Source organism: Adiantum capillus-veneris, chromosome 19 (genome assembly GCF_014529385.1).
Source record: "Adiantum capillus-veneris isolate H3 chromosome 19, ASM1452938v2, whole genome shotgun sequence".
In the NCBI taxonomy this organism is placed as follows: domain Eukaryota; kingdom Viridiplantae; phylum Streptophyta; class Polypodiopsida; order Polypodiales; family Pteridaceae; genus Adiantum; species Adiantum capillus-veneris.
In genome coordinates this window covers 149,931,265-150,053,160 of record NC_140949.1, presented here as the reverse complement: position 1 = coordinate 150,053,160, position 121,896 = coordinate 149,931,265, and the positions used below count along the sequence as shown (strand labels likewise).

General features: G+C 43.9%; 1 protein-coding gene across 1 annotated transcript; it reads left to right on the top strand.

The window, feature by feature from the left end:
- The first annotated feature begins 392 nt into the window (after positions 1–392).
- LOC147435061 (transcription initiation factor TFIID subunit 4b-like) lies at positions 393–82,396 on the top strand. Its single transcript, XM_086489716.1, has 19 exons — positions 393–446; positions 1,378–1,415; positions 1,485–1,592; positions 16,305–16,374; positions 16,947–16,997; positions 17,105–17,264; positions 17,657–17,907; positions 18,005–18,100; positions 18,183–18,551; positions 36,671–36,894; positions 79,628–79,715; positions 79,832–79,967; positions 80,115–80,170; positions 80,244–80,300; positions 80,466–80,609; positions 80,688–80,762; positions 80,837–80,966; positions 81,048–81,212; positions 81,854–82,396. The coding sequence occupies exons 1-19, from the start codon at positions 393–395 to the stop codon at positions 82,036–82,038; spliced, it is 2,457 nt and encodes an 818-aa protein (XP_086345842.1). The 3' UTR covers positions 82,039–82,396.
- Positions 82,397–121,896: the final 39,500 nt, after the last annotated feature.

The following is a 121,896-nucleotide window of genomic DNA, read 5'->3' as shown; positions in this document are numbered from 1 at the left end:
TCTCTCTCTCTCTCACACACACACACACACACACACACACACACACACACACACACACACACACACACGGCGTTTGCTGCTGCTAGTGTCTTCCTCTGGAACCCACGTTTTTCCTGCTGCCATTAGATGCAATCCAGTAGATGCCTCTGTAGGTTCGGTCTTTCTTTGTGTTTCCCTACATCGGCACGTACTTCAACGTTGCTGCTGTGAGAGAATTCACGATGTGATTGGCTGTTGGAGAAAAATGTTATGCTTGGGATTGCCTTTAGGAAAGCACAAAAATTTCTTGAAAAGCTTCCTATCCGAAACCTCCACTCTTCGAGCGCGTTGATTGCAGGATATGCCCAGCAGGGCGGTGGCAAGGAAGCTCTGGGCTTTTTTAACCGGAAGCGATGGGAAGGCCTTCCCTTGGAGGCATGTGCCCTTATGCGAGACAGCTAAATGTGGTGCGATTATGAAAGCATGAAGAGATGGGCACCCTTTTCGGAATGTTGTCTCTTGGAATGTGCTGATTGCAGGAATATATGCTCAACATGGCTGTGGCAAGGAAGCTTTGGATTGTTCTAACCAGATGCGAAGGGAAGTCCTTTCTTTCAAATGCAATCCCCTATGAAAGCATATGGCCTTACGCAAGACCTTCACATGGGCGAGAGTTTTCATTACAATGCCACTCATCCTCTCTTTATGCTTTGATCGATATGTATTGATTTGTGGTGTGCTTACTAAAGCACATAAAGTTCTTGATGAGCTTTTTGTTCAAAATGTCGTCTCTTGGAAGGTGTTAATTGCAGGATATGCCCAGCATGCCTGTGGCAAAAAAGCTCCGGGCACACACCCCCAACACACACACACACACACACACACAGTTATGATGAGGTTGCTAGTTAGGAGCGGTTGGAGATATATGTTGTGCTTAATCAGCTCTGGAACATCGGGACTCAACCCCTTCATTTTCTCGTGGAAGATCTGGCATGCTATAAAAATTTCTTCTAGACCTCAGTTACTATCTGGTCCTTCAGCAGCCCAAAAGGACATCAGTTGTATTTTCTTTCATGTGCTTCGTCAAGCATGATAACAGTTACTTTGCACAAAAGCATTTCTCAATCATATACTTGATTACTGTCTTAGGCCCCGGGCAATCCTCAAACCTAATGGTGTAACCAACCTCTTCACCAAGTCTGCAACCACATTCTTTAGCAACACTCTTGGCTACAGACATTGTGGCCACTCTTGTAGGTTATGTGCAGCCAATCTTTCCTTTTGTTGTGTACCCTGGTTTTGCTAGATAGTGTAACCAATGTTTTTCCCTGAACCAGATTCTCGAGTCACAACTAAAACCTGGTTGTCATGGACTGCTCTAACCAGCTCATATTTTAGCTTGTAAATGGGAAGCGTAACTTTCCATCTCTTTATTGGTATCCTCCTCTACGATGATAATCCTAGAAAGCCCTTTTCATCTCTCATATACTTGATTATTTTCTCAGGCCCCGTGCGATCCTCAAACCTAATCGAGTAACCAACCTCTTCATCAAACGTGTTACCAAATTCTTCAGCAAATTTCTTGGTGATGGACATTGTGATCACTCTTGGAGGTTGTGTGCAACCAATCTTTCCTTTGATGTGTACTTTGCTTCTTCTAGATATTGTGTAACTTGTGTTGTTTTCCCTGAACGAGTTTTCTCATCTAAAACCTAGTTCATCGCTGGCCAAATGTGCATGCCTTACCATTCTTCCACTCCGGCATGTTCTATGCAGAGAGCCATACTCCTCATTAATTTCAATTTCAAGCTCCTCTTCAGCGCCTTGGTCTCCATACAAGAGTCGAAATTTATCAGCATCAGAATCGGGGTTATATCTCACATCTAAGACTCTTGACGTTATTAGCTACTTACCTTCCCATCTCTCACGTGAACTCATTCTCTTTAGTGGTTGCCTGGAAGAGTCATTTGTATCCTCCTCCGGGATGAAAGCCCTTTTTATCTCTCATATACTCGATTATTGTCTCAGGCCCCGTGCAACCCTCAAACCTAAACGCGTAACCAACCTCTTCATCAAGCCTATAACCGAATTCTTCGACATTGTGGCCATTTTGGAGGTTGTGTGCAGCCAATCTTTCCTTTTGTTGTGTATCGTGATTTGCCTGTGTTGTTTCCTTGAACCAGTTTCTCTAATCACAACTAAACCCGGTTCTCATGGACTGGCTGGATCTGAGGTGAAAATGTTGGCTTTCCTGTGGGAAGGAAACGCCAGGCTCTTGGGGGTAGTCTTGCTTGAGAAGGTGCCTGTTGAACCGAAGCTCCTGCTGCCTCTTCTACCAGAAAGTGCTAACTCTGGTTTGCTTATATATTATCTTAGCAAAATTGCCCTACCTAGTTTCCAACAAAAGTCACTTAATAAATAAGTGAAAAATGTCAAAAATAGGGAAAATAGGTCTAATGTACTGGAAAATTCCCCTGATGGATTCTGATGGTTATGTTGTGTGCAACTAGAGGATATGCATCTAATCTAAGTGTCTGATCATGCACGGTCTACGAATAGACTCACAAAAGTGCTAGATCACTTCCTATTCTAGACTGACTTGACTGAATTGAACCCTAGTCATGTTGTAGCTTGTCCACGGACACATAGGGTTGGATATGTCACGTGACATCCCCTCCTTTTCAAAGTGAGGTACTGGTACCGAACTGTATGGCGTCGAGGGAGGTCGCCAACAGGGTCTGGAATCCTGGAAAGGACTCTTCGTCGGCCCACTCTGAAGCGTGGGTCATGCGATACTTGGAACTTCATAAAGGTCTGCAAAGTCTTCTTCTTTGGGCCGCGCCGAAAGCGACAAAGTCTTTTGTGGCTCCTTCGATGCTTCAAATTCGTCTATAATCATGTGTCTACCTTCTTCAAGAATCTCTGAGGCAGAAAATTCCTGAAACCACTTCCAACACAAAAACATGAATATACCCATTCTATGTAAAGTGATTGGAAAAGCTCTTGTCTTCTCGAAAGACTGTGCACGCAATGTAGATGAACATAGAGACGGAGTGCCAATCCGTTCATCAAACACACGCAAACAATGAGATCGAATCTTGACTTTCTGATCTAAATCAATCAATTGTGGCAAATCACAATGGAAATGCCGATGCTTGATGCTCAATCCTTCTTATGCTCTTTCGACAACTGTGTCATGCCAAGGAAGAGACATAGAATGTGAATTGCTTGAATGCATACTTTTCATATTTTCATGAGTCATCCGCATACATCTGTGCTCATTCATGAGTGAATCGTGCTCAACATACAATATGGCATGCCTATGAAAAGGGAGCACATAAAGACGCTGACTAAAATATAGGAAACGATCACGAATGAAACACTCGAACAATGCATGTTGACTAATCATTCGAACACATAGTACTTCCTGTGAGGGTTCTTTGGACCTAGGCTCGAGAGCCAAGATCGGTTCTTCCTGATTGGCTGAATCTTCCCGTGGGGGTTCTTTGGACCTAGGCTCGAGAGCCAAGATCGGTACTTTGTGTTTGATCGTCTCTGCAATGAGGTTAGCTTCACTAGAGAAAGTATTAACTAACACATCACCCTTGTGAACAATCACATCATCTTCATGCAAATCATCATGCTTGTGAGAAATCACATCTTGATCATGATGCAAATCATCATGCTTGTCCTTATCATGCAAATCATCGTGCTCATTATTATCATGCAAGGCCTATGTGTCTTCCTTTGGAGAAGAGACTGAGTGCATGTGACACATCCCAACCCTATGTGTCCGTGGACAAGCTACACCACAGCAGGGTTCAGTCAGTCCGTCAGTCTAGATTTAGCAGTGATCTGGCACTTTTGTGAGTCTATTCGTAGACCGTGCATGCCCCGTCACTGAGTGTAGATGCATATCCTCCGGTTGCACACAGCATGATTATCGGAATTCCCATTAGAATCCATTAGCATCAGTCAGGGGAATTTTCCAGTGCATTTAGCCTATTTTCCCTATTTTTGGTTATTTTCACTTATTATTTTTAAGTGACTTTCCAACAAAAGTAGGTAGAGCAATTTTGCTAAGTTAATATATAAGCAAACCCAAGTTAGCACTTTCTGGTAGAAGAGGCAGCAAGAGCTTCCCGCTCAACAGGCAACTTCTCAGCAGTACCCCCCACAGCATCAGATCCATCGCCATACCTCCCACTTTCTTGGCGTTTTCACAGAGCATCAGCATCGCTTGAAGTCTTCCCCCTTCTGGCGATAGATCCCCTGCAGATCAGCCCATCCTCAGCGTTTTTCCCGCGACCAACCATCAGCATCATTAGCGTTTTTGACATCAGCCTCATTAGCGTTTTTGACAATCAACAACATGAGTGTTTTTGCTTTGCAGAGTTAGATCAGCCCCGCATGCACCGGATCCATCAGCGTTTTGGGATTGCAGATACAAATCAGCCTAGCGTTTTGGTGAAGGCCAGATTCAGCCAGCGTTTTGTGTTTTCAGCCCTAAGCCACTTCAGACCACAAGTTTTCAGCCATGACACAATAGCAGATTTTCCCCAAGTTGGTTGCAGATGTTCTCCCATTTTCAGCCATAAAAACGCAGCCAAAACAGTCATTTTCAGCCACCGAAACAGCCCCGAATTCAACGATTAGAAGATCCCAGATTTCAGCCATCAAGACGTCGTCGTCATCACCGTCGTCGTCATCGGCATAGTCCCATTGCATCAGTCCATTGCATTCGCATTGTACACCTTTGTGCAATCAAAGTAGACCACTCTCGCCGATGAGAGTGGGGTCTTCGGAGGAGGGTTTTACAACCTCTCGGGTGTCGTATCTCTTCTCTCTCCTTCTCTCAGTCTCATTCACTTGCACGCACAATATCCACTCACTTTGTTCGTGATCATAGCACTCTCCATAAGACGGAAAGCTCTCTCTTTCCCTAAGAACTAAAAGGAACCTTGAGCAATAAAGATCAATAATCTTGAGAAAATACAACATTCATTCCGCTGCACCTTACATTGGTATCAGAGCTTTGGAAGTGTTCTGCATTACTCAAGGAAAGAACCACAAGAATTTTTTTTGCTTGTTGCGATTGCACGAATCCAAGTTTACTTGGGCGTGGCGATTCCTAATCGTGTTTTGTTGAAGAGTGACATGAATCCAAAGAAAGAAGGGCTTGTCTAGCCTCCCCTTGTGTTTTTTTTCACTCATTGAGAGCGGACCGTGCACTTAGCGGCCGGCCAATCGACGTGAGGTGGGAAAAAGCAACCTTGGTGTGAGCGCAAGGCCGCCAAGGGGTGCGCCCGCAAAAAAGGGTAGAACTCGGGTGAAGAGAAGATCCTTCTTCAACGCGATTTGCAAGCGAAAGAAAACCTCAAGAACCCCAAGAACCCAAGACCCTCAAGACTCAAGAACCTCAAGAACCCAAGATTCTCACGAATCAAGGACCTCAAGAACCTCAAGATCCTCGAGAACCCAAGTTCCTCGCGAGCTTAAGACCCCAAGATCATAGTGCATGGTCGTCACCCGAAGCGGAATGGATACTTCGCATACAGGTGATGAGCATGAGAGAGGCGACGAAGACTTGTCCCCACCCGGAGATGATTTCTTCAACCCTCCCCCTTCGCCATCTACGCCACCAAGTGCTATGGAGACAATGGTCAAGCAAATGATGGCCATGATGGATAGACAAGAAGCAAGTCGCCTTGCTCAGGACTGTGAGCGCCTTGCTCAAGAACGTGAGCGCATTGCTCTTGCCGCAAAACAAGAAGAAAATCGACTTGCTTTTGAACGCGAGCGCGATGAACGAGAGGCTCAAAGGGAGATTCGTCATCAAGAATTTATTTCCCACATCCTAGCCTCGAAGACCGAACCACCCAAAGATCGTGGGAGTTCGTAAAGTGGCGCAAGCCACGATGCGGATTCCAACCATCCAGTCACAGAAAAGTTGACTTTCAGTAAGTATGACGGTAAGATGGATGCTACAGTTATCCATTTTTGGTTGCATCAATTTAATGCTTATTTTGCGACAACTAAGAAGACAGGAAATAGCAGAGTTTTGACGGCAGCTATGTACCTTGCCGGTGATGCCATCAATTGGTACCATGCATGGCAAGAGGCACAGCTAGCCGCGCACCTAGAGGCAGCCGACGATTTCACGCCCCTCTTTTAGTTGGGCTGATTTCCAAGACAAGCTCAAGGTGCGGTTTATGCCACCTCAGTACCTGGCACGATTGAAGGACAATTGGCGCGCTCTCAAGCAAAATGGTATGCCGGTTATGTCTTTTTCTAATCGTGTTTTGCAGCTAGGTACCCAACTACGCATGTCGGATGATGAGCGCAAAGAGGCTTTTCTCTTTGGATTGGACGAGTTTATCAAGTACGATGTCGAGGTATTCGATCCAATCGATCTCAACAAGGCGGTAGCAATTGCTCTCGCACAGGAGATGAAGCACAACAAGGGAAAGCCTAAGGAGAACAAGACTTCCACCAGTACCTCTCAGACTTCTCAGAACCCGCAGAACGGTAAGAATGGTAAGAATGATAACTCTTCTAACCAATCTTCCAAGAGTCTCTCATCAAAGAATTCTTCCAATGAATCTAAGGGTAAGGCTAACACAACTGCTAAACCTAAGCTTACTCCAGATGAAAAGGTAGCACAAGGAATTGTAGGAGGTTACATCACGTCGGAAGAACAGAGCACGTATTCTAAGGAAGGTCGTTGTTTTCATTGTCACATTAAGGGTCATATAAAAAGAACATGTCCTAAGCTTGAATCGAATGAATCTAAAGAACCCACAACACCCACTACATCTGTCAATGCAATGAATGATAACACATTTGTGCCCAAAGTTTCTTAGGACCCTCCCATTGATGATTCTCTCATTAAATGTTATGGTCGTACGTCGGGGCACCGTTTTGTCATATTGTTTGACCCAGGTAGTATGCATGATGTGATCAGTTCCTCTCTTGTTGAGAGAGCCCGCCTCGAAGTTAGTCCGAGATCTTCTATTGAGGTCTCTGGCTTTCGTCCCGGTATGAACGCTCTTATCACGGAGGAGTGCCTTGATGTGTTGTTTGCAATTCAACTGCCTTCACTAGAAGATTTGTTGTTTCTCCTCTCTCATGATGTGATATGATTTTAGGCATTAAGTGGTTTCTTGAAACTGATGCTTTCATAAATTTTTCGGCTAACACTATAACTCTCAATGCCGACAGTGATTCTCCTACTGTCTTTCATGGAGTGGACACTGTTCCTTCTCCATCTCTCATTGCTAATATGCAGGACAAGGTTGAAAGGATACGGGATAAGGAGATTCTCTCAATCTCTTTTTCTCCACAGCATGACACACAGGATTTGCATGATTATGAGCAGCATGATGATTTGAAGGATAATGATTTGCATGATAAAGACAAGCATGATGAATTGCATGACGATGATGTGATTGTTCACAAGGATGATGTATTAGTGGATGCTTTTTCTAGCACAGCTAACCTCGTTGCAGAATCGATCAATCACGAAGAACCGATCTTGGCTTTCGAGTTGAGGTCCAAAGAACCCCCACCGGACGATTCGATCATTCAGGACGAACCGATCTTGGCTCTCGAGCCTTGGTCCAAAGAACCCTCACAGGAAGTATTGTGTGTTCGTATGATTGATACCTACGCATTGTTCGAGTGTTTCATTCGTGAAGGTTTCCTGTATTTTAGTCAGCATCGTTATGTGATCCCGTTTCCTAGGCATGACATATTGTATGTTGAGTACGTTTCTATCATGGATGAGCACGAATGTATGCGGATTGTTCATGAAAAGTTGAAAAGTTTGTATGTCAGGAAGTCACATTCCATGTCTCTTCCGTGACGTGACACAGTTTCCGAAAGAGCACATGATAGTATGAGCATTAAGCATGGGCATTTTCATTATGATTTGCCACAGGTGATTGATTTCGATCAAACAGAAAAGATTCGAGCGCATTGTTTGCATGTGTTTGATGAACGGGTTGTCACTCCGTCTCTATGTTTATCGACATTGCATACTCACTCTTTAGAGAAGACAAGATTTTTTTCCTTCACTTTACATGGAATGGGTATGTTCATGGTTTTGTGTTGGAGATGGTTTCAAGAATTTTCAGCCATGGAGATTCTTGAAGACGAAAGGAGCAGGACTCTAGACGAAGTTGAAGCACGAAAGGAGATTCAGAAGACTTTGTGTCGCTTTCTGCGCGGCCCAAAGAAGCAAGCGTTGCAGACCTTTATGAAGTTCAAGTACCGCTCGACCCACACAGCAGAGTGGGCCGGCGAAGAGTCTCTTCAGGATTCTTGATGCTGTTGACGATCTTCCTCGACGCCATACAGTTCGGTACCAGTACCTCACTTTGAAAAGGAGGGGATGTCATGTGACACATCCCAACCCTATGTGTCCGTGGACAAGCTACACCACAGCATGGTTCAGTCAGTCCGTCAGTCTAGATTTAGCAGTGATCTGGCACTTTTGTGAGTCTATTCGTAGACCGTGCATGCCCCGTCACTGAGTGTAGATGCATATGCTCTGGTTGCACACAGCATGATCATCGGAATTCCCATTAGAATCCATTAGCATCAGTCAAGGGAAATTTTCAGTGCATTTAGCCTATTTTCCCTATTTTTGGTTATTTTCACTTATTATTTTTAAGTGACTTTCCAACAAAAGTAGGTAGGGCAATTTTGCTAAGTTAATATATAAGCAAACCCAAGTTAGTACTTTCTGGCAGAAGAGGCAGCAGGAGCTTCCCGCTCAACAGGCAACTTCTCAGCAGTACCCCCCACAGCATCAGATCCATCGCCATACCTCCCACTTCCTTGGCGTTTTCACAGAGCATCAGCATCGCTTGAAGTCGTCCCCCTTCTGGCGATAGATCCCCTGCCGATCAGCCCATCCTCAGCGTTTTTCCCGCGACTAACCATCAGCATCATTAGCGTTTTTGACATCAGCCTCATTAGTGTTTTTGACAATCAGCAACATGAGCGTTTTTGCTTTGCAGAGTCAGATCAGCCCCGCATGCACCAGATCCATCAACGTTTTGGGATTGCAGATACAAATCAGCCTAGCGTTTTGGTGAAGGCCAGATTCAGCCAGCGTTTTGTGTTTTCAGCCCTAAGCCACTTCAGACCACGGGTTTTCAGCCATGACACGGTAGTAGATTTCCCCCAAGTTGGTTGCAGATGTTCCCCCATTTTCAGCCATAAAAACGCAGCCAAAACAGTCATTTTCAGCCACCGAAACAGCCCCGAATTCAGCAATTAGAAGATCCCAGATTTCAGCCATCAAGACGTCGTCGTCATCACCGTCATCGTCATCGGCATAGTCCGTTGCATTCGCATTGTACACGTTTGTGCAATCAAAGTAGACCACTCTCGCCGACGAGAGTGGGGCCTTCGGAGGAGGGTTTTACAACCTCTCGGGTGTCGTATCTCTTCTCTCTCCTTCTCTCAGTCTCATTCACTTGCACGCACAATATCCACTTTGTTCGTGATCATAGCACTCTCCATAAGACGGAAAGCTCTCTCTTTCCCTAAGAACTAAAAGGAACCTTGAGCAATAAAGATCACTAATCTTGAGAAAATACAACATTCATTCCGTTGCACCTTACACTGAGAGAGTCTCCTTTTCCCGAATCTCTTGCATCTGTGCCTGCACTTGAGAAAAGAATCGGAACAAGGCGGCTTTCCTTCCGTTGTGCTCATGCTCTATGGCTGCCATTCTTTCTTCGTGTTCACGCTCTATTGCTGCTTTTCTTTTTGCGGCCTCCAAGCGCGCTTGCTCGCACTCACGCTCAAAGTCGGCCTTTCTTTCTACTTGTCGTGCTTCACTTTCTAACTTCTTGTCCATAAACATCTTGTCGAAAGCTGCAATAGGTTCTGGTGCAATCTTTGGCGTAGATGGGGAAGGGTCGGGAAAACCTCCTGGTGAGGAAAACTCTTCTTCGCCACTCCCATGCTCACCACCTCCAAGCGAAGTATCCATTCCGCTTCGGGTGATGACCATCCATTGAAGTCGTGGGTTCTTGTGGTCTTGGGTTCTTAAGTTCACAAGGAACTTGGGTTCTTGGGAGTTTTGGTTCTTGGGGTTCTTGAGTTCTTGAGGTTCTTGCGGGTCTTGAGGTTCTTCTTCAGCTTGCAATCTGTGTTAGAGAAGGATCCTCTCTTTACCCGAGTTCTGCTCTTTTCCGTGGGTGCACCCCTTGGCGGCCTTGCACTCACACCATGGTTGCTTTTCCCCACCTCACGTCGATTGGGTGGCCGCTAAGTGCACGATCCGCTCTCAATGAGTGAAAAGAGGCACAAGGGGAGGCTGGACAAGCCCTTCTTTCTGGTTTCTCGTCACTCTTCAAAAGCACGATTAGGAATCGACACGCCCAAGAGGACTTGGGTTACGTGCGACCGCAAAAAAAAAAAAAAATGTGGTTCTTTCCTTGAGTGAACAGAACACTGCCAAAGCTTTGATACCAATGTAGGTGCAATGGAATGAATGTTGAACTTTGCTCAAGATGAGTGCTCCGAACTGTAAAGCCTTCCGTTCCTTTAGTGAGAGAGTGCAATGGACACAAACAAAGTGGATGAACACTGTGAATGAAGGAACATGAGACTGAGAGATAGAGAGAAGAAAATACGACACCAGAATGTTGTCAAACCCTCCTCCGAAGGCCCCACTCTTGATGGCGAAAGCGGTCTACTATTGATTGCACAAATCACTACAATGCTTTGGACTTGCCGACAATGTCGACGATGATGTGGACGACGACGAGACAAGCTGAAATCTGAAAATGATAATGGCTGAAATCTGCAAATCTTTATTTGCTGAATTCTGACTCTATGTCGGTGATGATGCCGATGACGACGGTACGACGACGACGCGCTGAAAACGCAGATGCTGAAATCTGCGTTTTCTGGGGCCGAATCTGCAAACTTCCGGGATCTGACCGTGCAGCGAGGATCTGCTGCGGGAAGGTGAGATCTGCTAGGTTCGGGAGTTCTACTGCGGATGCTAATTGCTGAAAACTGAAAACGCTGGTTTTCTTGTTGCCTTATCACGCCGGAACTGCAAAAACGCTGAGGTCCAGGCTGATCCAAAAACGCTAGGGGCTGATCTGGGTTCTTGTTGCAAAAACTCTGGCCATTTTGTTGTTTTGCTGCTGCCGGGGTTGCTGCAAGTGCAAAACACTGGCTGGCTATGCTCTTGAAGAAAACACTGGCTGGATCTGAGGTGAAAACGCTGGCTTTCTTGTGGGAAGGAAACTCAAGGCTCTTGGGGGTAGTGTTGCTTGAGAAGGTGCCTATTGAAGCGAAGCTCCTACTGCCTCTTCTGCCAGAAAGTGCTAACTCTGGTTTGCTTATATATTATCTTAGCAAAATTGCCCTACCTAGTTTCCGACAAAAGTCACTTAATAAATAAGTGAAGAATGTCAAAAATAGGGAAAGTAGGTCTAATGCACCAGAAAATTCCCCTGATGGATTCTGATGGATTTTGATGGTCATGCTGTGTGCAACTAGAGGATATGCATCTAATCTAAGTGTCTGGTCATGCACGGTCTGCGAACAGACTCACAAAAGTGCCAAATCACTTCCTATTCTAGACTGACTTGATTGAATTGAACCCTGGTCATGCTGTAGCTTGTCCACGGACACATAGGGTTGGATGTGTCACGTGACACAGAGAGAGGCTTGTGAGTGGTAGCGAGGGGAAAGCAGTGCTCCATATAATTAATTTGGACCCTTGTGTTGGAGTTCAAGTTATCGGTGCTTGAACCCGTGGGTCGGAGTTCAAGGCACATGCACCTGGCAGGGAACCAATCAGACGTATCTAAAACACTACTTCATTTCACCCGAATTGGTGGCTCGACTTGGAATTATGCCCGATAGAATGGGGCCACAAATCGAGGCTATTCTAGCGGCACCCGAATGAGATGTTACGTGTCATTGGCTCGTTTGCATTGTGAGGGGTATTTAGGGCACGAGGACTTTTACATCATGCCTTTGGAAGGGTGTGATGTCCTCTTAGGCATAGTTTTTTCCAGACGCGTCCAATTGCCCAATCGGGCTTCCTCACGCGTGCGTGCATGGTTGCCGCATGGTACCCGTTTCCGGACGTGAGCAGGGCATTTTTTGACGGGCTGGCAAAAATCCCTCAATTTCTCAAATGTGGCCCAAAACGCCTCTGCGCGATTTTATAAAAACCTGCAGCGTTGCCGTTTCTGCACAGAGAGTCCCCATTGAAGCTTGAGAGTCGAGAGGACTCGAGACCGCGAGCTGGGAGCCCTACCCAGTGCCCACTCACTCTCCCGCGCGCGGCTGATTCTTCACCTACGCCCTTCGTTACTCGTGAGGCCTCCACTTTGTCAAGGTTTGCAGTGTGCACCTTGCAAGTTTGCAGAATCCAGATGGGCCGAGTGAAGCGTCCCGAATGGCAGTATGTAGAACAATTAAATCCTCAAAAGAAAGGGCAATTTACATGTAAATGCAAGTATTGTGGGCATACTTGGGACGGCGGTCCCTCCCGTATTCGTGCACATTTATTGTCCCTCTCTGGCTATGGTGTAGGCCCATGTGACAGTGTGCCAGAGGACGTTAAAGATGTGGTCACAAGATTGCATGTAGATGTACAGAATGATGAGAAGGACCCAAATGCATTTGTAGATGCCTTGATGAATGATTTGGGAGGTAATGCCTCTGCCTCAAACTCAATGAGTACACATGCATCAGGAGTGCTCATGTAAGTGCCACTGGGACTTCGGCTTCCAAATCAAATGTGGGGTTCTCGAGCAAGAAGAGGAAGGTTGCACAAGGGCCCTTGGCAAGTGCATTTAGCTTGCAAGCACGCAAGCAACCAGATCAAGCCTTGCGCAGGTTTTTTTATGCAGAGGACATTCCTGAATGGAAAGTGCAGAGTCCTTTCTTTTTGGAAATGGTCAAGGCAATTGGACAAGTTGGTCCATCTTATGTGCCTCCCACATACAATGCTCTGCCTAAGGTCAAATGCATTGGTCATGAGATCATGGGTGTGCGCGAGAAATGGAAAAAACATGGATGCACAATTGTATGTGATGGATGGTCTGACACTAGACACAGGTCTATCTTAAACTTTCTTGCATGCTCTATACATGGTTCCGTGTTTTTGAAATTTGTGGACACATCTGGGGAGACAAATACATGAGAATTTATTTTCAAGCAGCTTAAGGATGTGATTATTGGGGTAGGACCCTCCAATGTTATGCAGGTATGCATGGACAATGCAACTAATTGTGTTGGGGCCGGGCAAATGGTGGAAGAGAAATGGAAACACATGTTTTTTACGAGATGTGCACGCCATTGCTTGGACCTCTTGTTTGAGGATATTGGGAAGCTCCCTTGGATTGCAAAAATTCTTGAAGATGCAACAAAGGTTGTCACATTTGTCACAAGGAAGTCCACTGTCTTGGCATTGTTTCGAATGCTTAGCAAAAAGGAATTGTTGAAGCCATCGGCCACTCGATTTGCCTACTACTTCATCATGTTGGCTAGTCTTGTGGATGAGAGATGTATGCAAGGTGTGCGTAGGCTTATGATTGATGCAAAATTTGTGAAAATGAAGGCATCCAGGACTGCAAAGGCCATAGTGGTCTTGGACATTGTGTTTAATGCATCCTTTTGGCAAGAGGCCAAGTTGATTTTGAAGATTTGTGCTCCCATCTTGAAGATACTTCGTTTGGCTGATAGGGAAGGAGCCACCATGGGGCTTGTGTATGAGCTTACGGATCGCATGGTTGAGCAAATTCAAAACATGCAAGGTATTGATGCGGCAAGGATGCAAGAGATCAAGGACCTATGCGTTGATAGATGGATTATGATGCACACACCATTGCATGCTGTGGGATACTTGTTGCATCCTATATGGCGAGGAAGAGGGCAATTCAATGATGGTGAGGTTCATGACGGGTGGATGACATTTTTGGACAGGTATACCAAGGGTGATTTGACCATGCAGGGTACCCTCATTGATGAGTTGGACACTTTCCTCACTGAAAGAAAGTCATTTGCTCATCCTATTGCAAAGGATCCAAAGAGAATGCAAGAGGGTGTAAAATGGTGAGAGACTTTTGGGGCTTGCACGCCCACATTGCAGACTCTTGCACTTAAGGTGCTTTCTCAAGGGACATGTGCCTCTCCATGTGAGAGAAATTGGAGCACCTTCTCTCTCATTCACACCAAGAGAAGAAATAGGTTACTTCCTTATCATATTGAGAAGCTTGTCTGCATACACACCAACTTGAGGCTCTTATGCGAGATCAAAGAGTGCGGCTATGAGAGAATGGAGGTGACATTGGAGATGCTTAACAAAGAGAAGGATGAGGAGCGCTTGCTTGAGTTGCAGGAGATTCAGGAGGCTATTGCACAGAGCATTGATGATGTTATGGAGTCTCTTCCGATTAGCATGCCCAGTGATATTGGGACTTCATGCTCCGTTGTTGAGGATGAGGCTTGGGATGAGGATGAGGATGAGGATGATGATGAGGAGGTGGCCTTTGATGAGAGTTAGAGCTCATTGCATTTTGCTCTAGCCTCGGTCCTGACTCCTCTTAGCTCTACTTATATTTTGGATTCACTATTTAGCATCGAGCGGCTGGACTCCACCCTCTAGGCTCTATTTATGTTTTGTCATTTGAATTTTGGAGTACTCAGTATACAGTCTTGTTGGTTTTGGAGGCTCCATATTTTGCCATCTAGTATGATCATGATTCATTGATGTATCTATTGATCAGAGATCTTGATCTGTTTCTCGGCTCCCGACTCCTTGATTTAGCTAGATTCTACATTTTCTATGATGTTTTAATGCATTATGTTGCTTTGGGCTACTCTCTAGAGTCTAGTGTTTTAATTTTAATTGCTATTTGTTATGAGATATATATATATATATATACACTAATTTTTTAGTGCCGTATGGTATTCCACGTATGGAATCTTCGGGGGGTCTGAATCGGGCTTATATCGGGCTTCCATACCCGCCCGAGTGAGACACATGGTTGCCGCATGAAAAAACTATGCTCTTAGGAATCCCCTAGTTCCACAAGAACAGTGCAATGGTTGATTATAGGGCCAGGAAAGCGACATTGAAAAATGAGGAGGGCAGAGAAATTGTGCTCGACGTAAAACTGAAGGGCGAGTCCGTCCCACTTGTATCGGCTTCGGCCATTTCCAAATCAATGAAATCCAGTCTTTTTGTTTACTCGATCTTCTTGAAGGAACTGAATGATGAACACTCATCAAATATGTGTGAATTGGAAAAGGAACAACAATTTCTACACGCACAGGCTGACTGTTTCTTTGAAGGCCTACTAGGCGAGTTACCTCCTCCTCGTCCTGAGGATCACACCATTTATTTGATTCCCGGTAGTACACCATCAAACCGACCACCTTATCGAGTTAGCCGAGCCCAAAATGAAGAAATAATGAACCAGGTAAAGGAACTTCTTGAAAAGGGTCTCATCCAACCTAGCACTTCACCTTTCTGTTCTCCGGAGTTGCTAGTACTAAAGAAAGATGGATCTTGGAGGATGTGCATTGACTATAGAGCTCTCAATAAAATCACCATCAGGAACAGGTTCTCTATTCCAAGGATCGATGATATACTCGACAGACTTCAGGGATCCTCTTGTTTTAGCAAAATTGATCTGAAGGGTGGATATCATCATATCCGAATTGCTCCGGAGGACGTCTACAAGACAGCTTTCTGGACAACTTTTGGTTTGTACGAATATTTGGTTAAGCCTTTTGGTCTTACGAATGCTCAGGTGACATTCAACCGAATGATGGATAGGATTTTTAGAGAGTAGCAATCATTTGTGGGCACTTTCTTTGACGACATCATTGTTTTCTCCAAGTTTGACTTTGAACACAGACATCATCTGCTACAGGTCTTTCAGGCATTGCGGAAGCATAAATTGGTTATTAACGCGAAAAAGAGGGCACATTGTCTTTGCAGCAGGAGTAAAGATGGACCCGGCCAAAATTGAGACTATTTGTGCGGCTCGTATCGCTGGAAAAGGTACGTCTACCTCAAATACAGCTGGGCACAACCACAAAACAACCCTCACTCCCTAATTTGTGCTTGGGAGATATTGGAGCCACCCCCAAAAAACTGTCACGTCAACGTAGACGGTTATGTTTATCTTAGAATACTAGAGGCTCGTTCTGGCTGCAAACCTTCCTTCCCTTTGGATTTTGTTGTGAGAATCTTTCTATTCATGTTGGTAATTTTAATGGGAAGCTGAAAATGTTAGGATCGTAATTTTTTCTCCTTCGTCTTGCAGAGGAAGATGTTATTTCAAGGGTCGACGAAGATACAAAACATTGGAATACTTTGCTGTTTTGCTATCATATGTAAGTCGTCCTTAAACCCTTTTTTCGAAATACTCGCTTCCAACACTTAGGCCCACACCCTGCTCCTAATACTAAAGGTCTCCCGTTCTAACAAAAAGAATGGTGCATCGTTCCGCAATCATTTTAACATGAAAGAAAAGCGCCACTTCCCCCGTTTGACAATTGTGTGTACGGCATGTTTGACTTTGATCAATTGTATTGTGGAGGGGACACAAACGTGGCTAATACTCAATGTGTTTCATCAAGTAGATACAAAAAATCAATTATTAATCTGTTTTCTTTTGTTGTCTGTGTTTGCAAGGAGAGTAATGCTAGAGAGGGAGGAGAAGGCTTAGTTTGAGACACTCTGTAGTCCTTGCCTAGGTACCTTGTTATAGTAAGAATCTTCTCCCCCATCTTCCCCATCTTTCTTTGAAGAACTAGTATCTGTTTGAATGCTGAAGTGTGGTTTGATTAAGAAAAATCTCTTTCTGCCATAGTATAGGAGCTCTCTCAAAAGAAGAAATAGGGTCAAATCTATTTGCTAAGTCTATAAGATATACGTTTGAGATCTATCATTTGATTTTATGTAGGAGGTTGCGCAGATGGATCGAGGAGGTGTTCAAATTTTAGAGGATGATGAGGTCTTGATTACCATGTTTGCACAAGTTAAAACTGTTTTGCATGGTCCTTTGCAGAATTGTCTTGTTTTGTCATTTGAACTTGACAATATGAGGATATTCTATTCCAGGAGGATAAAAAACCCCTTCTTGGATCTGTTGTTGAGCATCGAAACATGGAATTTGGAACAACAAGTGGCTCAAATGTCATACCAACCTTCCAGTCTCTACAATCTACAGGCAGTATGGCTCATAACATACAATCGATTCAAGCTTTTGGCCAAGCCACAGGTAATATTTTTTATGGTGACTGGTCGTTTTAGACATGTGCTACAAAATGATAGCAGTGAGCTCATGTGCATGTTGCAAGGATGTGCTTATGTGTTCTGCACAATTCCTTGGAAGCATCAGGTGTAGTAATTGCATAATTGTTTGGAGTAAGTCCCACTGTGGTTCTAGCTTTCTTGCCGGGAGGTTGCTTGGAGATTTATCTCCTTTGTACTCCACTGCTGCATAGCATTGTCCTTGAGAAAATCAGCTGCTTGAGAAATTTTGGATTCTTCTGTGTAATTTTTGAGTGACTCATCTTAAAAGTTTGTGAGTGTTAGCGCTTCCGTTGTAGCTCCTTCACGTTGTCTTCATCTTCTGATTGCAAGTTTTCTGTTTGATTGTTTCATTTCCAGCCCATCCTTCACAAGAGAAGTCTGAAAGCAGCACAAGCTCTACTTTGCATCAGCCTGCAAATCATATGCAGCATCTAGGATCACAACCACAGGGGTCTCAGCATGGAGACAAAGCTCAAAATCCTGGTCTGGCTAAAAGACCTGGGGGATCTGCACAAGCAATTTCTTTTGGTACACTCATGCCGATGCTCTTACCTATTCTTCCTCCAGAGAAGGCCCAAAGTCTCAACGCTCTTTACACGCGGTTGAAGGTAAGGCATTGGATTATGCCTGTATTATGTGCGAGAGACTCACAAAACATCTGTAGTTATGTGTGAAGTTACAGTTTGATTTCTTTCATGGTTTCAGAAGCAGGAGATCTCTAAAGAAGACTTTCTTCGAGCCACCAGATTACTTGTTGGGGATGAAATTTTGGTCAATACAGTGAAAAATATGCAGATCAAGGCATGTTCATATGTGACAAGTTTATGGATTTCGTCTGTCATTTTTTTTGAAGAGCTTGCTAATATTTTCCCGATGCTAACAGCAACTGCAAGGGCAAATGTCAAGGCAGCAGGCAGCCCAAACAGAAATGCCTCATCAACTTCCATTTCCACAGCACAGTCAACATATTCCGCCGCAGCAGCAGCAAACAAAATCTTCACTTGAACAGCTTCAACAACAACGCCAAGCCACACTTCAAGTGCAGCAGGCAGGACAACAACATCAGCCGCAACAGCTAATACAACAAATGCAGTCGAGTTTGGATGTTTCAATGCACTATCAGGCCAATACCAGAGTACCACCCATGCCATTACTCCCATCTGAGTATAGACAGGAGCATCGGCATCAGGTCCCAGCTGCTTCAAGCTCACTTAGTTTGCAACAAGTTAAACATGAAGTTGACAAGTCACAGGTCAGTAGTTTCGAAATATTGGACATTTACCCCCAAACACACAGCTGCTGCACAGACTCCTTGTTGCAATGCATTCTGAATTCTGTACTTTTGAGCCATCACACTTTTTGACCTTGAGTTCAACTTTTCTTTTTCTGTTATAAAATGATGACAGTCGATTCTTGTTTTGCTGGGACTCTGTTAATGAGAGGCAGTTATAATGTATCACTTTGTTCATGACTGTGTAAAGTGGAAGAGTTTTCTATATTTGCCTTGCTGCTCTGCATGGGCACGCATGCATGACCATGCCTACCCATATTGTTTTGAGTGTTGTAAGCAGAACGAGCTTTGTATATTTGCCTTGCTGCTCTGCATGGTATTGCATGCAGGACCGTGCCTGCCTACCCAGGTTTTTTTTATTAAGTTTAGGTGCATGCTACCTTGTGTTTTCCCTGATAGAGGACTACCCCAAGTGGAGGGCTACTAGTGGGAGGCAGCCATACAGGAGGACTACACGTCAAGGCACTTCGAGAGGGTCTGGTGGAGTCGCATTACTTTTTCGACGAGAGCTCCAGGGATGCCTTGGAGTGGTCGCTCAGGACCCAAATGCAAGATGCATATGGATCGATATATACAGATCGCATAGGATAGGGTCATCTACATTGCCTTGTCAGGCTTCTCTTAGGCCATCATAGAGGAGGGTCCACGCAAGTAGGAGGAGATGGAAGTATCACCATATGCATGCCTATCAGAGGAGATTATATACTACTCTACATTGGGAGAGGTCTTGCTCACAAGAGACAATGCCCACACGCAGAGCCGCTGTCACGAGGACGTGGAAATTGCTAACTCGAGTTATTGGTTTCTTTCCGATGATTTATGTTTAATTTTTGGGACCCTCTTTTTGAAGTTGCAAATGGTATGGCCAGTCTGAAACAATAGTTTCACCCGCAGATAGGAAGTTTGTCGACACTGGAATTCCAGTAGTAAAAGGGTGTCTAGGCTCTGTTCAAAGTCATCTAGGTCCCCTCGCCACACTTAATAAGTTGGTGGATATTGGGAAATTAACTCCATAGAGGCACAGTGACAAGGTGGGGTGACCCAGAGAAAATCACTTGAGAACTGGGCTACATTGCATTTTTGGAAGTGGTCCCAGTGGTGATAGATGGTTAGATGACCAGTGGAAGTCCAATGGAAGCATCCCCTAAAATTTAGGGAACCGCTATTTTGGGCCACGAAATCTGTTCACATCATTAGCTTCAGAATGACAAGGGGAACATTTTATTACCCACCAGTTGAGAGATTTTTAAGCGGGAAGCCCAATGCGGAGAAATTGCATGCATGAGTGGCAAGTGACACTTTTTGGCCAATTTACCAAGTCTGGGAGAATAGAACTCGTAATTGACTTTTCGAAGCAGTTTTGGAGGCTGATAACTCTGATTTTCAGCCATTTCTCTGCATTTTTGAGCTTCCCATGACTTTACCTAAGACCAAGGAGCTCATTTTCAGCATTGGAAGGCATTAGATGGGTGTTTACATGGCTGTTTTGCTGCGTTTTCAACGATACATAGGTTTTGCCAACCATGGATCTTCCCCTTTTGCATCTATTTGTTCATAGATGCATTATAGGTCAAGCGCAGAAGAGGGGGCGCTCGATTTATGCTAGGGGGATGCTTCATTGAGAACCTCTTACAAGTTAAGAGCTATTGTGTGCAAGCTTTCCCTCTCATGTACAGTGTAGTGCAAGAAGTGATGTCTTGCACACTCTACATTGGGCTCTTCATTTGACCTATGTATAGTTGTGTGGTCTTATGCTTCTGTGCCGAGGCAAGAGCCTCTTTGAGCAGGAACATGAGTAGCTTACTGCTACTCCAAAAGCAGGCACTGGTGAGGGTGATAACCTCATCTTACAGGTGCAGTTTCAGCGCTGGTTATGCGCTGTTTTTGGACTGTTTTGGCAATTGTATCGATGCCAAAAGCATTGGGACAGTGCCTCATTGTTAGAGGACAGTTCCTGGACTGTTTAGGGCTGAAAACAGGGTAAAGACCAGTAAATACAACGAGTTGTAATTGTTGCTTTTGGGCTGAAAACAGAGTCCAGTAGGGGGATTTGTTCAGGGCGAGTTTTAGGGTCTTTATGCTGCCAAAATTTTGACCAGAACAGGTGTAATCTAGTTGGATACAGATGAAGATCCCCAGGACTCTAGTTTTGTAACTTTACCGTTCAAAGAAATAATGAAATACCGAAAGGGGTGCCAGTTTTTGGGGCCTACAGGTTGTCGGGTCTGCTCGGAGCATTCTAGCTTCCAAGCCGTGTGTGCTTTGAAGTGTTAATTCCTGTCACAGGTTTTATTTGCAAGTCTCTCTGTCCTAAAGTCTAGAGTAAAGTTTCGGGTGAAAGCCAAAGTCTACCAGCCTACGGGCCGGTTTCATGGTTCCGTTTTCGGGAGAGAATCACTTTTTCCTCAAGAAGTGAGCCACACTATGGCCGGCAAAGAGAAAGGGCATTATGGAAGAGGGTTCCTCTTCACAGGACAGACAGGAAATTCCGCATGTTCCTACATAACCTTTTCAGCGTTCGCCCCGCCAAAAAGTGGTCAAATTAGGGTTGATTTTCGGCTGCGTTTTTAGGGTTTGCAAGTATGAACCAAGATGAGATAGGGAGAGGTCTCTTGGTGGTAGACTGGCCACTATATCTCCTACGGGAGTGATGTGGGTCTGCCAGGTGGCACGCTGCTCGAGTCTCTGAGACGATTGCTTAGATTTTCTGACGCATTCGTAAATCATCTTGAAATTTGAGCTTACTTGGTCATGGGTAGTACGCTACAGTGTTGTGGAATTATGGTCATTTGCAGAGGCAAGAGCCTTTTGCACATGTAAAAGTTAACGGACAGGTTGCAAGATGCTATTTGATGAAGTTCAAGAACTATCCACCTATGGATTCAAAGTGGATGGAAGAGCATGGACTGCTAGAGGCACCAAATGTATTGCAGCTTTACCTTAAGGCCTTTGGGTTACAGCCTACGTATGCCCCAACTCTACGTCGCAAAGGAGGGGTAATGATAGACCTAGCACAACAAATGTACTCATGGATTCAATGCAATAGCAGTGTACATTGTTTGACAAAAGTATGAAGGTCTCATTAAGTCATTTGTACACATGTTTTGACAATCTTTCTTGTAGATACATGCGATGGTAAAAGGATGCTTACCACACTAAATCATCTATGGCAGGTATATATAGCACGCAATTGAGGACATTTGCGATTTTAAGAGGACGTTATGTCACGAGGACGTGGCAATTGCTAACTCGAGTTATTGGTTTCTTTTCGATGATTTATGTTTAATTTTTGGGACCCTCTTTTTGAAGTTGCAAATGGTTGGACATTGTATGGCCAGTGTGAAACAATAGTTTCACCCGTAGATGGGAAGTTGGTCGGCATTGGAATTCCAGTAGTAAAACGGTATCTAGGCTCAATTCAAAGTCATATAGGTCCCCTCGCCACACTTAATAAGCTGGTGGATACTTCACCCAGAGAAAATCACCCGAGAACTGGGCTACATTGCATTTTTGGACGTGGTCCCAATGGTGATAGATTGTCAGAAAACCAGTGGAAGTCCAATGGAAGATCCCCTAAAATTTAGGGAACTGCTATTTTGGGCCACGAAATCTTTTCGCGTCATTAACTTCAGAATGACAAGGGAAACATTTTATTATTCTGCTGCAAAGTAAACTGATGCACCAGTTGAGAGATTTTTAAGCAGGAAGCCCAATCCGGAGAAATTGCATGTATGAGTGTCAAGTGACTTTTTGGCCAATTTACCAAGTCTGGGAGAACATAACTCGTAAAACTGACTTTTTGGAGGAGTTTTGGAGGCTAATAACTCTGATTTTCAGCCATTTCTCTGCATTTTTGAGCTTCCCGTGACTTCACCTAGGACCAAGGAACTCATTTTCAGCATTGAAAGGCATCAGATGGATGTTTACAGGGCTGTTTTGCTGCGTTTTCAGCGATACGCAGGTTTTGGCAGCCATGGAACTCTTCCCCTTTTGCATTTATTTGTTCACAGATGCATTACGGGTCAAGCGCAGAAGAGGGGGCGCTCGATTTATGTAAGGGAATTGCTTCATTGAGAACCTGTTTACAGGTTAAGAGCTATTGTTTTCCCCTGCCAAGAGCACCTGGCTGTGCGCACGCCTGTAGAGAGCTGACATGCCTCTGATCCAAGCATCTGAGAAATCGAGCTTGCGTAGAGTGCCCTCTAAGAAATCCTAGTCAACTTTGTCGTAGGCCTTCTCAAAATCGAGGAGGAGGACCACCAGATCCTCTCCTCGGAGACGCGCGAGGGTAGACGTCTCCCAAAAAGTGAAGAGGTTGTCAAGGATACTACATTCCTTGACAAAACATGTCTGGGTTCCATGTATAATGCTCTCTAGTAGTGGTTGAATCCTCAAGCTCAGAGCCTTTGCTAGAATTTTGTAAGATGAGTCGAGGATGGTAATGGGTCGCCAATGTCGAATCTCATCCAAGGAGCCTCTCTCCTTGGGAATCAGGTAGGTCATGCCCTCACTCATGCTCAGGTATCTCGCAAAAGTGCAAAGCGTACTAGAATGCACTACAAAGATGTGAACCAAGCAAGTCCCAGTACTTCAACAAACCATCCTCCCCTAGACAACTACCTCGAGAGAGTGCTCTGAGGGCCTCATGGAGCTCCTCTAGCTGGAGAGGAAGCTCAAGTCTTTGTTGCATCTCCTCAGTAATAAGGCAAGGCATGTGTGCCTGCTCTCTACCTGCATCTTGATGCTCTGACTGAGTCTTAGCTGACAACGGATCATGGTAAAAGTTTGTAGCAACTGCATGCATATCCTCTGGCTCTGAAGCAACTGATCCGTCGGGTCTCCTCACCCGACTAACACTGTGTGTGCGCATGGCGTGGCCCCACCGTCTCAAAAAACTCCCCTGTAACTATGTCACCTATTTGAGTCCACTGAGATGCCTCTCGATGGAAGGCAAACTCATGACGCCGCTCCTCAATGCTAGCCAACTCCTATCTAGCCTGCTGCATTTGCTCCTCCAACCAAGGACTGTCTGGATGCTGCTCCTGCATCCTCTGCAAGGAAACAATACCCCGTCGAAGACGCTTCTCCTCCTCCCAAGCGAGCTGCAGACTCTTGGAGGAAGGCCATTCTACCAGCATAGGTGTCTTGTGTCCAAGCTCTCTGTCCAAAGTGCCTCCACTCGCTCTCTAAGCTCTAATCTAACAAGATCCTCTCAGAGATGCGTAGCATCGCACCCCCCCTCCTTTGTCTGTCTGTCATAGTGAGAATCAATGGCGCATGGTCGGAAAAAGTAGTCCCTGCTAGGATGCAAACAGATCCCCCCATGTCACAGATGTGGTCATTGGCGTGGAAGCGATCTATTCGAGATAGATTCACTCCTACTCTGTGGTCAAAGCGAGAGAAAGACAAGCTGTATGGGTGCCTCGCAAAGCCTGAATGCTGCCAAACGTAAGAAACCCTCAAAGTCATACATAGACGCTCGCAAGCTGCGAACTCAGCCTCGTGCGCAGTAGCATGGCCACCTCCAATCCTGTCAGAGGGTCCTCCAACATGTTGAAGTCCCCCCAACACACCACTGCTTTGCATGCGGCAAAGACTCTTACAATATGAGACCAAAACTCTACTCGTGCACTTGCCACATTGGGGCATATATGTTCAGCAAACCCATGGGACAAGAACCTGCATAGTAATCCACTGAGCTCTGCCTGGCACAATAATACCTCTGCCCACAATAGTCCGCAATAGTCATACATACCCCTCCCTAGATACCTCCAGGTCCAAATGCAGCTGATCAAAATGTCTCATAGCGACCACACAAAATTTGACCACATCGTCTAATGCGACTCTCACAAAGATGATGCTCCTGTAGCATAAGAATATCAATCTCACCGCCCACGAGGCATCGATGAAGCTCGTGACACAACGGACCCCTCTGACACTGAAACTGAGGCCCTCCTAAGCCCTGCACATTCCATGAGACGATCCTCATGGAGTCAGTGAGAAAAAAAACAGATGTTAGAGCAGTAGCCACCTCGCTATCTATGAGACTTGTTTGGATGGGGAGTAATCTGCATCCGAGCGACCTCTAGACAAACACATCTGAAGTGACTGTCCCACCCAGGCCCAAGCCGAGCGTGCAGTCCATAGGGTTACATCCTCTGTCCAAGAATCCTCATGTACAAATACATAGCAAGGGGGCTTTGAGTGTCAGCAAACAAGTGCACTACAATGTGCGTGCAACCTGCTGCATCACACTAAACTTGGCTAGAGACCAAATTGTTTGTACCAGATTTATCACCCCTAGGTCCCTTGTGTGGTGTGAGAACTCAATAGCTTGGACCTGGAGAAGCTGGATGTCAATGATCTTCCCCACCTCTGCTAAAAGGCGAACCTGTAGAAGGTCGCGTACCTCTCTGTGACTGGGACAATTGCCAATAATCTTGCAAATGACAGATGTGGCCTGAAGGCGCTTCACCTCTGCTGCGGGGCTCGCTTGCTTTGCTGGCGACAAAGCTCGTCGGCGAGAGTGGTCTATTCTTTGATTGCACAAAGGTGTACAATGCGTATGCAATGGACTATGCAACTTGGTCTATGCCGACGACGACGACGATGGCTGAAATCTGAGATCTTCTAATCGCTGAATTTCGGGACTGTTTCGGTGGCTGAAAATGACTGTTTTGGCTGCGTTTTCTTGGCTGAAAACTGATGGTCTTTACGGGCTGAATCTGCTACACTTTAGGTGAATAATGCCGGTCTTAATTTGCTACTGAAATCCAAAAACGTTAGGGGCTGAAATTGGTCCTTTTGTCACCGGGGTTCTGCAAATGCAAAAACGCTAGGCCGATCTGCTGTGTTGTGATGACGCCGGGGCTGATCTGCTGTGCACAAATCGCTAAGGCTGATCTGATGCAAAAACGCTAGGTCTTCTGTGGAGAAAACGCCAGAGTAGTCGCGGGGGTTGGTCTTGCTGAGAAGTTGCCTGTTGAGCAAGGTGCTCCTGCTGCCTCTTCTGCCCAGAAAGTGTGAACTTTGGTTTGCTTATATATTAACTTAGCAAAATTGCCCTACCTACTTTTGTCACTTAAAAATAATAAGTGAAAATAACCAATAAATAGGAAAATAGGCTAAATGCACTAGAAAATTCCCCTAACTGATGCTAATGGATTCTGATGGGAATTCCGATGATCATGCTGTGTGCAACCGGAGGATATGCATCTATGCTAAGTGACTGGGCATGCACGGTCTACGAATAGACTCACAAAAGTGCCAGATCACTGCTAATTTAGACTTGACTGAACTGACTGAACCCTGTTGTGGTGTAGCTTGTCCACGGACACATAGGGTTGGGATGTGTCACGTGACATCCCCTCCTTTTCAAAGTGAGGTACTGGTACCGAACTGTATGGCGTCGAGGGAGATCGCCAACAGCATCCGGAATCCTGGAAGGGACTCTTCGCCGGCCCACTCTGATGTGTGGGTCGTGCGGTACTTGAACTTCATAAAGGTCGGCAACGCTTGCTTGTTTGAGCCGCGCCGAAAGCGACTCAAAGTCTTCTGTGGCTCCTTCGATGCTTCAACTTCGTCTAGAGTCATGCTTCCTTTGTCTTCAAGAATCTCCATGGCTGAAAATTCCTGAAACCATCTCCAACACAAAACCATGAACATACCCATTCCATGTAAAGTGAAGGAAAAAAATCTTGTCTTCTCTAATGATTGTGCATGCAATGTAGATGAACAAATATACAGAGTGGCAACCCGTTCATCAAAACACATGCAAACAATGCGGTTGAATCTTTTCTGTATGATCGAAATCAATCAACTGTGGCAAATCACAATGGAAATGCCCATGCTTGGTGCTCATACAATCATGTGCTCTTTCGGAAACTGTGTCATGCCAAGGAAGAGGCATGGAATGTGACTTCCTTACATACAAACTTTTCAGCTTTTCATGAACAATCTACATACATTTGTGCTCATCCATGAGAGAAACGTGCTCAACATACAATATGTCATGCCTAGGAAAAGGGATCACATTACGATGCTGACTAAAATACAGGAAACCTTCATGAATGAAACACTCGAACAATGCGTGCGTATCAATCATGCGAACACATAATACTTCCTATGAAGGTTCTTTGGACCAAGGCTCAAGAGCCAAGATCGCTTCTTCGGGATCTATCGAATCATCTTGTGGGGGATCTGTGGACCTCGACTCGAAAGCCAAGATCGATTCTTGGTGATTGATCGAATCTACAACGAGGTTAGCTTCGCTAGAAAAAGCATCAACTAACACATCATCCTTGTGAACAATCACATCATCTTCATGCAGCTCATCATGCTTTTGAGAAATCACATCTTGGTCATCCAAATCATCATGCAAATCATTGGCATCCAAATCATCATGCTTATCATTGTCATTCAAATCATCATGCAAGTCATTGTCAATCAAATCATCATCATGCTTCACACAATCATGCAAATCCTGTGTATCATGCTTTGGAGAAGAAGAGACTGAGAGAGTCTCCTTTTCCCAATTCTGGTGCATCTGTGCCTGAGCTGGAGAAAAGAGTTGCAAGCGCTCTTCCCTTCTTGCTTTGATCTCGCGATCAAATTTTGCTTGTCTTGCTTTGTTCGCTGCTTGTCTTTCTGCTTCGGCTTCTGCGTGTCTGCGTTCCATTTCTTTGAATTCACGATCAAATTTGGCTTGTCGCTCTTTGGCTTCCAAGCGTGCTTGCTCGTACTCACGCGCTATGGCTGCCATTCTTGCGGCATGTCTTGCTTTGCGTTGTAAAGTGTGTTCCATAAACAACAGCTTCAACTCCTCCATTGGAGTTAGTGCAATCGGTGTCGTAGATGGGGAAGGGTCGGAAAAACCTCTTGGTGGGGAAAATTCTTCTTCGCCTCTCTCATGCTCATCACCTCCAAGCGAAGTATCCATTCCGCTTCGAGTGATGACCATTCTGCAATCGTGGGTTCTTGTGGGTTCTTGGGGTCTTGGGTTCTTAAGTCCACTAGGAACTTGGGTTCTTGCGGGTCTTGGGTTCTTGAGGTCCTTGATTCGTGAGAATCTTGGGTTCTTGAGGTTCTTGAGGGTCTTGGGTTCTTCGGGTTCTTGAGGTTTTCTTTCGCTTGCAAATCACGTTGGAGAAAGATCTTCTCTTCACCCGAGTTCTACTCCTTTCTGCGGGCGCACCCCTTGGCGGCCTTGCGCTCACACCAAGGTTGCTTTTTCCCACCTCACGTCGATTGGCCGGCCGCTAAGTGCACGGTCCGGTCTCAATTAGTGAAAAGAGACACAAGGGGAGGTTGGACAAGCCCTTCTTTCTTGGGATTCCTGTCACTCTTCAACAAAACACGATTAGGAATCGCCACGCCCAAGTAAACTTGGGTTCGTGCGATCACAACAAGCAAAAAAAATCTTGCGGTTCTTGTAGTTCTTTCCTTGAGTAATGCAGAACACTTCCAAAGCTCTGATACCAATGTTAGGTGCAGCGGAATGAATGTTGTATTTTCTTAAGATTAGTGATCTTTATTGCTCAAGGTTCCTTTTAGTTCTTAGGGAAAGAGAGAGCTTTCCGTCGTGTAGAGTGTTGTGGTCACGAACAAAGTGAGTGGATTGTGCGTGCAAGTGAATGAGATTGAGAGAAGGAGATAGGACACCCGAGAGGTTGTAAAACCCTCCTCCGAAGGCCCCACTCTCGTCGGCGAGAGTAGTCTGTTCTTTGATTGCACAAAGGTGTACAATGCGTATGCAATGGACTATGCAACTTGGTCTATGCCGATGACGACGACGGTGATGACGACGACGATGATGATGACGACGACGACGATGGCTGAAATCTGAGATCTTCTAATCGCTGAATTTCGGGACTGTTTCGGTGGCTGAAAATGACTGTTTTGGCTGCGTTTTCTTGGCTGAAAAATGAGGTTTCTTAGGGCTGAAAACTGATGGACTTTACGGGCTGAATTTGCTACACTTTAGGTGAATAATGCCGGTCTTAATTTGCTACTGAAATCCAAAAACGCCAGGGGCTGAAATTGGTCCTTCTGTCGCCGGGGTTCTGCAAATGCAAAAACGCCAGGCTGATCTGCCGTGTCGTGATGACGCCGGGGCTGATCTGCTGTGCACAAATCGCCAAGGCTGATCTGATGCAAAAACGCTAGGTCTTCTGTGGAGAAAACGCCAGAGTAGTCGCGGGGGTTGGTCTTGCTGAGAAGTTGCCTGTTGAGCAAGGTGCTCCTGCTGCCTCTTCTGCTAGAAAGTGTGAACTTTGGTTTGCTTATATATTAACTTAGCAAAATTGCCCTACCTACTTTTGTTGGAAAGTCACTTACAAATAATAAGTGAAAATAATCAATAAATAGGAAAATAGGCTAAATGCACTAGAAAATTCCCCTAACTGATGGTAATGGATTCTGATGGGAATTCCGATGATCATGTTGTGTGCAACCGGAGGATATGCATCTATGCTAAGTGACTGGGCATGCACGGTCTACGAATAGACTCACAAAAGTGCCAGATCACTGCTAATCTAGACTTGACTGAACTGACTGAACCCTGCTGTGGTGTAGCTTGTCCACGGACACATAGGGTTGGGATGTGTCACGTGACAGCGAAGAAGAGAAGGCGTTCTCTTGCTGGACCGAACACGCCAAGCAAAACTATTGAGTTGTTGACGAAGTCTGACAAATAGAAAGGGGGGGGGTGCGATGTGGGATAGGGAGCAGGATGGGGCAACGAGGGGAGGACGTTGCTGCAGGCAACAGACTGGGCAGAGAGGGGGGGGAAGGGGAGCCGGGGCAGCAGACAATGAATGGGGTGGATAGCGAGGAGGCGAGGAAGGGAGCGCATAGTGAGGCGAGCAGGGGGGCTGAGGGCGATGGCGAAAGCAGGGCTAGAGGCACACATTTGCAGAAGGGAATTTTAAAGAAAGGTCTAAGCTTTGCATGTCAGTATCTTTCTGAAAGGCAACAACCAGCAGTTGGTGGCTGACTATGATCCTCGAAAAACACAAGCCTCAAGATTGGACTGCCTTCAAGAAGGAATTCTATGCTCAATTCCTTCCTCCAGATTATGAGGAAGAAGTAAAGAAAGAATTGTTACCATATACATGTGGTAGTGATGTGTGTGAACACACTAGGACCGCCGGGGCATTTTTTCCCTCTTTAGGAGGTTTTTTCCCCCGTGCATTGTATATACGCTCATCACTCTAGGGCTATCTATCTTTCCATTGCACACTAAGAAACACACTCTCTATTGTGTGCCTTGAGCTTCCTTCGTCTTCTCCAAGCTGTGTGTTTCTCTGCAACCCTAATTCCAACAAATGGTATCAGAGCAGGTCACGTCCTCCCGGGCTTAGTCGCCAGCTGCTCCAGCACACGCGTGCTCACTTTCTCCGATTTCAGTGAGCTTTGGCAAGCGTTCGCATTCTCGCTCAGAATTTTGATTTGGGCTGATTTCGGCCTCCGTTTCCACTACATGCAGTACTGCACAAGCTATTTCGTCATTTTATGCAGAATTTCTGTTCAGTGCCGTTTTCTGCATAACAGGTGCCTTATAGTCTTCTACGGTTTGTGCTATATAGCTCAGGTTGTTCCCGCTCCGTTTCTCCTATTTTGGGGCAGTTTTCACATCAGGTGCAACATTTACCATGGCTGACAACAACAACACAGATGTGTTCAAGATTTGCTGCTGAGGACAGGTTGGATGGGGACAACTACCCTATGTGGGCTTATATGATGCAACATGTTCTTGTGTCAAAGGGTGTCTGGAACATTGTGCAGGGCATTGATGTACGTCCTAGTTCTGAGGATGTAGGCGATGTTGAGGATGTTGCAGGTCTTGCTGCAAGGATTGCAGCTATTAGAGTTGTTTTGCCTACAGCAGAACAAGCTCGTTGGGATGTTAAGGATGCGCAGGCTCATGCATTGATTGCGTTGTCTGTGAAGCGCACCATTGTTCCTCACATCCGTTCAACAAAATCTGCAAAACAGGCTTGGGATATTCTAGCAGGTCTTTATGCAAGCCGCAATGAGGCTAAAATTGCTTTGCTGCGTAAAGAGCTGGAGTCGAAGATTATGCATGGGGAAGATGATATGGACACTTTCCTTGCTAGTGTCAAGGATATCAATGAGCAGCTTATTTCTTAGGTGAAGTCATTTCAGACAGTTCCCTTGTGCAGACTGTTCTTGATGCCTTACCAGATTCTTCCCAGACTTTTGCTAGTACTCGGAGACTTATGACCCAAGGAAATCCAGAAGTTGTCAAGTTTGATGCATTATGCACATTGCTGTTGCAAGAGTCACTTTCCAAAAAAAACAGGACTAGGCAGCGTACAGTTGAACGGGCTTTTATTGCTTCTCAAAGAAAGGGTGGTAACAGCAATGCAGCCACTTCTTATGGTTGTGCTGCGAGTGGTAAAAATTCTGTTTCTAATGCTTCTGCTGGCAGCAATTCGTTTGGAAATTCTGGTGATAAGGGCAAAAAGAAGATGCGTTGCCATTATTGTAAAGCCAATGATCACTTGATCAAGTCGTGTCCTAAGTTGAAGGCCAAAGAGGCTAAGAAGAAAGAGGGTGGTTCCAGTGCAAATGCTGGTTCCACTACAAATGCAGCCATTGTTGAGTCTTCTGTGAAAGGAGACTGTGTTGCTGATGTTCATGCAGAATGGGCTTTTAGCGTAGAGTGCACTTACAATCCTGCTGTCCATGATGCATGCTTGTCAAATGCTGCAGATTCACATGTGTGGTATTTCGACAGTGGTGCTACAAAGCACATTACCTCACATCGTGAATTGTTTACCTCTCTCGAGTTTGTCCCTCATGGGAATTCAGTCACTTGTGCCAACAACGCCTCTTATCCAGTTCATGCAGTTGGAAAGATTGTGCTCATTGCTGCTAATGGCACTTCCTTCACACTTGTTGATGCACTTTATGTACTTGGGATCAAGAAGAATCTCTTGTCTGGGCTTTTGTGCCGTTGGCTGTATAAGCTCACTTTGTATGACAAGTGTGGACAAAATTTTGCAAATGCTGTTGCAGATTCAAGGGCTATTTCAGATGCAAAACTTTGGCATGCACGTTTTGGTCATCTGAATTTTGCCAGTTTGCTGCGTTTGCAGAAATCTGATATGGTTGCGTCTTTGCCGCCTCTTGAAGCACCTGTCAAACATGATTGTGAAGGTTGTATTTTGGGTAAGATGCAGCGTTTTAAATTTCCAAAGGATGGTTGAGTTCGGGCCACATGTAGGTTGTAGCTTGTGCATAGTGATGTTTGTGGGCCCATGCAAACTCCGTCCTTGGGCAATTACCTGTACTTCGTGACTTTCATTGATGATTACTCCAGGCATGCATGGGTATTTCCGCTTAAAGCGAAGTCGGAAGTTTTTATGTGTTTCAAACAATTTCTGGCTATGGCTGAAAATGTCTCGAAATGTACTATGGGCACCCTCCGTTCCGATTCAGGGGGGGAGTATATGTCTCATGAATTTAATGCATTTCTGGCTAGTCATGGGATAAAACACCAATGTAGAGTGCCTTATACACCTCAGCAAAATGGTGTTGCTGAGAGGAAAAACAGGTCACTAACGGAAATGGCACGATGTATGGTCAAAAGTCAAGCTTTGCTGCATTCTTTTTGGCTTGGGGCCATCATGTGTGCCACTTATGTACTTAACAGGTGTCCTACGAAAGCTTTGCAGTCTATTACTCCATATGAAGCATGGCATGATAGAAAGCCTTCTATTGAGCACATGCGTGTTTTTGGCTGTTTGGCATATGCTTTGGTGCCAGAAGTGCAGTGCAGAAAATTGGATCATAAGGCTATCAAATGTATTTTTGTTGGTTATAGTGCTGAAAGCAAAGGTTACAGGTTGTATCATCCGGCCGCAAACAAAACGTATTCTGGTTTCTCGGGATGTAGTGTTTGTGGAAGATTTTGTTAAGCCCTTGCTGTCATGTACTAGAGACAGTAATGTAAGCTCACAGGACATTTATGACACTTTGTTGCCTTTTTTCAGTGGTGGAAATACGAATGTAAGTTTCAATGAGGCAAATGTACAGCCTATGGGGGTTTCTGAAAATGTTTTGGATCAGCCTATTACTGATGCAGATGTACATGATGTACTTGATGAGGAAAGGGCTGAAAATGAGCAGGCTAGAGGTATGCCAAAATGGCTGGTGCACACTTTGCGTGACAGTAAATTGGATGCACCTTTGTCTAGTCGTACTCGTTCAGGCTCTCGCCATGCATCTTATGCATCAGATTGTTATGCTTTGGCTGTGTCTAGCTTACATGATGTTGAGGAGCCTCTGTCTTTTGATGAAGCACATAATTCAGAAAATTGGATGGCTGCCATGCAATCAGAATATGATGCACTTATAGAAAATGACACATGGACTTTATGTGATTTGCCTCCCGGTAAAAAGGCCATTGGTACGAAGTGGGTTTACAAGTTGAAACGCAAGCCGGATGGTGAGATCGATCGCCATAAGGCTCGACTTGTTGGAAAAGGTTATGCACAGCAAAAAGGCATAGATTATGAAGAGACTTTTGCTCCCACTTGTCGTATGACTTCTGTACGTTTTCTATGTGCATTGGCAGCTCATTTTGGTTAGGATGTACATCAATCAGACATTGTTACTGCTTTCTTGAATGGTGACATATTTGAGGAAGTTTATGTAACGCAGCCTCGCGGTTTTGTCATAAAAGGACAAGAGGACAAAGTGTGCAAATGTAACAAGGCTTTGTATGGGTTGAAGCAATCTCCTCGTGCTTGGTATGAGAAAGCTGACACTCATTTGGTCAAACAAGGCTTTCGTAACAGTCCAACAGAAAGCACATTGTATGTAAAGCGTGAGGGTGATGTACTTCTCATTGTGGTTCTTTATGTTGATGATTTGCTGATCACTGGACCAAATGAGAGACATATTGCTGAATTTAAGGCTGATTTGAATGCTACTTTCAATATGAAAGATTTGGGGCTGTTGCATCATTATTTGGGTATACAGTTTAAGCAGTGTGATGGTGGTATTGCCTTGTGTCAGAAAAGTTACATAGAGACATTGCTATGTAAGTTTGGACTTAGGGATTGCAAACCTATTGCCACTCCCATGGAAACAGGTTTGAAGTTGAGTCTACATGATGCTGGCAATCCTGCTGATGTCACTCTTTACCAAACTGCTGTTGGCTGCCTCATTTATGTATGCAACACGAGGCCGGATATTGAGTTTGCAGTCTCACAGGTCAGCAGATTTATGCATAGCCCAGGGTCTAAGCATTGGCAGGCTGTCAAGAGGATTTTCCGCTACCTTCGTGGCAATTTACATGTTGGCTTGTTTTATCCCAAGGGGGGATCATTGCCGCCAGACTTACATGCTTTTTCGGACTCAGATTGGGCTGGTTGTTTTGACACGCGAGTGTCCACAAGTGGTTTTTGTTTCATGCTTAGCAGTTCATGTATATCATGGTTGAGCAAGAAGCAACCTACTGTGGCCACTTCGAGTTGTGAGGTTGAGTACAGGGCAGTCTTCACAGCTACGGTTGAGTGTGTATGGCTCAGACGCCTTATGGTTGATTTGGGTGTTGGACAGGACACTGCCAACACTATCTACACTGACAGTAAGAGCGCATTGGCAGTTGTGAGGAACCCAGTTTTTCATGCTCGCACAAAGCACATTGAGGTGCATTACCACTATGTCAGGGAGAGGCTCTCAGCAGGAGAGATCAGCTTGGCTTATGTTCCAACACAGGACAACCTTGCAGATCTTTTCACAAAGGCATTGTCTCGTGAGAAGCTTGAAGCTTTCCGCAAAGCTTTGGGCTTACTCCCCTTTGTGGACTGATCCTGTCCTCAGGGCATGGCACTTCCCTTTACTCATGTGCCAGCTCTCGTTCACCGCATCACTCCAAGGGGGATTTGTTACCATATACATGTGGTAGTGATGTGTGTGAACACAATAGGACCGCCGGGGCATTTTTTCCCTCTTTAGGAGGTTTTTCCCCCCGTGCATTGTATATACGCCCATCACTCTAGGGCTATCTATCTTTCCATTGCACACTAAGAAACACACTCTCTATTGTGTGCCTTAAGCTTCCTTCGTCTTCTCCAAGCTGTGTGTGTTTCTCTGCAACCCTAATTCCAACAAGAATGGGATCGATTTTCTCAGTTAGAGAACGAAACTGTTCCACAATATGTGGATAAGTTTTTGGATGTTCTCTTGAAAGTTACCCCATTCAAGAAGATTGAAGATTCAGAGAAGATGAGGAAGCTTGAAGCCGGGTTGCATAAAGCCTTGCAAAAGGCTATGAAGCTTCACCCACGAGGCAATTCACAAATAATGTCACTCCCCCTGAGCCCCGTCCTCTGTGCTCTGATCGAGTCTCCTGTCCGCAAGCTGCCTCCCATCTGTATCGCTGACATATGGCATAGACTGCCTAGGGGTTTGATGTGTCTCAAAGTAGAAGATGAGGTCCCTCCCAGTGCAACTATCCTCAAAAGCACCCACATGAAGGCGTAGGGATCCATTACAAATCCAAGTAGCAACTTTGAGTGTGGTCCATAGGTCTCGCACCGTCATGCGGAGCGTCGCTCCAATATCACCACTCTTCCATCCGGATAAAAAGCAATCTTACCCTTTTCCCTTGCCACTCTAATATCCGGCGTTACCTCCTGCATATGAGCAATCTGCGAGAGGTTGAGGTCATCTCCGAGAAAGATGCTCGTCTTCCTAAGAGTTGGTCTCTTCTTCAAAAAGTCCTTCGCTTCCATGGAGGGGAAACGAAGGATAAGTGCCCTTTCCTTCGAGGTTTCCCCATTGCTGCCATTTTTCTTATTGCCCACTCTCCAAGCTCTTTGTATGCGTTGGCTCATTAACCCCATCATAGTCATTAGTTCTTTTACCTCTTCATCCACATTATCTGTGTCTTTTAAGGACACAACTTCTCACTTATAAGGCACACACATGTCTCCTTTGCTCCTCTTCGAGGTTCAATTAATAATGGTAGGTGTGGATGTTGTTTACTTTCCTTTCCCTTTCTTGGCAACCTCAACCATTTCTCGACCTCGCCGGCTTTCTGTTGAGTCTTTGTGATAACATCCACCCAAGAGGTCGTCATTTCTTTGTGTTGCTCCTCCCCCTCTTTGATGGCCCGCACTTGCTCTTTAATCGTGTTGAGTTCTTCAATTACTGTGGGTTGAAGATCTCCCTTTCAAGTGTGTTTCGTAATTGCACCTCTGCAAGCTCCTTTTTGAGTAATGCAATCTCCTCCTCTTGGGCAGTCACACGACTTACAAGTATGTTTATCTTGCTTTCCTGAGCCGACACGCATTCTTCGAGCGTCTTTATTGTGCCTAGGAGGTTGCGTTTAATTTTGTTGATGATGTCGAACATTTCTTCTTTGCATTTTTGAATGGCGTGCTCCAAAGGGTTGTCCTTGTCAACTTGCTTCTTCATGTTCGAGAACCACAGTGGGAGAGGGATAGATACAGAGAAAAAAGAGTAGAGAAGACCACACTATGTAGATATGTGTTTCCACATTATGTATACATGTGTACATGTGTATTGTGCTCCCACATCATGTATACATGCTTATGCCACACCCATCTACATTCTCTGCAATCCTGAAAATTCTGAAAATCTGAAAATTTCTGCACCTCCGAATTTCTGAAAATCTGAAATTTTTCTCTGCACTTCGAAAAAACTGAAACTCTGAAAATTTTCCCCCTTCTGAAATATCTGAATTTCTGCAGGTTCTGCACTGTGCGAGGGTGGGGCTGAGGAGGGGCTGATGACGAGGGGTGGGCAGCGGGGCTGAGGGCTAGGGTTGAGGTGAGGGGCTGAGCATGGGCAGGGTTGAGGGGGTGCGAGGGGGTGGGCAGCAAGGCTGAGCTCGAGGGGTGGGCAGAGAGAGAGAGAGAGAGAGAGAGAGAGAGAGAGAGAGAGAGAGAGAGAGAGAGAGAGAGCGAGCTGTTGAGCAGACAACAATCTTTATTTGATGGAAAGTGATATACACAATTCATAAGGTGCTACTTCGAGTAAAGGAACGGGCTGTTCTAACATTTCCTTTTAACATCTGTCAGGCTGCTGAGTCATCGAGTGGACATGGTGGTGCTTCTGCAAATATAATTAGCTCATTGAATACCCAACCAGGAAACTCTACGATGGCTCCTCTACCTTCACCACTCAGCATACCTGATACTGGCACGGTTGTAGCATCTGGTAGCCAAGTCAGAACTCCTCCAAAGAAAGTCACGAATGATCTGAAAAGACCAGCTGATGTATCACCAATTTTACAAATGAAAAGGTATTGGTACTTTTTGTAGAAGAATGCTCCTTCATACAAATTAACGACTCTCTTGGTGTTCACTGTTTCTTATATGAGAGAGAGAGAGAGAGAGAGAGAGAGAGAGAGAGAGAGAGAGAGAGAGATTCCATTATCGTCCTCGGAGGTCAAATATGACCTATGAGACCAAGAAAACGTGTACAATTGAGGCTCCTCTATCTAAGAGGGTAGAATGTCTACAATGGCACATATAGATGTTGGGGGGGAGGGCTAGGGGGTGATACAACAAAATTGCAACAAATGTCGCTTATGGGGCAGGGGTGGCTAAGGGAGGAGGAGGGGGATGGTGGGTGGGTTTTTTTGTGATGGCTATATTCGTAGATGGCGTACTTACCTGCGGCCCATGCATCTCGTACCTTCTACAACTCTTGCTTCTTTATCTTTTGAGAGAGAGAGAGAGAGAGAGAGAGAGAGAGAGAGAGAGAGAGAGAGAGCTGCTTTTGAGGTGCATCACATAGGCCTTGGCTAGGCAGGCCAAAACATATATTACCTTGGCTAAGTCACCTTTGATTCCGTAGCTCAACATATCGGCATCTCATTGTATGCATAGTCACCACCCAAAACGGAAACGGCAAAACCGCTGTTTCGGAGTTTCGCTTGAGACAGAAACGGTTGAGGAATGGCACTTTTTTTTTTCAATTTGTAAACAATGTATTTCATAAAACAATTAGCCTAGAAGGGGCCATAGGTGTATTCAGAATTGAAAAATGAGAAGACCTAGTTCAAAAGTTTCAAACTTAATGTTTAAACACAGACAATAAAGGGGAAAGCTGCATTTAAGACTTGGTTTTGCAAAGCTTAAATGGCAAAGCCTAGAATGTATTGTGGGAGATTAAGGAAGTGTATTTACCAAAGTAGGTGCATAATTCCCATACTTCTCCCACCATGAGACAGGCTGGAGCTGCGTGTCCCGAAGCTTTGCAGTGGCTCGACCAAAATGACTACTTTGATTCCGAAAGGCCAGCAAATCATCTTCTATTCTTCTTGCCATCGCTACATCATTGTGCATGTATGTTGCCACATACTCTTGAAATCCCTTGTCTAGCTCATCTGACACAAATTGGTCTTCACTACCCCAAATTGCACTTAAAAAAAAAATGACGTTGTGAAATGCCGTTTCGGCCGGTCCAAAACGGTGGGGAAACTCCATTCCCGTTTCCCCCCTGCGAAGCGCCGTTTTGTGTGACTATGATTGTATGACTGAGCTAGATGAGATTCTATGTTTTTCCTCCTATCTATGTGTATGTGTGGACATCTATTCCATAGTTACAAAGAACGGGATTTTGGAACAGGGAACAGGAGCGGGCATGAAACGCCATTCCCTGTTACGGATACTCACGTTTCAAACACGGAATGGGGATTCGAAATGGGAAGTTGGAAGGGGACGGGGAACGGAGACCTGAAGATGGCCATTCCTTGTAACTATGAGATTCTATTCGTCTCAAGTGCAATTTTGACATTCTAAAATTTATACTATTTCACGAGTTATAAAAGTGCATTAAGTTTGACCTTCACGTTTTACCTTCCATGTCTTTTGAACGTCATGACTTAAAAGTTGTCAGAGAATAGGATTTATTTTGCAGAACTTTGATCAATTCAAGAGATTAATGGACTTGTATAACAGCTTGCAAGATTCACATAACAATTGCTAGATCAATCCTACATACATACATATACTGATATGAAATGGGGGAGAGAGAGAGAGAGAGAGAGAGAGAGAGACCTATGATGCAATGATGGCAGAGCTTTTAGTATTTAATTCTTTGGGGCCCAACCAGTTCTGCTGTTGTGCCGCTCCAGATCCATGATGGGAAAAAGAATAAAAGGATGTAGATTAGGCTTATTTGCAGCCTATATGTTTATTGAGCAGTGATTAGGGCTTGATAACAAGCAAGCTCAATGCTAAATGTATGCCATATGCGGCTTAAAAGGGCCAAAAACTGTCTTGTTGATGCTAAAAGTGGAGATGTTCGAAGCTGTCAGAATTGGAAGCTATCACAAGACGGGCACCACATGCCAATAAAAAAGAACAAACTGAACAACTTTAAGCACTTCAATAACAACTGAACTGAAAGAGAGAGAGAGATGACACGGGGAGTGGGGAAGTTCCACCCCAGGGAGTATTGGCCCCAAACCTTGGCGCCCCTTTTGGTATTTCTTTTTATTACTTGAACTCAGTACAATGCCGGTACTCCACCCTTTGCACCTTCGTACAGAAGCATGCCAAAGATTGAGCCCTATGTACATATTTAAAGGTGGAATTCTGTACAGGCTACCACGTGGCACTGTCAGCGCAAATTGCGGGCGTCCATACAATTGCCACATCATCATCTTTTACGCATCTCTATGTGTGTGTGTAAGCGGGTCTTGCTTTATTTTAATCTCTTTGGGTTCCCTGGGCCCCATCGGACTGAGTCCCATAAGTTAGTAGACTTCTTCTTTAAAATAAGCCACTCGGCAAGACTTTGCAAGTTGGTAAAACTTCTTCTGCTGTTTTTGCTTCTTCACTTAGGGTTTAGGCCCCTCGGCTGGGATCTGCAAGTCGGCTTCGTTCTTCAGTGGCTTGATACGTCAGCAATTTATGACACCCCTCCTTCTTGAAAGAAAGTAATCGTCCGCGATTACAAAATATCTGCAAAACAACTCAAGTTAGCTCAAAAAATTTCGAGGGTCATTCCGAGGGACAATCAGTTCTCTCATTCCAAATCGAAGCTCTTGATTTCTTGGGTCGTTGGCTTTCTAGAAGAATCTCATCCAATAAAGAGTCTCATTCCAGATCGGAACTCTTGATATCCTGGGTCGTTGACTTCCCAAAAGTATCTCATCCAATAAGGAATATTCAATGGTTGACACATCACAATGCAACACAAATGCTCACATATGCATGTTACAAGACATGGAAACATAAAGCCGCCGATGAACACTCCCCCCACAAATAACTATCTTGGTCCGGGCCGTGAGTTGTTCAACGACTCCCTCATCACTCCTCCCACACATGAAATTGGATTAGACTTGAGCACTTAAACACAACTTGAAAGTGAGAGAGAGAAAGATTCCACACGGTGGACATGGAGCGGTGGAGTTCCACTTCCAGATACAATGGCCCCAAAAACTTGGCGTCCCTTTCAATATTTCGTTTATATTGATCTTCAATAGAGAGTATAACGGCTGGAAGAAGCACTCTCAAACCCAGAACTGCAAGACTAAGAAGAGCCTCCCCCAAGACTCTTATTTAAAGGCAACTGGCCAAAAGGCACACAACACAAAAAGCTGATATGAGCTCCAAAAGCAACTGCTTAAAACTGAACGCTAAAAGCTCTTTCATGATTGCGTCAAAACTGCCACGTCAACAACACTAAAAACATGCCGTGAATTGCAGAGACTACTGTACAACAGTACCACGTCATCACTTTGCCCTGTTTTCACTTGCAAGCCTTTTTCCTCTCTCCTCTTCTAGTGAAGCCTGCCTCATCATCATTGATGTGACAGATCTTGCTTGCGTAGTTCTTTGCGGTTGGTCCATGGAGATTTCCAGATGTCTCTTTGAGGAGTAGGTCATTGTGTTGAGGTGTTCGCTATGCTTTTCCAAAGAGAGAGAGAGAGAGAGAGAGAGAGAGAGAGAGAGAGAGATGAAATGAAATGATTACTAACCTATGAGCCCAATCTGTCACAAATTGGTGAATCTGATACCATGTCTGGGTACAAAAAAAGAGAGATAAAAATGAATCTAGAAGTGCTACTAGCTGGAACTATGTGGGGTATGTGTGACCACTTATACAATTGGTGCCTAGAGTGTGATGTTATGGGTGATGAATCCATCCTCATTTGTACTCTGGATGTCGAGATAGTGTGGCTTGAACCCTCTATTGTAGTCTCCATTGATGTTGTGAAGCTCCTCTCCTCAATCATGAGCATCTCGATCTCTCTAGCTCCAATGCTCGATCAATGAGAGTACCGTAGGTGTGAGTCTGAGTTGAGCTTTGCAATGGTGGTGGCTCGTCTATGTGTTCAAGTGTGAAGAAATCAATAATCTATCTTTGGGATTGTCTCTCTCTAGATCTCCTCGGTAACCTATTTCTGTGTCTGTGTAATTGTCACGTGACACATCCAACCCTATGTGTCCGTGGACAAGCTACAGCATGATCAAGGTTCAGTTCAGTCAAGTCAGTCTAGAATAGGAAGTGATCTGCACTTTTGTGAGTCTGTTCGCAGACCGTGCATGTCCAGACACTTAAGTTAGATGCACACAACATGACCATCAGATTCCAGTCAGATCCCATCAGTAGCATTTTTACAGTGCATAGACCTATTTTCCCTATTTTTGACATTTTTCACTTATTATTTTTAAGTGACTTTTGTTGGAAAGTAGGTAGGGCAATTTTGCTAAGTTTGTATAAATAAAAACCTAGCATTAGCACTTTCTGGCAGAAGAGGCAGCAGGAGCACCTTGCTCAACAAGCAACTTCTCAGCAAGACCGACCCCCGCAGTAGCCCTAGTGTTTTCAGCCATTTGGAGACCTAGTGTTTTTGCATCAGATCAGCCTTGGCGTTTTGTGCACAGCAGATCAGCCCTGGCGTCATCACGACACAGCAGGTCAGCCTAGCGTTTTGCATTTGCAGAACAACCGGCAACAATAGCAGATTTTCAGCCCTAGCGTTTTTGCATCTGCATCATACCCCAGCGTTTTGCAGATTTACCACGACGGAACATCAAGAAACCCCAGCGTTTTCAGTTTTCAGCCCTTAGACATTGCAGAACAAGTCCCGAACCTCGCAGATCTCACCTTCCCGTAGCAGATCCTCGCCGCACGGTCAGATCCCGTGCAGTTTGCAATTTCAGCGCGGAAAACGCAGATTTCAGCATCTGCGCAGATCCCGTGCAGTTTGCAATTTCAGCGCGGAAAACGCAGATTTCAGCATCTGCGTTTTCAGCACGTCGTCGTCGCCATCGACATTGTCAGTCAGAATTCAGCAGATAAAGATTTGCAGATTTCAGCCCTTAGCGTTTTCAGATTTCAGCCCGTCTCGTTGTCGTCCTCATCGTCGTCAACATCGTTGGCAAGTCCAAGCATTGTAGAGATTTGTGCAATCATAAGTAGACCGCTCTCGCCATAAAGAGTGGGGCATTCGGAGGAGGGTTTGACAACTTCCCGGTGTCGTATTCTCTTCTCTCTCTATCTCTCAGTCTTAGGCACTTCCATTCATAGTGTCCATTCACTTTGTTTGTGTCCATTGCACTCTCTCACTAAAGGAACGGAAGGCTCTCCCTTCCGTAAGTAAAAGGAACCATTGAGCACAGTTCAAAGCATTCATCTTGAGCAAAGTTCAACATTCATTCCACTGCACCTTACATTGGTATCAGAGCTTTGGCAGTGTTCTATATCACTCAAGGAAAGAACCACAGTTTTTTTTTTTTGCTTGTTGAGGTCGCACGAACCCAAGTTCGCTTGGGCGTGTCGATTCCTAGTCGTGTTTTTGAAGCATGACAGGAATCCCAAGAAAGAAGGGCTTGTCCAGTCTCCCCTTGTGCCTCTTTTCACTCATTGAGAGCGGACCGTGCACGTAGCGGCCGGCCAATCGACGTGAGGTGGGAAAAAGCAACCTTGGTGTGAGCGCAAGGCCGCCAAGGGGTGCGCCTACGGAAAAGAGCAGAACTCCGGTGAAGAGAAGATCCTTCTCGAACACAGATTGCAAGCGAAAGAAGAACCTCAAGAACTCAAGACCCCCAAGAACCCAAGAACCAAGATTCACAAGAACCCAAGTTCCTCGTGAACTCAAGAACCCAAGACCACAAGAACCCACAAGAACCCAAGACTTCAGTGGATGGTCATCACTCGAAGCGGAATAGCTACTTCGCTTGGAGGTGATGAGCATGAGAGAGGATTTTCCCCACCAGACAAGAACAGAGCGACCAACACATGAAAGAGTTATTGCGACTCTTTTCTATTGTGCAGGCGCAGTTTGCACAGAATCAGGAAAAAGAGACTCTCTCAATCTCTTCTTCTCCGAAGCATGACACACATGATTTGCATGATGATGATTTGAATGACAATGATAAGCATGATGATTTGGATGATAATGATGATTTGCATGATCAAGATGTGATTTCTCACAAGCATCTGAGTTGCATGAAGATGATGCTATTGTTCACAAGGATGATGTGTTAGTTGATACTTTTTCTAGCGAAGCTAACCTCGTTGCAGATTCGGTCAATCACGAAGGATCGATCTTGGCTCTCCAGCCTAGGTCCAAAGAACCCCCTCAGGAAAAACCAATCTTGGCTCTCGAGCCTAGGTCCAAGGAACCCTCACAGGAAGTATTATGTGTTCGCATGATTAGTCAGCACGCATTGTACGAGTGTTTCATTCGTGAGCGTTTCCTGTATTTTCATCATCATCTTTATGTGATCCCTTTTCCTAGGGATGACATATTGTACGTTGAGCACGTTTCACTCATGAATGAGCACGAATGTATGCGGATTGTTCATGAAAAGCTGAAAAGTATGCATTCAAGGAAGTCACATTCCATGTCTCTTCCTTGGCACGACATAGTTGTAGAAAGAGCACATGAAAGTATGAGCACCAAGCATGGGCATTTCCATTGTGTTTTGCCACAGTTGATTGATTTAGATCAACACGACAAGATTCGATCTCATTGTTTGCGTGTGTGTGGTGAACGGGTTAGCACTCCGTCTCTTTGTTCATCTACATTGCATGCACAGTCTTTGAGGAAGATAAGATTTTTTCCACTCACTTTACATGGAATGGGTATGGTCATATTTTTGTTTGGAAGTGGTTTCAGGAATTTTCAGCTGTGGAGATTCTTGAAGACGGAAGAAGCATGACTCTAGACGAAGTTGAAGCATTGAAGGAGCCACAAAAGACTTTGTGTCGCTTTCGGCGCGGCCCAAAGAAGCAAGCGTTGCAGACCTTTATGAAGTTCAAGTACCGCACGACCCACACATCAGAGTGGGCCGACGAAGAGTCCCTTCCAGGATTCCAGATGCTATTGGCGATCTCCCTCGACGCCATACAGTTCGGTACCAGTACCTCACTTTGAAAAGGAGGGGATGTCACATGACACATCCAACCCTATGTATCCGTGGATAAGCTAGAGCATGATCAAGGTTCAGTTTAGTCAAGTCAGTCTAGAATAGGAAGTGATCTGGCACTTATGTGAGTCTGTTCGCAGACCGTGCATGTCCAAACACTTAGATTAGATGCATATCCTCTGGTTGCACACAGCATGACCATCAGATTCCAGTCAGATCTCATCAGTAGCATTTTTACAATGCATAGACCTATTTTTCCTATTTTTGACATTTTTCACTTATTATTTTTAAGTGACTTTTGTTGGAAAGTAGGTAGGGCAATTTTGCTAAGTTTGTATAAATAAAAACCTAGCGCTAGCACTTTCTGGCAGAAGAGACAGTAGGAGCACCTTGCTCAATAGGCAACTTCTCAGCAAGACCGACCCCCGCAGTAGCCCTAGCGTTTTCAGCAGTCTGAAGAACTAGTGTTTTTGCATCAGATCAGCCTTGGCGTTTTGTGCACAGCAGATCAGCCCCGGCGTCATCACGATAGAACAGATCAGCCTATCGTTTTTCATTTGCAGAATAACCGGCGACAACAACAGATTTTCAGCCCTAGCGTTTTTGCATTCGCATCATACCCCAACGTTTTGCAGATTCACCGCGACGGAACATCAAGAAACCCCAGCGTTTTCAGTTTTCAGCCCTTAGACATAGCATAACAAGTCCCGAACCTCGTAGATCTCACCTTCCCGCAGCAGATCCTCGCCGCACGGTCAGATCCCGCATAGTTTGCAGTTTCAGTCCGGAGAACGCAGATTTCAGCATCTACGTTGTCACAAAGTGATGACGTGGCGGACAGCAGAAACCCTAATTTCTGCCAGAAACCCTAAAATTCCTGCAAACCCTAATTTTTGCCAAAAACCCTAAATTCCGGAAATCGCGGAGGCGGATTATTAAAAAAAAAAAAAAAAAGAGTCTCTAAGAGAGAGAGAGAACTGACTCTTTTTTTTTTTTTTTTTGGAAAATGATGAGCGACGCGAATTTTGCTTTTGCTTTTTAAAAAAAAAAAGAAGAAAAGAGTCTCTAAGAGAGAGAGAGAACTGATGCTTTTGATTTTAAAAGCTTTTGGGGCTCTGCTTTTGGGCATCCCTTGTAACCTTTAAATTAGTGGTGAGGGCCTCACTTCTCAGAGCATCTGGACGCAGAGTCTGAGAGTGAAACCCTAACCGCTCTCTTGTACTTTGATGATTGATTAATATAAAAAGAAATACTGAAAGGGGCGCCAGTCTTTGGGGCCAATATCTCTAGGCACGGAACTCCGCCGAGCCAATGCAAATCTATTGTGATCTGTGATTTGTTTTGAAGTGGTTATTTGGTGCTGTCGCGGTTGATTCTTGACTTGGAGTGTCCAAGTTTGTTACAGTGGTATCAGAGCACGGCCGATTTCTCTTCTACGGGAAATCCGATCCCCGAATTTTTTTCTGCGGCACCTATGGCTTCAGGCAATGATCAGTCGACTCCCTCTGCATTTGGAGATGCGGGCTGGGATCACAACGAAGATTCAGACAAAGAGTATGGCCCGCCTCGGCCTACTCAGGCGGAGCAAAGAGAGATGGAGCGTCGTCAATTGATTGGTGATGCAACAAAGATTATGCTCAATTTTGCCAAGGATCCGAAGATGGCAAAATATATGAACCAGACCTCTTTGGAAGAGGTACAGATGGAGTGGCAGAGAACCACAACACCACTCCCGAAACCCGCTTTCAAGAAACCTTCTGCCTCCAAGAAATATACGGAGAAGGAACTGGAGAACGTGGTTGATGCACGGATTGCTCAGCTTTTCGACGTGCAAAAGAAAGGCAAAAAGCACGGCAAAAAGCAGAACAAAGGTACTGACTTCCCGGGATATTTGGGTCGTCAGTCGACATTCGACAAAGCAAAGAAACGGAAGAAGCGTGTTCGATTTGAAGGAGTACCCAGTTCTTCTTCTTCTTCTTCTGACAGTTCTTCTAGCTCCTCGGATTAGAGCAAAGAAGACAGTAAAAAAAGCAAAAAGCGAAGCAAGACACAAAGCTTCGGAACGGGCAAGAAAAAGGCAAAGAAGGCTACATCTTGCCCAGAGACTGACAGTTCTACTGAGGACTCGTCTACAGACAGCTCAGATTCCGATGACGGAAAGTTTTATGCGAACAAGAAGAATTTTTACAAAGCCAACCAGTATGACTTTCTCGAAGATAAAAGCAAGAAAGTCCGAGAGTTTAAGGAAGGTGGCCACTCGATCAAGTTTGATACTTTTCAGGATACTCAGATGCTTCGAAGGCTTTGTCTTTTATACAGCAGTTTGACATCACTTTCGCGGGAGGACGCTATTCAGAGCACTCCAAGATTCGGAGAGCTGCCTCTTACTCTGAGGGGAATGCTCGTACTTGGTGGTCCACGCTTCTATTAAGCAAGACTGTGCCAGTTACATGGTTGAAATTCAAGAGGCTTTTTATTTCTTCTTGGTTGACTCAAGAGTTTGAGCGAGATATACGAGCTGCTTGGAACCATCTCCGGATTCTGGAGCTCTTTTCTACCCGCCTCTTCATTCAAGAAGATCTCGTTCAGAGAACAGATTGAGCGGTTTACCTTGGGTCTACCTACAGAGATCCGAGATCACTGCTTGGAACAGAAGTCGGCTTCTATTCAGGAATTGATGAGTCGTGCGAAGCGGGGCTTTGCCATTCACTCTGGTAGTCTGACCTACCCCACAGATGAGGCCATGACACAACGAGCCGAACAGACTTCTGGGAATGAAAGTAGAATGAAAGAGAGCAACCCAGAGAAAAAAAAAAAGGATGCACGACCCAAGATTACTCCTGAGGAGAGAGCTCGCTTCATCAGAGAGGGGAAGTGCTTTGGATGCGGGGAACATGGACATATTTCCGTGAAGTGCCCTGATAAGGCACAGAAAGAACAGAATGATAAAGACGACGACAGGTCTGAGAGTTCGAGAGCAGCTGAGGAATGTGGCAGAAAAGGCAGATAGAAAAGTAGAACTGGTACCACATGGTGTGGGACTTGCACCGAATCAAATGAATGAAAGTACAAACTTTGCCGTTTTTTTTGGGGCAAAGCGAAGGATCGGGAAGCTCTTTTGAAGGAGCCAAGGCAAACTTCTTTTCACTTGGAATTGGCGGCTCGATTTGGAACTACGCCCGACAGACTGACGCCACAGGCGGAGGTAGTTCGACTGGCACCCGGATGGGATGTTGCCATTACACCGAGCATTGGCAAACTTCGTTTGCAATGACAGGGGTGTTCAAGGCACGTGAGTGACGTTCTACTCGGGATCCCTTGGTACCACAAGAACTACGCCGTGGTTGACTACCGGGCCGAGAAAGCGACTTTGATAAATGAAGGGCTTAGAGATTGTACTTGATGAACTTCAGTTTTCTTACTCATTCTTTTGGGAGAACTGAACGATGGATAAAGGTTGAATATGTTTTGACCTGAAGAAAAGAACGCCAAGATTTTTTTTAATTTTTTTTTCTCCACGCTCATGCCGATTGCTTTTGAGAGGGCTTGAAGATCATACCATTGATGTGATATCTGGAAGCACGCCACCGAATCGGCCACCTTATCGTGTGAGCCGAGTACAGAATGAAAAGATTATGAACCCAGTGAAAGACCTCTTGGAAAAGGGTCTTGTCCAGCCTTGTACTTCACCGTATTGCTCTCCAGTGTTGTTGGTTTTGAAGAAAGACGGATCTTGGAGAATGTGCATCGATTATAGCACTCTCAACGAAATCACCATCAAGAACAGATTTTCGATTCCTAGGATCGATGATATACTCGACAGGTTACAGGGATCCTCGTGCTTTAGCAGGATTGACTTGAAGAGTGGATATCATCAGATCAGGATAGCACCAGGAGATGTCTACAAGACAGCTTTTCGGACGACTTTTGGGTTATTTGAGTTTTTGGTGATGCCTTTTGGCTTAACCAATGCTCCTGCGACATTTAACCGGATGATGGACAGGATTTTTCGAGAGTACAGGCTATTTGTTGGCACTTTCTTTGACGACATCATTGTTTTCTCGAAGAATGAGGCAGAACACAGAGATCATCTGCTTCAAGTCTTTCAGGCATTACGAGATCACACGTTAGTGATTAATGCAAAGAAAAGTGAATTTTTCCTACTAGAGATACACTTTTTGGGACACATTGTGTCAGCAGCAGGAGTGCAAATGAACCCGGCCAAGATAGAGACTATCCGTGATTGGCCCGATTTGAGGAATGTCCATGAAGTTAGAAGCTTCTTGGGATTGTGTTCGTACTACAGGCGGTTCATACGAAAGTTTGCAGAGGTTGCTTCCCCTTTGCATACCTTGACACAGAAAGGAGTACCTTTTTCGTGGGGACCCACAGAGGTGACTGCCTTTCGGACATTGAAAGAGAAATTGACTACGAGACCTATTTTGACTTTGCCGGAATTGCAGAAGTCATTTGAAGTATATTGTGATGCTTGTGGTCGTAGTCTAGGTGCGGTCTTGCTGCAAGAAGGCCATGTCATAGTTTACGAGAGCCGTTTGTTCTCTAGGCCGAAGATGACAGCAGAGATCTATGGGAAAGAGCTTTTGGCGGTTATCCATGCTCTTACTCAGTGGCGGCATTACCTACTCGGAGCGGATTTTACTGTCTTTATAGACCATTAGAGTTTGCGCTACTTCTTGTCACAGAAGCAGTTTTCGAAAAAGCAGATGCGGTGGGTGAACATCTTGTCACAGTTCCACTTCCAGATTGTCCATGTGCAGGGACAAGAATGTGGTGGCAGATGCTTTGTCTCGAAAACCGTTGGTTCTGGCTATTTCCGCGATTCATCATAGGAGCTTCGAGGATATGGTTGATCAGTGTGCCACAGATACAGATTTTGCAGATATTTTCACACGGATACGGGATGGGGAGACAATAGCTGGATACTCCCTTCGGGAAGGCTACTTGATGAAAAAGACTATGTTCTGCGTTACACAGCCGTTGAGGGAAAAGGTTATGATTGATTGCCACTGTCCACCTTTTACGGGTCACCGCGGCATTGCTACCACCATGAAAGGGGTAGAGAGAGATTTCTTTTGGCGGAGACTGAAGAAGGATGTGGAAGAGTTTGTGCGCAGTTGCTTGGTATGCCAGAAGGTCAAGTTTGACAGGCATAAGGCACAGGGATTGTTACAGCCTTTACCCATACCCACCCGCCCCTGGGAAAATATTGAAATGGATTTCATTTTTTTTTATCTCCCGAGAATACAGAATGATCACGATGATTTTCCGATTACATGGCACGCCTGAGACGATTGTCTCCGACAGAGACCCCAGATTTATGAGTTTGTTTTGGAAGGCAATTTGGGAGAACATTGGCACGCGGTTGCAGTTCTCGTCATCGTTCCACTTGCAGACTGACGGGCAATCTGAGATTGCCAATTCAGTGATTTTAGATTTATTGAAGTCTTGTATCTCGCATCAGAAGACTCAATGGGAAAAGAACTTACCTTTGGTGGAATTTGCCTACAAAAACACGATACACTCTTCGACGGGGAAGACGCCATGTGAGATTGTTGAAACTGCTGCGAAGGTTCCATCCTTCCTGAGCACGAAAGATTAGAAATTTGAAGCGGATGAATATTCGCGAGATTTGGATACGGCTTTTGCCAAGGTTCGCGAGACTTTGCAGGAGTCTCAAGAACGACAGAAAAAGGCAGCGGATCGCCATCGTCGCGACATGAAATTGAAGGAGGATGATTGGGTGCTCTTACTTTTGAGAAGACACGCCTAAGAAAGAAAAAGGGAAAGGAGAGGCTTTTTCCAAAGCTTAGTATGTGATACTACGGACCTTTCCAGATTACTGACAAGATAAATGATGTCTCCTTCCGATTGAAACTGCCAGATACTTGGAGGATTCACAATGCATTGCATGTGAGTCTCTTGAAACCTGTTAAGGGTGATGTGCCTGATGATGGGGAGCCTGATAAGCAACCCGAAGTGGAAGAAAACGAGGAGATCCTTGTTCCTGAATAGATTTTGGCACATAAGGATACGAAGAATAAGGGTAAAGTCCGAAGGCGGTTCTTGGTTAAGTTCAAGAATTATCCTGCACTTGATGCGAAGTGGATGGAGGAGGAGGACCTAGCAGATACTCCTCAGATTGTGAAACTTTACCTCGATGCTTTTGGTTTAGCATAGTCTACTCCAAACGGAACCCAGAATTCAGCTTGGCCGGAGATCTGGTGCAATGGGATGCACAAGAGGGGAGTCACCCCACTCCTTTGTCAACAGATGCCTTGATTTTGATACTAAAGTCACTGATGTCTCTTTGAGCTTCAGGGATACTGAGAGCTGACAGTATTCTGCTGGATGACTTTATGAAATGGAATTCCTGATTATGATACTGATTTGTTCTTGACTTCTTGTGAGTGCAGGAACTGATAGCCGAAATGACTGCAGCATTTTGGTCTGATTGATCTCGAATAGACATGGTTGCAATAGGGGTTAGTCAATCGGACATCGATGAGGTCGCGATTGGACCTAGATGTGATTGCTAGCTACATTGCCGATAAATCATGGTCTAAGATCCGAATGAATGTTGAATGTCATGTGATGTCCTGTGATGTCCTGTGATGTCGTGTGATGTGACTGTCGATTCTGTACATGTGCTAGATGTGCGTTCCTAGTACGTAGGTACTAACAGTCAGTGTCTGCTAAGACGGTTTATGGCTTTTGTCGGTTTTGCAGGCGTAATCGCGGTCGATTACAATGCTTTCAAGAGGGGGGTATGTCACAAAGTGATGACGTGGCGGACAGCAGAAACCCTAATTTCTGCCAGAAACCCTAAAATTCCTGCAAACCCTAATTTTTGCCAAAAACCCTAAATTCCGGAAATCGCGGAGGCGGATTATTTTTTTTTAATTTTTTTATTTTTTATTTTTGGAAAATGATGAGCGACGCGAATTTTGCTTTTGCTTTTAAAAAAAAAAAAAAGAAAAGAGTCTCTAAGAGAGAGAGAGAACTGATGCTTTTGATTTTAAAAGCTTTTGCGGCTCTGCTTTTGGGCATCCCTTGTAACCTTTAAATTAGTGGTGAGGGCCTCACTTCTCAGAGCATCTGGACGCAGAGTCTGAGAGTGAAACCCTAACCGCTCTCTTGTACTTTGACGATTGATTAATATAAAAAGAAATACCGAAAGGGGCGCCAGTCTTTGGGGCTAATATCTCTAGGCACGGAACTCCGCCGGGCCAGTGCAAATCTATTGTGATCTGTGATTTGTTTTGAAGTGGTTATTTGGTGCTGTCGCGGTTGATTCTTGACTTGGAGTGTCCAAGTTTGTTACATACGTTTTCAGCGCGTCGTCGTCGCCATCGACATCGTCTCCGACACAGAGTCAGAATTCAGCAGAGAAAGATTTGCAGATTTCAGCCCGCCGTCTCGTCGTCGTCGTCCTCATCGTCGGCAAGTCCAAGCATTGCAGAGATTTGTGCAATCATAAGTAGACCGCTCTCGCCATAGAGAGTGGGGCCTTCGGAGGAGGGTTTGACAACTTCCGGGTGTCGTATTCTCTTCTCTCTCTATCTCTCAGTCTCATGCACTTCCATTCACAATGTCCATTCACTTTGTTTGTGTCCATTGCACTCTCACTAAAGGAACGGGAGGCTCTCCCTTCCGTAAGTAAAAGGAACCCTTGAGCACAGTTCGGAGCACTCATCTTGAGCAAAGTTCAACATTCATTCCGCTGCACCTTACAGTAACTAAAGTAGATTGTTACAGGCTTGGACATTCCAAGCGAGAAATCAATAGCAACACATGAACAGAAACTTCAAAATCACTGAACTGAGAGAGAGAGAGAGAGAGAGAGAGAGAGAGAGAGAGAGAGAGAGAGAGAGAGTCGACACGACACGACGGAGTTCCGCGCCCAGAAGCATTGGCTTTAAAGATTGGCTCCTCTTTTGGTATTCTTTATTTATTGATCTCAACATGGTACAACTCCCGAGGGTCCTCTGCTCTCAGACTCTGCATCCAAATGCTCTGCAGAGTGAGGCCTCAAGGGCTCTTTTATTGTTACAAGGGATGCGCCAAAAGCAGAGCCATAAAAGCAATCAGTTCAAAAGCATTTCCCCCAAGAGCACCTGCTCTTAGAAGCTAGCGCTGGAGACTCCCAAAGCTGCCAGCGTAATTCTCGAAAATCCGTATAGCCTACCACGTCAGCTGTAACAGACTTGGACTGTTAACAGACTTGGACACTCCAAGTCAAGAATCTACCGTGGCAGCACCAAATAACCACTTCAATACAATTCACAGTTCACAATTTATTCGACACTGGCCCGATGGAGTTCCGTGCCTAGAGATATTGGCCCCAAAGACTGGCGCCCCTTTCGGTATGTCTTTTTGTATCTTAGTTCAAAGTACAAGAGTGCAGGCAGGCGCTCACACTGGGACTCTGCGTCGAGATGCTCTGAGTTGTGAGAAGCCCTCCCAGCTTATTTAAAGGTACAAGGGATGCCAAAAGCAGAGCCCCAAAAGCTGGAAACTAAAGGCCCAAAAGCTTTGTAAAAAATAAAGCAAGAGTTTCTCTTTCTCGCTCTCTCTCTCTCTCTCTCTCGCTTAATTAAAATAAAGCAAAGAGGCTTTCAAAATAAAGCGCTCCCTTTCTCTCTCTATTCAACTTGCATTGAATAAATCAAAAGCCAAACGTTTAACGCGAGCAGCCCTGCATAGAGAAAGATAAAGCAAACGCTGCTTTCCTGCTGCCGCAAAACAACAGGCCACGTGTCAGCTTGTCCCGCGATTTTCGCTGCAGCCAGCAGGTAGCCGCCACGTCATCATTTCCCGCGTGTGTGTCCAGTGGGCAGCCACGCCAAACTGTGGGCACACCAAGAAGAGCCACGTCATCAGATTGTGACATACCCCCCTCTTGAAAGCATTGTAATCACCCTCGATTACGCCTGCAAAACAGACAGAGGCCATAAACCGTCTTAGCAGACATTGACTGTTAGTACTACGCACTAGGAACACACATCTAGCACATTTACCAATTGACAGTCACATCACGCGACATCACAGGACATCGCTCGACATCACAGGACATCACATGACATTCAACATTCATTCGGATCTTAGCCCATGATTTATTGGCAATGTAGCTAGCAGTCACATCTAGATCCACTCAGGACCTCATCGATGCCCGATTGATTAACCCCTATTGCAACCATGTCTATTCGAGATCAATTAGACCAAAATGCTGCAGTCATTTCGTCTATTAGTTCCCTCACTTAAAAACAACTCAAGAACAAATCAGTTTCATATTCAGGAATTCCATTTCATAAAGTCATACAACAGAATACTGTCAGCTCTGGAGTCTCAGTATCCCTGAAGCTCAAAGAGACATTAGTGACTCTAGAATTCTAAAAATCAAGGCATATGTTGACAAAGGAGCGGAGTAACTCCCCTCTTGTGCATCCCACTGCACCAGATCTGCGGCCAAGTTGAATTCTGGGTTCCATTTGGAGTAGACTATGCTAAACCAAAAGCTTCAAGGTAAAGTTTCACAATCTGAGGAGTATCTGCTAGGTCCTCCTTCTCACTTCGCATCCAATGCAGGATAGTTCTTGAATTTAACCAAGAACCGCCTTCTTACTTTACCCTTATTCTTTGTGTCCTTATGTGCCAAAATCTGTTCAGGAACAAGGATCTCCTCGTTTTCCTCCACTTCGGGTTGTTTATCGGGCTCCCCATCGTCAAGCACATCACCTTTGAAAGGTTTCAAGAGACTCACATGAAATGCATTGTGAATCCTCCAAGTGTCAGGCAGTTTCAGTCGGGGGACATCATTGATCTTTTCAGAGATCTAGAAAGGTCCGTAGTATCGCATACTAAGCTTTGGAAAAAGCCTCTCCTTTCCCTTCTTCTTTCTCAGGCGTGCCTTCTCAAAACGTAAGAGCACCCAATCATCCTCCTTTAATTTCAAATCGTGATGATGGCGATCCGCTGCCTTTTTCTGTCGTTCTTGAGATTTCTGCAAAGCCTCGTGGACTTTGGCAAAAGCCGTGTCTAAGTCACGCGTACACTTATCAGCTTCAAAAATCTTATCTTTCGTGCTTAGGAAGGGTGGAACCTTCGCAGCACCTTCAACAATCTCAAATGGCGCCTTCCCCGTCGAAGAGTGTATCGTGTTACTGTAGGTAAATTCCACCAAAGGTAGATACTTTTTCCATTGAGTCTTCTGATTTGAGATGTAAGACTTCAATAAATCTAAAATCATTGAATTGGCAATCTCAGATTGCTCGTCAGTCTGCGGGTGGAAAGATGACGAGAACTGCAACCGCGTGCCAATGTTCTCCCAAATTGCCTTCCAAAACAAACTCATAAATCTGGGGTCCCTGTCGAAGATAATCATCTCAGGCATGCCATGTAATCTGAAAATCTGGGCCACAAACAGTCTCGCTAAGTGATGCGGCTTGACTGTTTTCTTCACTGAAATGAAATGAGCCTGTTTGCTAAATCTGTCAATAACAATCCAAATACCATCGTGACCACTCTGTGTTCTCGGGAGATCAAAAATGAAATCCATCGCAATACTTTCCCAGGGGCGGGTGGGTATGGGCAAAGGTTGTAACAATCCCCGTGCTTTATGCCTGTCAAACTTGACCTTCTGGCATACCAAGCAACTGTGCACAAACTCTTCCACATCCTTCATGAGTCTCGGCCAAAAGAAATATCTCTCTACCCCTTTCATGGTGGTAGCAATGCCGCGGTTACCTGTAAAAGGTGGACAGTGGCATTCAATCATAACCTTTTCCCTCAACGGTTGTGTAACGCACAACATGGTTTTCCTCATCAAGTAGCCATCCCGTATGGAAGCTACTGTCTTCCCATCCCGTATCCGTGTGAAAACGTCTGGAAAATCTGGATCTGTGGCATACTGGTCGACCATATCCTCGAAGCTCCTATGATGTATCGTAGAAATAGCCAGAACCAACGGCTTCCGAGACAAAGCATCTGCCACCAAATTCTTATGTCCTTGAACATGGACAATCTGGAAGGGAAACTGTGACAAGATGTTCGCCCACCGCATCTGCTTTTCCGATAGCTGCTTCTGTGACAAGAAGTAGTGTAAACTCTGATGGTCTGTGAAGACAGTAAAATCTGCTCCGAGTAGGTAGTGCCGCCACTGAGTAACCGCCAAAAGCTCTTTCTCATAAATGTGTGCTGTCAATTCCGGCCTTGAGAACAATCGGCTCTCGTAAGCAATGACATGGCCTTCTTGCATTAAGACCGCACCCAGACTACGACCACAAGCATCACAATATTCTGCAAGTCCGGCAAAGTCAAAACTGGTCCCGTAGTCAATTTCTCTTTCAAAGTCTAAAAGGCAGTTACCTCTGTGGGTCCCCACGAGAAAGGGACTCCTTTCTGTGTCAAGATATGCAAAGGGGAAGCAACCTCTGCAAACTTTCGAATGAACCGCCTACAATACGAACACAGTCCCAAGAAGCTTCTAACTTCATGGACATTCTTCAAATCGGGCCAATCACGGATAGTCTCTATCTTGGTCGGATCCATTTGCACTCCTGCTGCTAAGACAATGTGTCCCAAAAAGTGTATCTCTGGTAGGAAATATTCACTTTTTTTTGCATTAATCACTAACTTGTGATCTCGGAATGCTTGAAAGACCTGAAGCAGATGATCTCTATGTTCTGCCTCATTCTTGGAGAAAACAATGATATCGTCAAAGAAAGTGCCAACAAATAGCCTATACTCTCGAAAAATCGTGTCCATCATCCGGTTAAATGTCGCAGGAGTATTGGTTAGGCCAAAAGGCATCACCAAAAACTCAAGTCACCCAAAAATCATCCAAAAGGTTGTCTTGTAGACATCTCCCGGTCCGATTCTGAGCTGAAGATATCCACTCTTCAAATGAATCCTGCTAAAACACGAGGATCCCTGTAATCTGTCGAGTATATCATCGATCCTAGGAATCGAAAATCCGTTCTTGATGATAATTTTGTTGAGAGCTCTATAAACGATGCACATTCTCCACGATCCGTCTTTCTTCAAAACCAACAACATTGGAGAGCAATACGGTGAAGTACTACGCTGGACAAGACCCTTTGGCAAGAGGTCTTTCACTTGGTTCATAATCTCTTCGTTCTGTGCTCAGCTCACACGGTAAGATGGCTGGTTCGGTGGCATGCTTCCAGGAATCAGATCAATGGTATGATCTTCAGGACGAGCAGGTGGTAACTCGTCTGGCAAGCCCTCTGAGAAGCAATCGGCATGAGAGTGGAGAAAATCTTGGCGTTGTTTATCGAGTTCAGACATATTTGTACTATCCTCATCACTTAACTCTTTCATAAAGATCGAGTAAACAAACAAACTGGATTTCATTAATTTAGAAATGGCCAAAGCTGATACAATAGGGACAGACTCGCCCTTCAGTTTTATATCAAGTACAATGGTTCTACCCTTCTCTGTAGTCAATGTTGCTTTCCTCGCCTGATAGTCGACCACGGCATTGTTCTTGTGGTACTAGGGAATTTCCAAGAGAACATCACAACCTTCCAAAGGCATTATGTAAAAGTCCTCATGCCCCAAATACCCTTGACAATGCAACTGAAGTTTGCCAATGATACGTGTAATGGCTACGTCCCTGTCGGGTGCCGCTAGAACTGCCTCCGCAAGTGGTCCCATCCGATGGGGAGTGATCTTGAGCTGCGCCGCCAATTCCGGTGAAATGAAGTTGGCCTTGGCTTCTTCATCAAAGAAGAGCAAGGCCGCTTGGTCTTTCACTTTGCCCCAAGCTCGGCAAAGTTTTGTACTTTTGTCCAACGTGCTGGGATCGGTACCCACACAATCTAGAACTAGTCTTGTTTTCATCTTGCCTTTTCTTCCACGTTCCCTAGCTGCTCTCGAACTCTCAGGCCTTTCATCGTCCTTGTCGTTCTGTTCTTTCTGTGCCTTTTTAGGGCACTTCGCGGAGATATGTCCAGGTTCCCCGCATCCAAAGCACTTCCCCTCCCTGATGAAGTTAGCTCTTTCCTGAGGAGTAAGCTTGGGTCGTGCATCTTTCTTTTCTGAGTTGCTCTTTTTCTTTCTACTTTCATTTGTCGAAGTCTATTCAACTCTTTGTGTCATGATCTCATCGGTGGGATCAGACCGTTTCGCATGACTCATCAACTTCTGAATAGAAGCTAACTTTTGTTCCAAGCAGTGATCTCGGATCTCTGTAGGTAGACCCAAGGTAAACCGCTCAATTTGTTCCTTGAACGTGATCTTCTTGAATGAAGAGGCGGGTAGAAAAGAGCTCTAGAATCTCTCTCAATAAGCGTCCACTGTATCTTTCTTGGTCACTCAAAGATGGTTCCAAGCAGTTCGTATATCCCGTTCATACTCTCGAGTCAACTAAGAAGAATAAAAAGCCTCTTGAATTTCAGTCATTTAATTGGCGCAGTCTTGCTTAATAGAAGTGTGGACCACCAAGTTCGAGCATTCCCCTTAAAGTAAGAGGCAGCTCTCCGAATCTTAGAGTGCTCTGAGTAACGTCCTCCCGCAAAAGCGATGTCAAATTGCTGTACACAAGACAAAGCCTTCGAAGCATCTCTATATTCCTAAAACGTGTCAAATTTAATTGACTGTCCACCTTCTTTAAACTCTTGGACTTTCTTGCTTTTGTCTTCCAAAAAGTCATATTGGTTGGCTTTGTAAAAATTCTTCTTCTTTGCATAAAAGTTGTTGTCGTCAGAGTCTGAACTGTCTGTAGACGAGTCCTCTGTAGAACTGTCACTCACTGGGCAAGATTTAGACTTCTTTGCCTTTTTCTTGCCCTTCCGAAGTGTTGTTTCTTGCTTCGCTTTTTGCCTTTTCGGTCTTCTTCGCTCGAGTCAGATGAGCTAGAAGAACTGTCAGAAGAAGAAGGAGAAGAAGAACTGGGTACTCCTTCAAATCGAACACGCTTCTTCTGTTTCTTTGCGTTTTCAAATGTCGACTGACGACCCAAATAACCTGGGAAGTCAGTGCCTTTCTTTTGCTTTTTGGCGTGCTTTTTAGCTTTGTTCTGCGCGTCAAAAAACTAAGCAATCCGTGCATCAACCACCTCTTCTAATTCCTTCTTTGTATACTTCTTGTGAGCAGAAGGTTTCTTGAGAGCGGGTTTTGGGGATGGTGTTGTGGTTAAGAAAACCACCTGGAAAGAAGTCTCGCTCATATATTTTACAAATTTTGGATCTTTCGCAAAATTGAGCATCATCTTTGTTGCATCGCCGATCAATTGACGACACTCCATCTCTCGACGCTCCACCTGAGTAGGCCGAGGCGGGCCATACTCCTTGCCGGAATCTTCGTTGTGATCCCTTCCCGCATCTCCGGATGTAGAGGAAGTCGACTGATCTTTGCTTGAAACCATAGGTGCCGCGGAAAAAAATTTGGGATGGGATTTCCCGTAGAAGAGAAATCGGCCGTGCTCTGATACCACTATAATAGACTTGGACACTCCAAGTCAAGAATCTACCGCGACAGCACCAAATAACCACTTCAATACAGTTCACAGTTCACAATTTATTCAACACTGGCCCGACGCAGTTTCGTGCCTAGAGATATTGGCCCCAAAGATTGGCGGCCCTTTAGGTATTTCTTTTTGTATTAATCTGAGTTCAAAGTACAAGAGTGCGGGCATGTGCTCACACTCAGACTCTGCGTCCAGATGCTCGGAGTTGTGAGAAGCCCTGCCAGCTTATCTAAAGGTACAAGGGATGCCAAAAGCAAAGCCCCAAAAGCTGGAAACTAAAAGCCCAAAAGCTTTATAAAAAATAAAGCAAGAGTGTCTCTCTCTCTCTCTCTCTCTCTCTCTCTCACACCTTTTTATGACACAGACCAGCTATCCAAAAATGACCCCTTTGCTGACCTATGTACAGACATTGCAATATATGCACAAGAGGGAGCAGTTGTCCTTCTTGGGGATTTGAATGCCCGGATTGGAAACACACAGGTACAATTGACAGACCATTCAATGCATCCTGCGGATAAGAATGGGGAACTTATACTTGGTTCTATGTGGGATAGATGTTCAAGTGATAACATCATGAATGCACAGGGTCAGCCATGATAAGTATGATGAACTCAATGCAGCTTGTAGCCATGAATGGTGCGGATAAGTTCGTACACTCTGGATCATACACTTTCTACACGGCAAATCATGGGAGGAGTACAAATGATTATGCCTTGGTGAGATACGATGCATTGGAATTGGTCCATAGTTTTGAAGTGGGTAGCAGGCTACCAACCTCCGACCATACCCCAATTCATATATGCCTACACGTGCCCAGTATGCCTATTGTCAACACAATGAATACACCAAATTGGTCATACAAAATGCAACTCACGAAGAAAGAGGACTATGCTAGTCTCTTAGATAGCTTACTGTTTAACCGGAACATGCCTTGTGACATTGAAGAGACGTGGAAGATCTTCCGACATGCAATGGAGGAAGCGGCAAAAATTACTATGGGCAAGTATCAAAATGGTAAACAGACCAGGAAGGGTTTACCTCATAATCCTTGGTTTGATGCAGAATGCAAGGAGGCCAAACGCAAGATGAGAGGCTTAGCACAACACTCAACTGAATGGGAATGGGCTTCTAGAGAATACAATACACTCAAGAGGAAAAAGAGACGCGTGTATGAACTCTCAAAAGAACAACAAGACCTCAGCAGGTTCAAGAAAGAGCCAAAGAAGGCTTGGCGTAACATGAAGGGGAAGAAAGGGGATGTGATGGGAGATTTCAGCCTAAATGAAATGTATGCTTATGTACAAACTTTGTATGCCCCGTCGGGGACTCAAGAGGCGATATACACAGGGGCTCATGCCGAACATCCAAAACCCATCACCTTCCAGGCAGTCATTAAAGGCCTCAAAAGCCTGGCGAATGGGAAAGCAGCTGACACATTACATCTTACCTCTGAAATGTTGAAATGGTCAGGTATTGAGGCTAAGAAATGGATACACCATATGATGAATCAAGCAATCAACCAATACTTACCCCAAGATTGGCAAGAAAACTGGGTGAAAGAGCTATTTAAAGGAGGTGACCGCAATTTTCTCACTAATTATCGCACCATCATGGTGAGCTCATGTATAGCAAAACTATTTGGAAGCATTATTGAGAAAGATCTTAGCACATGGGCTGAAAATAACGGGAAACGTGCCATTGGACAAGCAGGATTTAGAGCCCGCCACAGCACGATAGACCACCTTATCACACTCCGGGTCTTGATGGATGAAACCAGGCTAAAAGGCAAAACCCTGTATTGTTGTTTTGTGGACTTCACGAAAGCGTTTGACACAGTACCCCGTCAAGGGCTATGGTCACGTATGGAAACTCTGGGAGTTCCTATGCATCTCAGGGCAGCAGTGGGACGTCTCTACCAAGAGGTCAGATGTAAACTCAAGACAAACACAGGTTTCTCACAAGAGTTCAGGAGCACTATGGGAGTTAAACAAGGATGCCCTTTGTCACCTACGCTTTTTGGACTATGCATAGATGAGCTTGATGATTTCATTAACAAGGCTATGGGAGAGGAGGGAGATCACCCTAGCATTGGTACTTTCATGCTTCTGCTCCTCATATATGCCGACGATGTGGTTCTCTTTGCCTACAAGGCACTCCTTCTACAGAAACTTTTGGATGCAGTACATGCATTTTGCAATGCAACGGGCTTGTCAGTCAATGTAGCCAAAACAAAGGTTATGTCAATCCACACATGTAGAAATGAGAATCAACCCATCATCACGTATGACGGGCAAGCACTCCAAGCGGTTGAGAGGTTCAAGTACTTGGGCATCTATGTACCTTCAAACCATGCATGGGAAAGTAGCGCGCAAAACAGAATTGATGCAAGACAAGCGAAATACTATGAATTTGAGAACATGTGCAAGCAAAGTGTCACAAGGCGATGGGAAATCAAGTCTCTAGCATTTGATGTATGCGTGGTCTAAACAATACTTTACGGTGTAGAGGTATGGGGGGGGAGTATCCCCGCTAGCACTTGGAATGACATTGAAAAGATACAGAAAAAATTCCTATGTAGACACATGGGGATCAAAACTACCACCCCATACTCAGTGATGCTTTTGGAGACAGGAAAGAGACCCTTGGAAATGCAAGCCTTATAGAGGGTACACAGATACCTCATGAAAGTTAAGATGATGCCGGAGAGCCGTCTACCCCACATAGCATGGCAAGCCGGATGTAAACCGCAAAAGAATTACAAGAGTAAATTTCTCACATCCAGTCTCGTAGAAGACATACGGAAATGGTTCTCTAGATGGAATGTCGGAGACCATGTGGACATGCACATAGAGGAAGGCACTGAACATGAGCATGGGCTGAATTTTGAGAGAAGCATACTTGAAGCCCTACACACTAGATGGAGTACAGCAGTACACAGGTCCAAATTTGAATACTACGGCAAACACATCAATACACGATATTGGGAGACCTACAAGACTGGGGACACCCAGATGCATATCAGGACACCTATGTCCCACCGGGCAAGACGGGCCATTACTTTGATGCGGACGCGATCACACATGCTCAAGATTGAAACGGGAGGGTGGCTGAATATCAAGGAAAATAGAAACACATGCACACAATGCAATTTAAACAAAGTGGAAAGCGAGGCCCATGTCACCATCGAGTGCCCAGCATACGCACACATCCGTGCTGATTTCCCATTGCTATTGCAAGGAGATGTCACCTTTGAGGAGCTTCTCTCTCGGACACACCCCTCCCCAGTAGCTTTAGGCATCTACTTTGCCAAAGTATTGGATCATCACACAATACTAACACACAAGAAAGCTACTAGCCCACCACCCCCTCTACACACATGAGGGGAGCTTCTTGTAGATTTTAATTTTTTTGTGGTCCCATGGGTCATTTTGGCCCCCCGAGCACGTAAATACAACATCATCATCATCTCTCTCTCTCTCGATTAATTAAAATAAAGCAAAGAGGCTTTCAAAATAAAGCGCTCCCTCTCTCTCTCTATTCAACTTGCGTTGAATAAAGCAAAAGCCAAACGTTAAACATGAGCAGCCCTGCGTAGAGAAAAATAAAGCAAACGCTACTTTCTTGTTGCCGCAAAACGCGGAGATCTGTACAGCAGGACATGTGTCAGCTTGTCCCGCGATTTTCGCTGCAGCCAGCAGGCAGCCGCCACATCATCATTTCCCGTGTGTGTGTCCAATGGGCAGCCACGCCAAACTGTGGGCACACCAAGGGCAGCCACGTCATCAAATTGTGACATCAGCATGCGTACGATCTGCCACTCCAGCATGCCAGTGTATTTACGAAAATTCCTTTCAAGGTTCAAGCTTTTGTCTTTAGGGTTTCGGGCCCTCGGCTGGTGCTTCAAAAGTTCCTTAGTTATCTTTTAGGGTTTCTCTTGTTCACTCAACCATTTCTCTTCCAGTTGGTCATGCCACGTCATCACTTTGTGACATACCCCCCTCTTGAAAGAATTGTAATCGCCCTCGATTACGTTTGCAAAATCAAACATAAGCAAGAAACTAGTTCAATAGACACTGACTCTAAGCACTGACACACTAGACAACTCATATCCAGCACTTGCACAAAGATGACAGTCACTGAACATTCAAATCACATTCACATCACATCCTCCAGCGAGATATCGGATCATGACCGATCAGCAAGGTGTCTAGCAATCACACCTAGATTTGTCCCAGATCTCCACAGATGTCTCGATTGACTAATTCTTATTGCTATCATGTCCATCTTATCTCTTTGGAATCACAAAGACCGAAATGTTGCTGTTATTCATCTTTCAAAAAGGGGTGCCAGTCTTTGGGGCCAATGAATGTGGCATGGAACTCCGCTGTGCTCTATGTGTGTGTGTGTGTATGTGTGTGTGTGTGTGTGTGTTCGTGTGTTGCTATTGATTTCTCGCTTGGAGTGTCCAAGCCTATTACAGTGGTATTAGAGCTCAAAAAGATTCTTCTTCTATGGAGGATCCTATCCTTTTTAGTGCACACGCAGGTTTTTGTGCAAGAATCTTTGTGCGCCGACCCCGGGCTTATTAGTCACTCCCACCCTTCGTCCATCGCGCATCAGGCGTGCTCCCGTTTTCACGGCTCTTTCTTAAAGGGCATAAGCCATAAAGAACCCCAGATTACACATGGGTTCTTGCAGAGAATCTGACAGAAACAACACCTCTCTGGGGGGAGGCGAAGAAAAGTTGAAATCCGGTGCGGGAATTGTAGAAAAGACTGAAGATTTGGACAAATTCTTGGCGAAAAAGTTTGTCAGAGCGGAATACAAACGTCAATTGCAGGTTGACACATGTGTGAAAAGATTGATTAAGTACTCCAAAGACCCAAGATTTGCGAAACACCTGAAGAATTAATCGATTGATGAGATTCACTCGCAATGGCTTGAGGCCATTGATTCCTCTTTCAGGTTAGGAGGAAACCTGAAAGGACAGAGGATGCAGAAAAGGAGAAGTTACACCCGCAAAAAGAGCTGGACAGAGCTCTTGACCAGAAGACAAGCCAAAGAGTTCCAAAGCAGCCGAAGAGCGCCGAAGAAACGGAAAGACGAAAGCAGGATTGGTGCCAGACTGTGTGGGGACCGACCCTCATTAGATGGATGAAAGTACTAAAATTTGCAGAGTGTGAGGCAAAGTGCGAGACCAAGAAGATTTTATTTTCTTCGATGGAGGAGCCAAGGCCAACTTTATCTCAACTGAATTGGTGTCTCGACTTGGTCTTACGCCCTAGGAAATGGGGCCACAGGCCGGGATGTTGCCATTACACCTGTCCTTCGCAAACTACGTTTGCAATGTCAGGGGTATTAAGGGCACGAGGACTTCTACATCATGCCTTTGGAAAGGTGTGACGTCGTCCTAGGTGTGACATTGAGATGCCCTCTCACATCTCAATGACCGCTCCACTTATGAGCCTTGCCTTAACATCCCTTTTGCCTTCTTAGCTTCCCTTCTTTCCTCTATCACACTCCGCTACTCCTCCCTCCCCTCTATTGAACGCAACTTTATTCTCTCCCCCCTTAACAAACCCCCTAAACCTTGTCCTATCTATTTCATCCCTAAACTTCATAAACCATCCATCGTCTCTCGACCGATATGTTCCTATAAAGGTTACCTCTTTGAGAAAGCCTCTATTTGGCTCCATTCTGAGCTCTATCCATTCCTCCTTTGCCAAAAGCAACACCTACAAAGCTCCCTCACCCTAATCCAAGACTTAGACAAACTCCCCCTTCCACCTAACACCCTCCTTTTTACTTTTGACGTAGAAGCCCTATACCCTAGTATCCCCATCATTCAAGGCCTCACCGCACTCAAATCTACCATCTCTCATGTTTTTGACCCTCACAAAACCCATTTTATCCTCTCCCTTGCCTCCCTTATCCTATCCCATCATTACATCACTTTTAAAGGAAAATTTTGGAAACAAACTAAAGGCACCGCCATGGGCTCAAACTTTGCCGTGGTATATGCTTGTCTCTTCCTCTGTCATTTGGAAACCTCTTGCCCCCTCTTACTCAACCCTAATCTCCTCTATTTCAAACATTATGTTGATGATGCTTTTGGATTATGGACGGGATCCCGTAATACCCTTACCCATCTCTTAAACTGTTATGGTGAACCTCTTCAAGAGCACATTAAAATTTCCAGTACCATCTCCCATACCCATGCCCTTATCCTTGACATTGAATTCTTTAAAGGTACCCGCTTCACTTCATCTAGCCTCTTGGACTCCCACTGCTATCAAAAACCTTTGAATGCCTACAACTACATCCCTTGGATCTCATGGCACCCTACCCATCAAAAGGTTGCCTTCATTATCTCAGAGCTCAAAAGGTATATTATTCGGGAATCAACCATGAAGGGATACCTCCACCTCCGCAACCTTTTCTACCTACGCCTTCGGGCTAAGGGCTACCCAACCAACTTTCTTCTAAAAGTTTTTTGCAAAGCCTCTCACCTCAATCGCACTTCACTCCTCTTACCATCGCCCAAAATAACAAAAAATCCACCCACTGTGCTCAAAATTCCCTTCACACCCACCACTAGAAAAATGCTTCCCTCCCAATGTATTAGCAATCCCATTGCTAAAGCCTGCCAACTCAATGCCAATCTTTCCCACCTCCCTAGACCTACCATTTGCTAGACCTCCGGACCCAATATTCATAGCCTTCTTGTACATAGCGTACACCCCCCTTGATACAAACTTTTTTACCCCACTCTTTATGCCTTCCACACCACCCCTACCCACTCTATTGGCTTCCTAAAAATTCTCCATTTGTCAGTTTTCCTTACATCTTTTCCCTTCATTTTACCCTCTCTCTCTCTCTCTCTCTCTCTCTCTCTCTCTCTCTCTCTCTCTCTCTCTCTGTGTCAAAATTTTGGAGACATTTGAACCCCTCCCCTAGTCTTACCTTTTAGACTCTTTTTATGTCACCTTCATAAAGGTCTAACCACTTTAATTTTGGCATATTGTCCTTCTCACCTAAAGTAGCCTCTCTTTCTCATTTCTATCCCACCCTCTTATTTCCAAAAAATTCCTCTCTCAAACTTTGTACCCTGGTACCTTGGATTTTGACCTACACCTAAAATCACCTTAACTCTTCTTAACTCCTCTCCCTGTACCTCATCTTAAATTCCACTCCTCTCCATGTACCATAGTACCCAGTTTTAAATTTCACTCCTCTCCATGTACCTTGGTACCCAGTCTTTAATTCCACTCTTTTCAAAAATATTGTTAGCTATCAAAAAAAATCTCAACCAAGCACCCTTTATAAACCCCTACCTTCCCCTCCTCCCTTACAAACACACTTTGCAAGCAACACCACCACTGATGAGCTCTTAAGAGCGAAACGCGTTTGGTGGTACTCCTCTCCCCTCTATTATTACCAGCTTTTGTTGACACCCATCATGTTTTTTGCTAAATCCTATGGAGTCGTTTCGCACGCTTGAGTTATTTGTTATCTTTTGAAAAAGGTCGATTATAGGGCAAGGAAGGCCATCTTGAAGAATGAGGAGGACAAAGAGATTGTATTTGTCACGTGCACATCTAGCCCTATGTGTATGTGGACAAGCTACTTCATGACATGGATTCAGTTCAGTTAGCTTAGGACGTGTTCTGGCACTTTTGTGAGTTTGTTCGCAGACCGTGCATGTCCAGACACTTAGAGTAGATGCATATCCTCCGGTTGCACACAGCATGATCATCAGATGACCATCAGAACCCATCACATTTTTACAGTGCATAGACCTATTTTCCCTATTTTAGCCAATTTTCACTTATTATTTTAAGTGACTTTTGTTGGGAACTGGGTAGGGGCAATTTAGCAAGCCAAGTATATAGCTAGCACTTTCTGGCAGAAGAGGTAGCAAGGACGAGACATCCGACAGTGCACCTTCTCAGCAAGACACCACCCCCCCCCCCCCCCCCCCCCCCGCAGTTTACCTAGCGTTTTCTGCATGCAGACCCCAGATCAAGCCTAGCGTTTTTCATGAAGACAGCCTGGCGTTTTGCATTGCATATCAGCCCCGGCGGTGGCAGAGTCCTGCATCCAGCATAGCGTTTTTGCATCAAGCATTAGTTCAGCCCAGTGTTTTTGATTTGTAGATCAGCCTCGGCGTTTGGCAGATCTAAGGCGTCAGATCAGCCCATTGAACTAGCGTTTTCAGTTTTCAGCATTGTGAGTCCGCCATAGAGCCCCCAAACCTCGCAGATCTCACCCTCGTGCAGCAGTTCCTCGTCGCACGGTTAGATCAGCCGAAGTTTGCAGTCTCACCCCGGAAAACGCAGATTTCAGCATCTGCGTTTTCAGCGTGTCATCGTCGCATCGTCGTCACCGACGTAGAGTCAAAATTCAGCAGATAAAGATTTGCAGATTTCAGCCCTTAACGTTTTCAGATTTCAGCCCGTCTCGTCGTCGTCCTCATCGTCGGCAAGTCCATTGCATTGTAGAGATTTGTGAATCAATAGTGGACTGCTCTCGCCATAGAGAGTGGGGCCTTCGGAGGAGGGTTTGACAACATTCTGGTGTCGTATTCTTCTCTATCTATCTCTCAGTCTCCGTACCTTCATTCACACTGTTTACCACTTTGTTGTGATCACTTGCACTCTCTCACTAAAGGAATGGAAGGCTCTCCCTTCCGTAGTAAAAGGAACCCTTGAGCACAGTTCGGAGCACTCATCTTGAGCAAAGTTCAACATTCACTTCCACTGCACCTTACAGTACTTGATGTAAAACTGAAGGGCGAGTCCGTCCCTCTTGTATCAGCTTCAACCGTTTTCAAATTAATGAAATCCTGTCTTTTTGAAAGAATTGAATGACAATCAAAGTCAAATATGTCAGAACTCCAAAAGAAACGACAAGATTTTCTTCAAGCTCAGGCTTTAGCAGAATCGATTTGAAGAGTAGACGTCATCATATCCAAATTGCTCCTGGAGATGTCTACAAGACGGCTTTTAGGACTACTTTTGGTTTGTACGAATATTTGGTGACGCCCTTTGGCCTCACGAATGCTCCGGCTACATTCAACCGCATGATGGATAGGATTTTTAGAGAGTATCGATCATTTGTGGGCACTGTCTTTGACAACATCATCGTCTTCTCCAAGAGTGAGGCAGATCACCGACACCATCTGTTATAGGTTTTCTAGGCACTGCGGCAACATAAGTTGGTTGTAAATGCAAAAAAGAGTGAGTTGAGATACACTTTCTGGGACACATCGTCTCAACGGAAGGTGTAAAGATGGACCCGCCAAAAGTTGAGACCATTCGTGATTTGCAAGATTTGAAAAAGGGGTTCATGAAGTTAGAAGCTTTTTGGGTTTGTGCTCATACTATCGACGGTTCATTCGAAAATTTGCAGAGATCGCTTCTCCTTTGCAATTGCATGTGTTGACTTAGAAAAGGCGTTCCTTTTATTTGGGGACCGTGAGAGATTGTAGACTTGCAAAAGCCCTTTGAAATTTACTGTGATACATATGGCCGCAGTTTGGGAGCAGTCTTGAGCAAGAAGACCAAGAGTTCAATGAGGGGGGTTAGGCCGTCAAGTTTGAGACGTTACCAGGACAGCCATTGAGCCCTTGAGTTTGTACAACAGTTTGACGTCACCTTCTTTGGAGGTAAGCTCACAGAACACTGCAAAGGGCGGCTTATTACTTGAAAGGAATTGCACAGTCATCGTGGTCTACTCTGTTGTCACGCAAAGAAGCACCTGCGACGTGGTTAAATTCAAAAAAAAAGTCACGTCAACTTGGATATCAAATGAATATGAAAGAGATGTCATCATGGCTTGGCATTACTTGAAAATAAGTGAGAAAGATACATTGGATGACTACTGCCATAGGTTTTGGGATACTTATTTGCCAGTGTCTTCGTTTCATAAGATTATTTTGAGAGAGCAGATCAAGCGGTTTTGTTGTGGTTTCCCAAAAGAGATTCGAGATTATTATCTAAACCAGAAGTCTGACTCTATTCAGAGACTTATGGAACATGCTAAGCAACGAGTTGGAATGGATGCGGGCTCATTGACTTATCCTACGGACGGGATAGTATCCACCTCAACAGGGCAAGAGTCTGCTAGTGAAGAGAATGAATCAAGGGAACCAGATGACAGCACATCACAGGATTCTGGAACAATTAGACGGTAGCACATCCGAAGGTTCTGGTTCCTAAGATGTAAGTTGATCAAAGGATTCCGGAGAAGAAAGGGGATGAGATGATAGTGCGTCTCAAGGTTTCGATGATTGAGACTGACGTGCCAACATGGGAAGCTAGCGAAGCTATTCACATGTCCCAAGGCACAAGGAAAGAACTGAAAAGGGAATCAGATGGTGGATCAGAGAATTCCGAGACCCAAGATAAGATTTTTGAGGTAGATCAATATGATCTAGATCTGGATATTGCTTTTGCCAAGGTGCATGAGGCTCTTGAGATGTCTCAAGCAAGGCATAAGAAGGCAACGGACAAGCATCAGCGCGACTTGCAGCTGAAGGAAGTTGATTGGGTGCTTTTACGGTTTGAGAAGGCACGCCTACAAAAACGAGAGGGGAAGGAACGGCTTATTCCAAAGCTAAGTATGCGATACTATGGCCCTTTCCAAATTCAAGAGTAGATCAATGATGTATCCAGATTGAAGTTGCCAAATACTTGGAAGATTCACAATGCTTTTCATGTGAGTCTATTGAAACCTTTCAAAGGTGAGGTGCCAGTGGACTAGGAGTCTGACAAGCAAGCTGAAGTGAAAGAGAGCGAGGAGATTCTTGTTCCAGAACAGATACTGGCTCACAAAGGAAAGTGAAAGGTAAGTGAACGGCGGTTCTTAGTCAAGAACTATCCGCCATTGGATGCGGAGTGGATGGAGGAGGAGGACCTAGCAGATACTCTTCAGATTTGGAACTTTACGTTGACGCTTTTGGTCTAGCTTCGACTATTCCAAGAGTTCTCGGAGATCAGCGGGTTGAATCTGGTGCATGCGGGACTGCACAAGAGGGGAGTTACTCCGTTCCTTTGTTATAAATTACCTAGATGGAATAAAGTCAGTAACTTCCTTTGGATTTTAGGGATACTGATGGGGCTGATAGTATTCTGTTGGATGACTTTATGAAAGAAGTACTTCGAACTGAAATTCCCGAAATGAATCTAATTTACGTGTGCTCTCTCATGTGAGTAGTGTTTGAGTGCCCAAGGGCTCTTTTATTCTTACAAGGGATGCCCCAAAAGCAATCAATTCAAAAGCACTTTCCCCCAAAATCACCTACTCTCGGAAGCTAGTGTTGGAGACTCTCAAGAGGTGTCAGCGTAATTTGCAGAAATCTGTACAGCCTGCCACGTGGCACGAGCAGCACAAAATGCAAAATTCCGTACAAGCCTGCCACGTCAGCATGTCAATGCATTTTACGGAAATTTATGTCAGGGTCCAAGCTTTTATCTTTTAGGTTTTCTGTTGTCCACTCAGCCATTTCTCTTCGAGTTGGTCATGCCACATCATCACTTTGTGACAAGATACAGTCCAAGACATCTATGGTCTCGATAGCTCATGACGCTAGAGAAGGATCCGAAGTCCTCTCTGAATAGACAGTAGAAGTGACCCCGTAACTCGTAATACAATGTGCATTGACATATATATAATGCATCTCCGTCTCTGGCTCTGTATGACATAGACGGCATAGCCTACTAGGTGGTGGTATCCCTCTGAATCTACGAGTCTCAATCTCAAGCTGGTGTGAAGATGTCCGTATCTAACCAATGGCACACCATAACCCATGACATAGATGTGTATCCATATAGCTGGGTTGAATCACAAACCCATCGCGTGTGAGTTGGAGAAGATGCTCTCTATAGAAAGCCATCTTCGTGCCCAACGCCTATGTCGGTTCTATCCATGTCCACCAACTAGGTCAGGTCCTGGCAATTGAGTCTCGTAATCTCCACCCGTGTAAGAGACGGCGATGGTGCATCAAGGGAGCACTGGAAGGGAGGCAAGCTCATGCTGAAGCCATGTATCTGGAACCATTCTCCACCCATCTTGACTCAGAGAGGGTCCCCAAACCTGAACCCCATAGAGTATAGTTGAAGCTACAAAGGTATCAAAGATCCAGAGCTTTGTTTAGGGCTCCCAGAATTGAACCTGCGAACACATCCTCTCCAATCCTCCCAAGGCCGCATACGCTTTGGTTAGTCTAGTCTCTGTTGCTCTCTTCATAGGAAACCTTGGCCCAGTGAAGACTACCCCAAGATGAGTGTATGCATCCATGTACTCCACAGTCTCTTGACCATAAGTGAATATGAGTGTTGATCTCCTGATCCACTTCGTTGTGGTCTTAAACACCATAATCTTGGTTTTACCAAGGTTTACAAACAATCCACTATCCTCTGCAAATCTGTGTAATGCATTTAAATGTCTCTCCATACCCTCCGGTGAGTCAGAGATCAACATAATATTCAACATATAACAACAATGGAATCCATGTCCCTGCCAGCTGGGCACGCGTGCCATACTTTCTATTAATGTAATAAAAAACCTCATCTATATACATATCAAATAGAGTAAGAGACAATGGACAGCCTTGTTTCACTCCAATATTGGAGTGAACTAAATGAGAAATCCCCTTTGGAGTGCATACATGTCCCACCACTGATTTGTATAGAGCCATGATTCCCCAAATCAACTCAATAGGTACTCTTATCTTCTGTAGTTATCGCATCAACACCATGTCAAATGCTTTGCGGAAATCTACGAATGACACAAATTGATGGCATGGCACTGTTGTCCGGCTGCTAACGTGGACATGACTGTACGGAACCCCCAGATGGTGACGTGGCAGACAGTACGGATTTTCGTGATTCGCACTGACAATTGCTGACGTGGTAGATTGTGGATTTTCGCTTTTTGCGCTGGCTGCGTTTTGGGACAGCTTTTGAGCCAGTTGCTTTTGAGTTCAACTGCTTTTGGGGCTCTGTTTTTAAGGGCATCCCTTGTAAGAATAAATAGACCCTCAGGGGCCTCACTCTTTAGAGCATCTGGACGTAGAGTCTGAGAGCACAGGACCCCTCGGGTGTGTACTTTGCTCAAGCATTAATATAATAAAGAAATACTGAAAGGGACGCCAGGTTTTGGGGCCAATACCTCTGGGCATGGAACTACGTCGGGCCGTGTCAACTTAAATTTTAAATTTGTGAAGTGATTCTCTCGTGTATCGTGTCAGATTCTCGACTTGGGGTGTCCAAGTCTGTGACAGTGGTATCAGAGCATCAAGCGTGTGCTTTTCTCAAAGCATACCGGTCCTATCAAAGAGCTAACAAGGCACTTGGGCACTTTGGAAATTGTTATTCAAGAATCTTCATGTCCCAACCCCGAACTTATTAGCCACCTCCACCCTTACTTCATCGCTCTATCTTATAGGGCATAAGCCATAAAGAATCCCAAATTACATATAGGTTCTCGTGGAGAATCTAACAAAGATAACACCTCTCAGAGGAGATATTATAGGGCGAGGACATACCCGCTCCATAACAGATTTTGGAAAGGAAACCGAAAGGGATATTGATATCTTGTTGTCCGTGTGCAGATAACTAGTAGGAGCGAGGAACATAAATATGAAAGCATTTGGAAACATGGAACTGGATCTCGACTCTTTTGCAACGAGGTGAACCGTTTGCTTAAAATTTTGTCTGTTTTGCAGGTGAAATCGAGAATAAGATGATGACGAATTGGGAGCGACAAAAACTCCGGAATGAAACCGATCATGATTCAAGATAAGAATCATGAACTTTGAATGAATGATAATGATTCTAGTGCATCAAGATTCCCATTTGAATGAGATGACTAGATACTGTTGTGAGCGTATCAATGAGTTCCTGGGGGATGAGATGGCTACACAAGGATCTAGGTGTATCAAGACTTCTGGATGGATAAGATGAGTAGATGATTGAAACACTGTGTTCAGTATGAACTAAGTGTGTGAATGAAGAACTTTGAAATAAGAATTTCTGAAGATAAATTTGATTTATGAAATTAATGTTTTCTGGAAGAACTTGCTATTTGTGTGCAGATAACAGATGAAACTAGAGAATGAGATGATGATGAATTCAAAGCAATGACAGCTCTCGAATGAACCTGATAACAGAAAGAATCATGAATGATTCAATGGAACTGTCGTGAGCGCATCAAGAGTTCCTGTGGGATGAGATGACCACACAACTAGAATTGAATGATTGAACCACTCTGTTCAGTATGAACTCAGTGTGTGATTGATGGATTGGGATCCTTGGAACGAGAGTACTTGAGTACGGATGGAATGATTGACCAAATGATTGCAGCATTTCGATCTCGAGAAATCTATGGACATGATCGCAATATGGGATTAGTTAATCTGATATCAGTGAGATCCGGGATGGATCTAGATGCGATTGCTAAATACGTTTCCAGGAATCATGGTCCTAGATCAGAACGAAATTAATGGACATGATCGCAATATGGGATTAGTTAATCTGACATTAGTGATGTCTGGCGCGGATCTAGATGTGATTGCTAAAACGTTGCCAGGAATCATGGTCCTAGACTCTATGTGATATGATTTGAATGTGATATGATGTGATGTGATTGTCGTCTTTGTACAAGTGCTGGATTTGTGTCTTCTAGTGCGTCGGTACTTAGAGTCAGTGTATTATTGAACTGGTTTATGGTTTATGTCTGATTTTGTTGGCGTAATCGAGGGCGATTACAATTCTTTCAAGAGTTATGACACAAATTGATGATGTGGCTTTGCTGACGTGGACAGGACCGTATGGAACCCTCGAAATTCACGTTGACATGCTCATGTGGCAGACAATACAGATTTTCGTTATTTGTGCTGACGACTGCTAGACTGTACGGTTTTTCACTTTTTGCGTTGGCTGCGTTTTGGGACAGCTTGTGGGCAGCTGCTTTTGAGTTAAACTGCTTTTGGGGCTCTGCTCTTTAGGGCATCCCTTGTAAGAATAATTAGACCCTTAGGGGCCTCTCTTCAGAGCATCTGGACGCAGAGTCCGAGAGCAGAGGACCCTACAGGTGTTATACTTTGCTCAAGCATTAATATAATAAAGAAATACCGGAAGAGACGCCAGTTTTGGGGGCCAATACCTCTGGGCACGAAACTACGCCGGGCCGTGTCGACTTAAATTTCTCGTGTGTCATGTCAAATTCTTGACTTGGAGTGTCCCAAGTCTGTGACAACGAAGCTACAATAGTATATAGATCCGTTTCCCATGTGCCCTACCCTTCTCAATGATGGCTCTGAGTGTCAAAATACGGTCAAGAGTGGAGAATGCCATAGTATAAAATTGCCTCCTCTTGCCAGACTCAGCCAAAGAAGACACGATTGCTCTAGATGATTGTAATCCAGAAGGGGGCGTCGCATGTGTATCTAGCAGCTCCAAATCTGCAACTGCATTGGAAGACCTAGATCGCTCAAGGGCTGCTTCTCTTCTGATATTGTTTCATGTACTACTGCCTCAACAACATCAGCTGGCACACTCACATGCAGAAATGCCTTGTCCACCCACACTTGATATATGGCTAATCAATCGAGTAACAGTGGTGGTGAATTGTCGGCAACAATACTTGCAAATCCACTTGCGAGTGCCCGAGGCAGCTTGTCTAGGTGTCTCAACCAAGGCCAAAATAGTGGCATGAGCTGTCCACAGTATTTTTGAAAGACAATTGCCAAAAAAAAAATGTTAGAATAAGTAATCCAAAAGAGAGATTCTCTAATCAAGACTCCACTTTGCGTCAATGTGAATGTATATATGTGGTATTGAACCATGTATCAGCGTGTACTCAAGCAATGTGAAACAATGAGTGCGATAACCATGCATCTATGACTACACAGCATGTGTCAACCACGTCAGAATGCAATCATTTGAACAACTCAACCATCTCTATTATGTAGTTTGACATACCTAGTTGATAAAATTTGTCAATCATTGTGAGAAGAAGATTTCAAAAACAGTATACTAGTCCAGAATTTTATACAGAATGTTCAATGGTCAACAACTAATGTATTAGAATGGTCCACTTATGAATTTCAGCTTTTGTGTGTGTGTGTGTGTGTGTGTGTGTGAGAGAGAGAAATGAAATGTTATATTAACGTCTTCAGAAGGCCAGAATGACGTATGAGACCAGAAAGTTACAATGTGGTGGATCTGATACAAAGTCAGAGTAACAAAAATGACAAAATAAAATGACAGAATAAAGTGCTATGGAATCTGAAACAGCTAGGTGTGATCTAAGCAGATAGGTGGGATAGCTAAATCACAGATCACAAAAGATCCAGCTAGGTGGGATAGCTAAATCACAGATCACAAAAGATCCAGCATCGGTCGCTGGCGGATCTCATCAATCTCCTCCATGGTCAATAGCCTGACCAGGTGTCGTGCATGCTGGCCAAAGTGATCCAAATCCTCTGATGCAACCTCCGTCGATGCTGTGTGGTCCTCCGTAGTCGTGGGCGTCTGGATCTCCCTAGCTCAGTCGCTCGGTTGATCAGTGTGCCTCCAGTGTGAGGCGGCGAGCTCTCCTGTGGTGGCAGCTCCTCCGGGTGTCCAGTGTCTGCTCTAAAGAAGTTTGTGATCCGTCTCTGAGACTGGCTGATCTCTCCTCTCATCAGGCTCTCTCTGTGTTTGCGCAGCTCGAGCAAAAGCATCTCTGATCCGAGAGAGAGAGAGAGAGAGAGAGAGAGAGAGAGAGAGAGAGAGAGAGAGAGAGAGAGAGAGAGAATGGAAATGAAATGAAATGCTATATTAAACGTCTTCAAAAGGCCAAAATGACCTATGAGACCAAACTGATACAATCCTTGTGGATCTAATCCAATGTCTTGGGTACAAAAATAAAATGAAGTAAAGTGAAAGACTAAAATCGTCAGACTAATAATAATCATCATCATCATCATCCATGCCCGAGGATGCCCGGCATTGGCCGTTGTCCGAGAAAGTATTGCATCGATCGCTAAAGAGCTTCGTCAATGTCCGCCTCTGTAAATAGTCGTATTGGGTGTCTCCCATGTCGTGCTAGAATAGTCCTGATTCTTTGGTGGAGCCTCCATCGATGTCGTGGTCGCCCCCGTAGATGTGGTTGTCTAGCTCTCCCGAGCTCAGTGGCTCTGTCCACTAATATACCTCTAGTAGAAGTGGGCTCTGAAGTCTGTTGTGAAGCATGCTCATCCGGTTGCTGACTCCCTGCTCTAAAGAAGTCAGTGATCTCCCTCTATGAATGTCTCCCATTACCTGGTCTCCTCAAGAGACTTTCCCTCTAGCAAAAACAACCCGAGGCATCTCTGATCCTGATATCTCATGACTCTAGCCAACGGTCCAAAGAGCTCTCTAAATAGACAGTGAAAGTGGCCTCGTATCTCATAGTATACCGGACAATGAGAAATGTGATGTAACTCTGTCTCTGGCTCTATATGACACAACTGGCATATCCTGGCCTCTGTTGGTTCTCTCCTAAATCTGCCAGTCTCATCTCTAGCTGATGTGATGATGTGCGCATTTAACCAATAGCACATTGTATCCCATAGGATAAATGAGTGTCCATATAGGCCGGTCTGATCACATATAAATCCTCTATTAGTTGGAGGAGATGCTCTCTATAGAAAGCCATCTTTGTGCCCAACTCTTGTACAGGCTGTATCCATGTGTTCCTGGTATCTTGTTGAATCAAATCCTGACGTATAGTCTAGCGGTCTTTGTCCCCGTGAGAGGGAGGGTGCATCCAAGGAGTACTGGAATGGAGGCAGTCTATCCATGCTGAAGCCATGTGACTAAAACCATGATGTCATCTGCCCATACCAACATGTTGTGTCCCCTTGTAGCGCTAGCTTTCGGGATGACTCAAGGGCTAGCCGAGCATATTTGTCTTTGGGAAGGTCCCATAAATTATGCATGAAGGAAATTGATTTAGTAAGGGCCTCAACTACGAGAGGGGGGGCAGCTAGCTCAGCTCGAATAATCTCATGTGGCACTGAGGCCTTCGCCCGAATCATCCGAAAGATCATAGAGACTAGAGGCCTCTCCATACATCTCCATCACTCTACATGCGGAGATGCAATAAAATCTCAAGTATTCAAATGCGGTGTGTGAATCCAACTTATTTAAGCTAGCTATAGACACCTCGATTGCGTCTTAAATCTGTCATATGGCCAAATGTCTTCACACTCATCAATATGGAAAGTATGTCATGGGTGTGCACCATTCCAATGCATATACAAATGACATTGGATCTCATTAGAGGGCAAGTTCCCAATTGATGTCTCTTTGGATGCGATCATCCATCCAAAGTCCGTGGGGAGCGACCGTAGTGAGCATCCACCTCATAGTATGACAAAGGCATGCCATTGGCTATACCATGCCATCATTCAATAATCATTCATATCCCCAGCGAGTGAAACCAGCATCCAAACCAATATCAAGCAAGCTCAACCGACACCTAAACAAGGTTCGAACATGTCCAAATAAGATCAAACAAGTTTAAACAGTACCCATACAATATTCTTCCAAATTCAAGCAGAGTGGATCTCTAGTTGCCCTGAGACAAATCTTCCTATCCTTCCAAAAAAGGCCACATGTGTAGAAGAGATTTTTAGAGGTCTCTGAAACACAGAAAAGCGTGTTTTTTGGTCTTTTTAGAGCAAGAACGAACACATGAAGCCATGGAAACTGTTTGGAGATGATTCCCAAGGTCTCCCCATGCTTCTCCAAGCACTGTCGTATCGGTCATCCACTGGTCAACCTGTGCTCAACGTTGGTCAAACCCGCTGCCTCCTTGCCTCTCTCTTCTTCTGCTATCATTTGTATACCAAAAAATATATATAGCCCAACAAAAATGTTTTTCTTCTCCTCTTTGCTCTTACATAAATCTTCTTTTGTCATCGCAACTACTTCCGACTCCATAGCTTTGATGGTGAGTAGGACTCGTTTGCTTGAATGGAAAAGCAAACAATTGACACTCTTATACCACTTGTAACCACCGACTGGTCGGATGATTCAATCTTTCTCTCAAACAAAAAGGACAGACGGAAACTGAACCAAAGAGAGAACACTTTGCACTCGTAGAGATGGAAGAGGCGAAATTCCTCTTCAAAGAGTCGAGCACCCATGCCAGTTTTAGAGATTATAGTTGTGTGCACCCGCGGACCTGATCCAATTTACAACTAAGTCTAGGCATTGTATTTAAAGGCCTTAGCCTCTAAAAGCAACTTCTAAAAGCATCCTAAAAATAAGCTCCAAAATCTTCTGCTTGTAATAACTTCCCAAAAAGTTGACTGCTTTTACAACTGTCCCCAAAATCTTTCTAAAATCAATTGTTAAATAACTGGCGTCCAAGAAGCTGTAGTCAACAACTCCGTACACTGCCCACGATTCCCACCGTGATTTGCCGCAGGATTCATGTGTTCCTCAGCTGAGATTTATGACTTTTTGTCCTGTAGTCGCTTCTCCTATTACATTGGTTGGTGGTGCCACGTCATTGACCGTCACATAGACTCCTAAAAATATCTCGGTGCTGTATTCAGTGGACCTTCTCTCTCTATGAGAGGTGCTGTAGAGGTGAGATTGACGAGGGGATATGCAGCATTAGGAGTACTGGAGAGGATATGTTCACAAGTGCAGTTTCAGGAGCCATGTGCTAAGCTGTGGCTATCTCACACTTTGGTCACTGCTACCATGCTATATGGAGTGTAGATATGGGGACCTAGACTAGATTATCATAGTAGATCAGGGCGCACATATGATGGATGGAGATCCATCTCTAGGCTGATCCGGGCGAAAGCCTCAGTGCCACATGAGATTATCAGAGCTGAGATGAGTGCACCATCGATTGTAGTGGAGGCTCTTGCTAGATCCGTGCCTCATATTCATAGCACATGGGAGCGCCCACACGACGATATGCACGACTAGCATTTGACTCATGGCGATAGTTGGCCATGGCATGTGATACTTCATGTTTGTTTGCACAGGTATTTTCTTGGTTTGAACTACATGGATTAAGTATGGACAGGCTGCCCCCTTTTCGGTATTCCCTGGATGCACCATCCCCCAGCCTCACACATTCAAAGTTTAGCAAGATTATCAGACATGATCTCAATCAGCTGGATGCTAGGAGGACTTTTCTATCTCCATCACATGAGTTGGGGACAAAGATGGCTTTTTATCGAGGCCATCTTCTCCATGCGACAGATGGTGGGTTTATCTCACGCCCCAACTATATGGACACCCACTCACCTATCTCATGGCATCAGATGTGTTATTGGTCAGCTACACACCTCATCTCACCAGTTGGAGATAGGCTGGCCTATACAGAGGTATATCCCCAGAGGAGGCATTATGCCAGGTTTGTCATAGAGAGCCAGAGATAGAGAGAGCCAAAGGCAAAGGAGCATTATATTTGCCAGTGCACAGCATACTAGGAGATCCACAGGCATTTTCAATGCTTATTCAGAGAGGGCTTTGGCCCCTTATCCCGCATCATGGATTACTATGGTCAGTCCCACATCATGGATTACTATGATCAGAGATGCTTAGGTCTCTTCTTGTTGGAGATCAGTAGACTTAGAGAGACTATCCTTAGGAGCAAAGGACCTACACATAGAGGCAGATCACTACTTTTTACAGAGAGAGTACTCGGGTCAGGTTACCTAGTCACACCCTCATCGGGGCCTCGTTCTTGATCGAGCCATCCAGCTTGGCCACTCATGAGGCCTGAGTATGCGAGGATCTTCACATCGTAGACAAGGTTTGCATTAGAGGCGACAGAGAATTGTTGAGCGACATCAAGCACTCCCCCCCCTCCCCCCCCAACCCACCCCAAACCCCCCCCTCCGCCCTTTTTCCCCCCTTCCCCAAGGGTGGAGGACATTGATGCCATACTGCAGAGACCCATGAGAGAGTTTATGGGATGATCACCATTGTACACCTCATTAGACTTCATGTGATTGTACTCCTCCCCATATGTTTTTCTGGCCTTTTGAAGACGTTAATGTATCATTTCATTTCATCTCTCTCGGCCTTTTGTTATAAGGTGCTCATTTTGGACTCTGTTGATCTTTTGTTCAGCAAGAAGCAAAAGGTTGCGGGAGATGTGCTGGAGCAAAGCATTGATCAACTTAATGATGTGACAGCTGTCAGTGGTGTTAACCTTCGAGTATGTTGTAGACTTCTTGATCTTGCTACATTTGGCTGACATGTTTAAGATTGAGTGCAAGCATAGTCTTTGAGGAATCTCAGCTAGAGAAAAATTGAAGGCCCAGTGGTGTGCAGGAAGAGGAGGAACAACTTCTGGCAGGACCAAAGGAGGAAAGTCGAAACACACAAGCCATGAGAAGGTTTGCACAGGAAGAGGAAGGACGCTTGTTTCTTGAGAGGGGTCCCCTCCGAACAAAAGTTAATGCAATTGGTGAGAGCTAGAAGTATTAAATATTTTTTTGGTGATATGGAGGAAACATCACATTTTTTATGCTTATATTGCTTTATTATTTTGGACTCACTGTCTTTTCATTGCAATGCCGGTGTTGTATTTCTGCTGGTATATTAAATGCTTCAGCAGCTAAGCATGGTGTGTCTGTAGTCACTGAAGAGGCTGAGCAATGCTTATCAATGGTCGGTCATTGATTTTTCTAAGTGTATGACTCAATTTTGATTAGAACGGCGAGCTTATCTACCGTTTGTGCAGTCTGTAGAGGAGCGGTTACGCAACATGCTATACAAGCTTACAAAAATCTCAGGCCGAGTATGTATTAAGTGCAATCTATGTGAACTAAGCTTTGAACAAACCTTAATGAATTGAGATGCGCCTAATTAGAAATAGAGATTGTAGGACAGTTAGCCTGAAGGGATAGCTAGCTATCCTGTTGCATTGGTTCAGGCATTGATGAAGAATGTGTTTACTCTATAGAGATGTGACCAGGAGAAAGAGATGCACAAATTGGTGGTGACTTCTGATATTCAGAAACAAATCTTGCTGATTCGGAAGCAGGCAAAGGAGGCCCAAGAAAAGAAGCAAGCTCTAGAAACAGAGCGATTGAGGAAATTAAACGAGGTATCTGGAATATGGCCATTTGCAAGCTTGATGCTGCGACATCTTGTCATTTGACACTCAGTGTTTTGTGCCTTTCAGGAAAAGGAGAAGTCCTCTCAGAATGAAGGGGCATCGAAAGAGGATGGCACAACTTCACGCACTAAAGAGAAGAAGGTGCTTATTTGCTATCAGCATTGCTCAAGGTTGAGTATCCTATCAGGCAGTCTTATTGTGGCGCATGTCTGCAGTCACAGAAGGGAGATGAAGGTAAACAAAAGGCAAATGCTGCTAGTATAGCAGCCCGATCAGCCAATGATATGCTGTTAAAGTGGCAGATGATGGCTGAGCAAGGACGGCAGAAGAGAGAAGGTGAATCAGGTCGGTTCTCCGTTTGAAACTGTATATAAGGTGAAATGTGGCTCCGTAATACATTTAGATGATAATTTTGACATTGATCAGGAGCAACAACTGCAAATGATGTGTCTGCAATAACTAGCATTGGAGCTGCGAACACTAGCAGCAGAGAGGTTGATAAGAAGCAACTTGAAACTAGACAAACAGGAAGAGCAGCACCTATAGATGGAGGGAGTGCAACTACTCAAAGTGCTTTGAAGAAGGTTTCCGGTAATGTCTTTTATCACCAGCAAATTGTTTAAGGCAAAACTGCTTTGTGAAGATCTTTCCTTGAATTGAAGGTTTTAAAGATTGGTCTTTATTGCCTCCATGTATTTGGGGTCCCTGGCTGAATTCTAAACTTATAACGTGTCACAAGTCTTTACCAGCTGTTATGATGGTTTTGGATGATCAGTAGATGCAGATGCAGTTTGCATGCTCTAGTGATAGGAAGGTATATGGATACAGTGCACTATCTACACAATCATGGGCAATGGGCGACAACCCCCATACAAAAGCCCAACAGTTTTCAGATGGCTAGAGTCATGAGTAAGCACAAGTTGTGAATACTAGGTGATTTCAGATCAGGCCAACGTATGTGAAGCTAATTTCTTTGTGTTGGTTTGCTGGACTCCTAGTAAGGCTCCAAATGAGTCGCATAGAGCTGGGGTAAGGTTTAGGGATTAGGGTTTACGACTGCACAGCTGGTAACTTGTAAATATCCTAGCTTTGCAAGGAGCCAACAGTCTTATTTGTTTGTCAATGTAAATAATGTCCAAACATCGTGTTTTCAAGCAGCCTGTACTTGGTGTGTTCATGTACCATTACAATCAAAGTTAACAAGTCTGCCTTTACATGGTGTAAATTGGCAGGTGATACAGGGCAAATACGACATCAAGGCAGTCTTCCCAATCAGACACCCAAGCCACCTCGTACAATAACAGTGAAGGACATCGTAGCTTATTTGGAGACCGAACCACAGATGGCAAAGTCTTCTTTAATTTATCGGTTACATAATAGAAGTGGTGCCGTATCACAAGTGGCTCAACTTACTTAATAGCTCCATGCAGTATCGTCCAATATCCAGCAAGCATGCCATGATGTCTTGTGAAGGGCATGCACTGTTTGGCTAAGTGAGGTGATGACTTCTACAACAGGGGCATGTGTGGAGTATAATATACACACAGCTCGTTGCCTGATGCCACAATGCCTACAAGCAGTTGAACCTTGGCAAGGAAGTCTCTGCTACTATGACACTGTAGCCTTGAATTCATGGGTCACACAAAGTGCACACATTCAAAGCTTGTTCACGTAGAACTAAAGCAAAAGATGAAACAAAGCTAGGCAGATTGTCTGTGTAATTGTAATACTGATTCGCTCTTTTTAATGGAGGAACACGGTACTTTACTAGTCAATTGCACTCTTAATCGCATCGTTTTTTCCAAATCGGAGTCACTCAAAAACAACTTGCACTACAAATTGTGGCCTTAAGATTTTCCGAAACCTCTACAAATTGTGCTTGAACTGATTAGATTTTTTTTTTCATTTTAGTAAGTGGGATTGTAGAAATGCCACTCTTTCTCAAGACAAGTCTTTCTCTGGTCTCATATCAGGCATGAAGTTTTGTTGGAGGTTTGTTGTCTCCAATGTGATTTTGAGGCTTGGCAAGAGGTTGGTCAACTATGTTTTGTACTATTGAGAGAAACAATCATGAGATAACCACAAGAAAGAAGAGAGCAAGGCTTCGGCTCGCTGCTGCCCTCGCCCCCCTCCCTTGCGCACGCACCTGCATCCCCCCTCTCGCCATCGCTCTCTCCCCTCCCAGCCTGCTGCCTGCTCTGCCCGCTGCTAGCTCAGCACACAGTGCTCTCAGCGCACAGCCCACCCGCCTCAGCCTCACGCTCCCGCTTACATTCACTCCCCCACCCACCTCCAATCCCGCTTCTCAGCTCGCAGGAAGTTGTTTTTTCAGCCTAATGGGAGTTTCGCGTCACCATTGCCCTTCTCGATTCAGCAACAGACACAGAATGGCGGCTTCTACTCCACCTCAGAGGGACTCTATAGAAGTTCCCTCGCCCGACACCGTGGAGCCGACCCTTTGACTTGCTCTCTCGCCAGAAGAGCAAGCGAGCTTGATGGCCGGAGTGGAACGCTTGCAAGCCACTTCGGTTATCTGCAAGATCATAGGCACTCAGCCCAGTCGGGGCAAGGTTCGGGATCTACTTCAGGCCCACCTTCTCTCCGATGTGGGCAAGATCACCGATGTCCAGATCCTCGGGAGAGGGTACTACTAGATAGAGTTCGAGTCTCCAGAGATGATGGCCAAGGTGATTTTGATGAGCCCGCTTGGCATCCGAGCAGCTCGAGCTTACTTCAGACAATGGCATCATGGTTTTGACCCTACTACAGATGTGCTTGAGGAGGAGGTTGACTTGCCAATCTTGGTCTATTTCCCAAGCCTCAGGCGAGAGTACCTCCCTCTTCTCCCCAGGATCAGTTCCATGTTTGTGACAGTTCTAGAGTCTCCACGCACTGCAGCTTCAGTTGTGACCAAGGCCGCAGGTTTACCTACTGTGCGGGATCTTGTTCGAGACACACACTCCCTCCCCAAGGTGGTACTGCTGCCTCGGGTGAGTGGAGGATGGATTAGACAGAGTGTGGAGTATTCGGGTCTCCCGAATCAGTGTTTAATTTGCAGAAAGATGGGCCATTTAGCAAAGGCGTGTCCTCGCAGGAGACCTTGACCCACAGCGCATACGCAGTCTTCCAAGGCTGAGCATACTGAGCAGCCAGATACACAGGACGCACAGGGTGGTACCTCGACTGAGATTAGCGATCAAACAACTGACGGTTGGTAGCAGGTGCCTGGCCGCCACCGACAAGGGCGGGCTCACCCCACTGCTCCCCCTGGTGGCCGACCTTCTGCAGCTTGGTAGCACTGGGTTCCGATTGGAACCGTTTTGACCCCCGTCAGCAAGACCCGCCTGAGGAGGCCCCATCCACTTCAGTTCCTCCGCCTCCACCTCCTCCTCCCTCAGGCGCTGCCGCTCTGCCTCCCCTATCTCCTCCCCCTTCCCCGCCTCCTGCCCCTCCTCTCTCCCCGGTGGGACCCACAACCTCATCTCCCGACCCCTCCTCCACTCCTCCTCAGACGCAGGGGACTTGACACACGTTTGCCGCGAGGCAATCTCTTGGTAGTGCTTTCGCTACGAGCCGTGCGGCGAGAGAGAGAGAGAGCCCCACCTGAGGTCGTCTTTTTTGGTGCAGACTTCTCCTTTTGCAGCAGTCCCTAGAGGTTTGACTAGCTTTGACATTCGTAGACACTGGGACTCACACGGTTCCTGGGTGACTCTTCTCCCGACCTGGAGGAGACTTGCTTTCGAGTCCACGTCCTCTTTCTTGTAGCTAGAGGCATTGAGGCTTTGGACACAGCGGTGGGTTTCTCCTTCCCGTTGTGCGGTAGGGATCCCACAGAGTGAACCTTGCACACAGTTCTTGACTGGCTACTAAGTTCTCACACCACACAGGGAACTTAGGGGCGTCAGATCTGGTACAGACACTTTGGCCTCTTGCCAAGTTCAGTGTGACGCCTCCGAATGCAGCTGGTGCAGGCACATTGTGGTGCATTTGTTTGTTGACACTCAGAGCCCTCCTTGCTATGTATTTGTACATGAGGATTCTTGGACAGAGGATGTATGCTCGGCTTGGGCTTGGGCGGGACAGTCACTCCATTCGCGCTTGTCTAGAGGTCATTCGGATGCGGATTACTCCCCATCCAAACCGGTCTCAAAGATAGCGAGGTTGGCTGTTGTTGCAGCATCTATTTTTTCTCACCGACTCCATGAGGATCAGCTCATGGAATGTGCAAGGATTAGGAAGGCCCCAGTTTCAGTGTCAAAGGGGTCGGCCGTGTCAAGAGCCTCAGAGATGCCTCGTGGGTGGTGAGATTGACATTTTTATGCTACAGGAGCATCATCTTTGTGAGAGCCGCATTAGACGGTGTGGTCAGATTTTGCGTGGTCGTTATGAGATGTTTTGATCAGCTGCATTTGGACCTGGAGGCATCCAGGGAGGGGTATGCATGACTATTGCGGATTCTTTGCAGCAGGCCATTGTGGGCAGAGGTATTATTGTACCAGGCAGACCTCAGTGGATTACTATGCAGGTTCAAGGTTGCCTTATGGGTTTCCTAAACATTTATGCGTCCAATGTGGCAAGTGCACTGGCAGAGTTCTGGTATGAGGTTGTGGAGTCTTTGCCGCATGCAGAGCAAGGGTGTGTTGGAGGGGACTTCAACATGATGGAGGACCCCTTTGATCGGATTGGAGGTGGCCATGTAACCGGTTGTACACGGGGCTGAGCTGGCAGCTTGGAAGCAGTTTTGTATGACTATGAGGGTTTCTAATGTTTGGCAACACTCAGGTTTTGTACGACCCCCTAACAGCCTGGTTTTCTCCTGTTCTAATCGCAGAGTTGGAGGAGTGAATCTATCTAGGATAGATCGCTTCTATGCTAGTGACCGCATTTGTGACTAGGGTGGGTCAGTTTGCATCTTGGCTGGGACATCCTTTTCGGACCATGCACCAGTAATCCTCACAATAACAGATAGACAGAGGAGGGGTAGCACGATGCTACGCATCCCTGGGAGGATCTTGCTGGACTCTGAGCTCAGAGAGCGAGTGGTGGCTCTTTGGACAGAGGGCTTGGACACGCAGGACTCTCCTGCTGATAGAGTGGCTTCTGGACTTGCTCAGCTTTGCCGCTTCTCTCTTCAAGAGTCTACGGCCCACCTGGCTGAAGCAGGAGAGGAGGGGCAGCGTCTTCGACGAGGCATTGCTTCCTTGCATCCTCTGCAGCAACACACAAACAGTCTCTAATTGGAGGAGCAGTTGCAGCAGGCTCGCCAGGAGCTTGCGAGCACAGAGGAGAGGCGTCATGAGTTTGCTTTCCATCGATAGGCTTCGCAGTGGACCCAAGTGGGCGACAGTGTTACGGGGGCGTTCTTTGAGACTGTGGGACCTCGGCATTTTCAGAGCCAGAGGACATGCATGCAGTTGCTACTGATTTTTACCGTGACCTCTTGTCAGAAGAGCTTGAGTTAGAGCGTCAGGATGCATGCAGAGAGCTGGTCTGGGCACAAATGCCTTGTCTTGCGACTGAGGAGATGCGCCAGAGGCTTGAGCTCTATCTTCAACTAGAGGAGCTCCATGTGGCCCTCAGAGCACTTCCCCGTTAGGTGAGGATGCTTTGGCTCCTAGTTTTTTCTTAGAGTATTGGGACTTGCTTGGCTTAGACGCCCTCTGTGGTTTGGATGAGATTCGAAAGTGACGACCCATCACCATCCTTAACTTAGCCTACAAAAGGCTCTGAGTTTGAGGATTCAGCCACTTCTAGAGAGCATTATATATGGGACTCGGATAGGTTTTGTCAAGGAGCCCAGTATCCTTGACAACATCTTTACTTTTTGGCAGGCATCTGCCCTCGCGTGCCTCCGTGGTGAGGATCTCTTCTTCTCGATTTTGAGAGGCCTACAATAGAGTTGACTCTGGCACCCTGGGCCTTTCTTCACCATGGTCCAGGGTGTGCTCAGATGGGTAGTCCACGTGTGTGGCTTTTCCCTCCTCCCATCTCCTTATTTAGCCTCATTGTACATATGTTGCATTTTCATTGGGAGAGTCTCCCCTAATGATTGTTGTAGCCCTCTCTAGTAGAGGTGGTTGTAGCCCTATGGGCAGTTTCATTAACTGATAGAAGGATCTCTTTCTCGGGAAAAAAAAATGAAGAGAGCGGATAACTTGTCCTCAATCCAGAAGGAGCAGGTAGTATAAAATGGAATGATGGCTAGTATTTTGGATGAAACATGAGGAGGCCGTTTTGATCAATGTCATGCAGCTATATGATTTACCATTCTCTAAGTTGTTAGGTGGGACATCCAGCACCAGCAGGATAATCAAAAGTCTAAGTGTGTTGCTTATTATCTCCCCCCAACCCCCGCCCAAAAAGAAAACAAACAAGATTGACAGAACCGAAAGTGTTAACTTCAAGGTTGAGATGCAAGCAATCAACAAGAGAACACAACTGGCTCACACATACACAAGGTCGGATGTCAACATTCATTGCTTTGAAAAATGCAAGGTGCTTTGCATAGCAATGGCTCTTACATAATGTTATTGTGCAACTACATTATTATTTGAAAGGAATTTTGCATTTGTCCTACACTGTAAGACAACTGTGAAACCATTGTTTGCCAAGCTTGCCTTCCTTTTAGCACATGAGTGAGACTACTTTTTCAACTCCCCTTGAATATGTAATGTATGGTTATGAATATTCTCCATAGCAATCAATCAAAGGTTTGTGGTACCAAAAATATTGGCATTCTTGTCGAAGGGCTCGAGTGTTTAAGGATTCCCGAGTCCCAAAATGGATTTAGTGGCCCCTAATTGTAGGTGTCGTTTTTGGGGTTATGATTGTTTCATCCTATTTATAGGTGTCGTCATTGGGGTTATGACTGTTTCATCCTACCTATAGTATGGAGTTGTTGTTGCAATACCTTCATATGGAACAAGTTCTAGGAGCATGTTCCTACCATCTACAATCTTACGTCATATTGGGCATGGATTGGCTATTTTCTCATTGTGCTTTGATTCAATGTGAACAAGGGGGATTGATTTTTAAAGATGAGGGGGAGGAACGTAAAGTTAAAGCTACAGAATAAGATAGCAAATCACCTTTGATTTTTGCAATGAAACTAATGAGAAGCAATGGTGTTTCAACACATTGTACAATCTTCTCACAATAGGATTTTTCTATTTTCTTTTTGGGTGGGTTGTGTACACCAAAGCTTAAAACTTTGGGAGCCAAGATGTTGATACCTCTAAAGTTGAATAGGCAATTTTGTTGTGATGTCCTAAACATTAGGCTTTGCCAACTATCAAAATGCACCTCTAAATAAATATTCTCAATATTGTCTACTAGACTGCCAATGTCGTGATTGATTAGTGTTAGCCTTCTTATGTTGACTAGCCTCTTTGTAAATCCAATAATGGAAAAAAACCCACCTCTCCCCATAGGATCCAACTTACAAATCTTGTGACCCAATATATTCTTTTGCCCATGTTGAAGTAATTATGCCAAAACGTTGGATCTCTCGTAAGTACAATTCAGGAAAATAATCATTTCTTGATAAATCAGTATTGGACTTGGATTTTGATGCATACTTCTAGTGAATCTTAGTCAATACGAATGTGAGAGATTGCACTACAATTGGCAATGATTTTTTGAGCTCGTTGATGCACTAGAGTATGAGGATACTAGGCCCAAGAGAGTACATCACATGGTCATCCAAGAGTTTTTAACCTGTGACATGACCAAACCAAATAGAGGGAGACAGAGTGCGCTTTCTCAGACTCTTTCTATGATGTGGGGACTCTTCACTCCCTACCCACCTATGTTTTCCATAATACACCTCAAGTTGGTATTGAATGGACCTAGCTAGTCTTATGCATATTATGGTTGTACTCATGGGTGCATATAGTTTCACATCTATTTGTATTAGAGCTCCACCCCCCTCATCCCTCCTACATATGGCATCAACGGCTATTTTATATGGTAGGAGGTTTAGTTTCAATTTTGTCCTTTGTTTTGGATACACAGTGGTCACACAACACATGTACATCTCTCTCTCTCTCTCTCTCTCTCTCTCTCTCTCTCTCATAGGCTTATTTTAGGAGAAGTTAATAAAGTTTTTTCTCTCTCTCTCTCTCTCTCTCTCTCTCTCTCTCTCTCTCTCTCTCTCGCACACACACACACACACACACAATTCTTTGTCTATTGTAAGTGAAGGATCAATTCAACTGTAATAAGTAACATGTTGAATTCAGAATTCAAGAAATCACCCGAACCAAACAAGTTCACATCTATTATTGCCAGACCACTCAATTATTTCAAGTCAAGCAAGCCATACTAGTCACCAACATACCCTAGACCAAGGGTTAGACAACAAGTCTCACGTTTGTGAGAATTGTGAATGAGAGACTCATTAGGACCAAGCCTCTTAGTACAGAGCACGTATTCCATACAAAGATTTACAACCTTTCAAGGAGTACAGAGCATGTATTTCATACAAAGATTTACGTCCTTTCAAGGAGTCTACATGTCGATCATGGTTCCAAACACATAGCTTGGTCAATGTGTATGAGATATTAGAGTGTGTGCTCAGCTAAGACCATCTTACAACCTATGTTAAATTCTCTATGCACATCCTTGAAGCTCTAAAAACTTTGTGCAATGTCAAGATCTAGTTTCATCTAGAACACATTAAGAGTAGTAGGTCACATGATTTTTTCAATCATTCCAAACATTAGATCTCAACATAAGCATGCTTTTTTGGGCACTAAGTTGCAACCAAATTCCATCACCCCTTCCTTTAGTGTTGTAGAAGTGCATTACAAATGCAAAACCACAATTGTGTTGGGGGTTATGGGGAATAAAGTGGAGTTTCATTCATAATGTCAGGGGCATAATTAACCTCTTAATTAAAGACCAGCAACAAGTCGACCAAGAAACACAAACTAATAATGTGATTAATCCATAAGCTTGATGCCACGAGGCACTTCTCCAAATAAAGTGTAGACATGATGTCAATTTATCGAGGAGGTAGTTATCCAAAGCTACCTCTAATTTGGGTATTCTTCACCTACCAAGAGAGGGAAACATGGGTGAGAATGGTAAAAGACCCCAACATCTGACAAAGGGTAGATACATCATGGGTATACATCATGGGTAAGAGTGGGGAATTTGTGATTGACAACATGACAAGACAACCACAGTGACATCCCAAAATTGGCCCTTAAGACAACAAGTCTCCTATATAGGCAACAACGATGCCTCCTCCTAAACAAAATTCTAGCAAAGATATGGGCCAATAAACAACAACAACACAAAAATGAGTTCAATCCATAACAAGAAGGAACCATATAGCATATAAAACACATACAGTTTATCACTGTGTGAATCATAAACAAAATGGGTTCTCCTTCTTCTACCGTATGGAATTTTGCTTTGCACTTGGAGCCTTTGCCCTTCTCTTTTTAGCAACATGTGGATGGTGGATGTTTGGTCTTGTCACAATAGGGTTCTTGGTGAACCAATCATTGGCATAGTGTCTTAGCTTGCCACATTCTTGACATCTCACCCCTTGGAGGAGAAAATATAGGCTCCACTTGTGGAATCCTCATCTTCATAATTGGAAGTAGTGGTTCTTAAGGTTGGTATTCTAGCTTTCTTCATCTTGATCTTGAGGATCTTCTTCTCTTCTTGCTATTGCAAACTATTGATGGCATCCTTAAGCTTTGGGATTAAGTCCTTCTCCTGTGACATGCTATCAAAGTCCTTGTTGTCTTGAAGTTATTTGAGAAGCACTAGTACCTTGTCCTCTTCCTATGCTCAAAGTAGGTCAATTGAGTGCATATTGAGCTTAGCCTATTGACAAGGTCACCCACATCTTCACCTTCTTGCAACATGAGACCAAAGTAAGTCATCTTCGAGGAAACTTTAGAGTTTTTAGCCTTAGCACAAAAGAGCCTTCCCATCTTTTGCCAAGACTCAAGGTTGAGCTAACATCACCCAAATGATGCACAAAATTTTCATCTACTATCTTGAGGATGATACCAAGGGTGTGATCATCCTTTTGTTTGTATTGAGCTTGGGCTTCCCTAGTTTGAATGGTCTCATTAGGCTTAACAACCCCCCATAAGTTCTTCTTCATAAGATACCCCCAAGTTTTCACCTCAAAAGTGTGGAACCCAAAGCCTTTGATTTTTTGAATCTCCTTACATCTCATGTGGTGATTCCCATAGTGTAAGTAAAGAGGGGTCTTACCCTAACAAGATAACCAAGAGACAATCAAGATCATAAGTGAGGATACATGCATACACAAGAAGGGATAATAGGAATGTCATGGCTAATGCTTTGTAATTAAAAAAAACCTAGAGGATAACAACAAGAAATAGTAGCATTAAGGGTTACCATAACCATATTCTTGATTCTCATAAGAGGTAAAGAGTACAAAGCTTGGTGCCAATGGTACAATCCACTTGGGGAGTAGATATTCCATATTCTTGCACAAATTTTCTTGAGAAGTTTATGGATAATTTCCACCATGTCGGGGATGGAAGGCTCTACTCTGGTTGTAGCTAAGGGACAAAGAGTTCTTAATCATATAAAATCAAGCTTGTTGTATCCTAGGAGATCTACTCTTTATAGAGAAGAGAATTCCATCTTTGAGAACATATTATTTTAAAAACCCCTATTCATGATTAGTATAAGATAATTATGATATTAATCTTATAAGAGCTGTAGTGAAAGAAATTAGTATACCCCTATCTTACATCTTTCGTATAGTGAAACGCTCTTTTGTGTTTTTAAGCATTACTTTATGTCAATATACATGTATGGATTCTCCTTATTTATAAGCCCCATATAATCTTAACACCATAAGAGAGAAGAAAAATCAAGCAACTCATTAGGTGATCCTCAATGGGAGCATGTGAGTAGAGATAATCTTGAGGTGATTTATATGAAAAGGATCTAGGTTTTGTAACATCAAACACTGACTTTCAAATGATATTAGGTGATCATTACAAAACTTATGCTAGCAATGTTGGCCTCTGATGTATTCTTTCAGACTCTCTATCTATGTATGTCAATGGTGAGGTATGTTATTGATAGACCATAAAGAGAATATATTTTTCCCTCCTATCAATATATCTCTGTTTCTTCTCCTTCCCATTTTGCCCTCCCCTCTTGAGTGAGACTTCTATTTCATCCCCCTTACTTATTATAAGTTTAGAAGGGAATTATTGGGGGTCTACTCCTAACTCATACGGTTATCTCACTTTTTGAAAAGAAAAACCTCACCTTTACTTACATGGTACAATAAGTTTTCCATGGTCAATCCCCCAAGGTTGTGTCTTAACTTTGACAATTGATGATAATTATAACTAAAAGAAGTATGACTAGCAACTATTTGAGGATTGAGAGATGCCCAAATGGTCTACCATAGAAGTGCATGGAAGATTGGGAAATATTAATCTCTAGTGGGATTTAACGCCAGTTGTTGAAGGTTATGGGGGATTATATTTGCATTCATAAATGCTAGGGTCATGATTAACCTCCTAATTAAAGACTTAAGAAACCAATGGCAAGCTGGTCAAGATGAACACAAACTAATAGCTTGATTAATCATGTAAGCTTTGATAAAATGCTCTCTCAAATAGAGCATAGAGAGGATGCCAATTTATCAAAGAGGTAGGATACCCAAAGCTGCCACTAATTTGGGGATTCTTCATACCTAAAAAGAGATGAAATGATAGGGCCGATTGGATAAGGAAATATGGATGAATGGTAAAATACCCCTTATGACAAAGGCTAGATACATCATCAATATACAACATGGGTAAGAGTGGGTGCATGTGGTACAAAAGAAGTTCTCAAAAAAAGCATCATAATATGAAACATTACATCTATATAGACCAAATAATACTTATGGTCCACAATTGCAAAACCAAAAATAAAGCCTAATTTGCCCTATGATGAAAAGGCTTCATAGGCAAATAGTCAAAAGCTGCATCTAAGAAGCTGCAATATTCAAGAAAACTCAAGATTAATCATATTTCCAAGTAGGACTGCCAATCTATATTCATTAATTTGCATGATTTAAGACTCCATACATTACAAAGTGATAAAATCTTTTCACTAGTTAGGTGAAAGCAAGCAAACATGAAAACCAAAGGAATATGAAGCATGTGCATGGCCTACCAGGAAAAAAAATTGTAACCCTTTTGACGATCAAAAGCTAACAATGAGTAAACAACTAGTTAGCTAAGAAGTTCCAAGATCCCCACATCTTTGTGGATGTGCACCTTGGATGTTGTCAAATCTCTGTGTACTTGAAGGGTCATTAGGGTTATCACATCACCACTCAAGGTGGAACACTAGCCAATGTTGTAGAGCCAAAACCCTACCATCTCTTGCAAGAATTGTTCGTATAAATAGACACTCAATAGGAAGCTTAGCACTAGGAATAATCTCATTGGTTTAAATGAGGAAAATTTTCCATAATACCGCTTTAATTTGAGGAAATTCAACCCCTCAAATCTCAAAATTTTCAAAATTCCCAAAATACAATTTTTCATAGTTTATCCTTTGTGAAGATAGAGATCTATCACCACTTTTGATACATTTCTAGCCATAAGAGTCATCATTGCCCGATAATAAACAATATTTCTTGCTTATCTTTAACAACTTAGGTGTCAAAAATACATCCCTTTGTTTGTGGCCCTTGGAAGTGTGTCTTTGATGACAACGGCACTCTAGCATTACTAATGCATCATACCCTCTAGTGAGCATGTCTCTACTTGTGCTTGCCATGGAGATGTAGGCTTTGGTGGCTGTGAAGTAACTTGAGCTATACAATGACATATATTGACTTGCCCTCTAGCTAGTGTGAACATGGATCTAATTCTAGCTTGCTTGGATATATGAAAATACCAAACCTTGGTTTTCTCAAGGTTAATTTTGAGTCCTCTTTATGTGCAAAACTCGTTTAAAACCTATAGATAAATTTCTAGTCCCTCCTACAACTATGACCCAAGATAATATCATAAGCATATAGCATAGTATAAGTTGGTGGATAACCTACTAGATCCATGCTCCTACCTCCTACATGAGAAATGTACTCTGTTATCTCATCAATGTAGAGGCCAAATAGAGTCAATGAAAGTTGGCCAGATATATGGGGTGCTCACTCTACATGCATGTGTGATGTGAGGAATGGCCTTGCTATTTGTGAAGAATGCCCCTCTCCACCATCGTGGTTGTAAAGAAAGGGGTCGTGGCTTTTGTGGATCTAGAAGCTCTAGAACTAGTGGAATTCTAGGCACCTCACAGTGTCTATTTGTATAGTCATGCCATCTCTTCTAGGTGCTCAATGGGGTGGGGTGAACAGGGCTCCTATAGTCGGCACCATCCCATAGTTTAATCATGGCTCAATGGGGTGGGGTGAGTAGGGCTCCTATAGTCGGCACCATCCCATAGTTTAATCATGGCTCACAAGTAGATGTTACAACTCCCCGATCTCCTTGAACTCCGGATTTCATGATGATTGGGAGTCTTTATTTGCTTTCAATCCTCTTATTTTCTATTTTGGGGTATAGTCCCATCATCCATAGGGTTATCTAAGTGATTATGATAGGGGAATTTTCTAAGGGCCAACGTTTGCAAAATGGAAGAGAGTAAGTATATGCTTTTCTTGTCACCCAAGTTGTAGCAACTACATAAAGCAAAAATCGATTGTGCATGTTAACTTTATATGCCAAAATTTAAAAGATTTGATGATTACACTAAAAGAAATAAATTTTTTCAGAGATCCCTCTAAAAGTTGAAATTTTGTGATTATCAACAAAAAAGACACTTAGCTTGTCTAGTGAACATTTTCACACGCCTATTTGCGGTCAAGCTGCAACTTGGATGAAACTGTGATTACACTTAAAGAAGTAAATTTTTTTCCAAGATCCTTCTGAAAGTCAATATTGTGTGATTATCAACAATAAAGACACTAAGTTTGTCTAGTGAACATTTTCACACGCCTAATCGCGGTCAAGCTGCAACTTGGATGAAATTGTTAAATGTTAACAGTCCTAGAACTGAAGATAATGCCACTTGTGGAAAGGGGAGGGTTATTCCGCAGATTATCTCTCCAAATAAGGAATTTCTAGTTGAATATTTGAGCCCTAGGGTGACTCCACCGATTGATTCAAATATGGAGCAAAATAGGAAGGGGGTCCACATGCAAACCTCTCCAAAACAATTGTCGCCTAGGCTAGAGCCCCACTCTGTAAGCCATATGTGCCCCATTATTCAAACTTCTAGCCACATGTCAATGAAGTCAAAGTCTAGATCCACAAATTTAATGTCAATTTTTTTCCACAAAGAACAACCACAAATGCATGGCATATTCTCATAGGCCATTTTTAGTTGAAGCCCATTGCTCCATATGATAGAGATTTGTTCCTATATAAAGATGAGAAGGGGAAATGTAGCAAGCTTCTCTTAACTATGCATGGACAAATTCCACTTGTGAATAAATCTCTAAAGAGTCCCATTGTGTTCAAGTATTTGCATGTGATGTAGTTTACTTAAATATACAAAGATGTTTAGAGCAATGAATTTATGTGATACATGATAGCTTCGGAGAGTAGCATATAGTCAATCACATTGTCCCCATTATATTTCCTACTGTTAAGTACACCAAGCGACCACCTTTTATGTAGCCATGGGCCGGGCTTGTCAGACCCGTTAGTAGTGTATTATGTTATTGGCCGGGCTTGTCGATCAGGTAGGAATGGTTAAGAGTTATCACTGATGAGAGGTGCACTCTAAAATTGGAACCTATAATGTGTTTAGGTAAGATTGGCTAAGTGTGGGCGTCCAAATGTGAACGGAAAAGCCCATATAAAAGTCAATCTAAACCTAAAATACCTCATTCTCTCATTTGTGCAATGCAAGAAGAGTGCTCTTGCTCCATCTCCTTCTCCGTCTCCTTTGTGTACTAGTGTGTGTGTGTGTGTGTGTGCTTGAGAGAGAGAGAGAGAGAGAGAGAGAGAGAGAGAGAGAGAGAGAGAGAGAGTGGTGATCGAGCATTGCGGTGGCACGGCGACGGCGAGGCGGTTGAGCGCGGTGTAGCGGTGGCTCCCTCTTCTTCGCGGTGAAGAATCCTCCACGACAGCAAGCATAGAGCGGTGAGTGACACACCATCATCATCTTTGAGCTAACTAGTTTAGGCTAGTTGCGTGCTTAGAGCCATCTGTGGCTCACACACAGTGTTAGGCAAGGCCTTTGCTTCGATACGTGCGGCAGAAGCCCACATTTTTGGCACTGCTGCCGAGGAATCGCCCTGTACTAAGCTCAAGAGGCACTATGTGCTTCTTTTGTGAGTGTTTGTGTTAGGAAGGAAGAGGAAGAAGAAGAAGTTGTTTTTTGCAAGTAATCTCTGTTTTTTGTCAATGTCTGCTTGCACATAGTCTTTTGCATAGTTAGTAGTTAGTGTGTTAGTAGTGAGTGAGTGTTTTCTGTCAATGTCTGCTTGCACATAGTCTTTACAAAGTTAGTGAATAGCTTGTTTTCTACCAATGTTTGTCCAAGCCCAAGCCTAGTCCCAGGCCTCAGTCCTCAGTCTTATGATATATACTAGACTCACTCTTATATATATACCCTACCCCCACAAGAGGGAATGAGGGCATGTGGGACAAGTTCCTCAAGTCCTCCACCATCCCCTTCACACTCATCCTTTGGACTTACTAATTCTAGCCATCTCCCCACCTAGGAAAAGACTAGTTTTAGGATTCCGAGGGCTATACGTAACCAAATCGGGGGCTGTAAAGCATGACACGTCCCTCTAGCCAAGACGCTTGTTTTGAGCTATCACACGCCATATTTTGTGTCTCGATTAAAAAAAGGGACCAAAAATGCAAAACAAATTGGGTTATAAACACCTAAAACACTAGGTGAGCGGCCTCCACGGACACTCACCAACACCTCTAGAGTGTTGAGGTCACATGCACCTACGCTCTATGTGCTAGAGGACAAGCACATTGAGAGTGTCTCCATTTACACGGGCATTCATTATTCCTCTACCTTAAGCTCTAGGCCCTCAGCGGCGAGAACCCAAGGCAGTACCACTCAGGACCCGCATATAGAGTCTAGTGACTCTTCCTCTGACTACGATGTCATGGAGGGTTACCCAATGCCTAATCCTGATAGCTCCAGCCAAGACATGCATGCCATGGGCTCACGGTCCGGGCCGAGCGTGCTTAGCCACTTGAAGGAAACTTTTAGTAGAGCCACTCGTTCTGAACATGGAGCTAATGATGTAAATGAGGGGGTGGGAAAGTAAATTCGCCATTCATGACCAACGTAGACCCCATGCTCTTGGAGAGTGTGCACGTGAATAATCCATTCACTGCACCCCCTAACTCTTTAGAGCTATTCCCCTTCGAGGTTATATTACCTGATGGTAGAAGCCTTGCCGAAGTGCAAGAGGTTGCACGATATATCATTGCGGCTAGGGAAAAAAAAATCGAGAGCTTATGCAAGGTGGAGCAACGAACAGAGTTAAAAGCAAAAGCTCCTATGTCAATATCATTGCTAGGAGAGCAATCGAGTGCTCCTGAATTAGCGACCACTAAGGGTCAACCCATAGAGAGCCACATTGCAACTAGTTCAAAGGACACCCCTAGCACCTCAAGCCTAGATGGAGCGTTCCTAAATGAGGACTGGGAGTACGAACTACAAACAAAAACTCTAACCGACCTATACACAGGTCACATCTATCACGTGGGTTGGTTAGATGTCCTACAATCCACAACACGTGCTACTAGTGTGGAGGATCAACAACAAAGAGTTTGTGAGGTCATCCATAGGATTATTGAGATATAGAGATAGAACAAGGGGATCCACATGCCTTCAACCGGTCTCATGAGATTCTTGGATACGGGGAAGGCTAAACAACCAACCTTATCGCAAATGGAGACTCCCTCGGTAAGTTCGATGGTTCTCCATATGTTGTTTCGCCAGGGGTCTTAGTGCAATCTGAGCCCACAAGTGATAGCTTTACTTTTCCAAGTCTAGCTCATCTTTCCCTTGATGATACCACAGCTACCATGCCTACCCCAATGATGGGATGCAGACAAACACGCCATGGACCTCATTTGTTAGTAAATCACCGCTACATGGTAGCTCAATGCCTGCGACAGTACCTACAAGTGTGTACCAATCATATACACCTATGGGTCCTCGTACTCATGTAGCCCCTACCCCTCCCATTGTTTCAACAACCTATGCTCCATAACCACAACACCCAAGCTCTTATTTCCATGGGACCATACCGGCTACCATTAGCATGTCACATCTGACATCTTCTATGCCTAGGGCCACACATATGAACTTTGGGCTGCCACATGGCACAACACCGTACCAAACATGAAACCCAAGGGCTTCCTATGCGCCAAGCCCAATGGCAATACCTACTCCACATGTAGTCTCTAGAGCGCCTTCACCCACGGTGCCTGCTTGCTTAGGTGACTTGGCAACATTTGCTCAAGCTATCGATCGATCTATTGCTGAGAATGTGAGTAACACGCATGATAGAGAACCTAAAAGTAAGGCAGTACAAATATCCAAGCTCACACAAAAATTTAGTGGAGACGGGGATGTGAGAAATCATATCGAAGTGTTTGAGCAAATATGTGATTCTTTAGGAGAACACAATGACCTGAATAAGAGTAATGCTTTAAGCCTTAAGTGGGAAGGTTGGAGATTGGTATCGAACCCTTAAGGGTGGAAGAAAAAATGATTTACCCTACTCTTAGGAGACAGTTCTTAAAAGAATGCATACAAGAGGGAGTGCTTTGGGGTGTAGCCTCTCAGCTCCAGAAAGCCCAACAAGAGGAAGGAGAGTCGGTGAGAGACTTTATTAGTCGCTTAAAGCATTTGAATTCTCGTTGTAATCCAAATGAGCGCTTCGATAATAATCAATTGCTTGATAGATTCATTAGGAGATTACGACATGAGGATGTCTACAATGGCCTAGTCATTAGAGGTATCACCACTTGGGAAGCAGTCACCACCAATGCGATCCAATTGGAGGATAATTTAATGATTCAGGGAGAAAAAGTGTCTGCTGAGCATAAATTTATTAATTCGTAAGCATCAGGGCATCAACCAATGACCCTAAAGCCTATTGCTAAGGAGCCAAAGATATATGAGATGACTTTAGCAAATCTCACCAAGGCCATTCAAGAGAGTCTTGTGACAATCGTGCTCCGCAAAACAATCATATGTCTCCAAGAAGGGAGCAACAATGGTGCTCAGTATGTTGTGGTCCGCATAGTACCATTGAATGCCCTACTTTTAGAGTGAAATTCAATGGGAATTGCAATGCCTATGGGAGGTATGATCATCAAGCTAAGGATTGCATAGTATTTAAGCGTGCGATGGCCAATAGACCAACCTTAGCATGGACAGACACACCTCGAGTGCCTGCATTGATTCCGGTTCCAGCTCTTGAACAAACGTCACAACACATGGTCCTTGGGGCCCAAAATTTTGTTCAAACAACACCCTTACCACCTCCAACGCTAGGACCGCAACCACCACATTTGAGAATCACTTCTGTGAATCAAGTGGGTTGTGAGTCATCTATTGCTTGTTTGGAAGGTTGTGAGGAAGATATAGACCCTAATATTGCCTATGGCATGGATGCGCTTGAAGAAAGTCCACAATACTACATGGAAGACTATTGGAGACAAGTCAAACATGTCTATCAATTAGCTGATTGCTTCAAGAGTCCAAAATATCAATTACACTGCTAAGAGACCACCTCTTCAATGCTATGAGTGTGGAGGTCCACATCGTGTAGCCGAGTGTCCTATTAGGCTACAAAAGGACACCACACTAATGCAAACCAATCAAGAGAGCACATCTAAAATTCCAATCCTCATGTGTAATCGATGTGGCATAGATCATTTGATTGCCTAATGTCCAAATAATCCAAATGCGCCGAAGATCACGCCATTAAACTTGACTGAGGTTACAAAGGAGCCATCACAAAGTACACATGTGGTACCAGTAAATGTACTCACACGATCGATGCTCCAAAAACAAAATTATATTCTTGAAGAAAGAGACACGGTATCAATTTCCCAATCTCAAAAAAAGAAGAAAACACGAAGGAAGAGATCACAAAAAGCAGCGAAGTCGGACCCCAGTTCAAAGACCAACATAGGGACTGGTGACGACCCCGTATATATGAATAACACTGAAGAGGATTTTGATTCAGGTGAAACCATGGAGACCAAAATGACCACTAAGAAAGAAACCAACAAGGAAGATTTTCATGGGCCACAATGGCCAGGATCCAAGAAGAAGATAGGGACTTATCCAAACCCTACAGAGGAGATCATGTGAGTCAAGCAATTAAGGAGTTTGGTAGAAGATAGCCAAAGGGATCTAGAGCCAACACCTAGACAGATCCAGATTACAGACACCGTGTTCCCTACGCAACAACAACCTCAGAAAGTCCATAGACCTCTAGCCATACCTAGTGTCATCCAAGAAGAAAGCGACTTAAAGTCATGGGAAAGTGGGCGTACTCACTTCTTGTTGGAAAGAATGTTTATAGAGGGACTACCTGACCCTATCCAAGAAATGGAGATCCCATCTTCCCCACGTCAAGGGACTAAAGCCCAAAAGGTGTCGTTAAATATTGCCAAATTGATGGCTTCAGAGGTTAGAACCACCATCATGTCCAAGCTATATGGAGACCCTAAGCTATTCTTAGCTCTTTGAGCTTTCCTCAATGTAGAACTGAAGGTCGGGCTACCACAATTTGCACAGATGAATGGAGTTAGGGAGATGCCAATAGACGAACCCTTAGATCCACAACCCAACCTAGATGAGAACCCTATTGTAGAAATACATGTTAACAAGTTGGGACAATACTTTGAGGGAGATGAATCCAATGCAACCATACCAATCTCTACCAAGGGATTAAATGTGAAGGGAATCCTTGATGGTGGCGATGGGGTTAGCATTGTGACTAAAAATTGATGGGAAACTATGGGAAGGCCTCACCTTGCTACCATAACCATAGTAGTAAAGATGGCCAATGGGTATATTGTTAAACCTATTGGGATGCTAGAAGATCTCAAGCTCAAGGTCTTTGGACATAAAATAAGAATTATCTTTATTGTTATGGATTTCTCCAAGCACACTATGGCATCTGAAATGATCTTAAGACGTCCTTTCATGAAGGAAGCAAAAATGGTGCATGACTGGTCTAAAAACCATGTCTACTTTGCAGTTCCAAGATTCTGTCATTCGAGTGGATCTTGTAACTGGTCGAGCACATCCTCTAGGAAACAGGTTTATAATTGATCATAGATCTGACACCACAATTCACTTGGCCCCATTGCAGTATTGGTACACGTGTAAAGCGGACACTTATGTGGGGGAAGATTCTCCTTATATGGATGTACTACCTGGGATGATTGAGTCGGGACAATGCGGATTGGGTCCACCTAGCAGCAACCATAGACACTTGGGGGAACAGGGGGACGACCTGGGTAACACCTGAGGGGGATGAAATGCCACCACTCGTACCCTTAAATATGCTAGAAGCAATGCATATAGCTTCTGATGACCTACAAGATGAAGGTTTGACTGGCATTGGAACCAGTAGCGTCTCACAAGACTATAGCCCACATGATTTGGGGTCAGAATCATCAATTGAAATTGACTCTGAGGACGAAGAATCTGAGTTAAAACTTAGTGCAAATTTGGGGACAATCCATTCAAGGCCCAAAGGCACCCTAGATGAAAATCTATCCACGGGAGCAGAAGACACGAGTAGCAATTCATCTAGTGACTCTTCACTAGATATCAGTCGTAATCAAAAATTAGACAAGAAGATTAAGAGATAAAAGAGGTGATGATATCAAGCAAATGTGCGTGCTAGAATAAATGAAAGAAATCTACCGCAGAATGGCTTAATTATATAGAGGCATGTGATCCTCATCGAAAGTTGGTAGATAACTGGGGTGAATACCTTCAAAGCGTTATGTGGTGTAGTCCACAACCCATTGACATCGCACAACTAGAGGCTACAGAGAAGACAAAGTTGAGTCGTACCATAAGGAGATGACAAAATCGAGAGTTAGCTCAACAACAAAAGGAATCGGAAGTGAAATCACAGTCCACGGAACAACAGGACCCCACAGACTTACACCCTGCACCTAAATATTTCAAATCCTACACCACAGAGGAACGTAAGGTTGTGTACACAAAGGCTCAAAGAAAACCTATCGATGGAAGCAATGGAGTCTATGACGGTCCAATGATGGTTAAGAAAATAGAGTTAGCAGACTCAGGAGAAGAGTCCAAGCCTGTTTTCATTGCCCAAGATCTGACAGAAACTGAGGAGTGTGTACTTAAAGAACTTCTCGAGGAATCTAGGGATATATTTACTTAAACATATCATGATATGAAAGGTGTTCCACCTTCCATGGTGCAACACACAATCCCCATGAATAGCATGGCTAAACCAGTTCAGCAACGACCCTAGCCAATGAATCCTAAATATGCAAAGATCGTTCAAGAAGAGATTGAAAAGCTTGTGAAAGGCGGATTCATATATCCTATTGAGCACTCAGAATGGGTGTCTCCAATAGTGATTGTGCCAAAAAAGAATGGGAAAGAGCATGACCATGCATTGAAAGAGGATAAATTTGACACCATGAGCCAAGATGTATGCGACATGAAAAATGTATGCACAAATAAGTATTGGGTTCATTCTTAAGGTCTCAAACACTCAGATAAATTTACAGTTCAATCAACTTAAGCAAAGACAAAATTATACATCTATAATGTCAAAAAACATAACTATTGCACTCAAACAAACCATGAAAAATCACAACTAGCAATTATACATATCCACCAGCATGGATCATGGAAAGTAGTAGGAGATATGGAGTTGCTCATTTCATCGAAGCAGATGTCCTCAGCCATGTGGATGGAAATCCATATAAGTACTACATAACAATATCAAACAACAAGCATTATACCTCTAGGAGGCATGTCAGTGTGAAAAAATTAAAACTCCTAGAAAACAAACTCAAAACACAATCCAGACCCCTAACCTACCTATCTGTCGTCCCTTTTAGAATCAAGGAAAGAGGATATTATTTAAACCGGGTGGCATCCCTAAAGCTAGGCCTCTATCCTCATCATCTAGAAAAACGAAATAATTTTTCGTGAGGCCATAGTCTTCCTCGGTATCTATTATTTCTTCTTCATCATCCTCTTGTGCAAGCGTGTTAATTAAGAACCTCGCTATGCGTGGATACTCATCTCGTGCAAAAAAAATAAGCATATGCCATTGGAGAAACATTTGCTACTAGGTAGGGATCACTAGTGAAGGAGTACGAGCGGAAGTGCGACGCGAGAGAGAGTGCGAGAAGAAGAGCACGACGATATGGTGAACTCGCTCTACTGTAATGTGTAGAGCATAGTGAGTTCTTATTAGGTTTTTACAAAAGAATATGTGTACATACCTGGCGGCCCGCCCACTTACCTGGGCGACCACATTGGGCTTTATACCCCAACAACCTCCCACTTAAAGTCCAATGTGGTACTTTAAGTGTGAGAGAAGCTACTATACAAGCTAATATACAAGAGATGTAGAGAAGTGATGTACTACCCTACACCTAACTGCTTGCGAAAATGCGCAAATCTCTCTGAGGGAAGTCCTTTTGTAAGTAGATCAGCAGGATTTTCTGTGGTGTGAACTTTGACAAGCTGAAGTTGCTTATCCTCGAGCATTTCCCTGATGAAATGATACTTCACATCCACATGCTTTGTCTTTGAGTGATAAACTGGATTGCGAGCCAATTGTATAGCACTTTGACTATCACAATATAACACAGGCATCTCTTCTTTGATTCCCAAATCTGTTACTAGTCGATTAAGCCAAATTGATTCCTTGCATGCCTCTGATGCAACATATTCAGCCTCTGTAGTAGACTGAGTAACACAATCTTGTAATCTAGAACGCCATGATACTGCTCCACCAGCCAATGTAAAGACATACCCTGACGTAGACCTTCGGTTGTCTAAGTCACTTGCATAATCTGAGTCTGTAAAACCCTTTACACTTAGCTCCTGACTCCCATAGCATATACGCATACTCTTTCTAGCTTTCAGGTATCTCAATATTCCTTTCACTGCCTCCCAATGTTTCTTGCCTGGGTTTGACATGTATCGACTTACTACTCCCACTGCAAATGCAATGTCTGGGCGAGTAGCAATCATTGCATACATCAAACTACCCACTGCAGATGCATATGGAATCATATCCATTTCAGCCTGTTCTTCCTCAGACACAGGACAATCTTGTTTGCTAAGTTTCACATATGGTGGCAATGGAACACTCAATGCCTTTCCCTTCTCCATATTGAAACGTTGCAAAACCTTGTCAATATACTCTGTTTGAGATAACCAAATCAACTTCTTTGATCTGTCTCTCTCAATGCGCATACCAAGTATATGACTTGCCTCACCCACGTCTTTCATGTCAAACGATTTTTCCATCTTTGACTTCAAAGCTGAAATTTCTTCCAAGTGCTTGCTAGCAATCAACATGTCATCCACATACAAAATAAGGATCAGGCAACTGCCATCCTTAGCCTTCTTTGTATATAGACAGTGATCGAACTCACTATGTTTGTAGCCTTGAGAAAGCATAAACTTGTGGAATTTATGGTACCATGCCCTCGATGATTGTTTTAAGCCATAAAGACTCTTTAACAACTGGCATACCCAATCTTCCTTGCCTTTCTCAACAAACCCTTCTGGCTGCTGCATGTAAATTTCCACATCTAAATCACCATGCAAGATCGCTGTCTTGACATCCATTTGGTGCAACACCAAATCTAATATGGCAACCAATGCAAGAAAGCATCTCAATGTAGTCATCTTGACCACCGGAGAGAAGACTTCATCAAAGTCAATGCCTTGTTCTTGCTTAAAGCCCTTGGCAACAAGCCTTGCTTTGTACTTTGGCTGACTATCATGAGCGGTGATCTTATACCTGTAAACCCATTTACAGGGTAGAGCCTTTTTGCCCCATGGTAATTTAACTAGCTTCCATGTCTGGTTTTTATGCAGAGCTGTCATCTCTGACTGCATGGCCAATTGCCAATTCTCGGAGCCTTCATTTGCACTGCTTCCTTGTAACATAAAGGCTCATTGCAATCAGTTAACATGACATAGTTCATAGATGGAACAAACCTATCAGGAGGTCGCGTGATACATCCAAATCTATGCACAATAGGTGGCTCAGGCTCAGCCACAACCTGTGGTTCCACTCTATCCTGTCCTTGCTCCTCTTGAGCCCTGACATTTTGTCTTGCACGTGCAGGTCCATCTTCTTGGAAGACAACTCTTCTAATCTCCTCAACCCTCTCTAGTTTAGAATGATATTTGGATTCATTAAAGTGAACATCATTGCTGCGGACAACCTTTCTGGATTCGGGATCCCAAAGTCTGTACCCCATCTCACCAGAATTACCATAGCCTAGAAAGATGCACTTTCTACTCTTTGGCTCAAGTTTGTTCCTAAATTCCTTTGGAACGTGAGTATATGCCTCACAGTCAAAGACTCTGAGATGCTTGTATGAGGGAATTTTGCCTGACCATACCATCTCTGGCACTGAATCCTTCTGCAAAACCTTGCTAGGAGATCTATTTACAAGATGAACAGCTGTTGATACAGCTTCAGCCCAAAACCCATTTGGCAGCTGTGCATTAGACAACATACTTCTGACCTTCTCTTGTATGGTCCTATTCATCCTCTCAGCAACACCATTTTGAGGAGGATTGTAAGGAGCAGTAAGTTCACGTTTTATACCTTTTGACTCACAAAAGTCCTGAAAGGCCTTTGAAACATACTCTCCACCATTGTCAGTGCGTAAGCATTTAAGCTTCTTGCCACTCTGATTCTCCACAAGTGTCACAAACATTTTGAAAACACTAAACGCTTCATCCTTGTGCTTGAGAAAGTAAACCCATACTTTCCTCGAGTAATCATCTATAAATGTCATAAAGTAAGAAGCTCCCCCTAGAGATAGGTTAGGCATAGGTCCACACAAATCACTATGAACAAGTGCCAACTGTGTATCTCTTCTACTGCTTCTATGCTTATGTGGCTGCTGTGTTTGCTTACCATACAGACAATGTTCACAGAATTCAAAATCATTAAATGAAAAGCCAGGCAAATAACCAGAATGAGACAAGATTTCCATTCCCTTCTTGGACATATGTCCTAACCGGCTATGCCACAAAGAAACGTTCGGCTGCTCGGTTACATTGATTACATTTTTAGAGACATTTGATACATAAATCATGTAAAGTCCTCCAGACTTTACTCCATGTGCTACTGTCCTAGAACCCTTGGATATCTTCCACATGTTCTGTCCAAAAATGGTGACGTAGCCAGCATCATCAAGTAAACCTGTGCTGATCAAGCTCTTTGTAATTACGGGAACATGTCTCACATTCTTCAGCGTGAAAGAAGAGCCATTCTGAAACTTCAATTGAACATCTCCAACACCTAACATCTCACATGTCTGCCCATTGCCTAGCCGAACATGATCTTTAGTGGTCACATAAGAAGTGAACCACTCCTTGTTTGGAGACACATGAAGTGATGCCCCTGAGTCTATAATCCAGTCACTCAGTGCATTTCCATCAGATGCTGTAAGAAGAGTTGAGTCCATTGTATTCTTCAAGAAGTAGATGTCTCCTGACACTAGACTGTCATCCTCTGCAACAGTGTTTGTCACATTTATTTCTTGAATATTCACTGAGGACTTGTTCTTCTCACCATGGTCTTCAGCTTTCTCTTTGCCTTTTTCTGCTTTCCATTCTCTGCAGTCTCTTTTCATGTGACCCTTCTTGCCACAATGGTAGCATTCTATGTCACTCTTGCCTTTAGCACTGCGGGACTTGCTACGAGACTGATTCCTCTTTCCACCTTTGTACTTTTCTTTGGTCCTTCCCCTGACAACTAAGGCTGTTCCTTTGCCTTTTTCCATTGTCTTTCTATTGGTTTCTTCAGTAAGCAGACTTCCTTCTACACCTGCTATGTTCAAACCATCTGGAGGTGCAGAATTACTCAAAGTTGTGCGAAAAGTGTCCCAACTTTCCGACAATGTGATCAACAGGAACATATCTCTAACAGGTTCATCAAACTTGACACCTTGAGCTGACAACTGACTATAGATTGTGTTGAATTCATTCAGATGATTGGACATAGGTGTCCCTTCTTTCATCTTCAAGTCAACAAGCTTCTTAAGCCAGTATACCTGTGAAGCTGCACTCTGCTTCTCATAAAGATCGCTCAGCTTTAACCATGCTTGATAAGCCGACATCTCGTCTGCTACATTGAAGTAAACGCTTTCTGCCAAAGTCAGCATAATGGTAGAAAGTGCCAATTCATCCATTTCGCTCCATTCATCTTTGTCCATATCTTCTGGTTTTATCCCCTTGAGCTTTATAGGTTTTATCTGCTTCTTTTGTACCAACACGTGCCAAATCTGCTTCTTCCACAATGGGAAATTGGTTCCATCCAGCTTCTTGATATTGTAAAGAGCAGTGTCCTGTGATCCAGCCATAGCTACGCTTCACAGTAGTTTACTTTCCTGGGAAAAATTCGGCAGAGTTTCCCCTGTAAACTGACCTCTGAACCAATATCAACCTGTCAAATGAACCAAGAAAGCTTCAGATTTTGCATAAATTTCGGCAGAGTCTCCTTTGTAAAATGGCTCTGGTGTACTCAAAAACAGACCAAAAAACAGCTCAAAAAACACTGTCTCTCTGACACTGTAAGCTGTGGGTAAACCTGTCCTGCACCTGTACTGTCTCTGACTGTCCTGTCACTGTCCTATAAGCATAGACTGCGACAATGCCTCAACGGCAGTAAAGCAAAGATGCAATCCCAACTGTCTAACTCACAGTCAATACATCCTAGCTGCCTATCTAAGGGTGCTCGAGGGATCGCTCCAAGACCTATATCACCGAAAGGATCTCAACATTCGAGAATCCCCCAGCTCAATAAAACCTCACTCGACCCTCAACAAAGGCTACAGTAAATCTGACAGTACATAGACTTCCCACAAAGTCATACATCCACAAATTTCCCACTGTATGTTGTAACCGCTGCGGCGGTTGTTTGCTGCGTGACTCACAGCCAGCAAATCCTCAACAGACATACATCATCTCTGACAATACATCCCATGTGGAAGTACCTGCAATGTCAGGATGAAATCTGGAATATCAAGCAGCAAACACAAGCTACCTGATGAACTAGTGGATGTCGCCTACAGTCTGTGTGTAGATGCACCCGTGTCGTATGTGACACGCCTCCAAGAACTGTGAGCCGTCCTTCAATGTGTAGACAGTCACAAATCAACACTCTGGGAGTGTCGATATCCTCAGCACCTGCAGTCGTAGGCCGAAAACCCCAAATTTGCAGAGTCAGATCTGCACCCGTCGAGACCACGTAGTCGAAAATGGCCTGCGCAGACCTTTGTCAAAGCCGAACGGTGGCCGAGATGACCTCAGAATGAAATTCTGACAACACCGCGCCCTTTGGGCATACCCACGAGATTTGGGGCCGTGTCTTCGCCTGTCGAATTTCACTCCAATCTGAGCCGGTGACTCTAGCCTCTTGCAGTGCTGCCCCGAGCCTCGATCTGAGCTCTGATACCAGTTGAAGGAGTACGAGCAGAAGTGCGACGCGAGAGAGAGTGCGAGAAGAAGAGCACGACGATATGGTGAACTCGCTCTACTGTAATGTGTAGAGCATAGTGAGTTCTTATTAGGTTTTTACAAAAGAATATGTGTACATACCTGGCGGCCCGCCCACTTACCTGGGCGACCACATTGGGCTTTATACCCCAACAACTAGTTATCCATAGACGTATCAACCATTCTAACTCCTCAAAATTTCTCTCACGTGAAAGTCTCTCTACCAGACTCCCATTCGCAAGAAAGTGCAGGGTAGCAGATGTGAAACACTTGAGAAAAATAAAAAGGGTACCTTTCATCAAAAATAGAAGCGTATGCCTCTGGTGAACTAGCCATCTTTGAGAATACAGATAGATTTGGTTAGGCCTTTAAAACATAAGAGTTGTTTTTGTGTGCTGCTTGCTGTGACATGGTGAATTTGGACTTATGTGTAGGATCTGATAGGGTGCTCTCTTGTTGCTAGTCGCTCTTGCTCTTTTACTTTTTGTTATCTTTTTTTGTTTGTTTGCTAGAACTAGTATAAGGCTACGTATATACAGTCCTTCAATTGCAGAGTTCAAATGTCAGGGAAGAAAATTTAAGAGGATGTTTGAAATGTGCTCGTCACTCTTTGAAACCAATTGTTCCAGTTGAGGATTTTTGCCATTAGTTTTCTATTATATTAGGTGTTTCATCGAGTTGCAAGGGTGGTAAGGTACTCCCCCACGATCGAACTTGAAGTGGTTCATCAGGTGATTCTTGAATACTGGGAGGTGTGGATTCCTTTGTAGCTTCATGGAGGTCCACTATTGTAGGTAGAGGTTGTGGAGAAGCTTTTACCTCTATGGATGCATTACATGAGGAGCTAGAAGCTTCATGGGACTCCCCCCTTCCTTGGAACCCAAACTAGCTTTGGAATAGGTGTGTAGCATTCTATGATCTTTCCCTTTCCACGGTCTACCATTGGCTTTGGAGTTACACTGATTGACTCACATGGTTTTGTATGTGATAGAGAAAGACACATTTTACGTTTAGGTACCCAAATTTGACCATTTCCATCGTAGTAGCCTTGGGCTTCTAAAAGTTGTTTTGGAATCCATCGTGATTTGGTCTTGACTCTCCTAGAGCGCGCTCTTGGTTTTCCATGAGAAATTTTTCTTGAAATGGATGGAAGGGTTAAGGTATCTGGAAGTAAGGCCTTGGGGACCCATTGATATATACTCTTAGGTCGTGTAGGTTGAGTACTTGAAATATTACTGCTTGCTGCAACTACAAGGATTGAAGTGCTAGGTTCATGGGCAGCCGACAAGGACGAGTCGACCACTTTTGATCTTGGCTATCCTGCAACTTCGCTAGAGTCTGCAACGTAGGTGAATTTGCTTCAAAGATAGGGGTAAGAGTCGGCGGTCACGTCGTGACACTACCAGTTCCCAATCAATAGTGCATTTGGTTGCCAACATCCACATGAGTTCAAGGTTTATGTTGGCCTCCATAGTTCCAGTAAGCATGACCAAAAAGTCTTGAGCTACAACCCCATTGTCATAACTGACAAAAGTGTGCCAGATACCAAAAATCGTAGTTTTTTTCTTGTTGACACCCTTGACTTGGATAATACTCTCAGATAGAGGTGGCTTCCCTAACTGATACCAAACTCCATATGACAACAGATTATATTTAGCACCCATTTCCAATAAGGCGTTATATAGCACTTTTCCATAGGTGCTATTTAGCTCAATAGGGTATTGTAGAGGTGTGTCAGAGTCCAACCAATCATCCTCTATTTCAACATGGAATGCATGTGTAACTCCAAGGTTGGCCTCTCGTTGGTGTCTTATGCGTTGTTGTCACTCTTTAGCCTCATCTTGAGCTTGTATCTTCTTCAATTCTATTTGTGCCTTGGCTGCCTTTTTTTGATCGATGGCACGTAGCTCTTCTTGGCTTAGAGGATCATAGTACCTTTTGAATTTACTCCCATTGAGGAATCCAATGGTTTCAACTCCATCTAGAGTCTCCACATGAATGGTTCCTTGTGGGGTGATTTCACATACTCTATATGGTCCTTTTCCCGCATATCTCAAAATTTTCTTTTTGTTACGCACTCCACACATAAGGACTTTATCACCAACATTGATATTTTTGTTCTTTAGATGACGATCAAACCATTTCTTCCTTCTATGTTTCTCCACAAGTGCATTTTGCACAGCTAATTGCCTCTCTTCCTCTAGCCTTTCAAGGATATATGATCGCTCAACTAAGGGGTTACCATTCCAACCTTCTTGAGAAGCTACTCAAAGACTAGGAATGACAAACTCCCATGGCATAACCGCTTCTTGGCCATACACCATCTTAAACAGTGTGCAACTAGTTAATGGCAACTTTGTATGCAGTACGATGAGCCCATAAATTTGAAGTCAACTTTAAATCCCAATTTGTGCGATGAGCTTCCACCGTTTTGGTCAAGATAGAGATTAAAGTCTTGTTGGTGCTCTCAGCTTGGCCATTTGCTTGTGGATAATAAGGTGTGGGCTTATGGTGAGCTATCATGAAGTTGGTAGTGAGTTCGTTTATCACTCCATTTATAAAATGAGTACCATTGTCACTCACAATCTCAAAGGGCCAACAAAATCTTGTAATAATGTTCTCAAAGAGAAACTTGGAAGTTGACCTTGCATGAGCCTTACGTGTCGCCCTGGCTTCCACCCACTTTGTCACATAGTTAGTGGCAACGATAATATATCGAGATTGAGTGCTACGAGTTGTCGGACTAATTGGGCCTACAAAGTCCAAACCCATTTTTCAAATGGTTGAGTTACGAAGCTCTTTGGGTGGAAAACCATTAACTAGAAAGTTCACGATCTTCTCACTCCATTCAGGTATGGTCTCGACTAGGAATAGAGAAGTATTAGGCAATTCATCATCGATTCATGTAGGGGCTTCGCAAAACTAAGGTCATCTAAGAAAGCTTCACAAAACTCCCTCAAATATTCTCTAAAAGCAGTGTTTATTAATCTTTGAAAGGTAGCAGGGGCATTGGTTAAGCCAAAAGCCATAACACAAAATGCGAACACTCTATATTCGGTAATAAAGGCTGTTTTAGCTTGGTCCTCTAGTGCAATTGTGATGTAATTGTAGCCAGATTACCCATGTAACAAGCTATAAGCTTTCTTCCCTGCAACTCTTTCAAGAACATGTTCTGAATATGGCAAGGGGTAATGGTCCCTCCTAGTGGCGGCATTGACCTTCTTGAGATCCACGCACACCTTGACATGCGCTCCTTCAAAGCATTCAAGTCCATAAGAGAGCATTTACATTTCTTGACTTCCTCCTCAAGTTGCATCAAACATGTTGTTTGCATCTCAAGTGTCCTCTTGAGATTCTCATTCTCAACCATAAGTACCCTTACTATGCCATTCTCCATTGCAGGTGCCCGTAAGTCTTTACCTTGTTTGTTTATGGTCTCTTGCAATGATACCAAGTATGCCATGATCATGGTTTTCGATGTCGTTGGTTGGGTGGTTGTGTTGCTATCTCCGCACTTAGGAGATTTTGGATCATTTTCCACAATGGTTGTGGACCTTGTTGAAGAAGAAGAACCCTTGCGAGTGTCGGAAGACATTGTATGTAAAATAAGAGATGAGAATTAACTTTCTTGAACCTGTTCGCCTCAAAAATGCTGCTACAGATTCGCCTTCCATAACTCTGAATTTTTTTGTCTTTACATCATTGCGTAGAGAGAGAGAGAGAGAGAGAGAGAGAGAGAGAGAGCACAAGATATACGTAGCTCACCCAAGTGTGGGTTAAGTCCATGGGAAAGCACCCACTTACTAGCTTTACACTTCAAATTTGAAGTAGTTCATAAAGGGCTTAGAAACCCTTAATGGTCATCCCGCCTCATTCTTTCTCTACCTTGTACTTCTTGCTAGTTCTCTCTTCTTCGTTTCATGTGTAGAAGAGGCCTCCTTTTATAGATGCAAAGGAGCCTCTATGGGATGCCTTCTCACATGAGAGGCATCCGTTCATGTGTAGATGCACCCACCAAAAATTGAACATCGCCCTCCGGCCATTGGTCACTGGCCAGTGTCCATAGATGGCCAACAGTCACCAGCCATGTGTCAAATCAAGCTCCATGTTTAACAATCTTCCACTTGGAGATTGATCTCGGCCAAATTTGTGATTGCTTTTTGATTTGGTTTCTTATCCTCTTCAATACAAATTGAAGATCAATTTATCCTTGTTAAGCACTTTTGTCAACATGTCTATAGGATTCTGGCTTGTGTGCACCTTTCCAAGCTTTAGTTGTCCCACTTCCAAAAGGGTAATCATGAAGTGATGCCTTACTTCTATATGCTTTGTCCTTGAGTGAAAGAATGAATTCCTTGCAAGGTGAATGGCACTCTGACTATCACTTTACAATACACAATTTTCTTGTTTATATCCAAGCTCCTCCCAAAATCTATGAAGCCACAAAATCTCTTTGCTAGACTCTATAAGAGCTACATATTTTGCTTTTGTTGTAGATATGGTGAGACCGCTTTCTGTAACTTTGAATCCCCACTTACTATTGTGCCTCCAACGGTGAAGACACGGCATGTCTTGATGCTTTCTTTAGGCTGTACAAGATCTTTCTCAATTTACATACCATTTTCTCCTTACCCTTTTCTTCATATTGCTTTGGTTGAAGCATGTAAATCTCCTCCTCTAATTTGCCATGAGGAAACACCATGTTTACATCCATTTCCTTAAGATTCAAGTCTTGAGCAACCACAAGGCTTAAAACAAGTCTAATGGAATTCATTTCTACAGCAGAAGAAAATATTAAAATCAACACCTTTCTTTTGAGAAACCCCCTTTACCACAAGCCTAAGCTTGTCTCTCTTTCTCATGTCTCCTTTCTTGTTCGACTTGTACACCCATTTATTTTGTAGTGCCCATTTACCTTTAGGCAAGTCAATCAATTTATAAGTTTGATTTTGATGTAATGAGTCCATCTATGCTTGCATGCTCTTCATCCACTCTTCTTTGGATTCATGTTGCATGGCTTCTTCATACGACTGGCTCTCCAAAATCTATGACCAAGAGATGGTTGAAGGAGTGATGGATCTCTCTAGAGGTATACTAACTCTTATAGAGATTTTGATGTAATGATTCCATCTATGCTTGCATGCTCTTCATCCACTCTTATTTGGATTCATGTTGCATGGCTTCTTCATATGACTCTGGCTCTCCAAAATCGGTGACCAAGAGATGGTTGAAGGAGTGATGAATCTCTCTGGAGGTCTACTAACTTTTATAGATCTTTGGGGTACAAGTTGAGGTTCCTCATCTTGTTGGTGTTGCTGCAAGTTGTCATCACTTACACTCTTTTTCATTGTCCTCAAGCTCCATTGAATCCATCACCTTCATTCTTTTTTTGTTTTCTTTCCAAGTAGTCTTTGTATATATTATGTTCATTGAAAATAACATCTTTACTCCTAAAGATTTTACCATCTTCAGGATCCCAAAGGTGATACCAAAAATTTGCTTCTCCATAGCCAATAAAAAACATTTCTTGGACTTTGCATCTATTTTAGAATTCTATCTATGTGCATAAAGGCCTCGCATCCAAATACTTTGAGAAATGCATAGTTCACCTTTTCACCGGTATATGCCTTTTTTTAAATGATACCATCCATGAATGTTGTTGAGGATGATCGGTTTATCAAGTAGACAAATGTATTTATTTCTTTTGTCCAAAGCTCAAACAGCAAACCTATATGTAGCCGCATGCTTCTTGCATGCTCCATGATTGTCCTGTTCATCCTTTTTGCAACTCCATTTTGTTGAGGCATCGATGGTGTTGTCGTTTGCCTTCAAATACCATTGCTAACATAAAATATTTCAAGTGATTGATGTGGGATGGGTTTCTAACCTTACTCCTATCTTATTGCAGACATAGCGAGAACCACAAACATAATTGTCAATCCATGGGACGAAGCTGGCTCGACTAGTGCATAGAGGCTACAAGAGGATGTCAATATCTTGGGAAACAATAGACAACTCGCATCTAACACAAGCTACACTCAAATTACCTAAGTCATCAAAAGCTAATCCCTAATCGATAAACAAATCATAATTGTTACAACATCAAACAACATCCGAATGTTACGAAACTTCTAGGATATGTATATAAGACCTAAGCACACATGCTTATGGTCTCAAATCTCACTTTTGATGAGTTACAAAAATCGCGATTGTTAACAGCAGTGAGTTTTTGACCTAGTCGTTTCTGACCCCGAATGCATCTAAATGCTTAGCAATGATGCCCCAATACCCCGCCTATGCTTACTTTGTTATTTCCTAGCTTAAATTCCTACTAATGATGAAATTAGGCCGCGGGTCGGTGATGCCCAAAAGCTATGGATTACCATGATATGTTTACGTCAATGTGTAGAGCTCTTACCTACGGTTGCAATGCAATAGACAGCACTGCAATGTGACAACCCGGAAGGGAGTAGGAAGCACGAGAAGGAGAGAAGTGAGTGTTGTTAGCTCACGTTGTGTTTCTATTATCCAAAACTTAACAATAACTTACAAAGATTGGCTTTTCTACCTTAGCCAAGGTTTCTTTGGTCAAAAACTACTAATCTGGGAGCTCTAACTAAGGATAGATTGATACAATCTGGAATCTTATAGCCTTGGCTCATCGATTACAATATCCACTTGGAAAATAAGAATTACAATATTCCCAATTTATCAAAAGAATAAGTGTTTTTACAATAAAAGCTCCCGAAAAATGTTACATGTGTTACCTTGCTGGTAGCGTTCCTCCCTCCTCGATTGTGTCATCCCTTGACACAGTTTCATGGGCTGAAATAGTCTTCGGGTTGATGGTTGGCGAGGCGATCTTTAAGTGCGTGTAGATCTTTCTCATATATGATGCGTCTTTCTTTGTCAGGGACTTGCAAAAATTGAATAGTGACTTTGTTTATAAGTTCGATGGCAAAATAGCCAACAAACCTTGATGTCAGATTGCTGATCACTGGCCCAAAAATCTTTGTCCACCATTTGAAGAATCCTGTATAAAAAGCCTCTTCGAATGCCAACATATTGCTTGATGGCAAGAACATACATCTGGCGTAGAAGTAGTAGAGAACTTCTTTTGAAGGATGTCCGCTCAAATCATAGCACAAGCCTTCGTTACCTTCTAAGAAAGACATCCATGGGGCTCCTGCTTGCTCAGGCTCATGAAAATCTTGAATGCATGTAAGCAGCATTCCTCAAATTTTATAGAGCATTGCACATGAGAGGTCAGGGAGGCTCTTAACGAATTTCATGGCGCCCGTTAGGATTTTCACCATGTATTCCTCCGTTTGCTGGTCCTTGCTCTGGAGATGGCAGTTTCGGGTAATTGAGCCATGTAGGCCTCTACTTCTTTAATGCTTTGTGTGTCTGCCATGTCCTTACCTTTGCTACAAGACAGAATGTAGGGTTTTTCTTTATTGCTATAGGTGCTCTTGTAAACAGAATGAGGTACCTTGAGTTCTTGTTGAGCCAATTTTTTCTCCATTTGGGGTGGAGAGCATCTGAACCTTCTTCTTGTATATCCTTGTAAAGTCTTTCTTTGACTTGGAGTAGCTCCACCTTTATCAAAGGGTACGGTGGTGACTGTTGATGCCATTGAGCATTGATTTGGTTGGGAGTGAGCTGGGTTACATTGACTAAGTGGAGAAAACCCATTGCCGCTTTCCATTCAACATCTACTTCATGGACAATCTGTTCTTTCAGTGCATCTTCTTTAGCTTTAGAAAGTTGGACCATTGGCACTGATTCTTCTTTAGTGATTGGTATTTGGAATTCAAGATCTCCAGTCTGTCCTTCTCTTGGTTGTGTTTCCATATCCGCAAAGGAGACTGATGATATGTCTATAATTGGTTGTTCAGAGGTTCCTGTCTCCTCTTGAGCTTTCCTATGTCCTTTTCTCAGCAACTAGTTGGCTCTCTTTAAATCCTCTATCTCCTTGAGCAACTGCTCTTCCCTTTGGACTCACATTAAGGCGAGGTCTCATCTTTGCGCTTGTTCCAGCTTCAACTCAAGTTCTAGATCCTTGTTTCTCTTTTCCAAAGTCTTGTAGACTTCATCTGTCCCCTTGAGTGAAGCTACGACTGGGTTTTCCATGATCTACCTTAGGAATGCCACTTGGTCATTGATTCTTTGCTCAAAGTATTTCAATGAGGCATTGTCTACATCTAATTACACTTGGATCTTTTGGACTAACTGAGTAGTGATTAAAAGTTTGTTGGTCACTTTCGTCAGCTGTTGGTCCTTGCTTTTGTATGCATCTGACAGCTTTGTGAGGAGCTCCCCTAAATCTTCCATCTCTTTCTGTTGCCTTTCCTTGGTAGTTTGTGCTTTACTTTTTAGTTCTTTGATTTGTCCTTAGATATCTTCAATGATGTTCATCCTGTCCCAAAGCTCACCTTGTAGAGCATCTATTACCTATTCCAACTCTTTAGCGTTAGCACTGTGGCTCAGAGTTGCTGTTCGCATCTTTTCTGTCATCATCTGCATCTGCTTTGCATACTCATTAACCTAAATGATGACCTCATCCGTTGTTTCCCATTCTTCAGGTTCTACCTGAGACTGCTTAGAAGTTCCAACAAATTCGGCTCGCGGCTCTTTCGATGGTGCGTCGGATTCCGCTTGTGGCTTCGTAGATGGTTCAGTCGGTTCTTCTTGAGGCTTTGTAGCTGCTTTAGTTTATTTTGGTTGTGTTGTTGTAGAAGGTCTAACTTCACCTTTGTCATTTTCCTTAGGTTGTTCATAATTGGCTTCCTCCTATTGTTTCTCTCTTCCCTTTGCTCCCTCGCCTTCATTGGATTTAGCAGTTGGTGAAGGATTTGGACTTGGCATGGGATGGTCTTCTTGTTTTGTAGTGGGTGAAGTGGGTCTTGGAGACATCTCTCCTTGTTCATGTTGTGGTTCAGGTGGTTGTGCAGCTTCTGCTTGACTTTGTTGCGTAGCCGATTCTTCTCTTGCTTTCCTTTACGCTTCTAGAGCTTCTTGTATCTTCAAGGTTTTGGCTTCTGCATACATTCGTTCAAGCAAATCCTTTGGATCTTCTGGGACCTTCTTCGTAGGTTCTTGGTCCTTGGACCCTTGATCTCCCTCGAACTCCATGATTCCGGGTTTTCTCCTACAGCTTGACAGCTTCTTTCATAAGACTCTTTTTTCCTCTCAAACCTTGCTTTCTTCTGTTGTTGAGGTTCTTCTTCATTTCCTCTCCTTGCCCTCTTTTCTTCATTGTCAGAGATTTCACTCTTGTGGGCTTCAGGTGAGCTTTCTATTTATTCCCCATCTGATTTATATACCCTTTTCTTCTTTGATCCAGTGGTTCGTGGAGAGGGTTGAGCTGATATTATCCATGTTTTCTAATCAGGGGCTGATGGCAAGTTATCTGCCATCCCAATGGCATGGTATGTGATCCGAGTTAGAACTTCTGGAGCACCCATATATGTTACCTTTCCTTCCTTCTTTGTGCTCTTGATTGTTGTAAGCACATACTGAGCACGATCTATTGTCTGCCTTATTGTTGACTTCAACACCTACGTGAAAGTGGTTGCAACTGCATGATTTGAGGTAGGGTATCTTGATGGTCTCTTTGAGAGGAAGTGGAAGTGCTGATGATAAAGATGGGTGGGATCCTCCACTTGCTTTAGAATGAGGTCGAAGAAAGTGGCGACAACTGTATCCTTGGTGAATGTGACAGCCGTCTTCCTTTCCCTGGCCCTCATTGTCATACCTTTTGTTGGCAGCTTTAGTGCCTCGGCCACTATGTCCTTGTTGATAACCACTTCAACTTTCTAGCCTTGCCGATCCGTGATTTGAGCAGATCCATCCTCTTTGATAGTGGATAATAGTTCATAGGCCCGCTGGAAATCTACTCCACGTGGCTCTTGATCGCAAAATTCTCAAAGTCCCAGTATTTTGTTGGCTTCTTTAGTGTCTGGCTTTGCGGCTATATTATAAACTTTTCTTCGGTAGCATTTGTAACTCTACCTGGTTTCCATCTTCACTCTTGTACTTGTCGGTGAAGACTGTAGTGTTGTTTTCTTCAAGTTGTTCTTTGGATAGGTAGGTTGCCTTTGCCGTTTTCACATAGCTTGGCTCCAACTGGTATGGTGGAAATTCTTGCAGCTTTTCTTTCTAAGTTATCCTCTTCTTTGCTTTCTCAACAGCTTGCACTGCACCTAATAGGAGAATACAGTGTCAAAGTTAGAAAATTCCACAATTTTCCGCTTTGAAATGCCTTGTGTATGAATTGCTGGAAAATGATGTCCATTTTGCTTCAATTCAATTTTGGAGCATGCATAGATGCATAAAGACATGTAAGGGTCAAAACCATGCAATCTAGGCAAAATTTGCAACTAAAGTAAATAATCGTGATTATTTTACAGCTGGGAAAGTTTTCCAACTTTTTGTATTTTTGACATCATAGGCTTGAATATGTGTGATTTAGATACTTTGAGTGAAGTGTGGGCTCAGTTGAGTGTAGTGGGTGAAAATGGTGCCAGAACTAGGTTTCAAAGTCTGAAATAGTAGATATAAAGGGATTTTGGGTTTTTGTGATCTAAATTTGATCAAACTTGATTGCTGGGCTTGGAACATCATGTACTTTGGTCCCATAAGGTCAAAGTTAAAATTTGAGCTCATTCTAGTAAAAAAGTAAATAATCGCGAACTTTTTCATCAACTTGGACATTTTTTGTTGCAAGTTGGTTCTAGGCATCATATAGATCCTCTGTGTGAGATATGGGGTGTTTTAGATTAAAAAATGTGAGAATTAAATCAAAATTTGGACAAAAGAGCCTTTACATTATTTTTTTTACAAAATTGAAGATTTTCTTGATCTTTTGGGCTCATACTTGACATATGGCATGTGATAGATGTGTACAAGTGATAGATGAAGTGACAAGATAATTTTCAAGCCAAATGTGCACAAAAGTAAATAATTGCAATTATTTACAAGTCACTTTTTTTGCATGAAAATATAATTTTATGACCTACACATCTTTAATACATTTTAAAAAGTCATAAAATATATTTGGTAAGGTTTGGTCTTGTCGACATCACTTCGTGCTCTTGCCGACTCTAAAATCACCAGGTTTTGTTACTACTTGATGTGTAAAGTTGTTTTGTCACTTTTGAAGCCATGGGCTTGTCCGCTATATAGTCATGATACTGGTCATCCAGTTTGGGCTCATTCGGAGTCAGTTTGACTTGATATGTCAAATTTGACACTTTGTAGTCTGTGAGCTATTTCCTTCTGTTTGAGAGCTTGCCTTGACTGTTTTCTTGAAACCATCTAGGTACATTTTGTATAGACATTGTCTATAAGCGGCCCATGGAGTCAGAATCCAATTGTGGTCATGTGGCCAAAACCTAGATTATTTAATTGGGACCCTCGACCCCTGCCAAACATCTAATGATATGGAAGTTTTCTACTCTCTAGGGGCATGCTACAGCTCAAGTCTCGTCCAATTTGGTTGAGCTGACAAGCCGCTATGGTCATTTTTGTGTCGTAGGAATTCGTACACAGCTGATATTCCAGGGTTTTTTCCTGGGCGTAGACTTGCTACCCAACTGTATAGAAACATTCTTTGATGAGCTTAGAACTTACCCCTCATGTTTCGTGTGAGACAGTGCTGAAAATGGGCGATTGTGGACTCCAAAAATCGCGCGCGAAGAAGTTACAGAGCTCTCTCCTCCAAAAGTGACTAGTGGGAATGAGGTTATTGGGGGCCACCTAAGATATCTATACTCGAACTTTCCAAACTATTTTCCGCCAGATTCCCCTGTTAGTCCTATTAGGCCATGAAATCTACGTTAGACTCAAAAAATTTCTCAATCGGACTCCGTTAGCTCATTCTACAAGAATTTGCAAAAGCAAGGCTTGACGGCCTAATTTAGGCTTCCCTCTTCCACTTGTCGTTTTGATTGAAAATTTTTGTGTTTGTCCACCTTATTTTTTTGATCATCAGTGTATCTTCAATTTCTCCATCTAAGCTCATTTGCTATTTATTATTCATTTTTTATCTGTTTATTGAAAAATAAAAGAAAATAATAAAATGCACTAAAAAAGCAATTTGAAAAATCAACAATTAAGGAATTCCATTGAAAAACACTGCTTTATTACTTTGGGTGGATTTCTCCTTTTTAAAACTCCAGTATCAAGGAAATTTGATAAAAATAAGCAAAAAATGTTGCTTTTTGATGTATTTTCTAATAGTATATACACTATTTACACTCATCGGAGAAATGTTATCATTTAAAATTCCCCTGTTGATGATTTTTTAAGGGCATTATTAGGTAATTTTGCAAAAAACCACACGTTAACATCCAACTTTCTTCCTCCCTCTTCAAACATTGCCCTTAATTACTGAAGTTCTCTTCCACCCCTCCTAGATGGAGTACTCTGAGACGACTTTGTACATAGGTTGAACAATCGTGCCTATAGCCGTGGTTGGATCTATCATGCTTTGAAGGTCAATGCAATTCAAACCGGTATGTTGTGCAAGAGTTGGGTCTTGAGTAGTTAACTCAAGGGTTTCCGTGGTCGAGGTTTCTTGTTGATGTTTTCTAAATAGTAGATTTTGTAATTTGTGTGCTCTTTGTCTGATTGTACCATATGGATACTTTGGCACACTGATTTCCTTAGTTGTAGGTATCAATGATGAAGGTTGTTGAGATTTAACTCTCCACTGATATCTTGGATTTACAGTTTGTGGAGAAGATAAATGCTCCTTTTTCCTCCAAGCCCATCTTGTGTTAGTTTCGCTTCTCGAAGATGTTTTTCTCTCAGTCATTAGATATGAAGCTTTCTTCAGTACGGTAGATGAGTTTTTAGGCACCAAAATTTGAGACGGATTGTCCTTGATTTATGCTTTTGGTACCCAAATCTGCCTGACTCCTTGCATGCTACTTGTAGCATTTGCTTGTCTAGAGGAGGAAGTACAATGATTACTCCTTGGTTTCTTTTGTAGGAGACCTCTTTCCCATTCCTCTTTGCTCGGTGCAATTGGAACTAAGAGTTGTTCTCCTTTAAGTGATAGCTTGAGTTTATTGGTATCCCAATCTGGTACTGCCTTGTATATCCGCATCCATGAGATTCCAAGAATCATTGTTTCATTCATATGTTCATCTGGTATGCATACAAATTGATGAGGGCATGAACATCCATGTACTATCACATTCAAGTTGACTACTCCCAACGTCGGTGTTTGGTTTTTGTTGCATCCTTTGATAGTAGATATTCCCGATGCTAAAGACTGATTCATAGCTTTCTTGTAAGTGGAATAACTCACTATATTCATTCAAGCTCCGGTATCTACCAGTGCATTTGTGCTATGATTTTTCAGTTGTACTTTGATGCGAAGATCCATTCCATCCAACCATTCATCATTCGTTGATATTGTATTATTATGTGATTCCCATAGTCTTTCATATATTTCCAAAGTATTGATGGAAATAGGTGTTTTTTT

Bases quoted from the DNA above. Each gene is read 5' to 3' on its own strand.
- LOC147435061 (XM_086489716.1), top strand. From the start codon at position 393: ATGGGAAGGCCTTCCCTTGGAGGCATGTGCCCTTATGCGAGACAGCTA. The intron at 1,416-1,484 runs GTATCCTCCTCT...TTATTTTCTCAG, and splicing joins AACTTTCCATCTCTTTATTG to GCCCCGTGCGATCCTCAAAC. The intron at 80,301-80,465 runs GTATGTATTAAG...TTTACTCTATAG, and splicing joins TTACAAAAATCTCAGGCCGA to AGATGTGACCAGGAGAAAGA.